General features: G+C 39.2%; 6 protein-coding genes across 6 annotated transcripts in view; 1 reads left to right on the top strand and 5 right to left on the bottom strand.

Moving 5' to 3' along the window:
• Positions 1-3,234, bottom strand: part of LOC139447271 (arylsulfatase B-like) — a 7,163-nt gene extending 3,929 nt beyond the window's left edge. Inside the window, exons 1-8 of the mRNA XM_071228566.1 lie at positions 3,123-3,234; positions 2,848-2,959; positions 2,358-2,409; positions 1,894-1,997; positions 1,467-1,573; positions 1,271-1,335; positions 1,083-1,184; positions 730-793 (exon numbers count right to left, since the gene is read on the bottom strand). Coding sequence (XP_071084667.1) covers positions 730-793; positions 1,083-1,184; positions 1,271-1,335; positions 1,467-1,573; positions 1,894-1,997; positions 2,358-2,409; positions 2,848-2,959; positions 3,123-3,219 — 703 coding nt within the window. The 5' untranslated portion in view covers positions 3,220-3,234. The remainder of the gene's footprint in view (positions 1-729; positions 794-1,082; positions 1,185-1,270; positions 1,336-1,466; positions 1,574-1,893; positions 1,998-2,357; positions 2,410-2,847; positions 2,960-3,122) is intronic.
• Positions 3,235-6,433: 3,199 nt separating this feature from the next.
• On the bottom strand, positions 6,434-12,499 carry LOC139447358 (arylsulfatase B-like). The gene is made up of 14 exons (XM_071228664.1): positions 12,403-12,499; positions 11,818-11,929; positions 11,478-11,529; positions 10,547-10,650; positions 10,206-10,312; positions 9,860-9,924; positions 9,590-9,691; positions 8,939-9,002; positions 8,630-8,727; positions 8,023-8,159; positions 7,598-7,656; positions 7,310-7,433; positions 6,964-7,106; positions 6,434-6,606 (listed from the first exon to the last, which is right to left on the bottom strand). Exons 1-14 carry the CDS (start codon positions 12,497-12,499, stop codon positions 6,434-6,436), a joined length of 1,437 nt encoding a protein of 478 aa, XP_071084765.1.
• Positions 12,500-15,987: 3,488 nt separating this feature from the next.
• LOC139448703 (monocarboxylate transporter 12-like) lies at positions 15,988-47,540 on the bottom strand. The gene is made up of 12 exons (XM_071230253.1): positions 47,372-47,540; positions 46,539-46,682; positions 43,992-44,780; positions 40,857-40,907; positions 35,565-35,695; positions 26,744-26,872; positions 25,696-25,834; positions 23,575-23,850; positions 23,136-23,289; positions 22,541-22,665; positions 20,579-20,638; positions 15,988-16,103 (listed from the first exon to the last, which is right to left on the bottom strand). Exons 1-12 carry the CDS (start codon positions 47,538-47,540, stop codon positions 15,988-15,990), a joined length of 2,283 nt encoding a protein of 760 aa, XP_071086354.1.
• Positions 47,541-58,719: 11,179 nt separating this feature from the next.
• Positions 58,720-73,098, bottom strand: LOC139448019 (sodium-dependent noradrenaline transporter-like). Its single transcript, XM_071229523.1, has 13 exons — positions 72,984-73,098; positions 71,086-71,217; positions 68,650-68,914; positions 68,269-68,401; positions 67,551-67,685; positions 65,834-65,937; positions 65,124-65,248; positions 63,600-63,712; positions 61,579-61,707; positions 61,258-61,357; positions 60,399-60,499; positions 59,057-59,227; positions 58,720-58,821 (listed from the first exon to the last, which is right to left on the bottom strand). Exons 1-13 carry the CDS (start codon positions 73,096-73,098, stop codon positions 58,720-58,722), a joined length of 1,725 nt encoding a protein of 574 aa, XP_071085624.1.
• A 22,122-nt stretch (positions 73,099-95,220) lies between these two features.
• On the bottom strand, positions 95,221-124,028 carry LOC139448048 (sodium-dependent dopamine transporter-like). The gene is made up of 14 exons (XM_071229551.1): positions 124,012-124,028; positions 109,373-109,502; positions 107,460-107,591; positions 104,959-105,223; positions 104,526-104,658; positions 103,815-103,949; positions 102,078-102,181; positions 101,357-101,481; positions 99,583-99,695; positions 98,009-98,137; positions 97,688-97,787; positions 96,714-96,814; positions 95,567-95,737; positions 95,221-95,322 (listed from the first exon to the last, which is right to left on the bottom strand). The coding sequence occupies exons 2-14, from the start codon at positions 109,485-109,487 to the stop codon at positions 95,221-95,223; spliced, it is 1,725 nt and encodes a 574-aa protein (XP_071085652.1). The 5' UTR covers positions 109,488-109,502; positions 124,012-124,028.
• LOC139448702 (tigger transposable element-derived protein 6-like) lies at positions 115,818-117,014 on the top strand. The gene has a single exon (XM_071230252.1). The coding sequence runs from the start codon at positions 115,818-115,820 to the stop codon at positions 117,012-117,014; it is 1,197 nt and encodes a 398-aa protein (XP_071086353.1).
• Positions 124,029-144,179: the final 20,151 nt, after the last annotated feature.

Genomic DNA, 144,179 nt, shown 5'->3' with positions numbered 1-144,179 from the left:
CCGCTTTTACAGTATTCATTGTGTGTCAGCTTAATGTGGGAGGAAAGCCCGAAGTGAGGTCTCAGACGTTTACCACTTCGGTGAAACCCACGAGGACGGGTATGGTGATGACTAACCTAGAAACACAATCGGGGCGAACCGGGAATCGAACCCACAATTATAGGTTTCTAGCGTGCCCAAGGGACGCAACTCTGCACAGCGAATAGTGGCGCCGAAGACGACTGGGCCAACCGTGCCCCCCACTTTGCAATGATAGTCATTACTGTAAGTACTATTCCGCGTCGCCAGAATGGCTTACATTCTCTTTATAAGTATTAGCACACATCAGCTGTCTTCATTAAATAACCATCGCGGGGTTTCGTGATTCTATTTCCAGTGTAGAGGACTGTGGAATGTGATTCAGTGGTCCGTGCCACAGTTTAAAATGAATATCCCTCAGACACAGTAGACTGACTTTCTTTCACAATTAACAATAAGGAGCATATCAATTCATTTCAGGCTAATCTAACCAATGGTCATGATATGAGTTATCACATGGGTTGCCACATCGGAAGTACTGTTGTCCGAATAAATCAAGTTTTAAAGCACGATCTCCAACGTTTTAACTTTGCATGTATATATATGATGCTAACCCTTAAATAACCGACTTGGAGATAACATGTATCTTTCACAATTAACAAGAAGGAGCATATCAATTGTGCCCCCAATTGTTTAAAGAAAAAAACATACCACTGTACTTTCTTCGCCCTTCGTTAATCACGTTCGGATACATATCCTCATACTTCTTCGGCACCTGTGATGTCAAACGTTGAAGTACATACATTGACAAACGGATCATACCCATATGCATTGTGAACAAACAAATCACCCTCAGTGACATCACCATAATCCTATTTGCATTAATCAGCAATTGTTCATGTTAATGAAAATGCATTGATTCAATCGTGCTTATACATATGACTTCTTAAAATATGTCTTTCGGCAATGCCGGAAATGTTACAAAGCTGAGCACTTGCTCAACTCTCAATCAAGGCTGGTAAAAGTAAACAGGTACACGTTTTCAACCCTGTGATTTCCATTACCTCAATTGGAGCATGTACACTTTGATAAGGGAGGTACATGAACAGCGGCTGTGATACATCATGACGATGGATGATGTCAACGGCTCTCTGGGCGAATGTGAACTGAAATAAGTATAGGAGGTAAATAGGAACTTTTATACAATGGTCGAACCTTAGATATATCCAATCAATCGGCATTGCATACTCACAGCAGAATATTCTCCAGAATAGTTTCTTGCAGGAAGCTTATTGTCCCTGTAGTCTAAGTATCCCCCTGACGAAATATGAAATATGTAGATTATTATACATCTGCTTACATGAACATGCTTGAAACTGAAACGTAAATCCATGAAACGAAATCTAAAACAAGCTTCAGGATAACCCTGAAAGCATAATAATTCGCACCAGCAGTGTGAGTGAAGTAGTCTTCAGCCGCATTGTAATAACCAAAGAAAGTATCGAAGCCTCGGTACGTTGGTGTGCATTCCCACTTGCAGAAACCAAGATGCCATCTGAAATGATATTGCATGTGATGAGTATATAGCGTCAAACAGTCACCTAAATGCCATTCACACTGCAGAAACCAACATGCAATGGAAGTAGACGTAAATGAATGCATGTATATGTACATTGGCATATGTTTCATTTTGGAAAACGAATACTGGTATGCTTATTACAGTATATCTTTCATTTATTCCATTTATTTCTACTTAGTATTTATTCATTTTTAGTGTAGTATATAATACCCACTTTCCAATTATGTGCGTGGCATAACCATTCCATTTATTTCTACTTAGTATTTATTTATTTTTAGTGTAAATATAATACCTACTTTCCGATTATGTGCGTGGCATAACCAAGTTTCTTTAGTTCCTGGGGGAGGAATGTGTAGTTGAGGGGCACACACACTGTTTGGTCCCCGTTTAGTGCCATATGCTGAATATGAATTTGTCTTTGTAAGAACTTCCCATTTGCTCACAGTTGAGGTGAAATGAAACTCAGAATGATCAGAATTTATAACAAACGGCCAGAGGGAGATGTCGACAATTACCCAGCCTTCTAGCTACTTATAATATTCAACAAACAATTAAGTGATACGTCTGACAACAAGGCTCTAAGACAGGTCCAGTCGAACAATGAGTCAGGGGGTAAACATTATGGGAGCATAAGAATATTACTAAATCCAACTAGTAATTTTTCAGGGACTTCCCACTTACATCATGATCTATAGTGTAAATACCCTGCTCAATGCGATGATTTACGTCCTAATAGCTATTAACTAAACGGCAAAATTACCTGCATGCCTGCATGGAATGGATACATCCCACTCATAAAAGCTGTACGAGATCTGAAACAATGAGTGTCTGGATACCTGCATAATACTTTAATGCCATTACATAGGCAGTTCAGCAAGTTAGTTCAGTTCTTTAACTGCATGCCCTGCTGTTATTTTATTTTTATAAACGTATGCATAGGAATATATACCAAGAAATAATGCAGTTCAATACATACACACACATTGTTAAATGTATCCTGTAACTTTGCTCATTGCCAAATCAAATCATACATATATATATATATATATATATATATATATATATATATATATATATATACACACATATATAAATACATATAATGTGCTTTGTTATGCATATATATATATATATATATATATATATATATATATATATATATATATATATATATATATATATAATGTGTTTTGTTATGTATTTTATGTTTTCGCACGGTGAGAATGAAAAATGATATAACAACAATTTACGGGCTGCACAGAGGCTGGACATATGCATTTTCAAAGATGATTCCCTCTGCGGCCAGTTTGTCGATGTTTGGGGTCTTCATGTCAGGATTACGGAAACCAACATCATTCCAACCTGCACAAACACAGTGTTTTCCCTGAAAACTCGAGTATGAAACGGTATATACCGCTGTGTTATTATATCTAATTTGACAAAAGACACATTTGGAGTGTCACACTGTTGCAATGGGTATTTCTCATTAAATCAGTTTGTAATTGCCTTCAATATCTAAACTCACCTAAATCATCTGCCACAATAAACACGATATTCGGACGCTGTGCCGCTGATAATGATAAGAAAACCAGGAGCAGAGCAAAGAGCTGTCGAACCCCCATCACATGTGCTTATTCAACATAATGAGACAGCATTATTTTATCTGTTTATATAAAGACCTTTCAGTGTGAAAGACTAGACTGATAAAGCATATCTATAACTCAGTCTTGACCTACATATGTTGGTATTTGTAAAACTCACGCTTGTTCAAACGTAATTCATAAAGTAGGAACGTTGAAACAGCTTTTATGACAATTATGGAACGACGAATATGTTAGTGCAAGCACCAACATGAAACAATTTGGGCATCATTTTTCAGACCATTAGCCACACACTGGTAACAACGACTGTGACATACATCCTTATCAGATAAAGAAAATATGCACCAACGACTGTGACATGCAGACCTGTCAGATATAGAAAATATGCTGACAATTTCATGTCTTGATTTGACCCTGTCTTCAAATTGCACTTAGCCATTAGTATTAAGGGTGTCGTTGTGTCCATCATGGCTTATTTTGTATAGTATTCGAATCCAGACATTCCCTACGTACTTTCACTTTGTACAGGAGACTCTTGACGAGAACCTTGTTTTTTAATGTTTGCATAAATTGCTGGGTCTCTATCCTAACCTCGAATCCTCACGGGCCCCTCTAGACATGACACATTGTAGTTAAACCATCGGCAATGAACTCAATGTTGTTGTAGTTGTTATGAAGTTGTAAATCTTTCTGGATTCACGTTCGCCTCGACGAGGAAAAATAGTATGAAGTAGTACACATATGCAAGTAAATGTTCCTTGCTTCAGTTTCAGTTCGGGGAGATCAGTGCCTAAAGTCATGTTGTATAATACAGTCATCCAAGCATCAGTAGATGCCATCATCTCGAAGTTTAATCAGGCATGTCCGTGCTGAAGATATGTTTGTAGCTGTTCAATTTGGTTCTGTTATTAATATTATTCGGTAATGTGATATCTCAACTCATAACTGAAACAACCTCAGCACCAAGTCGTCGTTCGAAACCTCAACACATATATTTTAGGACAATAACTGAACAGTTATTGTTGGGGGTAATACCCGCACTGCAAATCAAATAGGCTGCCCCTAAGAATACGCCATATTGGACCTATTTGTAGTTGTTATTATTTGCAGATGATCAATCACGAGTACGAAATGCATGTGTATTATATGTGTATGTTTGTGTGCTGTGCTCAAATATAACTATGTTATTTTTAGAGAAGCATTCATTCTTTGGGTTACAAGAAACGATATCCATATGTTATATCTGTAATGAAAGGTTTTGTCATTATATAAAACCTATTCATATCATGACCTGTGACTATTCTTTAATCATTTGTATTTGTTATTTTTTTAACTACCGTAGCAGGAAAATTAGAAGTTATGTTTACTAACTGAATAGAACATCAAACCAAAGCCAAAACAATTGATTTATATAATCAATATCGAGTTTAATACAACAGACTTCGATAGAGTTTGATCTGAACGTTCAGGTATTGTTAATTAAGTTTCAAATGGCCAGTTCCCTCATCGTGATTTACCCAACAGAACTAGAAATATATCACACTATTGAAACCGACCCATTTTGGTTTTATGTTGAGATACTTTAATAATGATTCCAAAATTGAGTTGGTTTCAATGATCTTTTTTATTTCTTGCTCAAGGTGGGAAAATCCGTGAAAGGGAATTGGTTATTTGACCAATAATGAACGATATCAGACCAACAATATATATGAAGCTTAATTTCAACTTCTTGGCCAAGTTCCCTTGTTTTGATTGTGTCACTCCAAGCAGACTATGTTTATCTTGTGTAACAAAGCATAATTGATGATCATGGGATGCCTACTTCTTGACTAAGAAGACAACTGATTTGAAGTCCCCTGTACATTTCCGACCATGTCACGAGCTTACTCTCATAAATCACTGTCAGAGTGATAATAATAGGTGTTCGCCTAAAGATGAGCGTATTCCGCCCCACCAGTGGTATCCGTCACAAACACACGCAAAAGCAAGTCAACTGTTAACAAGAAATACAACAACATGGATACAAATGTATCTTCGAACGATCGCAGAAATCTGTATACGAAAATATATTTGCGAGCTTTTGCGATAAGCGTGTTTGTGTTACTAATTGAAACATTATCAGATGGTTGATATTGTCCAAATGTGGGAGATAGTCCACATTTACAGCATTTATAACAACTGTTGATATTTGTATTGGAATTTGATGTCTTGGCCGACATGATATAGCTAGAATATTATCAGTGATTGATTAATTTATCTTGCCTAATCACAACTTCAAACAAGCACCATACTACATAACGCAATGGGCTAATCATAAAATTACCCCAAAAAAGATATATGGAATGAAAACGGATTGGGCCATTTGAAGAACTGAAGCTAAATATCCGATCAAAGGTACAACATTAGACTATAGATATATAATTTTCAATATACCAGACTCATGGACAAACACAACAATCAGGAAAACTAGAAAAATAGTTTCACAGAATGTGTATATAAACAGTTGCTTAAGTGATCTGATGAAACCTGTTAAAGGCCCTGTAATTATGTATGATAAATTAATATAATATTAATATAATCTCAGAAATTGTTATAAATGACAATCACATTTTTACTGTGAGTTTAATTGAAAGATAAAAACAAACTGTTTATAGATGTAAACTGAAGGATGAGAAACTTGTAGATTTTCAATACAGATTTCAGTAGAGGTAGCTTTTGTTATGCTGTCAGTGGGGACATCGGCCATCGGCAATGTAATGAAACTAAACAATTTTGGAAAGATCTCTAACATTGGCTTTATAATTATCTTTCACAAAAGAATTTGACAAAATATCTTATTTCTCTTATTTTCTCAGTCACACAATTTTATTGGGAAAGAGGCATATTCATGTATGTGGAATCAAAGGAATCAAGCCGAAAATAAATATTAAAACTACTTAAAAAAATGTAGTGCTATGTTAAAGGATGACAGAAATAACTTTAACAAATGTGTATTGTGCCATTCTATGCAATCCGAAATATGTATTTGACGGAATACTGGATTACTCTACTTGAACAATAAAAAAAAATATAAAAGCAAATTTTATGATGCCTACCATGGCTATGCTTGAAATTAAATACTTCGTCGTGAAGTAACATGAACGAAGATTGGTGACACATTTTCATTTATTATGTGCGCACAAAATACACATTTAGCAATATGGCATGATCAATATTTGGATATAAATACATCTGATTAGCACCACCCGGGGCTCCAAACGCCTCCATACTTTCTTGGGTCAGATGCAGGATCTGGATTGGGATAATTGGCTGGCACCATCGTCTTCTTGTACTCCTCAAACCGAGCACGCAACTTCGCCACCATGTCCGGCGTCTTCTGTGCAAGGTCGTTGTGCTCAGTTGGATCCTCTGGATGTGTATCAGAATATTTGTTCGGGGAATAGAGATTTACAAACAATATACATTCATATATATTCTGCACATCTCTTGGAAACAGACAGTGTCCTGTGGTATGGATCAAGTTGGTATAAATAGGATGATGAAAACCTAAAACAAACCAGGTCTTGAAAACCATCGGTATGTGTGGGTTCGTCTATCTATTGATTGTATTTTATTATGGGTCGATCAAATCACGAGCCGAATCCAAACACACAGTTTGTTAAGCTTTGCTGCAGGACACATAGATGTTTTAGGTACTGTGTGATCACCACTTAGGAGATCTAGGAAAGACATGACCTATGACTCTTATGTGGAATAATTGTGTACCTCGAATGTTGAAGAGTTGGACTGGGTCATCTCCTTTGATGTAAACTGGCTCTTCATATATGTCATCCTGGGTTCTGTTCATGGGTCTGAACCAGCCATCAAGTTCTCCAGGGTACCCCAGGATCAGCTTGTAGTCTCCTACTCTAATACAAGAATGCAGACACCACCACATCAAATAAGTATCTGTTTGCTTTTAAGGCTGTAATTAGTGCAATGGCATATGATATTGCATGTGAAATAGGACGGTCATTAATGTAAATGTGCAAATCGCCGTACAGAATCATACATGTTATTCTTACAGCCTGTTGCATGCTATCTAATTTGATGATAAAACATCCTAAAATACCTTATTCCAGCATGACCTTCCATTGGAATTTCAAAGTAGTCAATGTTGTAGATGAACTCTGTCCTTGGTGAGGGGAGGCCGTTTCGAATCGAATCCCAAAGATTCATTCCATCAATGGTAGGTTCTTTGCCCCATATACAATGAAAGGTGTAAAAACAATTCGTAATACCTTGCCGATGTTGGTTTTTTACGAAACAACTTATCAACCTATCAACAAACGACACATTAAAAGTTACAAAATAGGTTTTCATTATTGCACTTGTGAAATGTCAATGAGCATCTCCCTACCTGGCGTACCCCCAGCAGCAGATACTAAAGTAGGCTTCCAATCGACAGCGTGGGTCATCCTGTAGAGATACAAATATAAAATAAAACCCATGCTTAAAGCCACCAAATACTGACTGTTGCAATTCAATAATTTTAGCTTATGTACTAAATGAGAGGTATTAATAAAAAAATATATAAGGTGCATTTGGAAGAAACTAAAATATTATAAGATTCGTATAGTGCGACTACAGTTGTGTAACAATATGTACATGGTTATGCTATGCATTCAAAATAGGACATTTTATACAGCCCTTTGCATTTTACTGACCAACCGTATGTTTGTTGAAGTTCGAATAAGGATCATTTACTTTAATTTGGATCAGGACTGGAGCCTTTTTCTAAAACAGGATTATTGAGTTTGGTCTAATTGTATGCTGTGGTGTTACCCATCGTATCTCGTTCTTGTCTTCTGGAGCCCAGCACCGTACATGAAGGATGCCCCCTTAGTGCCCCCCTCCCAGATCGTGAACTTCCCTCCCCTCAGAGGCCAGTTGTTGGAATACGCTTGAATATGACCTCCATTCTGAATTATCAATGGTTTCATACAAGGCACACTGACCTGATTAGCAGTGTGTTGAAACATAGCTATCCAGAAAAACAAATACCGTTTAATATAACTGTCAAGAAAATGTGTTTAACCCTTCGTTAAATGAAACAAAATGTGCACATATAGCTGTTCAACGTATTCTTTTCTCACACAGCTATCATGGGAAAAGTATGATTATAACAGAGAATTTCTTGAGGGCATGTTTCTTACATTCATAATTATATAACTATCAACAGGAAAAAATACTAGTTCTGCTGCCCTGGATTCAAGATTGACAAAAAGCATACTTTTGTTGGTTTTTGGCAAGCCATATTTAATGTTAAAAACGGGAAGTCTTGCCTTATGTGTCATAATTCACAAAGCCGCCTCCGAGTTAAAAAATAGAGTATCATTTATGCACAAAATTTATTTAAAATCTCGCCATTGATGACACTGAAAGTACTTACGTCTGCGGTGAATAAAATCAGAGTATTTTCAAACAAGCCCCGATCTTTCAGGGCCTGGGTAACATTTCCCATTGCCTCATCCAGGGCAGATACCATTCCTGTTGGAAATGAAAATAGTTTGCCAGAGTTTTGAACAATATTTCAAATATGTCATGATGTGTGAACTTTATCCGGGTCAAATCAACTCATCAAGAGGAATACAAACTTTACTGAAACAATGATCATGATGCTTTCTGAGAAACAAAATATGAGGACTTCAGAGACAAGTTTTTTTAAAGAAACAGCTGGGAAATACATAAAATTGCATACCACTGTACTTTCTTCGCCCTTCGTTCATCACGTTCGGATACATATCCTCATACTTCTTCGGAACCTGTGATGTCAAATATTAAGGTACACACATCGACAAACGGAACATACCCATATACATTGTGTTTTGTTTCTTTGTTTGTTCTTTAACGCCGCACTCAGCAATATTCCAGCTATATGACGGCGGTCTGAAAAATAATCTAGTCTGGACGAGACAATCCAGTGATTAATATCACGAGCATCTATCCACGCAATTGGGATCGATGAAATGTATCAACAAAGTCAGCGTGTCTGACCACCCGATCCGTTAGTTGCCTTTTACGACAAGCATAGTCAGCTTTTACGGCAAGTATGGGTTGCTGAAGACCTATTCTACCCCGGCATCTTCACGGGTCGATTTACATTGTGAACAAATGACAAATCAGTGACACCATCATCATCCTTAATCATCAAATTAGCACCAATCAGTAATTACTCATTGAAATTGTAATGAATTGATTCAATCGTAAATATACATATGATCTCTTGACAACAATGTCTTTACAAATAATCCAACTGCCGAGCATGTTGAAAAACTGACCACTTGATCAACCCTCAATCAAGGCTGGTAAAAGTAAACAGGTACACGTTCTCAATACTGTTTTCATTTACCTCAATAGGAGCATGTACACTTTGATAAGGGAGGTACATGAACAGCGGCTGTGATACATCATGACGATGGATGATGTCAACGGCTCTCTGGGCGAATGTGAACTGAAATAAGGTAAAGGTAAGAAGGACTGTATTCAATGGTCGAATCAGTACACGACTCCCAGAGGTGTCATATGTATCACAGGAAATATGCATTTTAAAATTAGTCGTGATTGGTATAACAATTGTAACTGAGGTTAGTAGCAAAACAATTTCAATTGGCATACTTACAGCAGAATATTCTCCAGAATAGTTTCTTGCAGGAAGCTGGTTGTCCCTGAAGTCTAAGTAACCCCCTGTTGACATATGAAATATCTACACTATTATGCATCTGCTCACATGTACAGGGTTGATACTGAAACCTAAATACATGAAACCAAATCTAAAACAAGCTTCAAGACAACCCTACCAGCAGTGTGAGTGAATATGACAACCCGACCAGCAGTGTGAGTGAATATGAAATATGTAGATTATTATACATCTGCTTACATGAACATGCTTGAAACTGAAACGTAAATCCATGAAACGAAATCTAAAACAAGATTCAGGATAACCCTGAAAGCATAATAATTCGCACCAGCAGTGTGAGTGAAGTAGTCTTCAGCTGCATTGTAATAACCAAAGAAAGTATCGAAGCCTCGGTAAGTCGGTGTGCATTCCCACTTGCAGAAACCAAGATGCCATCTGAAATGATATTTCATATGATGAGTATATAGCTTCAAACAGCCATTTGAAAATAATCACATTTGTAATTTGGTGTATGAATGCTCGTACATTGGTGTATCTAAGAACGACAATTGTTCATCTGAAGTAACAAATACAGGACTGGTTTATATATTGCAGTATATCTTTCATTTATTCCATGTTTATATTATCAACATTTCTTGTTTTTTCCTCTTACTGTAGCATGATACATACTTTCCGATTATGTGCGTAGCATAGCCGAGTTTCTTTAGTTCCTGGGGGAGGAATGTATAGTTGAGGGGCACACACACGTTTTGGCCATGTTTTAGTGCCATATGCTGAATATGAATTTGTCTTTGTAAGAAATTCCCATATGCAGACAGGTGACGTAAAATGAAAATCATTTATTAAGATTAACAACAGAGAGATGTAGAACTACCAATACTTCTGGCTATTTCAAAATTCTACAAACCATAAAGTGATACGTCTGACTACAAGGCTCAAAGACAGGTCCAACTGAACAATGAATATATGGGCAAACCTTAACGGAGCAGAAGAATATCACTAAAAACAACTAGTAATTGTTCAGGGACTTCCCACTTACATCACGATCTGAAGTGTAAATACCCAGCTCAATGCGTTGATTTACGTGAAGATCAGAGGTAGAATAGGTCTCCAACAACCCATGCTTGCCTTAAAAGGCGACAATGCTTGTCGTAAAAGCCGACTAACGGGATCGGGTGGTCAGACTCGCTGACTTGGTTGATGCATGTCATCGTATCCCAAATGCGTGGATCGATGCTCATAACGTCAATCACTGGCTTGTCTGGTCCAGACTCGTTTATATACAGACCGCCGTCATTTTGCTGGAATATTGCTGGGTGCGGCGTTAAACAACAAACAATCAGTCTGTCAATTTACGTCCTAATATTTATAAACTAAAATCCTTAAGTACCTGCATGCCTGCGTGGAAGTGATCAGTCTGACAACACGGCTCTAAGACATGTCCAACCGAACAATGAGTGAAGGTGTTAACCTTCAAAGAGCACATTACTGTCACTAAATATAACTTGCAATTTTTCAGGGACTTCTGTTATTATCTACAGTATAAATATTCTGCTCACTGTGTTTACTTATATCCTTATGAAGTAAAAGGTATAATCACCTGCATGCCTGCATGGAATGGATACATTCCACTCATAAAAGCGGTACGGGATCTGAAACAATGAGTGTCTGATATCTGTGTATTACAATTACATACGCATGCGCAGTTTCACAAAGCGAGCTCCTCCTAAATCAAGTTCATTCTTTAACGCCCTGCTACATTTGTTTGTTTTAAATTGTTAATAGAAATGTATTTATATACAGTTTCAGGTAATGGCTGTTGTAACTTATTGATGTGTGTGTCATATTTTACATAATTAGAATTGGCGTTACAATCGATGTCTTTTATTATGTCTCTTGTGTTTTCATAACATTGAGAGTGAAATAATATAACAAATTACGGGCTGCACAGAGGCTGGACATATGCATTTTCAAAGATGATTCCCTCTGTGGCCAGTTTGTCGATGTTTGGGGTCTTCATGTCAGGATTACGGAAACCGACATCATTCCAGCCTGTATAAACAAACGTTTGTCCCTGAATACACATCTATGAGAGAGTCAGTGGTAGAAACTTACATATATAGACCACTAGTCCTTATAATGATAATATATAGCAAAACCCCTAAAAAATGGCAAATGTCTGCTAGTCTTTATGATACCTTTACTATTGGGCAGTTTGGCAAGGACTATAGGATTACAGTGATAATTTCCAACGCCGGAGAGTACACGCCACTGTGTTAGTATGTCTACTTTGAAATGACATATTGCTTCCATGGGTACTTCACATTAAATCATAAGTAATTGCCTTCAATATCTACACTCACACAAACACAGGGTTTTCCATGAAAACTCGGCTGTGAGATGGTATACACAACCACTGTGTTATTATATTTATTTTGACAAAAGACACATTTGGAGTGTCACACTGTTGCAATGGGCATTTCTCATTAAATCACTTTGTAATTGTCTTCTGTATCTACACTCACCTAAATCATCTGCCACAATAAACACGATATTCGGACGCTGTGCCGCTGACAATGATAAGAAAACCAGGAACAGAGCAAGGATCTGCCGAAGCCCCATCACACTTGTTCCTTCAACATAAATGAGACTGAATTCTACTGTCTGCCTACATGTTTGTATAGCCTGGACTGATAAAGCATAATCTCAACCTTGACCTTCATGTCCTGGTATTTGAGAAATCAAGTAGGAATGCTTAAACAACTTAAATGAAAACGGCGTGCAAGAATCTACACTAAACAGTTTGGACATCAGTTCTCTCACCATCAACCGCAGACTGGTAACAACGACTGTAATACGAGTATACATTGCTGCCAGAAAGAAATGCAACAACAAATGTGACATGCAGTTCAGTCAGATATAGAAAATGTGCTGATATATTTATTGTAGATTTTATCTGCACTCGTTCGTAAAAGTAGATCTTAGGTACGTACAATATGTTTGAAAAATACAATACATAATTCAATATGCAAAGCTGGCCAGTTCATCCTATGAACAGATGAATTAGAGGCATATTTGGCATGACTCATATTTACTCATATATTGTCAAAACAAAGTAGGGGACCATGAAATATAAATATTATGGTAGGTCGTGAGTTGAAGCTTTGGAAAATGATTGCCGCGCTTTGGTTTTGAAACCGTTCTTACGCCCCAAAATGCCAAAAAATACTGCACGTGGAAAACGGAATTCCTCCATACACATGTTTAGAGCATCATTCGTGATTTTGAAACTTGAGTGAAAGGTCGTGAAATTGCTCGGAGCAATTAATATTGTCAATTGTCATTAACCGAAGTAAACTCCTGAGCTTCCTTCTCTTGCTTTAATACAGTATTTGTGATCAGATTGGAAATGCATCGTCTACGACGTGATGAACTCCTACTGACATGCTTCAAACTAGAAGCAATGTGGCAAATGTATTCAACAACATATAGGTCAAGAACAAGTTAAGAATTGACAAATCAGAAACCAGCTTTAAGAAATTGAGCCCAAACACCATATCAAATCACTGTTTACGTTTCTGACTTGCTCGGCGACTACGTATTGTACATCGTTAACAAATCAGCATATTCTAGCCGGAAGCCAATGATGTTTGAAGCGTTGAAAACGGAGTAATCGCCGATGGTGTCAGATGTATCAGAGGAGTCCGGATTCTTTCTGAACTCGCTGGATAGGCGTGAACGTTTTTTGAGGCGTCCCAACGAACGCCATGCGAAAGTCAACATAAAGCAACATAACATATGTTGGGATGGGTCTATACTGATATGAGTCATTCTGGCCCACGTTTTGTCTTTCAAGACGATGTCGCTCGTGCCCAACGTACACGTATCGTAACTTACTACATCCCGCAGCAAAACATCACCAGAATGCACTGGCCAGCCACGAGTCCTGACTGTTTTCCTAAACAGAGCACTTCAAGGACGGAGACGTGTACACCATACGGCAAAAGCCACACCCGCTATGTTAGCAAAACTGGGACAGGCGCTGCAAGATAAGTGGACAAGACTCCCTCTGATGATCATTGAGGGATTGATTCTGATCATGCCATGTCGTACTAACGAACGTCTGACCAATCATGGGGGCATGACCTATTACTGATCAAGTCACCTCAAGCGTTTATTTTCTTACCATACACCCTTGCCGTCTTTTTTTGTTCTTTGCACCCTCACAATACACCGCCAACGTGTTCTTTTGATTGTCATGTAACACCAAGTCCTTCCTTTTTTTCCCATCCATTCATTGCCATCGCTGGCTACCTCATCGTTGTTTTCGAATATCTCCCACGCTTTTTGGAAAGTATATATACTTTTCCTGAAGGAGACTCCTTGAAGTAGTGAGTATTTGGTAATCAAGTGAATGAATAAGTATTCATTGTTTTTCTATAGTATTCGAAATCAGGTACCCCGACGTACTTTCACTATCAACATGAGGTTTCCTTTAATTCTTGCATAGGTTGCTGGGTCTCTTTCCTGACCTGGAATCCTCACGGCCCCCTCAAGATATGACACATGATAGTAGCGTCTGAAATTATTTGTAAGCTGTAGTGTACAGGGTAGGATTATGTTCAAAGGCTAATGCTTTTGAATAGGGCTCCAAGTGATAATTTTGCATCAAATGTACTGTGAGTGTTTCACGTCGGTTCACACATTTTAACAACATGACAAATAAAGTCAGCAAAGAATGATATGAATAATGATATTATTTATCATAACGATTTTTTCCTGAACATTGCTGTTTGGTCAGTAGGTACCTAGCTTCCTTGGTCTAATGGTCTAATGTGCCGTGATTTACAATGCAGAATTATATCTCTTGGCCACACCACCCAGGATTTGCAGCATTTATCTGTCAGAACCATACCTTTGCTGCTGGGTTTCAGCAAACTGTTTAAACATTGAACATCTACTTCTTGAATCACGATGGACTTTCCTCCTATATTTAGTTGACACGCCGTGATGTAACTACCATTAACAGTCCAAAGTGGTGTTGGACCGAAATCACCAACTGTATCAGTGAATCACAAATAAAGACACATGAAGTTGACGCATATATTTTTTTCATGTGACACAAACACGAAATGAAATTCACCCATCACACTACATATCATTTAAGCCAAATAAACACTAATCAACATACATTTTACAGATTACATTATTCAAATGTGTTCATAGGCTCGAGCCAGGCATCATGTTCTTTTTGGTCGCCTGGTATCCGGTTGTAGTCTCTAACCCTGTGAACAAGCAATATCCGCCGCTCATCTTATTGTTCCTAATATGTATTGTTCAGTATGAAGTTATGTTTGAACACCTCTATGTAAGGAATTCTCACGGTTAAAGTCGTGCTCTCGAAGTCTTAAAACGCACTTTATTGGTGTTCGTTCCATGGGTTGATGTATTACTACTCGGCTATAACCTAATACATTATTTCCGCATATCCTTCTATTGCAGGGTGAACGTCGTCAAGACTTTATACGAACTCGGTCGTTGAAGACGGGAGACACTCCTGATAGATTCTAGGTGTCTTATACATTTTCCCTTTTTCAGGAAAAAAAATAGATACATTTCCAAAGCGGTGGTACGAGTAATGTTATTATAGATCAGTGCACACCTGCGAGCATATAACATGGCAAAAGATGATCACTCTGGAATAATCGCTGTAGGAAAATGACAGGGTAGGGTCATACTTGTAAATATATGCTGGGATTAATACAGCTGCACGGTAAGTAGGTTATTGTGGAGGTCCGTGTGACAAATGACATGTGTTCGTGCGGTTGACACATGTATTGCTGTGGGGGCTCTATCTAGGCCACCGTGAAGATCCTGATTAGACTACATCTGGGTCAACCAATGCTTGTCGTAAGAGGTGACAAACGGGATCTGGAGTGTGTGTGTGTGTGTGTGTGTGGGGGGGGGGGGGGGGGAGGGGTTGCTACTGCCAAAAACGTGTAATTCCAGACATGCATCATTCTGTAGTAACTGCAATTTCTTAAGCGTTAGTATTTTCTGTAAATAATAATAATCACCCCGTCACCCCGTCATCTCCTTTAAAATAAAACTTAAGCATTCTTCTCGTAGATGGCCGACATAACCTTTATGACCTCTTCAAACCCATTACAAATTGTCTTGGCTTTTTTCCATCCAGAATGTCCTCCTTGTGATCTCCTTCCAGATTCTGGCAGAGGCCAATTGCAGGCATAACCTTCTGTTGGACCGCCATTCTAGTGCGACATGAAATTGCTCACACTGAATGATTCAGTATGCCGATTATACTGTGGAACAGTATAATGAAGTGTATATGATCTCTAAGTATCGTCTTTTAGCGTCTTTCTGTATGAGACCGGGGACCAAACCACCAACCGTCCGCTCTCCTGGCAGACGCTCTATCATACCAGTGAATAAGTGATAAGCGTCCACATAAAGTGATGAAATTGAAGTTTTATGAACATGCAGCTGTCCACGTCTGTGATTAATTTAGTTGTATTGCCGAGATTTTACTCTACCCTCTCTGATATTGTTAATGTCAAATTTTGTCTCGTCACGATATGGCTGAAATATTGCCGATGTCACGTTAAACTTTAACTCACTCACTCACTTCCCTCACTGTTGTCGTCGGTAGCACTAGAAATGACACAATATACACGGTCGTCTGGCCAATTTGATCTCGGATGTCTATAATGCTGTTACTATAACTATAACTTGATGTCGCAGAGATGGAACATAAATACCCCTGATGTTTAGACATTTGGATTCTGGTATAACAAGTATTATCCATTTCAGTTGACATCAGTCTCAAGTGAGGGGAGGTAAACTTACAATTGTTTACTGACAAAAACGAATTTCATTACAAATCCAAAATGCACACTATCCAGGCTTGTCCTGATACATTATTGACATGGTGATCGACCATAGTGTCACAAACACTATGACATATTGTTTTCTATGTCTGGGAATTGTCAATGACAATCATTATTAGAGTCGCAAACCCGTATTGATCCTCCATGTTCACCTCCATTTTGATGTCCAATCACTTGATCTATCCTAGCAATACCAACACGTTAATTGACATCTGATATCAGCCAAAACATCTGGGAATAATTGTCTCTGTCATTTCCCGTGGCAGTTATATACTCACCTCTCGTTGGCTCGTTTCTTTACCTCCTTCATGTTCTCTTTTAGATGATCCGAACGCCTCCTTGGTCTAGTAGTTGAGCCTCCGCCAGGACAGCGAAATGCCGTGGGTTCGATCCCCGGCCGTGTCATACAAAAAGACGTTAAAAGATGGTACTCGTTACCCTGTCTGGCGCTCGTCATTGAGGGGCTATAACTAGGACTGGTCGGCTCGGAGTCAGTATGCAGTGTCTGAGTGGGGTATCAATGATAAATTGCTGCTTGGTATCTCAGTGGTATAAGACTATAAAATTGGCATTAGTCCGGACTACGCACGCACTCACGCACTCACGCACTCACGCACTCACGCACACACTTAAATGCACGTCTCTGTATAATTGCAATAATCTTGAACGCGACGTTAACCCCATTTTACCTCACCAATCAGATGATCCCGGTAACTATATCATTGCAGACACATTTCATTGGTGATGTTATGCGTAACGTTTCAAGCAGCATGTAAGTCAAAACTGGACTGTAGGAGGAACGTATGAAGACCTTTACCAAGAAGCCCTGATATCTTGACGCCACATACTTTCTTTTATAATTTACAACCCTCCCATCTAGCGGTTTTCGTGAAAGGTGAGATAATATGAATTGTATATTCAGTGTATCTATACATAAGATAACTGTGATAGCCCAGATTTCGAACTTACCAGATGTCATTTTTAGCAAACAAATAACAACTACATGTTGGCTTTGTTTGTTTGTTATTAAACGCCATACTCAGCAATATTCGAGCGATATGACGGCGATGTGTACATATTCGCGTCTGGATCAGACAATGAACAATTCCATCTGGTTTGAAAGACCATTTATACATTTGTTTTGTTGTGAAAACAGTGGACAATGTCTCCTATCTCATTGTTCCGGTTTGAACCTACATAACGTTGAGTAGCAAAACCGAAAAGAAATATATAATGTCCATGATGTAACCACAAGGCCCAATCGTTGTGCAACGTTGCGTCCCTTGGGCACGCCAGAAGCCTATGATTGTGCGTTCAAATCCCGATTACGTTTCTAGGTTTGTCCGCACCATTCACGTGCTCGTGTTTTTAACAAAAGTTGTGCTTAGCCAAGGAGGATGAACTCAAGTGTCATCTCTATTCCTACCCATTTGGTGATGATGTGTATGTTCCGGGTCATTTGGTCAAGATGAGTCTATTTCGACACATTTTGAAAAAATGTGTATATTTCGGCACATTTGGTCATGATGTGTATATTCCGGCACATAGGGTCATGGTTTATATATATGTACCTATCAGTGCTAATTACCTGCGGTCTCCTGTTTGCCAATTGTCGATTGCCTATTATCAGTGATAATTATCAGTGATAAGTCCTGGGTTCCAGTTGTCCATTGCTAATTACCAATCAGCGCCAATTAATTGTTGGTTTAAATGTAAGTTTCCACCTTTGTTATCTTATTACTTTTGTTGTTCGTACAGGTGCATATATATGTTCTCTGTTTCAGAGTATTTATTCACCTGATGAAGGAATAAGTATATACTCAGCAGTGTTGTCTTCGTCATAATATAAAAGTTGATGTCAATAAATTCTCCCTCCAATGTGTATCACTTCTAATCACCAATCAAAGACGTATCTATAAAATATTTAATAACACGTTCATCTTTTAACCATAGCCACTTGTTTCTCCACTTCAAGAGCGGGTGGCCCAGTCGTCTAAGGCGCCACGATTCGCTGTGCAGAGTTACATCCCTTGGGCACGCCAGAAACCTATGATTGTGGATTCGAATCCAGGTTCGCCCGGATTATGTTTCCAGATTTGTCAGCACCATACCAGTCCTTGTGGGTTTCACCGAAGTGGTAAACGTCTGAGACCTGCATCACTTCGGGCTTTCCTCCCACACTAAGCTGACACGACGTGATGTAACTGTAACACTGTTAAAAGCGGCGTTAAACCCAACTCACTCACTCAAGAATGATGAGATTTGTAAATGGTTCCGAGAAGTCATGATTAAAGGATCTGGTCAACCTTCCTCTGCGAGTCGTGTAGTCTACAATTCTTATGGACCTGGAATTTAAACCAGAAACAACTGTGTACACGGTAATCGTTAAAACAGACTGAATATATTGTACCGACAATAGCCGTATAAATGACGTGAAAGTAATTATACAATATCTACATTAAAGTAATAACGTCGGCTGCCCATTATGTTATCAATACGATAATTTAGTATGACAAATGAGATATGTTCTTATGTACGTTTAATTACTTTGATGAATGATTAACAATAAAAACAAACATTGCCATGTAGGATAATGCTGATCTTGAATTATTATTGTTAACCAATGTTGTGTCTTAATTCCAATGAACAGACTACACACTATTGTATATTTCACAGGTCTATAAGTCAAATGGAATTACTAATTCTTCATCTGGCAATCGTTCTGAAGCATACATAATCTTGTTCTTATTCGATGCATCAACATAATTTATTTTGGTAATTACGTCAATGAAGTGCATTCGCAAGAGGATGCTTGAAAGTGTTTAATAACTATTGTACCTACATATGTTTTGATAATTGGTTGACAAACAATCTTCTCAAGTGAGCTTATTGGATGGTGCGTCCATCGCAGCTCACATATCGTGAAAATGGTATCAAAGTAATGGTGGCACCATACATCCACACATGAAAGCGGCAACCATGTTGAAAATGTCACAACTTTATCGGCAAGGCATTCCTTATCGGAAGGGCAGAACATGCTAACCCTTTTCGCGAGCATCTGATGTCATCATTGATGTTCAACGACCCATTCATTCATATTATTGTCACTGCCATTTTGCCTTTCACGCCCAACGGAATCTGTTTCGTCGGATAATCGAGACTGGTTGTTCTCTGACGTTGACGTTTTATATTTCATATTATACAAACTTGTAGTATACATGTGTTAATGTGTAATTTCTCATCTCGATGAATATGTGCGTGAAGCTGAATTGTGTTATCCCCTGCTGGGATATCAATGCAATGTTGCTAGAAGTGGCGTAGAACCATCCTCGATCACTAATGATCTTAACTTCTATAAACTTCAATTTAGGCAAAATACAAATTGGAAACACAAATAAATGCCTTATATTTCTTTGTTTTAAAAACATGTTCTCACAAATCCTTGAAAACGTTTTGATTATGCAAGGTTTCCGCGAAAAGGGCCCCTAGCGGGTGAACCCGTCGTTAGCGTTGTAGATAGGCTTTAGCTTGTACAACATCTTTTTCTCAGTTTGGAAAGCGCCGATGTTAAGCTTACTCTTTGGCTTTTATTTACTACTATGCCCTTGGACCGTTAGGGCTTTAATAAGAATTAAAGCACAAATCTCCTGAAAAATATTATCCTGTTTGTGACAAAAAAAAGGACGTCACCTCTTATTCGCCAAAAGTAGGTCATTTCCGGTTAATGCAAAGGCTGAAATATCTCTCCAATGAAATCGTTTAATCGTCTTTAAGCCACTTGTCGCATTCCTACGGAGACGTCCGACTGTCAGCTCCCGCTTATCTTCCATGTCGGTGTACAAGAAGCGTGTTTCTGAAAACAAGCATAAGTCTTTTCGTCACATAACTCGTCGAAATAAACACAAACTCAAAATGCCAAAAAATAAAAATAATAACAGTTCGAATAGGCAATACTGATTATTCTTCAGTTATTTTCAGATGTTGGGCTATAATCGCCGTCGTCTTAACTCGCATATGCACAGACCGCCTCCATGGTCTAGTGGTAGAGCGTCCGCCCGGAGAGCGGAAAATCCGGGATTCGATATCCGGCCGCGTCATACCAAAAGACGTTAAAAGATGGTACTTGTTTTTAGCCTGTCTGGCGCTCGGCATTAGGGGCTAAAACAAGGACTGGTCGACTCGGTGTCAGTATACTATGTCTGAGTGGGGTAGTTATGTTAAACTGCAGCATGGTATCTCAGTGAGCTAGCACTGTAAATCGGCATCAGTCCGGACTAGTACAAGCAGCCACACAAACACACACAAGTACATGCACGTCGCCATATAAGTGCAATAATCTCGGACGCGACGTTTAACCCTATTTCACCCCACCACTGTTTCCTCCTGATAGAATGATATTCTGTGTATGTCCTCTGTACTCAAAACAGTAAAATATATACTTTACGTGTATCAGAAAACAATGTTATGGGTATTTCACCGTAAATGATAATGCCCTATTCTCTACCATTTGTGTGTTTTTATCAACCCCGTTATAACGTATAAATGATGATTAGGTGCGACACGTTTTCTGAATCACATTCCACAGTCCTCTACACTGGAAATAGAATCACGAAACCCCGCGATGGTTTTTTGATGAAGACAGCTGATGTGTGCTAATACTTATAAAGAGAATGTAAGCCATTCTGGCGACACGGAATAGAACTTACAGTAATGACTATCATTGCAAAGTGGGGGGCACGGTTGGCCGAGTCGTCTAAGGCGCCGCGATTCGCTGTGCAGAGTTGCGTCCCTTGGGCACGCCAGAAACCTGTGATTGTGGGTTCGAATCCAGGTTCGCCCGGATTATATTTCTAGGTTTGTCAGCACCATACCCGTGCTCGTGGGTTTCACTGAAGTGGTAAACGTCAGAGACCTGCATCACTTCGGGCTTTCCTACCACATTAAGCTGACACGCCGTGATATAACTGGAATACTGTTAAAAGCGGCGTTAATCCCAACTCGCTCGCTCGCTCATCGCAAAGTAGGCTTTTCAAGCGATTGGATTTTTTGCTCATCCTCCTTGAATTTGATTACGTGGTTACAATCCGGGAAAGAATGGACACTCAGCAGTGAACGTGGTCATTAACACTTTAATACTGCATTTGCATGTTTGTTTCTCTCAGTTTGTGCTAGTTATGTACGCACGCTTAACAACGTTGCTACATATAGACAGTTTTCAGGCCCTCTACTTCAACCGAGTTTTTCATCAATGGCCCTATTCCCCATTTTGACTTGTACCATATACATGTATGTTCCTGTGATTCTTTCGCCTGACTGTTTTCCGTCAACTGATATAAACTGATGATATTGCATTGCGGTGACCGAAAACTGTAAACTTAAAAGAAAAGGGACGATTACTGTGACATAATCTTTAGTTATTTTTCAAAGCATGTACAGGTGGATTAAAGCTAAATAAACATCGGAGGTAAACAACATTCAGTCCAGCTGCACTGTATTGCACTGCATGGCATGTACAAGGCGACTATGGTTGTCGGAAGAGCCGACTAACAGGATCGGGTGGTCAGGCTCGCTGACTTGGTTGAAGCATGTTATCGATCCTAATTGCGATCGACCAATCACTGGATTGTCTGGTCCATACTCGATTATTTACAGACCGCCGACATATGGCTGGAATATTGCTGAGTGCGGCGTCAAACAACAAACCAACAAAACCAAGCATTTATATGTCCTATACAAAGTCCTACAAATAACATACCTGCTGGACTATGAAGTATGACCAGATCTCTGATCTGATCACTAATCGTGAAGAGGAGCAGCTGAGTTCCACGCATGTTGATCTTCCGGATGATGCTCTTAACCCGAGAATACAAGTAAAACACTCTGGAAGAGACGTCAGAGTGATGAGTAACTTGTTCTTCTTGAACGCTCGACCAATATGTCACATATTCCATGATTACAGTAAATTTTAATACCAAAGTTGTATTTTGTTCATATTAGTTAACTGAACCTAAGCAATTCACGATAGAAATGCCCGTGAACATGTCGGCATTAATAACGTTACTTATAATTCGTTGGATATAATGGATGCCTTTTATAAACATATTTGAACATGTAAATATTATGCTTTAATACTTTTGGGCAGGGGCAGTGTTCAGTAGACTAAAATAGGCGTAGGATGCAATCGTGGACCACTTTGTCGACAAACCAACGGTCTTACGGGGTCATTTTTTTTATTCAAACCCACGAATAGCGGATCCTGGAATACCCGAGGGAGACAACTATGTCTTAGATCACTGAACCATCGATGCCTTCATGCACGATTTATGTAAAACGTTGTAAATGTTACAAACAATTCTCTCCTGTCAGCTGCGATCCTGTCTCCAGACTGTCCATTAGTAACACGCAGAACAAACTTGATCTTTCCCACCGCATTGAAACCCCACAGGGCAATTTTCCTGATGAACATCATCTGCCGGGGGATTACTGCCACGTCGTAACATGGCCCTTGTAAGGGAAATAATAGAATTGATGTGACACACACTTAAAAACACACAAAAACACGGTGAGGCCATGCAGACACCTGCCTCCTTATTTAGCATGGTTTTTTTTATACTACTTAATCGATGGCAGAAACGAATCAAGGTCATGTATATATGCCAAATGCATATCGCGGAAAAGTAGAAGTTTCATAGCATACGACACAACAGAAGAAATAAATATTTTTTCATCATAAGGTATCGATACTGAGAGAAGTACTACAGGCATAAACCATGCTCAGAAGTCTCTTACAAAGAGATTTGCGTTCCTCAGATGCAATGTCGAACTTCCCAGCATACATATGGGTCTTGTACAGCCCCGGGGGATCACTCTGGCAGCGGTAGAGGACGTTACCACAAAAGTCCAAGCTGACCACCTTTCCTTTAAACTGACCAATAATCTCCCATTTGTAAGAACTAAGGTCCAGGACATACATAGCGCTGGCTGGTCGGTTTTCCGTCGAGGCTTTGGTGAGGCCAACAGTGAGAACCCTCCGTGAGAACTGTTTACCCTTTTTTCCAGACGAACCTGAATATGTTTCGACTACGATGTTAAATTCAAAAGGATTACGAATTATACATATATGGTAATATTCATAATAATCCCCAAGGTTTTTCACAACTTTTTGTGAATCGAGTGGCCTGGAAGACTGACTGTGTTGATCAACTGAAATTCATACTACGGGTGTTGTTGCTGAAATGAGTTTACGTTCATTGAATAGTATTCACGGCGTAGCAGCTAAATCGGGAAGGAAAGCCTTCACGAACGTAGGTCCTCGACGTTAACCCCTTTAATGAAACCCACAAGCTAAGTATTTCAGGCAAATATGTCATTCGAACCCACGATCCGCTATACTTCACTACCGAAACTAGAAAGAATTATCTCTTACGGTGAATGAGTTGGGTTTAACGCCGATTTTAACAGTATTGCAGTTATATCGCGGCGTTTCAGCTTAATGTGGAAAGAAAGCCTGACGTTATGCAGGTCTCAGACGTTTACCACTTCGGTGAAACCCACGAGCCCGGGTATTGTGCTGACCACTCTAGAAACATAATCGGGGCGAACCGGGATTCGAACCCACAGTCCTAGGTTTCTGGCGTGCCCAATGGACGCAACTCTGCACAGCGAACCGTGACGCCTTAGACGACTGGGCCATCCGTGCGCTTAAAATCTCTTACAATTTTGGAAGTTTTAACATTTTCCCGAGCATACTCTTCCCTTTCTAACCACTAGTGTGTCTATTGGGCCACATGACATCTGTTTCGGCGGATAGTCGAGACTGATTTTTCGCTGGCTTTGACCTTTTACATTTATCTCTGTAAGCGAATCATTACGTCACATGACCTTGACAGGATCCGCTGGTCGTCAATTACCGATTCTGAATAGTAGTTTCTCTGCGTTACATCGATGGTCAATGGCTTCACCCACGTTCTAAATGCACATAATCTATGTTATGTTTGGCATCACTCCTATATTATACTGACATGCCTGTTTATAACTGAACTATTGTTTGAATTAATGTTCATCTGCACATTGAAGAATCAGGTATAATTAGCAATCGCTACAATACTCACCAACTACAAAACTCACCCACTACAATACTCACCAACTACAAAACGCACCCGCTACAATACTCACCAACTACAATACGCACCCGCTACAATACTCACTAACTAAACTACACACCCTCTAAAATACTCACCAGGTACAATACGCACCCGCTACAATACTCACCAACTACAATACGCGCCGGTTAAAATACACACCAGGTACCATATGCACCCGCTACAATACTCACCAACTACAATGCGCACCCGCTACAATACTCACCAACTACAATACGCACCCACTACAATACTCACCAACTACAATACAAACCCGCTAAAATACACACCAGGTACAATACGCACCCGCTACAACACACACCAACTACAGTACACACCCGCTACAATACTCACCAACTCAATACGCACCCACTACAATACTCACCAACTACAATACGCACCCGCTAGAATACACACCAGGTACACTACGCATCCGCTACAATACTCGCCAAGTATAATACGCACCCGCTGTATTACTCACCAACTACAATACGCACCCGCTACAATACTCACCAACTACAATACACACCCGCTACAATACTCACCAACTACAATACGCACCCGCTACAATACTCGCCAACTACATTACGCAACCGCTACAATACTCGCCAACTACAATACGCACCCGCTACAATATACACCAGGTACAATACGCACCCGCTACAATACACACCAACTACACTACTCACCCGCTACAATACACACCAGGTACACTACACACCAGGTACACAACTCACCCGCTACAATACACACCAGGTTCACTACTCACCAGGTACAGTGAACGCCTGCGTCTTGCCACTGCCATGCCTGGTAAGCTTGAAGGATGTTATACCACGTGACGCGCATTTGCATTCCCCTTTCCGTGTTATGATCCTTCGGAAAGTCACTTGACAATTCCGAATGCAATCCTGTGTTATGAGCATAAACTTGATGGTGATTTATAATTACCCCCAAAATGCAGCATTAACCAGCCAACAAACATCACTTGCCATCTCCTGTGATTTTAAGTACTGACCACATGTGTAGTGACTGCTTGTCGATGTCATATGTCGTTCATCTGATTGCGTTCCGTATTTTCTTATTTCTGTTTATTGGATGAGAATGCTGAGCTGCATTCTTCGGGAATAAACATTTCCGTAACAAATGCTGAGCTGTATAATTAAAATTCTCGATGTCCAAGTGATTACCTAATGCTGTTAGTACATATATTGTTCATATTCATCCTATATCAATTCCCAATTCCAGTGTAATATGTATTTCTTTAATTGGACTATATCAAATGTTTCCCACGGGGAGATTATCTTCATCCAAAAAGAGTACCCCTGAGCTTAATGTAGATGACCTGTATTCATTTTATCGGGCTATTGTTGAAACATGATACAAAATTAAATTTGAACAACATTTCTTTAAAGGCACACCTGTCATCTCGATGTGGGAATAAAGCGACAAAACCCTTTCTACATCCAATAGAAATTGGTAAAAGTCGATTGTACAATTCCGACTACATCATGAGCCTGTGTTTATGAATCACTATCAAATAGTCCTGATACCAGGTTTTCGCGTGAGATGCCCATTTCTAGGGTGAAAGTCATGGGTATGTTGACGACAGGACAGGTACCATCGTAATTTCTAACCCTTAATCGGCGGATCGGAACTGTCAAGGGCCGCAACTCTGCACAACAATTTTCAGCTCTTGTCATCACTGGACCACACATGTTCATTTAGAGAAATAAGCGTGATTCCAGTGGCGTGATTGACAGGAGACGTTGAACATGAAAAATGAGTTTCTATAAAATAACATCGTCAATAAAACTTACTTTTTCCATTGCTGCGACGTTGAACTGTTTCACATCTGGCAACATAACATCCTGCTCTGGAGACACGTCACATCGGAGTTGCTGCGACGAGAAGGCAACAGTTTCGCAACCCCTGATGCTCTGACAGCTCTGTATGCATAACTGGATACCCTTAGGGCCAGGTAAGGGTTTCCCTGCTGATATTTGTAGGTTTGTAGCGATACAAAGGAAATACCGAATGACAAGAACGACTCGCGCCATCACTGGGTGTCAAATACAATAACACTTTTAATAGCGTCCAAGACATTTAACTGTAACCTGGTAGGTTGAGCTTCGATAAATCAATCCACATATATCGATCATTTTGTGTGCGAGTCATACATATTCAGCACCCAGACTCACCACATATTGACGTCAGGCACGACATCTTAAAACGTTCGGATTGTGTGAACAAACTGTGTCTTTTAACCTGTTTCAGAGTATTGGGGTTTTGTTTCTAAATGTGTTGGAATAATTGGAGAAACCAATTAGAGACGCAGGCCAAAAAGTATTCTCCTTTGGTGAAACCCACAAGCCTTCGAGGCGACTATCAGTAGATCCCTGTACGACCATGAGTCTCTAGTCCGCCACCGATGCCGCCTAAACAACATGTACACATGGATTTAAGATGTTATCGAGAAGACCATCAGATACAATTGGGATTATCGAAAACGTACATGTACATACCTACATTAAAAATGCATATCATCATATTGTTCTCAAATACTGGGTGTGTGAATTGGGTTTAACGCCGCTTTTAACAATCTTTCAGCAATATCATGGCGGGGGACACCAGAAAGGTTTTACACATTATACCCATATGTGTATTGGAACCCGAGCCTTTGGCGTGACATGTGAATGAAGACACTAGGCCACCTCAGCTCACTTAATCATACATTAAACATTACGTGTATGCTGTTTTAGGACGCAGTCAGCAATATGTCTCCAGTATCACAGAGGCCCATAAATCATCGATCCAGGCAAACCAGTGGAGGATAGCATGATCAACTATCAACGATCACCGCCAGTGTATGATGAGAAAGTCTCAGATCACAAATTGGATACAGAGGACCTTATTTGTCATGGAATCCCAAATGGGGCTAAAACAATCACCCAGGTCGGACATTGGAAACAGATCGAAATCACACACACATTTTTTAACAGTAACTACAAAACATGTATTCCAAATAGAGTCATTGGTTTAATATCTGCCGACAAGAAATTGTGAATTACAAACCACAAAAATACAACCCGGCTATGGAGTTGAAATACATGCAAGTCAGTATCTGAACACACTTCAGCACTGACTATTAATTTCAGTATAATGAACAAAAAGCGTCAGTTAACAGGACCCCTCACGGAATAGAGTAATGAATTAAAACTGTACCATGCATTTTTAAATATTCAAAACAGAACACGAAACCGCTTTTATTGATGAATGATGCTTGGAAAAGATCAAAATCGTATTCATACATGTTTGATGTTAATGTAACAACTTGAATTTTCATTTCTTTTACAGTGGAACGTGTGTCTATGTGTGCACTGTATACATCTGTACTCTTCCCGAACAATCGTCCTGCTAAATGTAGATGTATATATTCTGGAACGCAACACTCTAATCAATCCCCATGTGTGACACTTTTCAACTTTCAAGTTTATATATTATCACAGACATGTTGCTGATCATCACACCCCAACCCCTCTCCCCTGGAAACTGGAGAGTCAGTTGACTCTCTTGCAATTGCCTAAAGAAGATGATGCTCGTCCTCAGTAAGTACATGGTGTAACGACTTATGCATTGACATCGATGTGCATTTAAAAGTCAAATCACTCACGTAACCACTTAACCACTTAACTCTAAAAGAAATCCACGGACCCCAGAAACAACCATTCTGCTGTTGATTTGCACTGAACAAATACATTGTACATGGTGATTTAGTTAACTTAATCTTAATTTAACACTTAATACTAAAAAGACGTTTTATTATGCATCGACGTTATATACTACATCAAACCATGTTGCCGTAAGAGGCGACGATGCTTGTCGTAAGAGACGGGCAAACGGGATCGGGTGGGAAGGCTCGCTAGTTGATGCATGTGATCGTATCTCAAATGCGTGGATAGATGCTCATGATGTCAGTCACTGGATTGTCTGGACCATAGGTACCGTGAAATGTTATCTGGTGGAATTGCAGTTTGTATAAAACATTGTTTGGCGGGATACTTCGAGAGAGTTTATTCCCATAGGGATAATGTTATCTTTTTCAAGATTGTGAATGCTGAAAGTCCAATACACGTTTTCATTGCTTTTGTCTTTATTCATCCTCAATCATCTCCGTTCTACAATAAGTGTACAGAAAATGGTACAGATAGATTGGAAAATCAGTTAGTACATATCAAAAAAGATTATGATGAGTCCTGTAAATTCATCTTATGTTGTGATTTTAATGCAAGAACGGGATGTGACCACGATTTTATCCTTGATGATGATGTGAAGTATTTACCAATTGATCCACATTATGTTAGAGATAATTTTTCAGTTACAAGAAGTGTTCGTGACTATAAAACAAATAAGTATGGTAGAGCTATACTGGACTTAATTAATGGGTATACATATTGAAAATGGCAGAGCCCCATTGGATATCCCGAGTAACTTCACTTTTGTGTCACATACAGGATGCAGTACTGTAGATTATTTCATAGTTTCCAGTGATCTTTTCCCAAATGTCATTGACATGTCAGTTATCCAGCGTACAGATTCAGATCACATGCCCGTCAAATGTACACTAAAAAATGTTATATACAATCAAGTAATGGAATCACCAAAAACCACAGATGGTTTAGTGGAGACTGTTCCAAGATACATTCTACCAATTGAAAACTTTGGGTCATATTTACAATGTATTCAGAATACTACAAGTCAGATTATATATGAACAATTCTCAATGATATTAGATGCTAACATTAACAAAGCTGTTGACAAACTATCTGAAATTATGTTTTACAGTGCTCTATATGGAGGAGCTCGTGATACAGCTAAGCAAACTAGAAGATCACAACCTGCTTGGTTTGATGAAGACAGTGTTCAATTCTAATCAGAGAAATAAAGACTACTAAACAAGAAAATATAACTGTGCGCTAAATTGGCAAAAATACATTGAAGCAAGGGCAGATTTTAATAAAACGAGTGATGAGATAAATGCAGCAGCAAAGGATAATGACTGCAGGAAATTCTGGGATACAATGAAACGTGCTCTACAAAACAAGAACTCCAGTAATACAATATCACCTGACGTTTGGGCAACCCGTTTTAAATATTTATTGAAACCTGCAACTACAGAAGATCATTCTGAATTTGATCATTCGGTTTCACAATTCCTTGATAACCATTCTTGTGAAAATTGTAGTATATTTTTTAGTAATGATTTATCAGACGAAATCACTGCATACGAGATAGAGGAAGCCATTTTCAATCTAAAACTCGACAAAGCACCTGGAGAGGACGGATTACCTTCAGCGTTTTTTAAGCGTGCGGGACCGATTCTCATTCCCTTTTTGAAATCACTATTGACAAAGTATAAGATACAGGTATTTTCTCTTCTTCGTGGAACTTAGGTATGATTATCCCGTTATACAAATCTGGAAAAAAAGGCGGACCCAAATAATTACAGAGGTATTTATGTTACTGTCAAGTTATTCACTTTTGTGTCAGAAAAAAAGGTTGAGGACATGGATGGAAATTAATGATTATATATCGGAATCTCAAGCTGGTTTTCTACCATAGATGATATGTACATTTCACAGTCATTGTGCTCGAAATATATATGCAAACCGAAGGGACGTTTTTACTGCGCTTTCGTTGATTTTAAGAAAGCCTTCGATTTTGCTGATAGGCAAAAGTTACTGTATCTACTTATAATCAAGGGTTGTCATGAGAAAATGTTTAATGTTCTGCAAAGTATGTTTTCATCAGTAAAAGCATGTATAATGACTCACAAGGGTAAAACAGATTTTTTTCCACGTCCCAAGGTGTGAGACGGTTGTATTTTGAGTCCTGTTTTGTTCATTTTTTTTATCAATGAACTTGTTATCTAAATTTATAAACAATGTAATTATGGTATATTTGTCCATGAAGATATTGTTGATATTATGATGCTATTGTTTGCTGATGATATTGTAATGTTTTCATTTGCAGTAAGCGGTTTACAAAAACAATTAAATGTATTACAATCATTTTGTTTGAAATGTGGACTGGAGGTAAATTTAAATAAAACAAACATAATGGTCTATAGAAATGGTGGCATTGTTGCTAAAAGGGAATAGCGGACTCATGAAATGCTTCGGTCAAGGTTGTATCTTACTACAAATATTTGGGTATCATGTTCTCTTCTAAATTAATGTTGTCAGTAGCATGTAAACAACTTGCTATTCAAGTTTGAAAAGGATGTATGCCCTTGTATAATTTGTTTAAACAAAAGAAGTATGTATCATTTTCAACAGCATGCAATATTTTTTATTGTAAAATTGCACCAATATTACTATATGGTTCGGAAATATGGGGAACAAAATATTATGCTGCCATCGAAAAAGTACATACCTCACACTTCAAACGTTTTGTTGGTACTGGTAAATATGCCTCAATTAAAGCAATTCTTGGTGAAACTGGACGCTGCAATATGTTTGTGCATAGCCATTGGAATATTTAAGCAGCGAGTGAAAGATATATTTGCACAAAACTGGAACGAAACTGTTTCATCTTCGCATTATCTTAGCAATTACATGTCAAGTAATGTATCTGTCTTCCCAGAAAAGTCATTAATAAGATCGTTTTGTAAATTTAGAATCCCATTCCATAATTTTGATGTAAATATGTGTCGTAAATCTAAAGATATTAATGCTGTTAACAGTGTTTGTACCAATTGTGATAGAGGTGAAATTGAAGATGAATTAGATGTCTTATTTAAGTGTAACACGTATAAAGTTAAGATCTACATATCTACCCTTCTTGAATAATGACTACAAATCTGAAATGTTAATTATCAATATTATCAACACACATAATAAACATGTTATCTTTTCAGTGGCTACTTATATAAAGCATGCTTTTTCTATCAGATTCAAGAAGATGTAATTTCTGTATATGCACGTGACATCATATTATGAGTTAGAATCAATTGTACTTTATGGCCATAATACTGAATAAACCTGTCTGTCTGTCTGTCTGTTTTCAAACGGTCGGTCGCGGATACAACATTTAACTCTATATAAGATCGATTACGTATTTATAATAGGTCCCAAACTGAGCAGTGGATGCATACATATATGATTTTCGATGAAGAAATTTCGTTGCTTGCTTTGTTTTGAGATTTGGTGGTCGGGGTTTGTGATTTGTTGGATTGCTTATCATCTTGCCCCTATTGCATACATTGGAGATCAGGGATTCAATAACTGTTTTGCTTTGTTAGACATGATACAGCTGGAACTTTGCTGACTGTCGCGTTACACAACTTTTTCTTACTCACTCCTAATCATGGCTCCACTTCAATCCATAATGGGGGGGGGGCACGGTTGGCCCAGTCGTCAACGGCCCTGTGCAGAGTTGCGTCCCTTGGGCACGCCAGAAACCTATGAATGTAGGTTCGAATCCCTGTTCGCCCCGATTATGTTTCCAGGTTAGTAAGCACCATACCCGTGCTCGTTAGTTTCTCCGAAGTGGTAAACGTCTGAAACCTGCATCACTTCGGCCTTTCCTCCCACATTAAGCTGACACGCCGTGATATAACTGGAATACTATTAAAAGCAGCGTTAAACCCAACTCACTAACTCACTCACTCATTCTAATCGAGAAAACCTGATTATCAATAACATACAAGAGACAGAAACCCAAATTGAATCAAATTTCGAAAAATGTCAGGAAAGTTTCTTGGGAACTTTATATCGTCAGACTTACAAATGGATTGCACAATTGAATTCAAACCCGTTCATCGCACTGGCCGACCACGAACACCAGCTAACCCAGGAGACCGTACCCGACCACGGCCATAAACATCTGAGACAGATGCAGCGAAAAACGGAAGGGGGGACTTTGAGAGTATTCAGGACCAGTTCCGAAGGAGGTAAACTCCTATGTACGGGAGGTACTCGTGCCACTGCTCAAACAATAATCTTCAAAATGTAGCTCCTCCCCTATGTAGGGCCAAAAAGACCCGTGTGAATCAGTCACAGGAACCCCTTCAGAGATGCGAGGATGGTCAAAAGTCTACACTATATGTAGGACAGAAACACCAACACTGTTTACTTGGGAAGATGTATTTGTTAAAGTGAGTGAGTGAGTTTGATTTTACCCCGTTTTTAGCAATATTCAAGCAAAATCACAACGGGGAACACCGGAAATGGACTTCATACATTGTACCCATGTCGGGAATCGAACCCGGGTCTTATTTGTTTAAGTAAGTGAGTCTAAATGTGGCAGTTGTAAAATAACCTGTAACAGTAAACATCCTCTTTTAATCCCCAATAAACACTGATGTTCTTCAAATTGTTTCTGATATCACCATTGCAAATGCTTCAATCACTGATAGCCTAAAGATGCTGAAGTAAATATGTCATGGAATCCCAATATAAACACACAATATATAAATATATATGTTATACATATACAACCGCGATTCGCTGTGCAGAATTGCGTCCCTTGGGCACGCCAGAAACTTGTGATTGTGGGCTCGAATCCCGCTTCGCCCCGATTATGTTTCTAGGTTTGTCAGCACCATACCCGTGCTCGTGGGTTTCACCGAAGTGGTAAACGTCTGAGACCTGAATCACTTCGGGCTTTCCTCCAACATTAAGCTGACACGCCGCGATATAACTGGAATACTGTTAAAAGCGGCGTTAAACCAAACTCACTCACTCACTCACTCACTCACTATAAATATACAACATTCCTGTCTCAGATAGGCCTGACAATGATGACATTTAAATGGCTTATGTACAGTAAATGTAAATACAGATACTTAGTTTTGAAGATACTCCAAAAAGTGTTGACAACGTATTTGATTACAGGATTGCTCCAGTTTTTTTTGGATAACAACAACTGTATCACAGATGGTAAAAATAACAGATGTCGAAGTAAATGGTCAGATTGAACAAGATATCAAACAAAGAAGCTCATACCACATGTAAGCTAAACAAAAAGTCTGAAAGAAATATTCAATATGACCCTGGTGTGTATATATATATATATATATATATATATATATATATATATATATATATATATATATATATATATATTACAGTAAATTACCGTTATGACGAACTCGAGAACAACACTAATTTTAGTACGTAACAACCGTAGTTCGTTATAAGCATACGTAGTTCGTCATACAGCATGTACACAACAAATGGTCGGGACTAAAACAAAGTTCGTTATATCGGTCAGTTCGTTATAAGCGTGTTCGTAATAAGCGTAGTTTACTGAAGTTAATTCAAAATGAAACACAAATCATGCTCACAATGTATCTGATATTCTGAATTCCATAGATCACACTTTGTCTGAAATAACCCACAGAAAGAAAGGTAAATGTACTGAGCATGGCAAAGGAAAACACAGATGGTGCACACAATGTTTATGATACAATGGACTTGGTAAAAATCTAAAATAACCATGTTTCCTCAGATAAGGAAAACAATTCGCTGATGTAAATATATTCACTCAAACATACACAAACACAGAAGCGCCATAAAGCATTGATGTCAGATATGTCTTATTTATTTTTTCAAGAAGCAAAGATTTAATGTAAAACAAAGGAAAATATATTTCTACATCATAATGTAAATGCCGTAAATCATGATTCTGAGTTTACTGATAATTGTGATATTGATGTTAACGTCGTTGATGTTGATGATGGTGATGATGATTATGATGTTATTAATGCTGCTGCTGCTGCTGCTGCTGCTGTTGCTGCTGCTGATGATGATGGTGATGATAGTGATGATCCCATGTACACTGATGCCGTGCCAATTTACACTTGTCAGAGGGTTACACACAGTACGTGATACAGACAACCAGCTGTAGGACTTTTTATTGTTGTGGAAGCCTCGGTGGCTGAGTGGCTGACTTTATGTGCTGGCGATTAGGTGCCTCACACTGGGAGTGTGGGTTCGAATCCATGATGTGTCTCAACCCAAAGAAGTACTAGAGTCTGTACTTTACTAAGAAAGTGTTATATCAAGTATAACATTTGTTACAATGTAAATGCTGTAAAACATGGTTCTGAATTGGCTAGTAATTGTAATAATGATATAGTTGCCAATGTTGCAACTATGATGTTGTTGTTGATTATGGTGATGATGATGATGGTAATAACTCTACAATTACCTTAATAATAGTCTTAAAATCTTAAGTTTAAATGTTTGCGGCCTCAGAAAGCGCTTAGAATATAAGGCAGACATTGATCTAATAACTAAAAGAGAAATAATTGGATTTCAGGAAACAAACAGTTGGATGAGTTAAATATACCCGGATATGCCAACCATGCAGCAATATAAATGCTGTTAGCATCATTATTACATTAAAGTGTCTTAATGACCTATCAAGGCATGTTACCATCTAGATCTTCATTTAATACATATTATAATTGAATACATACATATATATATACGTTTGATCAAACACATGGTTATTGCCAGTTCATGTCAAAGGTGAAGGGAGTATTGTACCTGCAAAATAGCCAAATTGGTTTCATATATTTTCATCATTCAACAGTTCCTTTCGTTCCGAAGGTGAAACGAGATTCTCTCTAACCTCTGCAACGCCAGTGAACGCGTTATCACTGTACACTTTCAGTTCCGTTAGAGTATCATCCAGAGGATTCAGGGTATTTTTCTTTGGAGTTGAGAGAAAGCCAAACGCAGAGGCCGAGAACATCATTGCACCTGAAAACCAACAAATACATCAGTATCATGTCCTGCTTCATTTCAGATGGAAACCAGTTTAAGTGAAGATGTACATTCAAATCGTCTTTATCTGGATGGTACCGTTTCCAATACAATCGTCCGGAAACTCAAATCAGGACTAACAATTCATGGTGATAGAAATATATGTTTAATTATGAATTTGTTCCGTCCGGAACTAGGAAATTCCGACATAAAGGGTCCAGACAAAAGTGGTTTCAATGTTACAAGTTTCTGAAATGTATCTTCTTTGAACTAACAGGTTCTTTTCAAATCCTTAATTGTCACATATTTATTAACGATTATATATTCCTAATCTTCAAACCTTCAAATGGATTATACAGATATATATTTGTCCAAAGAATAATTGGGCGTGCTAATCGCGTTAATAGGCAAGTTAAAATAAATATGTTCTCTGTGTGAAATTGTGCCAGGTGCCACTGAAACATGTACACAATCAGATCTAGAGTAAACATAAGTTAATGAGTGAGGGAGAAAAGGCTTGTTTGAACATTAGGACAGATATATCAGCTTGATGTGGGGGAAAAGATGCAGGTCTTAGACGTCTACCACTTTGGTGAAACTCACTAGCACGGGAAAAACTGACAAACCTAGAAACATAATTAAGGCGAAGCTTGGACTTTGAAAGCAGGATCATAGGTAGAAGTAATGAACACAACTCATGCCTTTAAACATGCCTTCAAACACAAATCACGAGGCGTTGGTGTCTCGATCACGTTTCAACCAATTGATGCAGCATACTAGTTTATTTCTATTCCTTAAAAGTTACACTGCCATGTATACACAACTCATCATATTATAACAGAGCCTGATATAAGTCAGTCTGTCGCTAAGGTGCAGCCTGTCGCTAAGGTGCAGCCTGTGATAATGTACAGGCTTAAGGAAATAAATTATGTAATGTTTAACGTCATGTATATTCTCTCGCGGGAATATTTCATGACATGTGGCTGAATTACTTCTTTTGTACATAATGGGCTATTTAATAATTTAACACATTCAAAGTACATTGCACATGTACACTGATCAACCATCAAAGATTAGTGTTTGTTATTAAGTATCCGGAATTTTCCAGCAACGGAACAGGCGATGCGAACCTGGCAAATCAGTGATTGATATTATTGAATCAACGTTGTGCTATTTAATGTAATCAGTGGTGAGGAAGTTACTCTACTGAACAAAGGTTCCTGTGACATTGAATAGGATTTAATGCAAAGTTATTCTTTTTACCAAATCTGAAACAATTTCGGTTTGCAACAGATAAAAGACTCCTCGTAAGTGGAGAAATTTCAGAAAATGCGTGATTTCATAAAAAAAACAAAACATGAACACGCCAAAATGTCAATTTACAAATCAATAGCGTGTGCATCCACCTATGGTTGCGATGCAAACAACACATCTTCGCCTCGTGGTATGGGCCAGACGTAGCTCAAAGTCCTGTGGGATATCTGTCCATATCGGCTGGAGCACGTTTCGAAGTTCCTGGAGTGTCTGTGGAACACGTGGTTGACGTCGAAGGCGCCGATCCATCTCATCCCACATGTGCTCGATTGGTGAGAGATCAGGGGAGCGAGCCAGTGAGGGAATAGCATTCACCTTGGTTTGTTGAAGAGAATCCTAAACAAGTCGAGCAATATATATGAGGGCGGACGTTGTCATGTTGAAAGGTAATGCCTGGGCCATGGCGACGCAAAAACGGTAGAACAACAGGGTCGATGATCTCGTCGCGGTATCAAACGGGCCCTCTGTCTTGCTGTAATCCCACCCCATACCATAACGGTGCCGCCCCCGAACAGATCTTCTTCCATGACACGATGATTGACAACGTTCACCTCGACGTCGGTACACTCGAATCCGTCCATCGCTGTAGTTGAGGTGAAAACAAGACTCGTCAGTGAATAGAAATTGTCCTCAGTGCATGGACGTCCAGCGTAGACGCTGTCTGCACCACTGTAGACGTGCTTGACGGTGGTTTCCTGTCAAAATGGGAGGACTAGCGGGTCTTCTGGCGACAATCCCTGCACATCTGAGGCGACGACGTACGGTTTGTGAAGATATTCGTCGAAGGCCAGGGATACTGTTGCTGGCTGGAATCGATTTCGTAGGTCTGTTGTCTTGTCGATTATTGGTTACGCGTGGCCTGCCACTCCGAGGATGGTCTCTGACTGCCTTCGTCTGTTGCCAACGTTGCAATAAACACATGGTGTTTCTGTGGACGTTAAATTGTCTTGCAACATCACGTTGACTCGATCCTGCTTCAAGCATACCAATGGCCCACAAACGCTCATTTTCGGATAGGCGTGGCATTTCGTAATGTCGAATAATTGCGTAATTTTGTTGTTTTTCTGAGTGGTTGTTGTCAGCACGATGCTAAACAATGCATATGGAATCCCGTTAACGCACATGTTTTTATACCCCTTCTTAGGTAGTGAAATGCATGGGGCTTGCATAAACCTCATGGAATGGAATGCATGCTTTTCCGCAGCAGTTGCGTTTATGTGACTTGATTCCATACATGTACTACAATATTGAAAAACCAACTTTACTTGTTTCAAAATTACACTAAAATATTGATGTCGCATGAACTTTTGTTGTTGAGTATATAATTGGATGCTCGTTTAATGTGTATAATTCCGGGGACTGAGCGTTAAGTGGAATATTCTATGATGTGATAGCTCTGTATGGAAATTTCGAGAAGCTAGCTAGACTTTGTATAATGGGACAAGAGCGTGGCTCTCGCATCTCTTACACATTTTCTTACACATTGCGTCTCACATTTTATCTGACATTATCAAGACCAGCTTTCGAATGAAGATCACCCATCATCCCGGATTTCATGCCTAGGCCCATCTCGGAAGCTTGAAAACTGTCGCGGCTGGGTGCATTTATCATTATAACTGACTTTTGCTATTACCACTGACCACTGTCGGGGCGGTCGGGTAGCCTAGTGGTTAATGCGTTCGCTCGTAACGCCGAAGACCCGGGTTCGATTCCCGATATGGGTACAATGTGTGAAGCCCATTTCTGGTGTCCCCCTGCCGTGATATTGCTGGAATATTGCTAAAAGCGGTGTGAAACCAAATTCACTCACTCACTCACTGACCACTGTCATCATACTGCCATTAACTTGTGTACTACCACACTATTGTGTATTGTGTATTGTAATTGATGTGCAGTACTTGTATTGGTTGTTGGTTTCACCCTAAATTCTTTTACATACACATTTCTGGGTGGATATATATTCACCATTTTGACATAGGTGTACCAACATATTTGGCACCTCCATCAGTATGATAGTACCCTGATATTGAGTCTTGAAGCCAATCGTTGAATCTAGGCATTTTGCTTGGAGTTTGTTCTGGGAACTGGTTTAGTTAAGGACTGCTTAATGGTTTGTCTCAGTGAAAATTGCATGTCATTGATCAAACTGAATTCACCAGGGTAGATGTGGAATACTGTACTTTTCAATACTATTGCCAAATATACTAGTAATTCAGGAAACAAATGATTTCCACTAATAATGCTTACAGTTAACAATTTGTTTGGATTTCATTGTTGTCGTTGGTAAACAAAAGCTACCGTCAAAATGACACAGAATGAAACGGGTTTTCTTAAATGAGTGATTCATTTTGCACACGCTGCACGTAAAGCACAATTCACGTGAACGTTGCAGGGACACAGGCTGCATGCTCATTACGAAGCGCTATCACGGCACGTCGTAAATTGTCTGCATACTGCATCATGGTAGAAGGCTAGACATCACAGATCACGTGCTGCTCTGGAATTGTTTCGTGAGAATGCCATGGTGACACTTCCATGGCCAGAAAGTAGTCCAGAGCTTAATCCAATAGAACATCTTTTGGGGCCATCTATTTCTGCCGATACCAACCAGTGCAAAATGTGCGAGAACCTGCTGCTGCATTGCATGGGTATTGAGCTAGAATACATCAACATCAAGACCAATGTCTGCTTCATGGAATGAGTAGGCATCTAGCGGCAGTCGTTCGCGCGCAGAGAGGTTAGACAAAGTACTAGTATTGATGAGAACTGTGTTTCTTGCATGTTCTGACATTGGTTTAGGATTCTGATCATACAGAGTAGTTTGAAGCAGTTCAATATTTATTTTCACTAATTGTATTTGTTGAATATAACGTCTTTCTTCAAATAGCCATCAATTAGGAAATAAACCTACTGTGTTTTAAAATCTGCTATTCAGTCCCACTAAGTTGACAAATCTGTTACCCCCAGTAAATGAGATGGCAATGAATATCGATCGCAAAAAGGTTCATAAACAACATGTCACGAATAATTTTTTACAGAATAAACACTGTTTTATGAAGTTATATTTTACTTTCATTGTTGTTTGTTTCAGTGCGGAAATCACCTGTTCGCTACCGAACATGTCCCAAAGAGTTTCATAAAGGTTATTATATGTATTCAAAAGATATGCCTTCCTTAAATCTTGTAATCTCATCATCGAAGCAGTCAGGTTACGGATCAGGACATAAAAATCGTCGCCAAAAGCATCCGATATCAAACGTAAAGTATTTCCTCTATTAGACACGCGGCCGTCTATTAATATCACGAGAGCCATTGACCCAGCGTGTATTAGAGACCCAGCGTCTGATGGAGGAAATATCGATACGATATACAGTCCTTGTGGGTGACGGTAACCATTTTCTATGGATCGGCGTAGGCTAACGATATATATTCATACGCGCGGTTATGGTGTAAAAAGGCTTAAAATATTTAAATCAGGTTTCTAGAAAGTTCCAAAACGGAAACCTCTTTCCAATTCAAACCCTTGTGTTCTTCATGATTGGCAACTCTGGTAAGCAGTAAACATCATTGGATACTGTTAACTCTAACATATTTATCACTAGGCCACAAGTTAATTAGCTCATGAAAATATGGGCGGTGCTTAATTAATTTCAAGGAGTATAAATATATATATATATATATATATATATATATATCACATCTATAAATTATTCATAATCGTTTTAATGACATACCGCAGTGTGATATGCATCGTTTTAACATCGGTATAACACGAACGGAATGATGCATATGTACCACAGAAGACATTAACATGCCTGAACAAATCTTCTTGATCGATACCTACCGGAGAACAAGAAGACATTGTAGTAATCACCAGTCGCTTCCAAAATGGCCCCTACAACAAAAGCAAATACAATTTACTATTATTGTCGAAATGATGCCCCATTGTAAGTGGTCACTGGCAATTTAACCTTTATTCCTATCAGTTAATGGAGTGTATAAGATATTATTTTGCTTATCAAAAATCAGTTATTTATGCATTTATAATATGACAATAATATTCATGAGTAGATGTCAAACTAGTTAAAACTAGAAAGTTGTTTGTATTGCATGCAATGACAGTAGCAGCCCTTCACGCCATTTCATGAAATTATTATCCCCCGCCAAGAAGTGGAGGAGGGATATTTTAACGGGTGCTCTCCTTCCGTCCATCCGAGTTCCGAGCAGTTCTGCATTGCCTGTGTGTATGTTTCTCCAAAGTGTCATGGGCACGGTTGTAACATTCGCTTACTGATTTCATGCAGAACATTTAAGGTCTCTCCGAGCAGCATGAATGTGAACATGTCCTAATTACATGGACTTCAACTGTGATCTGAGTGGCAAACTGAAATTTGAAGATTTCTTTAATGTGCAGAAAATGACTCAACTCATTTCCTCTCCAACTCACTGTCTTGGAGCTTCGCTGTAGTAGTTGTTTCTGATCATAAAAGTTATGTGGCTTTCTAGACACCAGTCTACTACTCAGATCATCAGATGATTGGTGCTCGGTTAACCTCTTGATAACCCCTGTTTTCAATGATCTCTAAGTAAAGTAAGAACTCCTTACTTCTCTGAGTATTGTTTAAGTAACAACACTACTCATCACAAATAAAGTTGCGCATTCTATGAAAAGACCGAGAAACACCGGTAATAACTTTTTTAGTCCTTGCAATTAGGCCATTTACAAAATGGTCCAGTGAACATAATTCACAGGGGCTAATGCCTTGCACACAACCGGACACGTCATATTGGCGGGGATATGAGTATTTCATGCCTGTTTATTATCAGTTTGATATAACAGTCAACCTGTCACGTCATATTGGCGGGGATATGAGTATTTCATGCCTGTTTATTATCAGTTTGATATAGCAGTCAACCTGTCAACAGCTGCAAGACAACGGGTGTCAATCGCTGTGCATATTGCTTTGTAATAACACAATAGCCAGTTCAGCGTGGAGAATGAATATCAGGCTTCATAGTCTGCATAGTCCACCACCTGGTACAACATACCAGAAAAATCAATCAGTTACCAATTGTTAAACTATGCGAGTGGAAATGCGTCACCTACAATGAGGTCACAGGTATGTCTTTTTTATTAGCATGCCGGGATTTGTTTTAAGGATTTCTTGTGAAACAATTTGTCGCATGCAAGATACTGTAACAAATATGAAACATGTTACACACAAAAAATGGTACTTCTGTTGGTTAAACATACAGCAGTGGTGGGGGTGGGGTTGGTTGGATTGATGTATGAATGTCACCCTTTTAAATTTCATTCAACATTAATTAAAAGGCAAGTACATATCAGGACTATGTGGATATATTGAAACAAATATGGCTGCTGTGTTGTGTATACATACTAATTAATAAATTTGTATAGATGTGTGAGATACAGCATGATAGCAAGCATAAGCATGCAGACTAAAACAGACCAGGGTCTGCAAAACATTGTAGGTAAAGGCCATATATATATACTCTGCAAAAAGCGAAACCCAAAAGTGATTTTAGATGTATATTTTATATACCATATAAATAATCAACAGAGGGTAATCGATTGATTAAAATTGTCATTGTCATTGACCTGGGTTCTTTATGGTATACATGGAACAGTCATCTGTTCTCAATATCTTCTATGGCCATCATTAGAGTCCAAAACTGACTGGCATCGTCCTGTAATGGAAGTTGTCAAAAAAGATGTTGTCAGTCTTGCCGTGTGAGGTCGGGCGTTGTCTTGTTGGAAAACGACGCTCGCTCGTTACATAATGGGAAGAACGTGTGGCAACATCCCTGTAACGTTGTGCCGTTACATTCCCAAGAACTTGCACCAAGTTTGTTCTACTGGTGTCGGAGATGGCTGCCCACATCATCACACTACCACCACTAAATCTGTCCCCTTCACGTATGCAAATGTGTGCATAACATCCCCCATGATGCCTGTAAACACGACGTCCGCCCTCCGCACGTCGAAGCATGAAAAGGTGTCCAAACTTGTCTCCTTCGCAGTTGCGGCCATTCGATGTGACCTTGACGCCATTAATGTCGCAGCCGACGTCTAAAGCGAATATCAGCGCGTAAATGGTTCCTCACTTTCTGGGCTGATATCCCACACAATGCTGGTATGGCCGTAGTTGTAGATGTTGCCATGGTGGATCTTCACGTAAGTGACGTAGCCGTATTATCTGTCCTGTGCTCCAGTGGTGGTACGTGGTCGACCGAATCTGGAAAGGTCCCGTGTTGTCCCGTGTGTCTGATAACAGTTCCACAATCAGGTAATGGTGCTTGGTGCTATTTGGAAAACCTGGCTACACCTATTGATGATTCCCCTCTTTGCCGTCGGACGATGGCGTTATTGCGTCGTGCTTCCGTCAGTCGTGGCATGTTTTCGCTGTTCACTTGTTGTAAGATTGCGATGGCATGCAAATGAAAACTCAACAAACTTTTAAAGACCAACAAGTGATGTAGCATGTTATAGGTTGGTTTGTTTCAGCGCCAGGCTCTCATGTGATTAGTTCCTTTCCGATTTTCTGCAGTACCTCATTTTTTTCCACACAAATCAATCCCAATCCATGCAGAAATGACCAATTCAATTTTGGTGTTAAATTTGTATGGGTGTCGGCAATACGTTCAGATATTTACGACTTTACCAATTTTGCGTTTCTTGTTTTGCAGAGTATATTTTTGAAATGAAAACTGGCTATATTGCATTTCCGATGTTTAACGTTGTTTTGTTTGATGGACATTTGGAGGACATGTCCATTTTGTATGCATCAGCGACAAAAATGATATAGGGTATCATCATTGTTTGAGAGCAATTCATAAACACATGCTCATGATCATGTCGTAATCGTAGAATGGACTCTGCTTTTATTAGAGATGTCTAATGAATATGGAAAGAGCTCTATGGCTGTAATTTACATGTATTTGAGGTGGGGGTACTTACCTGCAATTGGAGGTCCAATCAAGTAGCCTGTTCCACAGAAAAACATAACCACACCAACACCAGTGGCAAAGTTTTGAAGTCCCAAAATGTCAAGTGTTATTGTATTCATGAGTACCCAAACACCTCCTGTGTACAATCCGAGGAAAAACCCATAAAGAATTTTCAGCTGCGAAGATGATTGGAATAGAGGCACAAAAAGTGTGAAAATAGCCATGATGCCAGTGGTTGATGTATGCAAAATTGCACCGCCAATGTCCTCGTCATTGGATGCAATTCCTGTGAGAATACGCGAGATAACGCTCCCTGTGCCGGACAATGATATCACAAAGGAAGCGTCCTTGAATGTTGACCCCTCTTTCATGAAAAAGTCTGGTAGAAATAAATATTCTGTTGATGCACCAAGAGCAAAACAAAAAATACTGACTGCAAAAAGTAGGAACGATATATTCTTGACGACATTCACAATCCCAGCACAGTCCCCACACATTAAGAGTATTATTTTGCTTCTTAGTGTTCCACCTCCCGAAAACTGTCTTTTTCTCTTCCGCTCAATCTCAGAAGGGCGCATCAGCATACCAGTAGCAGAGGCATGAAACACAATTCCTCCAGTAATAAGAAAGGCTCCATGGAATCCGTATGTATCTAGCAGGTACTGAACTAAGACTGGGTGCACAAACATGCCTAGTCCTGCCCCAGCGACACAAATCCCTTGAGCAACAGCTGCGTTTTCAGGAAAGTAGTATCCAAGGACAACAATTGCACCGGTCCCCGCCAGACCCGTGCCTAAACCTGAAATAGCATGCAACAATTAGAAGTGATTTGTTTCTATTGTGTCTTCACAGTTACCTGACCACAAATGACAGCAAACCTAAGACCATTGTTTGAACTGGTTATCAGAGACGAGATCAGGGGAGACATACCGATATTGTTGAAATTTTACACCCGCAACGTTGTGAGTGTGTTTTTTTTAATAAAACATGAACTATACTTCTCTTTAAAAGTTATCCCCCAAATGCAATGCATTCTGTATGTTTAGTCATGTAGTCCGACACGTCAATTATTCATGCTGTCCTGCACTGAAACGGGGTCAACGTATCCCGCCGTTCCTCGTGACAGCCCTTGTCTCCCTTCAATCATTGTTCGGGACAAACACAAACGTTTTTAGTGTAATAATTTACAGTTAGGTTTGTATAAAAATATTTCATAACTATTTATCTATTTCGTATGGACACATACCATTATACATGTGTTAGACAAAGATAAAGGTTTTTTTAAATATTTTGTTCACGTCTCTTCAACGATTACTCACCCCCCTGTCCCCATGCGCCCGTGTTATTTTCTCTCATTTTCTCAAAAAGATGACAAATAAGGCACGGTGCCCGTCACAGTACAATAACAAAGTGAACTAGTGAATGTTGCTTCCAAAACTAGAACTACCCCAGCTGTATGAAGCCTACACGTAACGTATGAATTTTGGGTCACGCAAACCAGCGATTGACTGCATTACCAACGACCAATTCATGTCACATATTGTTGCCACCTAATTTTTCATTGACTCTGCCGACAAGCAAGGATCCATTAAAGAAGACGTGGGTATTCGTTTTTTCTCACATTTTGTTACTATCTACACAGCCAGTACTAGGTATCAACTAAGAGCCCTGACTAATGATCGCTTTGTTACATATTTCAAGTCACTATGTAATTTTATTTTAGGTTGTGAACCATCATAAATAATAGTACTGTACAAAAAAGTGACATATTTCATGTTTCTTAAAGACACAAATCTAAACTTAGCAAAACGATTTATAACACTTGGCTGCCTGGATGTACGTAACAGGAGTTAATTGTCAAAAAGTGGATAAGTGTCAAGCGAAATTGGTATTGCGCTATTGTTAAAATCATGTTGAAGCAAGTGAACATAAATATTGTTTTGTTGTCAATGTCAAAACATCTTTGCTTTAATGATATTACAAAAATTTACACCAATTGGGTGCTGAGCGTTTGTTAATGACACTGCCAATATTTTGACAGCAGGGGACGTTCTTGTGCAGATAAGCGTCTTTTTGTAGATCTTTGTAAACGCCTCATTCAGCACTATTCCGGCTATGTGACGGCGGTCTGTAAATAATCGAGTCTGGACCAGACAATCCAATGAATGATATAGTGAGCAACGATCCACACAATTGGGATACGATGACATGCATCAACCAAGTCTGGCCGAGCCTGACCACTCTATCAATGTGGTTGCCTCTGACGACAAGCATTAGGTTGGTGGGACCTGTTCTAACCAAGAATCCATACATCCACACGCGGCTGAAGATCTTTCGCAAGTGGTGACTGTGATATGTGAGTGGGGAATCTATTCATTTCTAATCCATTTTAGATTGTGACAGAAATACGAATATGACTTCCGAACATACCTACAGTTGAAAGGTATTTGTTCAACAATCTCCTGTTGTGTGTGTGTGTGTGTGTGTGTGTGTGTTTCATTCATGGGTCACACAGGGGCTGTAGGACAACACACTTGTGTTGGCACTTGTTACATACCTGCTACTACAGCATATGTCATGAACAGCATTCGTATATCAGTCACAAGACAGCTGCTTGCAAACCCAATCATCATAAGAATCCCTGACACAACCACGCATGTTCTGCAGCTAAACACATTGATTACAAGGCTGGCTACAGGCCCTGAAACAGATAACGATAACAAAGTGTGTATAAACATCTCTTGATAGGTAAATATGTATGCATGTATATTAAGACGAAAATCCGAAATTCCGAAAATAAAATTTGGTGTTCACGTATACATATTCAATGGAAATTAAATCATGTCATTGTTAATTGAAATCATAAAGGTGTTGTTTCATTTAACATTGAAGTAGGAATACATCACTTGTTCATAGTCAGTTCTGACTATTTTTGTCATAGTGTAATAGGATATTTAATTCACCCCTGAAGATTCTTTCCAGGGGAAGTAATACTCTCAGTGGAATCTTTTGCCAATGATACTATTTCCACAGCCAGTATGTTACTAACACTGGAATATTTTCCCGAATGAAAATCCTTTCCTCTGGACACTATTAAACCTGAAAAAATTAATCGTTTACAATAGGACCTTGTAAATAACCTGGTATATACGAAATATCTTGTCGTTTTGCCATCTGTGTTCTTTACATATATGTCTTTTCCTGAACAAAGACTTCCGCATATGATTTTCGCTGAAATAAGACTATTTCAAAGAATGCATACGTTTCAAAACCAAATATATTGTCAAACTTTACAGGAAAGATTGCTCAGGGACAAGAAGATAGAACAGTGCCTGCGTAATAAGACGAAAAATATCAGGACTAGTTGAAGTGTCGATTCTTTTCACGTACCAGCAAGGGCAAACATACAGCCGAAGATGGATCCTATCCAGGTGGTAAGAACCAAGTCCTCCTCAAACTCTTTCAACATGGCGACGTGGAACACGCCAATGGCGTAGTTGACGCTAGGGCCCAGCGTCATCGTCGTGAAGGAAGCAGCCAACACCACCCATGAGTACATTCCCTCCATTCTACAACTGCAGGTAGGTTATATTCTAAATTATAAAAGGTGACAAGATACAGTTATTGTCTTGAGTTCATAAGATTTCGATGATATTATATTAATCATTGGGTTAAAATAAGTATTTTCCTACACTTGTCTGTGAATAGGAACGCAAGTCATCAACATTAAAAGCTTTGGTGTAACTTAATGCTCATCGTGCCTGACATTTTCATCAGTTTAATTGTTGAAAACCACACACACACACACACACACACACATATATATATATATGTGTGTGTGTGTGTGTGTGTGTGTGTGTGTGTGTGTGTGGTTTTCAACAATTAAACTGACATGATTTAATTTCCATTGAATATGTATACGTGAACACCAAATTTTATTTTCGGAATTTCGGATTTTCGTCTTAATATACATGCATACATATTTACCTATCAAGAGATGTTTATACACACTTTGTTATCGTTATCTGTTTCAGGGCCTGTGGCCAGCCTTGTAATCAATGTGTTTAGCTGCAGAACATGCGTGGTTGTGTCAGGGATTCTTATGATGATTGGGTTTGCAAGCAGCTGTCTTGTGACTGATATACGAATGCTGTTCATGACATATGCTGTAGTAGCAGGTATGTAACAAGTGCCAACACAAGTGTGTTGTCCTACAGCCCCTGTGTGACCCATGAATGAAACACACACACACACACACACACACACAGATATATATATATGTGTGTGTGTGTGTGTGTGTGTGTGTGTGTGTGTGTGTGTGTGTGTGTGTGGTTTTCAACAATTAAACTGATGAAAATGAAAAAGGGAACACTTTGTTTTAGACAAAGTAATATGATATGCTATCATGGCTTCACAGCCTTGTCTGTCAAATACACGATGGAAACAATGTACACACATAAACTCACATACACACACACACACACACACACTCACACACATTTTGACATGACTTAAAATCGTATGCGCGCTGTTTCAAATGTACTGACAGTAAAGCTTATTTCATATATTTTTCATTCTTCCCTTATTAGTTTCCATCGGTTTACATATTTCCTTTTTTTCCTATAAGATTTAAACTTGTGAAAAAAATCTAAATAAACATAAAAATGCATTAATTTCATATTTCTCCTAGAAAAGATTTTTTTTAGGATACAAAATAAACAAGAAAACGTGAAGCCTGAAGAAGAGATGGGCACTAGGGTCGCTTTATCCACACACAAAATGATGACGTGTGACATTAATACACAAAAAATGCCCCTCCTCTGGGACAAAAAAATTAATGGCACCAGTTTTCGAACTCAGTCTTTGAAGGGCTCTCTTAGGTAAGCATGCAGACTTTCATTCATGTAACTTCAGTAGTTTCTGGGAGAACGTGTCCCCATTTCACGCAGTATGCACCAAGTGGTAAATCATGGTGCAAGAGCCGTAAATTTGTAAAAAAATAATTTGAGATCGTAACCAGTAACATCAATATGTAAAGTTTGATTTTTCACAGACGGACGGACCGACCTACCGACGGACGGACGAAAGAACGAACTCCGTTCCTACATCCCCCGCCCAAATTCGTGGCGGGAGATAATTAAATATTATAACATATTATCGTCTACCTGAATACCACATTTAGGTTTATTAATTTCCTCTGTGAGATCGTAAATATACACCGAAAACAATGTCATAGATAACACGCATCTTTGTCTAACTCCAGAAGTTACTGGAAATGGATCTGTTAAGCAATTATTTGGGGTTAGTTATGTATTGAGGTTTTAGGAACAAGTACAGGATTCGTCTCAAATTATTTACTGTTCTTTACTGAGTTATATTGAGTTTACTCAATTTAGTGAAAAAAACACAAACTAGTACATAAAAGTGTCTATGTTTTAGACTCTAGCATATCACTCTTGTTATCATGGCAGGATTGATTGAAGTGGAATATGTTAGTTCTAGACGAGGTACAGCATCATCCCTGGCTCTTTTACCGGAAGCTGACGTCCAAGATGCCTGGGTCGATGCCATGGACGATACGCCAGAACTAGACAAGGCTCAGAGATTTAATGATTATACTGTAACAACTTGGGTTGATGATGATGCTAGATTCCCCATCCCTCTGTGGAATCACCACCGAAACATTGGACCTCGCACGAACAATAATCTGGAAGGCTTCCACTGCCGACTAAACAAGTCTCTGCCGCATAATCATCCAAACATTTATCGTTTTGTTGAACTGATCAAGCAGATTGAGAAGTCTGAATCTGCCAAGATGCATCAAATTGACTTTGGTGCTGCTCCCCAAGGCAGAAAGCGAGTGTATCGCGAGAAGGAAAACCGACTCATCAGATTGTGGGACCAACTCCAAGTATGTCAGAAAAACTGTTCAGTTTCTGGATGCTGCTGGTTATCTGTATCCACTTGATGGATAGTGTCCTCATCAATGGCTGAACGGGGGCGACTAGGAATGGCAGCTGTTTCCACAGATGTCCGACCACACTTGAACTAGCGATGCCAGTGTTTAACAACGTCATATGATGGCGCATCTTCCCCATAAGTTGCGTTCATTTCACGAAAGTTTCTTTTGGTGTGCGACCTTTCAAATATAAAAACCTAATCACTGCTCGGTATTCTACTGGCTCCATTGTCACACCCTACTCGATCATAACACCTGTAAAAGTGGTAAGATTAATAGTTCGGTGCTGCGAATTCAGACATAACCCATAGATACATGTATCATTACACAAGTGAAATTTCAACCAAATATGATAACCCTAAGTGGTTTAGGGGAAATCTTTAATGAACATCCCTCGTATGTCATATAAGATTATAGGTCATTGATGATGATATGTGCTATGATGAATATATATGCTATGCTGAGGAGCATTAAAAGATGCACAAATTGGTTTGGGTCAAAAATTCAATTAACAGACTACCATATGAATTGTCCCTACTGTCAATAACGTCAATTAGGATATAAGTGTAGTCATGTTTTCACAACAGGTTTTACACTGGTCAGTACAGAGATCAAAGTAATTTGATGAGATTGGTTACAACAACACCACGTGAACTCTACTGGAGGATATTACATTGTAATAACAACAGCTAAGATGCATACTCTGTACACATCATGCTCACATTAGATATTCATTTAGAATGGATAACACCATCTAACATGTATGCTCTGAACACACACTGCTCACATTAGATATTCATTTAGAATGGATAAAACCATCTAACATGTATACTCTGTACACATCATGCTCACATTAGATATTCATTTAGAATGGATAACACCATCTAACATGTATACTCTGTACACATGCTGCTCACATTAGATATTCATTTAGAATGGATAACACCATCTAACATGTATACTCTGAACACATCATGCTCACATTAGATATTCATTTAGAATGGATAACACCATCTAACATGTATACTCTGTACACATGCTGCTCACATTAGATATTCATTTAGAATGGATAACACCATCTAACATGTATACTCTGTACACATGCTGCTCACATTAGATATTCATTTAGAATGGATAACACCATCTAACATGTATGCTCTGAACACACACTGCTCACATTAGATATTCATTTAGAATGGATAACACCATCTAACATGTATGCTCTGAACACACACTGCTCACATTAGATATTCATTTAGAATGGATAACACCATCTAACATGTATGCTCTGTACACATCATGCTCACATTAGATATTCATTTAGAATGGATAACACCATCTAACATGTATGCTCTGAACACACACTGCTCACATTAGATATTCATTTAGAATGGATAAAACCATCTAACATGTATACTCTGTACACATCATGCTCACATTAGATATTCATTTAGAATGGATAACACCATCTAACATGTATACTCTGTACACATCCTGCTCACATTAGATATTCATTTAGAATGTATAACAACATCTGACATGTATACTCTGAACACATCCTGCTCACATTAGATATTCATTTAGAATGGATCACACCATCTAACATGTATACTCTGAACACACACTGCTCACATTAGATATTCATTTAGAATGGATGACAACATCTAACATGTATTCTCTGAACACATGCTGCTCACATTAGATATTCATTTAGAATGGATAACAACATCTAACATGTATACTCTGAACACACACTGCTCACATTAGATATTCATTTAGAATGGATACCAACATCTAACATGTATACTCTGAACACATTCTGCTTACATTAGATATTCATTTTAGAATGGATAACACCATCTGACTGCCATTATAAATTACTGTGCACGCTTGTGCTTTAATGACTGAAGTTTACGTTCAACTTTATGCAGGCATTTGAATGACTGGGGAAAGCTCTGGTCTAACTTACCTTTCATTTACAGCGGAAAGGCCATGCACCAAACACCACTATCTACAGCGACCCAGATCCATTATCATTCATACCGAAGTGCTAATTTGTTAGGGATTGCCAATGCACACGGACATATAGGTAGACTGACATCCAGTTAAATGTGTCATTTAATATCCTATACGTATAACTACTAGCGTGACATTATTACTGACGGTACGTGCCATTGTTACTGACGGTACGGGTTTTCATTTCAGCTTATTCATTGATTCATACACATGTATCGTTTTCAGCAACACATGCAATGTTTGTGGGAAATAAGAATAGCATGAATGTCAGTTTGGTTTGTAGTTGGCAAAGTAAGTTGACATGGAAACGTACGGAAACCTATTGTGACATTATCCCATAATTTAACATTTTGACAACGTCCAGTAGAGAACATAATCGGTAACTTTATCTAGATTGTGTAATTTATTACAAGCCAGGAAACAGAATGAAATGTGTCAAGTGGTATCTTTGTGTTTCATATTTTATGTACCGAAACTGTTGTAAGAGCATGCATATATTTCAAATGGTAACTTTAATCCCAAAATAACTATTTAAAAATGACATCTTTGAAGTCTGATTGCAAAGTAAGGACAATATATATGGACGAACATCTACTTTGTTACAATTAGTAATGACGTTTCGGTGTAGGTTCCACCGTTATCAAGCAAGTGATGTACAGAGTATGATTGACAAGCATATAGAGGTATGAGGCAGTGTTTATACAGTTGAGTCGATTGGGATGTAGTTACATTTTTTATAACACTGGCTTCACCTGTTAAGATGTTTACCTTATCTCACCCGTCTTGAGTACATAACAGGCTTCTCCACTCCACAGTAACTACATCCCAATCAACTCAGATGTCTAAACGTCTCGTCACGCATCCAAACACGGCCTGTGTACTCGCGGGCAGTGGCCACGGAGTACGCTGATCACTGTGTCGGATTAACGAGTGTTGACTGTATTTAAATTCCAAAAACCGGCTGTGTGTATTGTGAATTTCTTGAACCTGCAGATACGAGCACGCATGAACTACAAATAATAGGTTATGTTACCGACCTCTTTTTTGGTATCTCTTCTGCGACCTACTTCTGCCTCTCTCTCCTTCAGCCTTTACATCGCCCAAACCAAACACACCCGTGAGATATTTACTGACACTGGTCACGATCAGTACTGCTCCCGGTGTCCCGGTATAAACTCTCCCCCGTACAAATTATCGGCGAATCTGTTCTGAAATAAAATCTCCCCCGGGCGGATATATTTCGCGCCCCCCTCAGTATAAAGTCTCCCTCCTGATTATTCGGTTTGTTGCAATGTCTTTAAGTACTATATTCTTTGAATAGTTATCTTTGATGAAAGGAGGGTTACTTTAAAAAATAGATTATGAAATATGGTCATAATGAATTGATATTTCAGAATATTTTATTTGGTAACTGTACCTTCGATCCTAAAATAATTATAAGACATAATCATAACAAACAAATTAAAGGGATATGTGTGGCGGGGACTGCAGGGGACTGCAGTAGGAGTGAGGGATATTGGTGGCGGCGACTGCAGGGGACAGCAGTAGAAGTGAGAGATATGTGTGGCGGTGAATGCAGGAGACTGCAGTAGGAGTGAGGGATATGGATGACGGTAACTACAGTAGGATAGAGGGATATGTGTGGCGGGGACTGCAGGGGACTGCAGTAGGAGTGAGGGATTTGTGTGGCGACGAGTGCAGGGGACTGCAGTAGGAGTGAAGGATATGTGTGGCGGGGACTGCAGTAAGAGTGAGGGATATCTGTGATGGGGAATGCAGGGGACTGCAGTAGGAGATAGGAATGTGTGTGGCGACGATTGCAGGGGACTGCAGTAGGAGTGAGGGATATGCGTGGCGGCGACTACAGGGGACTGCAGTAGGAAAGAGGGACATGGGATTAACAGTAGAGGGTTAACGGTAACAACAATTGCATACAAGGGTGGGATAACACAAGTATGTAATGACAAGGATAATATTGTCACAACATGATAGACAAAGAACGCCGGCGTGGCAGGAATATTGCTGAGTGAAAAACAACAAACAAACACAAAAAACTAGTCAACATATGTTCCCAAACAAGGAGCTATAAATATCGTAGATATCTATTTATTTATTATACACATCTTATGTTGGGACAGATTCCTGTTATGTACCACTACTACTACTACTACTACTACTACTACTACTACTACTACTACTACTACTACTATGACACATAGCGCCAGTTGACACGTTTTATTAGAGACAGAATACTTTGAATAGATCTTTTATTTCAAACTATGACATGTTTGTAAACTGAGTAACGGACTGACTGATAGATGATTGCATTTGACATATTTCTAATTATTGTCAGAACTGAAATAAGTATGAAATTAGATGTAAGAGGAAATTGTGATGCGAAAGGAAACTTAAACTCGGTTCGTTCATTCTGTACATCATTTCGTCTGCTGTTATAAGCAAAGGCATGTATGTGTAATAACTGGTGATCCGTGGTAATGTCTGTCAAAGGATGTCCCTGTGCATCGGATGTGTCTCTACTTTATCCCATTGCACAGGGTCCATGGTAGTATGGAAACTACTTGTTAGAATTGAATGCTGCAGTAGTTAAGGGGTTGGGGGAAATGACACAAAGGCTGATAAATTAAGTGAGTCTGCATTACTTCATTGATTCGTTGGCACCCCAGACTAACAGAATGCCTTGACCCTTCTTGTATTGTCCGAGACGACACACAGTTTTTGATAACATATTACCATTTACATTCCTTCATGTCAATTCGTTTTTTTGTTGCATGACTGAACAAATGTTGCTATTATTAACTACCAATCATTACCATACATGTGCTAGTTTTGAATATTCAGTAGGAAACAACAGTTTTGAATGAAAGTGCAACAAGGAATCGTTTCAGCCTTGCTCTGTCTTTCCAAGTCACAACTTGATGCAGCGCACACTTAGTCGGTAACAGTGAGCCCAGTGGGCATCATGATGGCAGATAATCTTGAACTGAAACGATGTTCCTGCTTATGGACAGAAGTCTCCTGCTAATGGAATGTCATTGTAAGCTCAATACATATTTTTCAACATTGTCGGTGGTAAATTGAAGACCATCGGCACTGGTCTAATTATCGCTTCACAATACCAACCCAAGTCTTACTGACAAATGAAGTGGCACCCTTAAAAGAATGCTTCAGAAGCATAAATCATTGTACCTGAATAACCTTACGCGATGTGTTGAACTAATAACTATCCATCGAAGGTGGTGCCGTTGTCGTCGCTGCCGGTGTCCTAAGCATTGTCACATTGCACCGGACATTGCACACCAGTTGACGGTGGGAAGCGCAGTCTACTTTCAATTAACGTCGAACAGGTCATTCCTCCGGAACTATCATGTTGGTGAAACATTATTAAGGATATACAGATACTACTGTGCTCATTCTCGTTAGATACCATAGAAAGTTCACCAGTTTCGTGAACCAATTTTCTAATGAGACCAAATTGAAACCTGTTGCGCATGGATACTGATATATGCCACAACATGGGCATTGTTGACATTTCTATGCATATGCAAACATGTGTTGCCAGCAGCAACGTTCAATGCTTTTATTTAAAAAAATATTCAATTAATGTTCATTTAATAGCGTTGATATTAGTAGGCAGCACCACTGTTAGAAAACTTAAACAGAGCCGCTCGAAACAACAGTCGGTCACTTGCATCGCCGGTATATTTTTGCTGTGAAATCAAAATGGATCGCGTTCCTTAATCTACCATTTTGGAAAAGGGTGCTAGCCAAAGACGTTCACGTTAACATACGACCTTACAAAAAGAAGTGAAAATCATCAAACTCGATTCTGCTTGCATATTGTGTGAGTGACAGCTTCAAACGAAGGGCAAGGTCACCATCAGAATGAGAAAAGATAACTCCACACAGCGTTTTACGCTAGAGATCAGTAGGGAAGGTTATTGTTCACATATATTGTTTTGGTATTGTTTTAGACCATAATATCATAAGACAGGCACACCTCCATGTAGTTTTCGAATAATTTCTATCGGGAATTAAAACTTTGAGCGATCTGATCGTGTAGTCGTGTAGTTCATTCATACACATCTACGGGAACAGTGCCGCGGAACACGCTTCGAAGGGGACACTGATCATCCAACGTAAGTCTAGATATCGGTCCACGTAGTTTAAATTGACTTCATCTCCATACGCTTAACATTTTACATTAAATCAAACTGAAAGTCGCGAATGTGGTCGGGGGAATCTCGATCTAGGTCCTATCTGTAATCGTACATGACAAATGGATACATCTCGCTTATACAACATGAGTGAGTGAGTATTGTTTTACGCCACTCCTAGCAATATTCCAGCAATATCACGGCTGGGGACACCAGAAAGAGGCTTCACACATTGTACCCATATATAACATGAAATGCATATATTAGCTCTGATAGCTTAGTTAGATTCGAATATGGACAAGCTCGTTTGGTTAAATCTAGTGTTTGCAGATGTCTCTCATTTTCATGAGATTCCTTCAGTTCTGTTTTGTAGTAGTAAAATGTTGTAAAATGAATGACGTCTCGTGATTGTTTATGATGAAAAAACGTTGGTCCGGTATGATCGGGGTCACGGTTATCTAATCGAAACGAATAAAACGAGGTCAACCATCACGACACACGTGTGGCGTACTGATTTGATATCTCACTGCCTGTATCTTCACCACATGGGTAATAATCCCTTTTATTACCCCATGAGGAAAACATATCAGTGCATATCTCTCTGATATTTGCCCACTGTGCACATATGTCGTTTCCAGCATTTGATTGGCTGATTGTGTTTGGTTATTTTCATATCGCTTTTAGCAGAAAAAAAATCTTATTTAATTTGTAAGGTGAACTTTCTGTGAACTGGCTGTCTTTCCGCTGAACGAACGTGTGCTAGTTCAGAATGACCGAAGTATTTTGGATGTGGCTGCACAGTGGAACTATTTGCCCTGATCAAGACACAATACAGAGAGTACCTTTCACAAAACACAAGACCGAATTCTGCCCTAAAATATTCTGAAAAAGAACATGTGTGTTTACACCATTGTTGTTTTTAACTGCCGTACTGGGACAGTCGCCGGTAAGCCAGCTAGGGTCGACCTAGGGTCGCTGCGTGTTGCGTTTGTACAATTTGCCACTTCTACTACGCCCCTTTTTTTAGATAGGGTACTAGTTCTTAGGGCGTAGTTCACGAGAGATTGCGTTATTCTTAGTGTTAAATTAGCGTTTTCTCAGTTATTATGAATCGTTTATGTATTGTTAAAACACAAGTACAGCCTTTTATTTTGCCAACAACATAGCATGTTGTCGTTACCAATTACTGAGCTGAGCTCCTGCGGTTAGAGTGTTAAGAAATAAAAAACAATGTGGTAAAAGTTCATAATTTCATTTGACAATGTTTCCCTGGATCCCATTTGTCACAGGCAAAGATCTCTGATAAATAAACAATGAACCAATATGCAAACCCATTAACTATACAACCGTACAACCAGCTATTACATAAGATGGATAAAACAAATCTCTGACAAGACAATCAGCGAGACACGTAGATAGATGATTCAACTGGCTGTGACCAATAAACACATTGAAGTTTGTTAAATCTGCACTCAGTAATGAATGAATTATCTTGGCTTGGTGCGAATGTGAGAAATGGGCATTGCGGACCTTTTCCTAAAATTTGTCTCTCGGACACTGACAGATCGACGAATACGCCCAAATAAATATTTTGTCTTATAGTCTTGGACAAAAAAATGAAATACTTGACTTCCAGAGAATACTTGACTCATTGATGTTCTTGACTTCCAACAATATAAAGGTACTTGACTTTAGCTAGATACACCTGAGCAAACTAGTTATTCACAGATTACTAGATAAAAGCGGATATAATAAATACCCTAGCAAATAAGTTTAGCACAATGGCACCAGAGTAAGTCAGTAAAAGTATACCTGTCCCACAATTACACCCAGACGAAACTAAGTTCAGAACGAAGTATCAGAACGAAACGTCAAAGTCTAACGATTCCTGACGATAGCTGCACTCGGGAGCGATGAGCTACTTGCGCGAGAAGCGCGGACTTCGGAGAAGACAGTAACCACTAGCTACAAGTGAAGGAATTATTTCTATAGTTGGGAAAATACGAATAGCAAACTAACTACAGAACCAATACTGTAGATAGAGGTATCATTCTAAAGGGATGTACATTAGCTACCCCGAAGTACCGGTAAAGATTTACAGCTAGATGTGTACAAATAGAAAGGTGAGATACTAGTGAATAACTACAAAAACATTAGAAATATCAAAATAGTACCAGAAAATCCCTCTACTGCATGAGAATCAAAGTTACTAAAATATTTTCAACATGTGAATACGCATGCACACACAAGAAGATATACGTCAAATCATTATATGATAAAAGCATAAGATAAAACTGCTGGAAAATGATATTTACAGACAACAAATGTTCCAGCGATAGCGTTACAAACACCATGTCAAAGAACTGATGCTGAGCGGCAGACCGCCGGACAGTAATGAGTAGGTGAGGAGCAGAGATCATTTAACAGTGACGAGCTGGTTTTACGGAACGGCGACACTGGCGAACAATCAAATGAGGAACTTTTTTACATCGACATGGCATCACTCACTTCCGCTGTAGTTTAGTGTTTTCATACACAGGCCTGTATATAACATTAACTCAGACGTACAAAGCGTTTGGATATTCGTATTAAACTGATGTCAGTTCATGTCCTGCCATAGGTTGTAAGACGCCCTCCATTCCGGTAGAACCAGTCCAGTTTTCATTGGGTTCCATTGATCTTTTAATTTTCTGAAACGTGTCGCATCCCATTGTTGTTAATAACATATACAGATAATGAATTATAGGTTTCATATATGCAGTTTCATGTGTAAGTTTTGGCTATAGTGATGCTATATTATATTATGAAGTGTTTACACTGTGACCAACTACGAAAACACATGAAACATCAACAGATTAATGTCTTAGTACCACAAATTACAACATGTAATTTAATATAGTTTGAAAAGAAAAACATGAAGTGAACCTCTTTCAGTGAAGTTTCATTTCTATTGAGAACCGTCCACAGCCAAATGATAGGAATCGGCAGGATTGATGAGAGCGATATCATCCACCCAACACCTGTAGCCCAGGCAGGGTATATGTAGTCCCCATACTTCGGAGGCCGGTAGGAGTACAGAGAGTAGCAGAATGTAACCTGATATGATACAATTAGAGTTTATGAGCGGTGAAACAAGGTAAGACAGTGCTTTCGGGAACAACAGATTACTTTGATAATTAGTACATGTGACAGTTCAATGAACAGAACAAAATACTCAGGTTGAACAAATAGTTGTGTTAAATGTGTTTAAATATGTTACATGTATCTGAGATCTCAATCGATATTAGTAATGTTGTCCAAGAACATTTAATGTACGTAGAACATTGTCCTTTTCAATTATCCTGTATTGCAATTAGTTCTAGATTTATACTTTAAGGCAGTACACGTTATAAAATCTACATCTCTATAGTTATCGCTTATATGGATATGGGCATAGATATTCAGAATGATGCCAGCAAGCTGTACAACAAGAGGGTCGATTTCGTTTTTTCAATCGAGAATTTCCTCTTTATATCGGACAAGACGCCGTCAGGTTCAGCTTACAGCGTCCACGTGTCTTAATTGCTTAGGTACCTTATGAGCATTACAGTTTATCCAAATTTCATGGAAAGGAACATTTTCCTTACAACTGAGTAATCAATCAAGATTCACCATCAATGACCTGGGTGGGTTATTCCAGACGTTTTAAGGTAGATATTCGGAGGAATGATGCGCGTTACTATCTCATCTTTTGACATTACGTGGAGTTTTCACACCTCCTTACTCACTGGCATTTACTGTATAATATAAATTATTTAGTACAGTAAACTACGGTTATAACGAACACGCTTATAACGAACTGAAGGATATAACGAACTTACTTTTTGGTCCCGACTATTTGCTGTAGTTATGCTGTATATATGCTTATAACGAACTACGGTTATAACGAACTAAAATTAGTAGTCCCTTTGAGTGCGTTATAACCGTACTTTACTGTATATGCCTAATCATATGAATAATATCAAAAACTGCCTTCTTTATGTCATCTTCAAAACATTCGCACTTATTCAAATCAAGTTTTCTCCAAATCCGTTGGAGGTGAGTTGTGCAGCCAGTGACCGATAACCTCTCACATTCTTCGATTCAACAATTTAACTTTTCTTTTATAAGATGTTTCAAGTAATTTCAAAACTGGATCTCAAACCTTCCAAACTTGTTTCAGTCAGTTTTATCAAATAGCATGTTGTCTGTAACGTTACACAAAAGAGCAATATATCATGAAGCTTACGAGCAGAAGTAGTGGACAAACGAACTTTAGGCTAATGACCATTTCTCGAGGCATCTTCTTTCCCCACATCTTACTGATATTCACCTGAAGCCTCTCTGTACCTGAAAAAAAATTTGACAAGTAAACTATTCTAAAGGATTAAGTACGTGGGGATTCCTCGGCAGATTCCGTCCTCAGTGCCCACTTACTGACAGTTGCAGTCTGTGATTACAAACCATGCCTTTTGCGCGCAATATTGAATTTTCTGCCATGTACTCTTTAGGAGTCATTTCGCTCCATTGTACCCGCTCAATGAACCATGTGGTTGTTCAGGAAGGTTAAACATGGTGCTTTTCAGTAGTGTTCAATATCCAAAAACGTCAAAGGGCACTAGTTCATGGATCACCACCAGACTAACCGAGTATAGAAAGTTTCATCTGGAATATTCAACAGTTTTGGGGTTCTGGTCTATAAACATAACTCTCATTTTGAGTACATTCCAACTGGTCATTATGAAGACATAAAACAAAATGTAAAAAAGTACAAATCCCAAATCACAAAAAGGCACAGTTCATGACTGATCTGTAATGAAAGTTTTAAAGAGAAATATCCAACGGTTTAGTTGTTTTGCTCCATTAAAAGAAAACGGATGGAGGACAGACAGACGGACGGACTGACAGACCTTCATGCTGATGTTTCAAAAGTGGGGCATAAACAATGTAATTCATGTATATTTCAGGCTCCAGGTTTGCCACCGTGCATCTTATTTATAGAAAGCGTCTTCTTCAGTTGTTTAGGTAAAGTTTATCTGTTATAAAATATTCCATGGTGTCAATTGTGGAAACAATAAAAAAATAAAGATCATCACTTCAACACTCACCATAGAACCAGCCAACTACCATGCATTCCAGCATTGCAATCAAGGCTGTAGAGGGAAAGTAGGCAAACCAGTCCACCAGGGTCACCACATATATCCCACCCTTAAATGTATACAAAGTTTACCTTGGTATCATCACATGATACACATTTGTCCGTATTGTACAACATAGGATCCACACATAAACACAACTGAAAGAATTATAAAATTACAGCTATTTAGTTCTCCAATTTTCGTTTTATAACCATTTGATACGCAAAACGTAACTTAACCAATTTGTAGACAATACATGAAAAAGACATTGAGATGTGTATATGGTTTTACCTGTGATACATATAAAAGAGCAAATAGAAAAGTGCTTAGAAGTACTGCACACGTGAAGAAGAGGCGCTTCTTAAACAATTGCGAAAACACGTCTTCCAAGGCTGCCGTGATAGTTGCAATGCCTGGTACCTGTGGAGACAGATCTGATATGACATTATAAGGCTCACATAATGATTTCAAATTTCAATTTCGATACCAAATGTATTTATATAATTTGATATATATTGTTTCAACATTGTCGTTATATACATGTATTGGTAAATCAAATTTTAGTGGTAGTTGTATTTATATAATTATGCACTTAAGGCAACCCAAGTAACTGTGTCCCTTCTTCTGTTTAAAGAAGTTTAACTAAGGCTTCAGCTATACCGATGATCTGATATCCAATTCCCTTCCACTGATACCCGCTAAAACTAAACATAAAGGAGACCAGTGAGTTTCATATTTACACCTACTCATAAAGCATGAAAGCCACAAAAGACTTCCCAAATGCCGTATGACAAGAGAGGTGACTTTGGTGTCTACATGTCGCAACGTTTGAGGCCAAAGGAAAGTTTTCAAAACTGTTTATGGTGGACACGCGGATGGCATTTTCAAATTTGACGAAGTAATTCTCTAGTTTGACTTGTTCCATATGTTCCCGTGTGTGGTGCAGGTAAAGAATTGACTTGCTTTTGCATGCGTTTGAAATGGATGCCACATGTGGGTGCCATCTTTTAGCGAACACCTGGTATCATCTATATTTGATAGTGATTCGTGATCGCATGCTAATGATATGTTCGGAATTGTATTATCGGCACTTCCTTTTTCAGATATTTCTTATTAATATGGTTGGGGTTTTGTCGTTTTAGTTACCATAAAAAATCGCCATAGTAATTGGCCAGATAAACGTTAAACATCTCTGCCACACAGGGATGAAAACAAATGGCTATTTATTCAGATACAAATTAGTCCCAGTCGTCTAAGGAACCGCAATTTACTGTCCCGTAGACGTTTCAGAAACCTATGGTCGTTGGATTCGCTCCTGTTATCATTGCTGGTGTGTCAGCACTATACCCTTTGGTGAAAATTAGGTTATAATTGCTGCCATTGGTCCTCTACGATTTAAATAGGCGCGTGCACCCCAGTCGTCTATGGCGCCGGATTTGACTGCAGTGTTAGTCACGACAGCGTGTGATGCGCCCGAATCCTAGAATCGTGATCATTACAATGACAATCGGTTTGTTGGCACCATCATACGTCAAACCGAACTCACTACTTTACTCACTCAAATACATACTACGTTTTAATATAAAGACGAATGCCTGCTGATACAAACAGAGCGACTTTCCATGTTTATTGTTTTATGAGAAGAATCCTTTAGTGTATATGCACTTGCACGCAACAGACAGTTTACTCCCTGAGACAAACATCATCCAAATATGAAATTATCGTGTGAACATTTTTCAGTATTGAGACGGAAATGTTTACTTGAAATAATCTAATTTGATAAATGTGAAACGTTAACGTCAGTAAATAATCATTCTCGATTATCTGCCGGAACAGATTCCATTGGGCGTAAACGGCACAATGGGTGTGAACATTATATGACTGGATAACTGAAAATCAGCGTTGACACCAGGTGAATGCGAAAGAGGTAATCATGTCCTGCCCTAGTGGCAGTGTCAAGGATGATCAGTTCCACACTGAATCAGTTCAATCCTGAATAAATATTGCCAGTGTAAATGTATTGTGTGGAAACAAATTCCTTTGTAAAAACTATTGGAAACCTAGAGGAAAATAATACCAAGAAACATTTCCACTACAGGAACAGATATTCTTTAACGGTAGCACCCGCCACTCACAAAAATCAATGTAATCAATTGTGTACACAACAGCACAAAATGATTGCAGATGAACAGTTCTGACATGTGATGGAAGATATATTATGTATATATTTTCAGTTCATGCTCTCAAACTGACCAATCAGAATACGAGATTCTGAATGCATACATCTGACTTAACCAAGGCATCTCCCTCACCATAGAATCTATTCCAAGCATCATCAGTGTCGCAAAAGTCAAGACCGACCATGACTGGGGGAACGGGAGAGAGGCCAGCATTTCAGGGTAAACGATGAAGGCAAGGTTGTAACCTGAAACACAAGAAACATGTTTGCATTTAGATGAGTGTTTTATTCCACGGCTAGCTTAAAGTAAAACGTCGCCATTGGCTATTTCTCATGAAACATAGTGTGCCTTGATATAATGTTGCATATCAATATTCAAAAATTCAGAATAGTTTGTTAATAATGAAGGCATATGTCATCTAAAGTTTCCAAATGGGCTCTCTTTTTTATGATCTGTTTCTTGCTAATTTATCGTAAAATATGGTAATTTTCTTTTAAAATAAATCAAAATTGACAAATTCTCAAATATACTTGGATTCACCCATATACAAAAAGTTTAAAGGGCTGATATTTTATAATAACTACAAAGAACATTATGAATTATGGAGGCATCGTGAAATGCATATCATTAGGCACTTCATGTACATGTAGATGATGGATTGATACATTTCAGATTTAAGATAGATTGCAGATAGATTTGACATCGGATTTAAAATTGCAACATACTCGAGAAACGGCTGATAAAGGACTCTGTTTGTGATTCAAATAGATAGATTATGTTTATTGTAGCCAATAGAACAGGATCTGATCAGCAGATTGTTTTAGAGTATCCGCCAATCACTGATGGTTGCCTCCGATCAGGATGCATAGGGTCCACAACATCCGTATAGGATCGTCTCAGACCCAAGGTCTATGGACTCAATGACAAACAGACAACACAGGGCTAACGTTGTTAGAGTTTCCAAACAGACCATTCATTGTCGACATCATGCAGCCCATCTGCGTACAAGATCCACAACATCCATATAGGATCGTCTCCCAGAGTCTTCGGAATCGAGGACAAAAAGACAACACAGGGCTACCGGTGTTAGGGTACGAGTAGTAATACCACGTTTGAAATACCATGGTGAAGATGACGTATGCATTGCGGGAATAGATGATAGTCAAGTGTAGTGTTTACAGGAATGTTTAGAGACGTACCTATGAAAGTAATGTCAACGTCAATCCCCATCAATATGACGTGTGTGGTTGGGGTTTAGGGATGTTATGAGGAGGGATTATGACAGAGAGAACACGACGTCCTGGAGATGAGTCAAAGGACACTACTAGCATGACAACATGCTTGAGCTTGGCTTACTACATATGTTAACGTCGTCCTTTTGTCTTCAAGAACGCAAATGCACATGTCCACATCGCAGGTTGTCACAGTGAACTTGCAGCAGCAGAGCATCACCACATTACCCAAGCCAGTAATAAGCCCCGAACCATTGAGCAACTTTGGGCATCACAGTCGACACACTTGCCACTAAAGGTGCACAAGGTAAACCAAATTACCATACGACAGTTGCGACGACTTATAGAAATTATTATGAAATAGGTCCTATTCATCCATAACATCCAGAGCACAAATGTAACTACGTATTTATTGGTCACTGACCTGATGACTCAAAAGCATCTACGTTTACTCCACGTATGTAGGCGACGTGACCGACGATTGTGAAGAAAGCAAATCCAGTCAAAATAGCTGAGAGGGAATCAGCCAAGCAAAGCAATACAGCATTTCTGAAAGGAACAAAGGATTAACTGTGTGGCTACCATGATACTAAAGGTTGGCTGATGAACTTCCGAACATGCACAGCAAGAAAAGGAAAGTTAAAGATGCAACTGACTTAAGGATCACATGGCACATTCATAGATTCACTTTAGATACACATTTCTCACTAATCAACATATGAGTGAATGAGAGAGTTGTGTTTAACGCCGCTTTGAACAGTATTCCAGTTATATCATGCCGTGTACGCTCCACGAGGGAACAAAGTCCAAATAGGGGCAGGTCTTGGACGTTTACCACTTTGGTGAAACCTCCGGGCATGGGCAAATTAACTTCTTCAATAGAAATTCCCCTGTTTCATAACTGAGGCGTTTCGGGAACCTGTAATCGTAGGTTCGAATCCTGGAATTGCCCTGATTATATTTCAAGGTTAAACAGAACGCCTACCGTGCTCGCTGGTTTCTCCGAAGTGGTAAACACATCATTTTCGACTTCCCTTTCACAATAAGCTGGCACGCTGTGATATGACTCACGATAATGCTTTTTAACATTGCAAATTGTATACAAGATACGGGGTGAGCAAACACCAAACCTACTTAAAGCAGTTGTTATCCATTCTGTTGTGTCCAGACATGGAGGTTATACACCCAGAGGCTATACCCAGTGAATGCAGTGCAAAACTACAGGACTGGATCCATATCTGCAAACAAAGAGAACAATCAGAAATAAATGTTCATTATCCAGTTGAAACAGTTGTATGTCCTCATTGAAGTGAATTAAAATCATGATAAAGACCCTGAAACATTTGGCGAATACTTTATAGTTGTTTTAGTGTGTTTATCATCACTTACAAAAGACATTTCACGTTATTTGGACACATTTTGTGAGTAACTGAATGGAATCGAAACATAATCGTTTTGTTAACATTCAGTAATTCACACTATTTACGTGAATGCAAGTTTCTTTGGAACTTAACAATTGAGGTGATAAAGTTGCTGGAGAATTTCTACTATTATAATCTCTGGATCCCTGACATTGGTCAGGAGACCTCGCAGATCTATGCCCAGCTGTGATACTCGTGCTTAATGTGTACCGGTGTTGTAACCCCATTGGTGATCGCAAGATTGGTTGATTGGCGATAGCTTAAAAAACATTTGAATGCTTTGAACCGTACATCTGGACTACATTCCGTCTGCATGGAGTCTTTTCTGAATTCTCTATGCAGATAACCTGTGGTGAACTTGTTTCTCTTGACCAGTGCAGTACCAGTCCTTCCCCAGCTTAACAAGCCAGTGGCCCTGCGTATTTGCCGTTGAACTGATGCTTCAATGATTTTTTTCTGAATTGCCATGGCTGTTTGTCATATCCCCTCTACCACCCAATGGCCTGGCCGATGACTAAGTGTTGCCCACCCTCGTCACAAGTGTTACTGATATTTTAACCCTCTCGATTAAGTCGAGGGTTTAGTTGCATGTGCATAAACCAAGATGTATGGTGTTTTCAAGAGCCTCTCTCTTGTATTGTTGAATACTATTTTTGCAAAGCTAGGTACCTGCGTTTCAGTTTATTAATGCATCGTTTGAGGGATGTGAGTTGTGTTAATATGCAAGTTATACACACACTCCACAGATTTTGCCTATTTGTTATCGCCAGGAACATCTTACGGCTTACCTAAAAGTTAAATAAACTCATATTTGTTGACGTCTGTGAACTTTCCTTATAAAACATAACTTAAACAGATCAGTGTTTAAAGAATAGAAATATTGAAAGTAGCTTATGCCTGTTGTAAGAGCATTCTAAGGGGCCAATATGGCTGGTAGTTATAAGAATTAACGGTATTGTTTTCAAAATGACTGTGAACTGCTTTGCTTTTTTTGTGTTGTTTCACTTCAGGCAGTTCTTTGATATTTCATTCACTGGCAGTGTTGCAAGGCAGTGATCGGAATCCGCATATACTAAACACAGACTTGAACTTGAACTTGAATTAAGATTTTTATGACCTGAATTTGCAAGTTGAAAAGAAAAAAATCATCGTATTTCGAAAGTCAAACTCACTCGTTACCTCAGTAACTCATTGCATTTGTTGATTAGTTTCTGATGGGTATCACCGGTGGGGAAGGATACGTTCACCTTTTCGCGAATACGTGGTAATCGGAATTTGACAGTGATTCAGAAACACATGCTTATGATCTAGGTTGAATCGTACAATGGACTCTGCTTTTAGGAGATATTATTTACTACAGGGTATTGTTATGTACGCAAATTAATTTTCCTATGATTCAAATTGAACATGACCGACGCTTAAAAACTCACTTTGGGCTCCGTAAGCCTCTCAAACTTAGGATAAATGTAGTAGTATATTCCATCAGCTGATCCCGGAAGTAGGCAACCTCGTATGAGAAACACTGTGATGAGGATGTAGGGAAGACCTACGGTGATGTAGACAAGCTGGTCCAAGAATATGCAGTGTGAAATTCAGGAGGTTAAATGCTGCATGATCTACTTTAGCATTTATGTGTCTAAAGGCAACCAATGAGTACCACTTGTTCATGATACTGGAGCAAGGTTGTATTGTGTTATTTGTCGTTTTGTATCCTTTGATATACAGGAACAAGTAGAAGAAAAGCATATTATAAAATTGTCAAAACTGAATAATAACAGAACAGTGAGTTAAAGTATTGGCTTATGACAATGCTTGAACTAATTTTGCATCATCGGCTCATGATGGTGGTGATTGTTGCCTTACAATTGCGATACCAGTGTCTTGACCTGACATGGAATATTTACAAATGCTGCCATTAGGGTAAGATGGCATGCTATCAGTTAAGTCACATAGCCTCATCATCTCATACATTTCAGTCACCTCTTACCATGACCATAGGACACAGGTAGACCTATTCTACACGAAAAAGGTACAGGTTCATGATCAGTTTACATATCATCCACATCTGTTGAATACATGTGTTCATCACACATGTGACAAATGTTGCACTTTTCTACACACATGTGAGGGTATTGTTGGCTCACTTACCTTCCCTGATACTCTTATTCCTTTGAAAATCCACAGAAATAAAATCACATGTGTGATCGCCAGGCACCCAACAAGTTGCCATCTAACGCCACCGAGATTATCCAGACCATCAGTCATTTCCAACATCTTATTTCTTAAATAAAGGATAGTCATATAAGACAAATATCCATAATGGCATGTCAATACATATTGCATATATATATAAGCAAAAGCTCGTGCGTGTATATATATATATATATATATATATATATATATATATATATATATGCAAATGCTCCTAGAGGTGTTTCAATAATGTACTTAGTATAGTTCTTGAAAAGCAGTATAATCGTAATGTATATCTAGAGGTAGACCAAGGTACGAAGGTGTGTATATTCTTACTTCCAGAATTCTTCAGCAGCAGTAACCCCGGTTATGTTGGCAGTAATTCCAGTCTCACTTGCATTATACGACGGAATAGTGACATTTGTAAAAGTTCGAAGATCCTTGCTAGATATACATGTAGGTGTGTTCCAAGTGTTGTTACAGTTGTCCCAAGGAAGTATTTCAGAGAAGGAATAGAAGAGGTAATACATGAACCAGGAGAATATGGCATTATAGTAGCTAATGAAAAACCAGACACATATTAAAGCTCCAACGCCAAGACCTGTAATAGAAAAGGATGAAACATAAGTGAGATCAACATGATGAAATTTCGTAGTTAGTGTGCAGCTAGTCGGTGGGCTGAACACTGTTTTCCGTTTTTCGCGATATCATATATTTTGACCTTCATTTCACCTTTGTGCTTTGCTAAAACTGAAACCTGAAACTTCTTGTGAACATTATTCACTATTTTTAGTTCGTTATATAGTTGCTGGTGGGAACCTACACATATGATCGGTTTTTCGCAAAATCTATAATACCTTGTCAGTTTTGCTTGAGTTAGCCTGTGTTTATTATGTGGTAGTGGGCATCAAAACGTGTTCCTTTTTTGCGATATTGTATGTTGCATGTTTGGACCATACTCTCAAAATGCGCTATAGGGGAGCTGAATTGGCAAAACTGTTTATGGCCACTGCTCAGACATCTCAATTAAATATGTAATGCTGTTCAATTCTTCAAAATGCCTTTTTGACCCTTTTTAAGGATTTTGTGAATTGTATAAAACAAGTTTTTAAAAAATGCATGACATTAGGAGAGTTATTCTCCTTGGAAGCATGTAACGCTCAAGGTTGAAAACGTATCTATTTTGTATTGCAACAATGTTATACTATAGAACACTGCACATTCATTCTTGCATAGTCAGAAGCATTGTTTCGTGCATCGGTAACACTGTTTTCCATATTACATGTAATGACATCATTTATTTGAATAACAATGCTGACAATGGAAAATGGCTTTCTATGTTGACAATTTAAACCGTTATCTACATATTCAGGAAAACTTGAGTGCCGTAAGCATTTTTGGTCAGAAAACACACAAGTGTAGCATGCTTCAGTGTTCAGTGTTACCGCTAATTAATCACTAGTCAATCATGTAACAGTCATCTATAATTGAAGATAGTGCTATGTTCAAGATTCATGTAGGAAAAACAAATCATTTATTTTGCAAAAGAACTGGGATTGATTTGATAATGATTGAGATTCGGGGGAGCATCTACAGAATTATTTTTTTTTATGTGCATTTTCTTTCTAACTTATGAAACCAATCTTTTCATTTTAATTGTCCATTTGAACTTTGCAAAGACATTCACTATCAAGAATGGTCATCTGATCAAGTAACAAACTTTTGCACACTAACTAAACCGACTTTTAAATCAAATATTGCATCCGAGTTCCATCTACATGCCCTATCATCTCCGCAAAAACAAAGATCCTTATCAAAGTTCAGATCTGATATCTTTAATTTAAATATTTAGCTGCTTTGAAGATAACAAAGTTATGATATTAGTATAGCTTAGTGCCAGTAACCGAAAACCAACCATTTGTACATCTTCCAAAAACCAAAAATACCAACATACTTTTTAAGACTCGCTATTGTTTAAGATATAGTGTCGAAAGAAAAACGTAATTTGTCTACAGCTGTATAGAATTAATTATAACTGATCCTAACATACTCCTTTGTAAAAGTCTCACTGTCAAATGGGCCTCGTGGCCAAAACAATACTAAAAATGACTGTCTGTCTGTAATTGTTCATAAGAAGTAGCAATAGATCCATTAGATCTGTCGTGGACACAAATTTTTGGGCCAATTGAGATATATTTCATAATTGTCTTCAGTGTATATATTAACAAAAGATTGCTCGGAGCTGGGCACGACCTGCTGTTATTCACCTGCATAAAGCAATATGCTGAGCAGCAGCTTATCGTGTTTTTGATGCTTTAGCATTCATCTGTCAGTCAATCATCGTCAAAGCTACTTTTTTGCTGTTTCTTGGCATAGTCTGCATACGCTGACTTGAGTAAGATCCACGAGGTTTCAAGCATACAAATTGAATACAAAAGCAATGTTTGTGATTCACAAATAGTCTCAGCTCAAGAATAAATACATCTGATAACATAAATCCCTGGTCAGGGACTTCACCATTGCCTTGTTGGTTGTTGATTTGTAAACGAATGAATTGACATGCAGTCATAACTTCTTGGTCAATCAAATGACGTAATCGATCATACAGACAATCATATGCCTGAAAACTGATCATTTCTCTGGGAGAAATTCTCGAAGGTTAATTTCCCCCGCCACCACATCTCTCCCCATTTCTAAAACGATTCAGATCTATACGTATACATATATTCAGTTATGTACGTGTTGGTAGTAGAATCAGGCGTCGATATATACCTTTGAAAGAAGGACACAAGTTCCAGACGTTAATAGGTCCACTTTGAGAGTACTGGCCAATAGTCATCTCCAGGAAAACACATGGAATGGCTCCGATTATTGTGAAGAAGAGGAAGAGTATCAGAAATGCTCCTTTGTAAAAAATAAGAATAAAAAAAGTCAGTAATGTTCCCCTATAAATAAACTGTGCCCCTTCCCCCACACCTAACATGTACTACAATCTCTATTAAAATCCCTATTGGCACACTTCAAGCACATTCTGACATGAACCTATTTTTTTCAACAAATGCTTAGATGCGACATTTTCATTTGGTAAAATGATCTTTCGCACATATATACTGAACAACAAACGTTCCTGTGACATTGCATAAGATGTAATGCAAAATTATGTTGTTTACCAATTTCGCTTTGCAACAGATAAAAGACTCCTGTAAGTGTTCAAATGGTTTAATTTGCTACACTGACTTCAGAAGATGCGTGAGTTCATAAAAAAAACATGAACATGCCAAAATGTCAATTTACAAATCAATAGCGTGTGTGTCCACCTCTGGTTGCGATGCAAGCAACACATCCTCGTCTCATGGAATGTACCAGGCGTCGCAGAAAGTTCTGTGTGATATATGTCCATATCTACTGGAGCATGTTCGAAGTTCCTGAAGTGCCTGTGGAACCTTTGTTGACGCCGATCCATCTCGTCCCACATGTGCTCGATTGGTGAGAAATCAGGGGAGCGAGCCGGCTAGGGGATTACATTCACGTTGTTTTGTTGAAGAGAATCATCCTGAATAAGTCGAGCTATATGATGACGGGCGTTGTCATGTTGAAAGGTAATGCCTGTGCCATGACGACGCAAAAACGGTCGAACAACAGGGCCGATGATCTCGTCGCGGTAGCGCTGTCCATTGAGATTTCCCTCTACTACTATCTAACGGGTCGTCTGTCCTGCTGTAATCCCACCCCATACCATAACGCTGCCGACCATGAACCGATCTTCTTCCATGACACAATGATTGACGTAACGTTCACCTCGACGTCGGAACACACAAATCCGTCCATCGCTGTGGCTGAGGTGAAAACGAGACTCGTCAGTGAATAGAACTTGTCCCCACTGCATTGCCGTCCAGCATATACGCTGCACAGACGCTATCTGCACCACTGTAGACGTGCTTGACGGTCTGAGCCGACGACGTAATGTTTGTGAAGATATTCGTCGAAGGCCAGAGATGCTTCTTGCAGTCAATGTTGCTGGCTGGAATCGATTTCGTAGGTGTGTTGTTCGAATCCAGTTGTCTTGTCGATTATTGGTTACGCGTGGCCTGCCACTCCAAGGATGGTCTCTGACTGCATTCGTCTGTTGCCAACGTTGCCATAAAACACCGAATGGTGTTTGTGTGGACGTTAAATTGTCTTGCAACATCACGTTGACTCGATCCTGCTTCAAGCATACCAATGGCTTGCAGACGCTCATTTTCGGACAGGCGTGGCATTTCGTAATGTTGAATAATTGCGTAATTTTGTTGTTTTTCTGAGTGGTTGTTGTCAGTACGATGCTTAACAATGTATGTGGAATCCCGTTAACCCACATGTTTTTATACCCCTTTTTGGGTAGTAAAATGCATGGGGCCTGCATAAAAGTCAACTTTTGCATGGAATGCATGTTTTACTGTAGCAGTTGCGTTTTGTGACTTGATTCCATACATGTACTACAATATTGAAAACCAAACTTTACTTGTTTGAAAAATACACTAAGATATTGGAGTCATAGGAACTTTTGCTGTTGAGTATATAATGTACAATGATTGCAAGGATCCCCTTAATGTAAATAGTTCATGGGGAATAATCACTATAATTATTAACATTTAAAAGTTCGAAGCTTTTTGGTGCCACACACAACCTACCTCCTCCATTGCGCATACAGTAGAAAGGAAACTTGATGAATGTTCCAGATCCAACACCATATCCAAGTAGGCTGACGAAGTAGTCAAACTGATGGCTCCAGTGTTCACGAGGCATTGTTCGTTTCTGCAACTAAATAAAAACACATTCACCTCACTCACAAGCAAGATTGCAATGGAAAAGAATATAAGCAAAACCAAACCATCATCCCTTTTCATCGTAATGCCACACAATTTCAAATTTCGACAATGCCAACCAAACCATTTTAATATTCATACCAAATCGGGTCTACAGTTCCGAATACTTGACAAGCATGTGTTTATGTATCACTATCAATAAAGGTTGATATTAGGTTTTCGGGGGTAGAATAGGTCTTCAGCAACCCATGCTTGCTGTAAAAGGTGACTATGCTTGTCGTAAGAGGCGACTAACGGGATCGGGTGGTCAGGCTCGCTTGGTTGATGCATGTCATCGTATCTCAATTGCGTGGATCGCTGCTCACTAGATTGTCTGGTCCAGGCTCGATTATTTACAGACCGATGTCATATAGCTGGAATATTGTTTAGTGCCGCGTTAAACAACAAATAACCTAACCTAACCATTACGTGTTCGCTCAAAGGTGTACTCACAACGTGACTAACAGTGTTGCCTAAATCTGAAATGGAAATGATCGCGCTGAATTCTTTGCTTGTCGGCTTTGTCCGCTAAAAATCATCTACATTGTCCTTTGGTGTTTGTACTCGGTGAGTATTGTTATTGGGTATTCTGCACTTTCCACAAATATCATGCACATATTTTTATCTTCGGATTTATTTCTGATTTGGCAATTGATAGTCCACTAACGGTTCTATAAAGGCAAACGTATTTCAACCGCTAACTCCTATAAATATCTTGGGTTTGTATTCTTATATACATCAAAGATGAACCAATGTGTTTCAGATCTAGCATCAAGGGGTAAATGAGCTTTCATGGAAATATTTCGCAATCTACGGAAGATTGGTTTTGTTGACCCTTCAGTTTTCTTTAAAATATTTGATACTCAGATTCAACCTATTCTTTTATATGGTGCGGAAATATGGGGTGTAGACAGATTTGAAAAAATAGAACAAGTGCATATTATGGCTTGTAAGAAGTTTCTTAACGTTGGTTTGCAAACCCCAAATGCTATTGTGTATGGGGAATGCGGTCGGTACCCACTACATGTAAATGCTATGTGTCGTTCTGTAAAGTATTGGCTAAAACTGATTGAAATGGACGAAGAAAGGATACCAAGAAAATCTTATAATATGCTTGTATATAACGACAAGTGTAGTCGTCATAACTATGCTTCTTCTATTCGTTCCATATTATTTTCTCACGGATTCGGAGAAGTTTGGCTCAGTCAAGCTGTTGGCGACAAACCATCATTCATGAATAGTTTTAAAAACGTTTTGATAAATATGTTCTACCAATCATGGAATAGTACTATCAAGGCTAGTACTAGGTACATTCTGTTTAAAGAATTTAAAAGTCTCCTGGAACCAGAAAAATACCTTTCCATTATTACTGAAAAAAAATATCGAAATGTTTTGATAAGGCTTAGAGCCGGGCTACTAAGACTTAAGGTAAACGAAGATAGATGGGCTGATATTGACTTACGTTTACGACTCTGCCCCATGTGTGAAACAAGTATAGAGAATGAATATCATTTTACTTTAGAATGTGAATATTACAACGATATTAGACATCTGTATTTACCAACAACATTTTGCAATAATCCAAATATGCATAAATTTAAAACGCTACTGTCATCTTCGTGTAAACAATTACTTGGAAAACTATGTAAATACCTATATTACAGATATGAAAGAAGACGTAATTATGAAAAGCCTGTAAACCTGTAAATTTGTACCTGACATTACCTTTTTCAATGTACCACACTATTTCAAATGTATGTATTGTATATAAATAAAGACTTCTTCTTCACTAACAGATCTAGAAGCAGTGAGATATGCTTCAGAAACTGGAGAAATAAGTCATCCTCAAGAGAACCAAACCTGTCAAGAGCATCAAGATCAATGTGTCCTACCTAACACCCAATGTGATTACATATCACAAATCACTACTATTGTAATAAAATCGATCCGTTTCTTTGAAAATACTGTAATTCATGTGTTATTGTTCTCTCTCTACCGCCTTATCAGACTTGACCTACCAAGATGTACCTTTATATATGCATGTATCTATAGACCTGTCTCGATTGAGGAAGGGGCGTTTACGAGAGCTTCAATTTCTTCAAACAAAGAGTTATCCCCTTCAACTTACTTTTAAAACATGCTAACAGTACAGTATACAGCTACAACTCAAAAAAGTATTTACAAAAAACATGAAACAATATAAGTTACATGTACAAAGCATCTACACCATGCAGCATCAGAACCAAGTAATATGGATGCTGCTTATTTGCAAAGTTATTAAAATGAAGAGCAAAACTGATGAAAGTTACCAATAAACGTGTATAAGTGTTATATCGTCACTGCAAAAATAATGAGTACTTGTCTGTAGTATTAATATTCAAATACGTTATATCTGTATCAGCTATATTGTCTACGTTCCACCGGTGAGTAAGCGTTAGGCTTACTATCTCGTAGTATAAATATTGAAAGAAATTGTATTTCTGATGACATCTCTATACAGTTTTTACGATGCACCACGTCTGCACTAGAGCTTAGTAACAGCCTTGTGTTTGGGTGTTTCAGGAGTTTAAATCGCTGCTCTTGATATTGTTGATTAAACTTTGATACTATGAACAATATAATGTTATATGAGAGTATGACTTTAGAACGGTAACATGCGTTAATGTATATCTGATATATATATACAGGATGACATAAATAGAACAATGAGTAGTACGTCCAGATCAGTGTATAGGCAACATTTAATAATTAAATTCAACAACTCCCCTTTTAAGTCTTTTTTCCTCACTTAAAAGTAAATGCAAGAACACAATCGTCCGGAATACAAAGTATAATGATGGTCCACTTCCATATGACTATATAGCATACAATGTCACATTCCCAAACACTCACCTGTTCACCCGCGGACTCCTACAGTGGCCTCTTTATCTGTGTCAACTGTGGGGCTCTATATGGGAGGAGTCCACAAATGCCTACAGTGACAAATGCCGACAGTCTAAAACAAACATTCATATGCTTCAGTGGTTTTACATGTGATACCCTGCTACCTCTCTGCAGAGTTGAACTGGCCCATTTTAGGGTACTATTGCCTACAGTGACACCTGACACACACTCGCAAATGATATTTAGTGGTTATTTCTTTATTCATACATTTTTACTGATATTTCATACATCATACATCATCCATAGTTTCATTTATCATAGTTCATGTACATTATGATTCAAACATCACATTCACATTCCCATTTTATCACACATCTTACATTATCCATAGATACATTTCATTCAGTTTCATTTATCATATTTCATGAACATTATATACGTATCAGACTTACATTCATCATATATCATCTCATACACAATTTATATGTATCATTCATTTACATTTATCATATTTCATGTGTCACAGAGTTGCACAAACTAGTTGCTTTGTTAGCCCAGTTTTACAACACATCCAGCTGCATCAAGGAACTGGAGAGGAGACTTGATAACCAGTCGAAGCTGCCCCTGTAGCCTTTCTAGTCTCTGGTTAATCTCTAGGTAGAATAGCGGGGTGGTGGACGGGTGCCATGGAGATACTGAGCAAGCTTGTTTCTTTCCGTCTTCTCTAGTCTCTGGATCACTTTGATGAATCAAAATGGTTCGGATGGGCTCTCTGGACGACCTTGTTAAGATGAGCACTGTCTGGAGCACCATGAATGTACCCTGCACCAGGTTGACAGGAAGAAGTGGAAGTGCGGCTGCACGGCGGACCCAGGCGTTGACTTCAGGATTCTGTTGATAGAGAGCACTGAAATCTAATCTCTGCACTTTCCTCCAAAGGGCCTGGGAGTAATGAAAGAAGCACCCTCTAACATCACAGTCTGGAAACAATGTCTCTATTGCCCTAATAGCTGCAAATTCAAAGTCCGTCTGGATTAGGGGTTCGATCCCCGACCGCGTCATACCAAAAGACGTTAAAAGATGGTACTTGCTGTTATCCTGTCTGCCGCTCGGCATTCAGGGGTTAAAACAAGGACTGGTCGGCTCGGAGTCAGTATACTGTGTCTGAGTGGGGTATTCATGTTAAACTGCGGCATGGTATCTCAGTGAACTAGCACTATGAATCGGTATCAGTCCGGACTAGTACAATCAGCCACACACACACACATACACATACATGCACGTCGCCATACAAGTGCAATAATCTCGGACGCGACGTTAAACCCAATTTCACCTAACCTCATCCGTCTTGATTATTTGGGGCTGTAGTGGGGAACCTGTTGACTGGTGGACAGACGGAACAGACGCTCTAAAGTCTGGCGCTGTCGATTTGGCAGAAGGCAGAACACTATCTGTGTCATCTTGGTACTTACGAATCCATGAATGAAACACAACTGATCCCAAAGAGGGGGGCAGCTGTAGAATGTCCCATCCATGTACAGAGTGTCTATCTCTTGGAGTAGGTGAAGGCGGTCACTGGTGGCAAAACACAAAATCTTGTCTCCATCTATACAGAGACAGGGCTCTACATCGGGTGTCTGCTTGTAGATATCAGGAAGATATACTTGATGGGGGTGGGATATCCACTTTCACGGGCGAATTATTGATGTAGGGTTTTTCAGTTACGATAGCGGCTCTCTTCCCGGCCCGTTCAGCTTTTTTTAACCGACGGATAATCTCTTCCATATGAGGATATTTCTTCAGGACATTGATGTATAATAGGGCTTTCTTTTGAATTCCCTTCCGCAACGTTTTACGGCATCCCGTTCGCGTGTGTATAAAAAACTTCGTTTCGATATTGCGTGGTCTTGGTTCATCCCTGGAATGGGGCTTTGGTTTATGGCGGCCAATCCTATGAACACCCTTAAAGTGCAGATGTTCACTTTCCATTCTAAGTTGTTTTGATAAAGTTTCTGAGCAGCGTATTTGTGTCCTCCCATGATTCCCCAATCCTACACTACTGCCTAAAAGTTCATTCCCCTAACACACGTTGAGAACGCTTGTGACACGCATGTGACACGGGTGCTCAACGGGTTGCACACGGGTTGAGCACCCGTTGAACACGCGTGTGATGTTACTTAAACACACAATTTTGCTTTCATGTAAAGCATCATGAGATCTGGGGAGCCAATATGCATGTATGACACGCATTCACACACGGAAGAAATTTATAGTTGATATAGTATATTAATCTGAACACATGTATATCAACAATAAGCAAATAAACAACTGCATAAATAATGCTTTGTTGCACGTTAACGATTTTTTTGTTTTCACTTTGACATAATATATCATAACAGAGAAGGGAAGGTTTGGGATTCCTCTTGACAGTACTTAAATAACAGCTGTTTGTTTACTGAACAGAGATATTTTTATGATAAAAAACATTGACTATTATTTTCTTCTGTCATTTTCCAATGTATTTGCTTCTCTTTTTTCTAAACTGTTAAGAAAAACGTTAACATGATCACAAGGTAATAAGCCTGTTGAATGTCACCCTGTGAGATCTGTCAAATCTATCACGCATTTGACGCTATCGACAGGTTCAGCCATTTCCAATTTCCTCCACTAGTTATTGGAAACGTTCAGGAAAATATTTCCTTTCTCCCATAATCCCATCTGTCATGCATGCAAAACATATACTTAGTGAGAGCTTTATATGATCCACACAATACACTAATGTTCATTCATTATGATATTGATGGGTGTAGGGAACTGTCCCTTTGAATGTTATGATTTAACACACACATTTATGTACAGTTTGACAAATTATAATAATATGAATATCAAAATTCATCACCACTAGCACGTTCACTAAAATGTCACCTGTGGGAAGTTGTCACAGATAAACACGGATGCTAAACAAGTCTGATCTTCTTTTACCATGGAATGCATGAACTTGAGTGACTTCTTTCCATCAGAATTACACACAGAGAAAGACATGGCTAAAACTCCTGAAGATACCCTGTATACAAAATATTAAGTATTCACTACTTATTTCCTTTAATAACAAAGTGTTACCTTTGACATAACTAAGCACCAATACCCAGCAGGATCATTTGGGCACTTTTTGTAAAAATCACAACCCTAATGTGAAAACCCCAGTGATTGTTAAAATAACAAATCCTATCTGCAGTCAGACAACATGACAGTCTATATTCATTTCCAATATCCTACAGTAAATATTATGTAATGTTTAATTTCAACGGTTATATGCAACTGACGTTTAAATGTGTATAATTTTACCGTTAAAAAAGTTGTTGAAATATGTTCATGTGTCAAACATTAAATTATATCTTCACCCGCAGCGTTTGTTGCATTAACATTCATATATTATCATAATCAATGTTTAGGTTTTACCTCACCTTCACAGTCCTGTATGTCCTGTCGACGGGGTAGGTTGGTTAGTTGGTTGGTTGTTTAACGCCGCACTCAGCAATATTCCAGCTCTATGACGGCGGTCTGTAAATAATGGAGTCTGGACCAGATAATACAGTGATTAATATCATGAGCATCGATCCACGCAATTGGGATCGATGACATGCATCAACCAAGTCAGCGTGCCTGACCACCCGATCCCGTTAGTCGCCTTTTACGACAAGCATAGTCACCTTTTACGGCAGACGGGGTAGGTGGGGCTGAATAATAATGATATGCTTTATAGATATAACCCACCATACTTAATTGTAGGGGAAAAGTTTAATGTATTACATTACATTACATTTTTTAGTATAGTAAAGATTTATATGTATATATCTTGACTATAAATTATAAATGATGTATATATGTAAATATGTATATATTTATATGCTTTATATAATGGATATATTGAATATAATACTAGAACATATGGATTGTGTTACAGGGGGAGAAAATTTTAAATAAAGATAAGATTAAGGCCTTATATAATAGTAATGTCTAGCTTTGTTAGATGTAAAGCATAGCAGGATATAGTAATATGAGGGGCCTGCTAAATAAAGGAAAACTGAAGTGAAGCCTACCTTCAACATTCATATATCTTGATGTTAACATGTTTTATAGCGCGTGTACAGGAAACGTTAACTCCAGCAAAAGTAATTGAGCATTAAGAAACCTGAGAGACACATTTGGCGTTCAATCTGTAATCTGTTTGTTTGTTCACAGGGACAGGACGTCGATCTTTCTGAAGTATTGTGTGCACACAACAGCCGATAATCCCTAAGCTTACTCGGCTCCACTCGCCTTACATAAAAAATATCCCCCGTAAGTTTCAGCTCTGGTGACCAACTGCTAGAGTAGGTCAAGAGGTGAACCGTTACACAGTAATTCGGGGTAACGATTTTCTGTGCTATAGAGTCAAAGTACCGTTGTGCTGCATGTATATGGAGTATATATATCTTACGATGATGTGTCATTCCTGAATCTGTACAATGTATGGCATAAGTATAAACACTTAAAAGTAGACACATGTAAACGATAATAATGACAGAGACCTATTTAAACGCAGGTCGGGTAAGTATTATTACCCTGGTTGATTATAAGTTGTCATTTCTTAAACAGTTTTTCACAAGATGAAAGAAATGATGGTGCAGAAAAAAAGACCAGCAATTAACACTAAAACCGTGATGCACTCGCGTTACTTAATACAATCCACACAGAACCGTATATAGGGCGCCTTTTTACTATTTATTCATTATTTGATATCAATTATTTATTTATGGATATCAAAGAATGAATTTATATCACAAATTTGATTTAATTTTTATCATGAAATGTTTATTAATATAGCAAATCGGTTTTTAGATATCAATAACTGAAGTTATAGTATATAATGTACTTAATCATCTAAAAAATTGAATATGGTATTGTATCTATAGAATTCGTCTCCGTGAACCATATGCCCACATATTGCGATTTGAATATTATCATTTACTATCGTACTTACTTCATGTTTTAAATGAGACTTCATGTTTTAATTTGACATGTCACCACAAACACGATTATTGCTTGTAAGCTCAACATAATTGACAAATACTCTAAAAGATATGACTAGTAAAACATTAATGTACGTTGAAGAAATATATATTGTAAATGCCAAAATGATGTATCAAGTATCAAGGAGAAGATATATTGACAGTAGCACTGGGAATTTATTCAACAAACCCGTGAAAACAACACTGCTTTAGTTCAATGTTTATCTCTCCTGGCGGCCATTATGCAACGGCCGTCTTACACACAACCCCGCGCTTACGTCTACAGGTCTCTGTCTGTGGTACAGAAACTAGTAGAACCCTCTCCCTCAAGTGTGATGGTCGACAGTTCCTCGCCATTGATGACGGTACCAACGACAAGATCCTCGTCTTTGCAACACCTCACATGGTAGAGGCAATGCAGATACGTTGTTTATGGATGGTACCTTCTACTCGTGTCCTTCGTTATGGAGCCAGCTGTACGGCATTCACTGCCTGCAAGGAAACCACATGTCCCCCGTTGCCTTTGCCTTGATGCCGAACAGACAGGCACAGACTTATGTAAGATTGTTCAGCCAACTCAAGAGTACTGTTGAGACTGTTACTGGCGCAGAACGTCTCCCTATCACCATCCAAACTGACTTTGAGCTTCCAGCTATTCAGGTCTTGGAAGAGACATTTCCTAGCTCTGATCTTCGTGGGTGTTTGTTCCATTACAGCCAGTGTATCCTGTGCAAGGTCCAAGCACTTGGTCTTGTTAGACTCTACTATACAGAGAGGATGCAGAAATCCAGAGAATTATCAGACGATCTGCCTGTCTTCCTCTCCTGCCACCAGACACAGTTCAAGATGCATGGCTGGAGATCCTGGAAGATAGGCCGGACATTCCTCTTTTGGACAACTTCACTGACTACGTGACATCTACATGGGTTGATGATGGAGCCCATTTTCAGATTCGAATGTGGAACCAACACAACACTACAGAGCGAGAATAAACAATCACCTCGAAGGATGGCATTCACGCCTGAATAGAAGCTTAGGAAAGGCCCATCCAAATTTATATGAATTTGTTTGAAGGAATTTGAGAAGATTGACAATATTCGAAGAGCTCAACTTCAACACGGCGGCCAGCAAGTTCCCCGAGGGAGAGTATACAGAGACTTTGACTCGCGTCTTCAGACACTGAAAGTGAAGCTTGTGCAAGGACAGATGGCCTCAATGAACTTCTTAGATGCTGCCAGCCACCTGTTGAAACTGAAGAAGTGAACTGTGAACTACGATGACGATGTGAACTATTGATAGATCTGGGCCCAATTTTTTGCTATTAAATAACATTAAATAATAACATTCTTTTTTGTTTGTCTAACAGTCTGGACACTGTTATTATTGAAATAGGGGTGTTCTCATTGTGCCTACCCTTTAATTTACAGTGAAGGCAGACTGTGATGTAGGCAGACTGAACCATGAATACAGACTGCCATGTTGTCTGAGTAGATCTGTAAATCTTAACAATCACCGGGTGTGACCATATAGACAGGACATCATTCGGGTTTCTGATTTTGACAATTACTCCATGAGCATACTGAGTATTGGTGCTTGGAGATATAAAATGTAACAGTTTGTTATCAGAGGAGTTTGATAGTGAACTTTTAGTATCAGGTAGATATGATATCTGTAGGATTTATGATTCTTTCTTTCTCTTTGTCAAAGGATTGTGGGTATATGTGTGGGTAAACCTCTCACGTTGATGGCAGAAAGTCACTCGACCAGATCATTTATTCTTCTTAAAGCAAACCAGAACTCGTGTATTATTAAAACATCCTCAGAATACCAATAACACCGAAATGTAGAAATTAACAAACATGACCAACATTATTCTTTCATGTTAATCTTTGTGCCATGCATATAACTATAGCTATATAAACAAATGCATACTTTTTCAATATGTGTGAAGTCATGGTTAAATACAGTTGATTCTGAAATCATGTCTTTTTAAGGGTATTTTTTGTACTTTCATCGCAAAACAAAAGTTTCACTTTTATCCTCAAAAGCGCAATACTATTCATTTATAACCTGTACGTCAATTTTTAATTTAATACGAATTACGTAACATTCATGTTACTTTGATGATATAAAGTTGTTACAGACCAATGGACTGACAAGGTTCATTACATGTCATAAAAGTGCTGGGACATAATGTGGTGGCAATACATTCTCTAATTAATACCTGTCACAAAGGGACGGCCCATTTGGGATTGTGCTCTGGAATTGTGTTACGCAATATGTGTATTCACGAAACAACATTCAGCAAACTATGTACTTAGTGAAGGAAGACAAGTTCTATGGATGAACAACTTCTTTATTACAATTAGTGCGACGTTTCGGTGTAGATCCTGATGGTGATGGATAGTGCTGACTGACTGATATAGGAGATTTAACGTGCACTTTCCGACTGTAGCGTATTTCGCACACGGGCCTGGCCGGACCATTTAGTGTATTCCGAAAAGGGTGAAAGTGGTGTGTGCAACCCAAGAGGGAACTTTTAGGGGTTGCTTATATTGAATTTTTGGAATTTTTAAATTTGGAATAAATGCCGAGGTGGGTGGAGGGGGGAACTAAGGGAGCCGGGTGAGGTGGGTGTAGTGCTAACATCCTTATCAAGCAAGTGATGGATAGTGCTTACTTACGTACTTATATTGGAGATTTAAAGTGCGCTTTCCGACTGCAAGCGTATGTCGCACACGTGCCCGGCCAGGCCATTTAATGTGTTTCTAAAAAGGGGAAAAGTGAGTTTGTGCAACCCAGGAGGGGGGCTTTTAGGGGTTGCTTATATAGTAATTTTGAAATTTGGAGATTTGGAAAGAATGCCAAGAGTGGGTGGGGGACGAACTAAGGGAGCTGTGTGTGTTGGGTGGTTATCAAATGAGGTAGTTTTGGTTTTTATTTTTTATTTGGGGTTTAAATGCGGCTAATTAGTCCTGTTTTTATTAGGTATATGCCTAAGGCTTTGAATTTTTCTAATTTATTTGGGGGATTTAGGATTGATTCTAGTGTAAGTCCGGTTTTAAGATTTAGGGTGGTCTGTAGTTTTGTTCGGTGTGTTTGGTAGTGTGTGCAGTGAATGAGTACGTGTTCTGGTGTTTCTTGTTGTTTGCAATGTGGGCAGTTTCCTGTTGTGTGTAGTTTAGCTATTTTACTGTGATTATTTAGTTTGGTATGGCCCGTTTGTAGTTTGGTAATTATTCTGTCGATTTTTTTGGATGGGTGTAGTATTTTTGGTTTATTTAGGTTTTTTTGGAGTACTTTCTTGATTTGGCTATTTGAGTTTTGGTATATATTTTGCCATTTTTTCTTGACTTTTTGTTTAGTGACACTTCTGATTTCTGATTTTGAGCTGGGTAAGTTTAAGCTTATTTCTGGGAGTTTAAGGGATAATTTTGCTGCTTTATCTGCCTTTTCATTTCCAAAGATTCCTACGTGGGCGGGGATCCAAATGAACTCTATTTGTTTACCTACCTTAGTTAAGTTGTTTGAGCTATTGAGTATTTGATTTATTAGTTTGGGGCGGTTCTTAGAATTTTTATTTTTGAGGGCTTGTAGTCCACTGAGGGAGTCGGTTAGGATGAGGATTTTTTGGTGTTTTTTAGATTGCTGATTGTGTAGTGCTGAGGCCATGCCCATTAGTTCGGCCGTGAATATGGATTGGTTGTTTGGGAGTCGGTAAGATTGGGTGTCTTTGGTTGGTTGTGCGATGTGGACTCCGAAACCTGTGTGTTTTGAGATCGGATCTGAGGATCCGTCTGTGTATATGTGACACCAATTTGGCCAATGTTCATGTATGTATGCTAGTGTGGTGGTTTTAGCGATGTTAGGATCGGTCTGTTTATTTAGTGTATCGGCTAGTGTTGTGTCTATTTTTGGTATTTTAAGTTTTGGAGTGAAGATATTGGTTGAATTATTGTTTTGTTTAAGATTATTTATTTTGTGTTCATTTAGGTAATTGGTTATTCTTTGGGAAATTGGAGTAAGTGGTGGATGTTTCCGGGCTAGGGCTTGGTTTCTAGGGCTAATATTGTTTTTATTAAGTTTTCGATTAGAGGGTTTGATTGGGACGCGGCCCAGAAGTTTAGGGTAAGTTGTTCCCTAGGTAGTTTAAGTGGCATTTCTCCTGTTAAGGCCTGGAGTGAGGTGGGGGAGGTGCCATGTTGAATTCGTGTGATTAGTTTTAGGGCCTGATACTGGATTGAGTCTAGTTTTGTAATGGGAGAGTTGTTTAAGGTGTCGTAATTGGCACTGCCATAGTCTAGTTTGGATCTAATTAGTGATATATAGAGTGAGAGGAGGGTGTTTTTAGAGGCTCCACAGTTGGAGCCGGTTAGGCATCTTAACGTCTTTAGGTCTTTGCTGCATCTGGTTACAAGGTTTTTAATGTGAGCATCACAGGTGAGATGTTCATCGAAGATTAATCCTAAGAATTTGATTGGTTTGTTGTTTAGTTGGAGGTTTAGGGAGGCGGGTTGCATATTTTTGTGTTTAAATACTATTCCTGTGTTTTTTTCTGAGTTTAGGGAGAAGCCCCATTTGTCAGCCCATTTTTGCATTTTATTTAGAGATTTTTGTAGTAAGTTTTGGGCCATTTTAATGCTTTTAGTGCGGATCCAGAGGGCCCCATCATCCGCGAATTTTGATGTGTTTACTTTTGAGGATAGTCCCTCGAATAGATCGTTAATCATAATATTGAAGAGTGTTGGGCTTAGGATGCTGCCCTGGGGAGTGCCATTTTCTAGGGGACATTGGTCCGATAGCGTTTGGTCTATGCCCACGGTGATTTTGCGGTTTGTTAGGAAACTTTGGATGTAGTTAATTATTTGACCTTTAAGACCTATTTTTTTTAGTTTTTGTATTAGCCCGTTATGCCAAACCATGTCGAATGCTTTGGAGAAGTCTAGAAAGATGCCTGTAGTATATTGTTTATTAAGTTGGCCTGTTTTAATGTCCTGCTCTAGTCGGGCGAGGTTATCTAAGGTTGAGCGTCCAGGAGTGAAACCGCTTTGGTCTGGATTTATTATGTTGTTTTGTTCTAAGTAGTGTTGTAACCTGTTTTTTTGCCATTGATTCCATTACTTTGCATAAGTTAGGGAGATTGGTCTGTATGAATTAGCCTGGTCAGCTGGTTTATTGGGTTTGGGGATTGGTATGACCAGGGCTTGTTTCCAAGGTGATGGGACCTGTCCGTTTAGATATATGAGGTTATAGAGTTGTAGTGCTGAGCAGCATAGATATATATACTTATTAACACAAATGTTTATACAGTAAATTGATTGATGGACACAGAGAGCTGATTAAGATGATTGCAAGTCAGTGAATGACTAATGGAACGGGGTAAACAACCACGGAGGCTGATTTGGATGATTGGAAGCCAGTGAATTAGAAGCCCGACGTGTCGTCAATATCTGTTCCACGCAACAACAGCTACAAAGTGAACTCAACCACCTCCACCACGTCTTCACTAACTTCAACAATTATCCTTCCAGGCTAGTTGAACAAAGTAAGACGAGATCTATGGATGAACAACTTCTTTATTACAATTAGTGCGACGTTTCGGTGTAACACCTTTATCAAGCAAGTGATGGATAGGGCTAAACAACATAGGTATATATACACTTATTGACATCTAAGTTGTAACAGTGACTAGTTGATGGACACAGAGAGGTGATTAAGCTAATTGGAAGCCAGTGGATGACTAATGAACACAGAGTATACAAGTAGAGTAAACAAGCAGACTGATGGAGATAATGGAAGCCACTGTATTAATTGGATGGACAAAGGGATTTAGCAATTAGGTGATGGTAAGCAGGCGGGATGTAATAGCCTTGGTCTCTGTTCATTGCTGGCTGGATCCTTTTGATGTAGATGGCTTCTAGGAGTTTCCTGATTTTGTAGTCTGATCTTGATGTTGTTCAAGATTGGGGAGTGTTGTTCCACTGGATGTTGTGATCGGGGTGGGTTTGGGTGTGGTCGGAGATGGCTGATTTTGAGTCATTTTTTTGTACTGAGGTCTTGTGTTCTTTTATTCTAATGGGTAGGGGCCTGGATGTTTCTCCTACATAGGAGTCGCCACAGTCACATTGTATGTGATATAATTGTAATAAAGAAGTTGTTCATCCATAGAACTCCTCTTACTTCATCACTCCAACTTCTAAATGCCACTCAAAGAAGTTAGTTGAACAAACAATAAAAACACCCCCTCTCACTCTATATATCACTAATTAGATCCAAACTAGACTATGGCAGTGCCATTTACGACACCTTAAACAACTCTCCCATTACAAAACTAGACTCAATCCAGTATCAGGCCCTAAAACTAATCACACGAATTCAACATGGCACCTCCTCCACCTCACTCCAGGCCTTAACAGGAGAAATGCCACTTAAACTACCTAGGGAACAACTTACCCTAAATTTCTGGGCCGCGTCCCAATCAAACCCTCTAATCGAAAACTTAATAAAAAAACAATATTAGCCCTAGAAACCAAGCCCTAGCCCGGAAAAATCCACTACTTACTCCAATTTCCCAAAGAATAACTAATTACCTAAATGAACACAAAATAAATAATCTTAAACAAAACATTAAATCATCCAATATCTTCACTCCAAAACTTAAAATACCAAAAATAGACACAACACTAGCCGATACACTAAATAAACAGACCGATCCTAACATCGCTAAAACCACCACACTAGCATACAAACATGAACATTGGCCAAATTGGTGTCACATATACACAGACGGATCCTCAGATCCGATCTCAAATACACAGGTTTCGGAGTCCACATCGCACAACCAACCAAAAACACCCAATCTTACCGACTCCCAAACAACCATTCCATATTCACGGCCGAACTCATGGGCATGTCCACATCACTACACAATCAGCAATCTAAAAAACACCAATAAATCCTCAGCCTAACCGACCTCCTCAGTGGACTACAAGCCCTCAAAACTAAAAACCGCCCCAAACTAATAAATCAAATACTCAAAAGCTCAAACAACTTAACTGAGGCAGGTAAACAAATAGAGTTCATTTGGATCCCCGCCCAAGGAGGAATCTTTGGAAATGAAAAGGCAGATAAAGCAGCAAAATTATCCCTTAAACTCCCAGAAATAAGCTTAAACTTACCCAGCTCAAAATCAGAAATCAAAAGTGTTCTGTATGTCTTCAATTTCTTGTCACGGGCCGAACCAGTCTGGCATTTTATTTGATAGACAAATACAGCATTTCATGTTGTTTTTACTGGAGTATACCACCTCTGTATCCCTGATGTTTGCATGTTGGAGATCCGGTGCAATAAAACATTGCTCTTGTGGAGCAGTGGTGCTGAATAAATTCCCTTCAACATGGCTCACAATCACTCTGGTTCGAACCGCAATGTCAAGAAAAGACGTCTGGAAGCTGAGATTTTCCCATCTGATGAAGATGTTTCTATTTCAAACAATTCTAATTCTTGGGCACGATTTATACTAGTTTAATAACGAAATTAGCTCCTATTAAAAATAAATCCTTTCGCCATATGTAAAGCCATTGAAGGTATTTGTGGTAAAGTGATGAATGTTTCATGGCTACGGGGCGCTTCTCATTTGGTGCAGTGTGCACGGAGACAGCAAGCTATCAATCTTTTAAGATGTACCACCTTTGCAAAAGGTGAAGTTGCTGTCTCTTAACACAGAACGTTAAACTCGAGTCGGGTGATCATCCGCGACAGAGCATGTTGTCTTGCAGAAATGTCTGAAGAAGACATTCTTGAAGAATTGAGAGGACAATGTGTCAGGTCAGTGAAACGTTTCACCAGAAAAGATGGAGAGAATATTGTTTCAACAAATACTTATTTGATCACCTTCTCTCTGTCGACCATTCCCCCATTCCGCAAAATATAGCAAATCTAGCAAATTTTAGCAAAAATAAGATAAATTGAACGTTAGCAGTTATTATGTAATAATGTAGTTTGAAATACTCATTCTTTCGCAACAGTTTATAATTTCGGGTTGTATTTGATATGCATTACTTTATTATGGTAGACTTAAATATCTCCTTCGGCATTACATTATGGAATGCGACGAACTTATCGAACAACTGCTCCAATGTTCTCTGCCTAATAGTATTTATTCACCCAATGAAGGAGTAAGTATATACTCCGAAACGTTGTGTTCCTCATAATAAAGACTTTGACATCCATAAATGTTCTTCCTTATGTGTATCACTTCTTAATGGGCACTCCTTAAGAGCAACCTCCTCGTGGTGAGTGCTGGGTAACGCTAATCGCTCTTCCACCGTATGGAAACGGGGCAGAATGTTTCCACGGCACCCCATTGCTGGTCGTAAAAGGCGACCAAATTAGACAGCCTGTTTGCCGTGGGTTGCGCCCCTGTGTCGGCGGAGGACGGGATTCTGGTGGTTGAGGGCATTGGAGCCAGGAACCGGTGTTCCTTTTGCCCAACACACCACTTCGACCCTTACTTCGCCTAGACGGGTGGTAGAATTGGTCCGATTATATCAATCGGCTGGTCACGCCATGCCCTGTGTCAATTTAGAATCATAATATCAAATAATTTATGATGATCAAATATCTTAAACAACTATGCCAATGTACTTATTGCCTAGAGTCCTATGCCAGAGGGTGGTGGCTCATGGGCCAATCTGGTAATGCCAACCTCCGAATTCTATATGTCTCCATTGTTCTGTCACGGGCCAAACCAGCTGGGCATTTCTTTTGGTAGACACATTTAGCTTTTCGTGTTGTATTTACTGGAGTATACCACCCCTGTAACCCTGGTGTTGTAACCGTCGGAAGTTACATTTAGCCTGTTTGTATAGGGCATACAAGTCGTTACCAGCACCCCGAGGCCTGTCTTCTGCTGATCACAAGCTTTTCGCCTGGTGCATCTTGTAATGATAGAGGTCAAGATTTGAACTCTTCCAGTACGGTTTCAGGTGAGCTCTACAGTGTCCACGTGGTATGAACTTAGCAGCAGACGTCTTTAGTGCGCTGACAACCGAGTCAAAATAACCCTCTATTACATCAGCTTCTATATTCCCAGTGTCAAGCATTACATCACCAAGCAATCTGTGAACCTCAGCTTCATACATACTAAGTGACTAGCTTTTGTCCATTTGTATGGAGTCGACGGCATGTCCGCTTTACATGTAGTGTTGTTTAGCTTGTCATCATGTATGGACACTATAACAGAGAAGTGATCAGACACATCGAAAGGAGTTGCATCATATATACGTGTCTTGCTGACAGTTAGTTGTAGATGTTGAGGTACAAATACATAGTCAATGACCGAAGATTGTGTGTTACTCTTGTTCCTCCATGTCATTAGTAGTCCTGCTACTTTACCGCTGTTATAGGAAGATACCATATTCCGCACAGATAGATACTCTCTGAGTAGGCGTGATCGATGCGAGTTTTGATTTTTTGTCAAGTCAGTGTTGTAGTCTCCGCACAGGATAGTATGAATGGTTTGTGAGAGTTCATCAATAATGTCGAATGTTTCCTTTAATTGTTCTTGATAGGCACACACATTATTATTGGTAGAGGGAAGGAGTGTACAGAGTACAGATAAGTCAACATAGTTGGGTCTAGATAGCCTTGCAGCAACTACTCCGTCATACCCAGGGACGATAGTCTGCATATCACTGAACGAGTCCTTTTTAACTGAAATAGCAACTCCACCTTCGCCCCTGTATCCTCTCTGGTCTTCCTTGATATGTCGAACTCAGCGAGTCGAAAAATGTCTCAGTTCTGTTGGTCAACCAGTGTTCAGAAACAGTTAACACATCACATTTGTTGGCTATGTTTTCAAGGTACTGTCGACTGTACAGTGCACCTCTGGTATTCCAAGTGCTGATGTTCAGCAACCTAAACATGTTTATGGTTACTTATTTCCACCATCCCGCCGCGGGTAGGACACCCATTCGCGGCATTTTATATTCTTTGGCCAAAAGTGTTCATTTTCAAGAACTTTATGTGCTGATCCAGTGTCAACGTTGATCCGCAGTGTATATGTTGGGTACGTACCGGTCCAGGGTTTCAAGAGTCTGACCATGCTCACATGGACATCTCGTTTCTTGGCATATGCTACAATAGCATCGCGAACTACGTCAATGGGCATATCAGCTTTGATGTTTGACAGTACAAGTCTTTTTCTTTTAAATCGAGGTGAAGCCCCATTGAAAGCCCTTTCCCATTCACCGTCAAAGTTAATGGTTCTTTGTGAGGGAGATATATCGTTGTTGGAACGTTGCACGTACTCTTGTAATGTCTCGCGACGTTTACTTTGCCTATCCTTTGCCTGAATCCTTGTATCACTGTGACATGTACTCAGGATTACGTCAGCGCTATCATCGTCACATAATCCATCACCACTGGCGGGAGTATGGGAATTAAACTCCATCTCTTTGGAATATGTTGCCTGTGTATCTATGGACGCTCCAGGCTGCATACTACCGTTTACGCATTGGAGGACATTTTAGTGTTTCAGAGTAGAATAGTCTATCTCTGTTATTCAATGAATTCAATTTTCCATCAATAACACTACAACAGTAAAGCCAATTTATATATCTAGAAGTTAAGAGACCATTCCACACAGCAACTGTTTACTCGTTTTTCACACGAAGTGGATGCTGATATTGACAGGGCAGTTGATACTTTACAACATATCCTATATTCATGTGGTGAATGTATGAAGTTGAATTATAGTGATAGGACGTGTTTTAGGCAACAGCAACCGGTGTGGTTTGATGAGGAATGTGAGATGATGTAGAAAAAAAAGTACAAACCTTCAATATATTTAGAAACATTTTATCCTTAGAAAATTTTGGATGTTATAACAAAGCAAAGATGGAATTCAGTAAACTTTGTAAACAAAAACAACTACAATATAAGAGGGTAGTCATCCACGAACTCCACGAGGCAGCACGTAACAGTGACTGTACATCGTTTTGGCGTCTTGTTAAGAAATGTTTATCTTCTCTGTTGCAGGAACCTAGTGTAGGCCCTTCCTCTTGGTCAGACTATTTTAATGAATTATTAAATCCGGTAGTAACAGAAGATGATGAATTCTCCAGTAATACTGATGACTTCCTTGCTCTTCATGAAAACTCTGTCTGTAACGATTGCCTTTGTCAAGACGAAATTTTATCAAGTGGCTTTACAGAACACAATGTTATAAATGCTATAAGAAATCGTATTGATATTAAATCCCCTGGGAATGATGGATACCTTCCGAATTCTATAAAAAAGCTGAGGGATTCCTGTTACCATATTTTCTTGAACTGTTCAAGAAAGTACTACAGTCTGGTCACTACCCAGAATCGTGGAGCACCGCAATAATACTACCATTACATAAGAAAGGTTCTGTGAACGATCCCAATAACTTTCGAGGTATTTCCCTGCTCAATGTCTTGAGTAAAATGTTTGCATATATTTAAAACAAACGTTTACCATTTTTTCTTGATGTACATGGAATCATTGGTGAATATCAAGGAGGATTTAAGAAAGACCACTCGACTATCGATAGCATTTGTAACCTTAACTCTATCGTGCAACTTAAAAATGGTAAAGTATATTGTGCCTTCATTGACTTTCGTAAGGCTCTTGATATGGTAAATAGATCAAAGCTTTTGTTTGTTATGCTTCAAAATGGTATTCATGGTAATGTTTTCACAGTCATCAAAAGTATGAATGAAAATGTAAAACCTACTGTATCATATAACTACGGTAAGAGATTAGCAGAGTATTTTGTGAGTGCTTGTGGTGGGTAACAAATGTGTACCTTAAGCCCCGTGTTATTTTCTCTTTTTATTAATGAACTTGTGGCATATTTAGAAGGTAAATTTGATGATGGTATATTTATATCTGAACACATAATTAATATAATTGCACTTCTATTTGCTGATGGCTTGGTTCTTGCTGCTGATGGTGTTTTTAAACTCCAGAGGCTTCTTGTTGCTTTATATTTTTACTCCAGAAAATGGGGAATGGAAATTAATACTGACGAGGAAAATTAATGTTTTTAAAATGGGTGGCCATTTATCAAAATATGGAAAATGGTATTTTGATGGTAAACAAATGGATACTGTAAGTATGTATAAATATGTAGGCTTTATTATAACGCCAAAACCCATTTGGACCAGAGCATGTAAAACACTTTCTGAACAGGCTTCCAAAGCACAGTGGCCAGTAAAATCCCTGATCAGGAGACTTGTATTTACTCTTTAAGATTTGTTCTCCCTATTTGATAAGAAACTTGTACCCATTTTGTTATATAGTTGCGAAATCTGTGGCTACCAAAGAAGGGAAAGCAAAGAAAGTGCTCACCGAAAGTTATGTCAATTTTTGTTACACATTGGATATAGATTATCTAACGCTGCTGTCAATGGTGAATGCGACAGAGTTCCTTTGAACACAACCAATTTTGTAAGATGTGTTAAATATTAGTTAAGATTATTTCATATGAATTTGAATAGATATCCATATAGTTGCTATATCTTTTTAGTAGCTACTGTCGATAGGAAACGCCCCAACTGGGCCACACATGTAAGAAATGTATTATTTTCTTACTGCTTGGGTATCGCTTGGATTTCACAGAATGTTGGTGATCCAAAGCTATTTATTACCCAGTTTAAAGAAAGCGTGAACAACTGTTCTTTGCAAGAATGGCATGCCTCCTTAGACTCAAATGTATTAACATTTTGTAAGATCCAGAAATCATTGTTAGATTGTGATATAATTTTTTGGATGTGCATCATCTACGTAGGGGTGTATCAACATTGACCGATGATGATGTTCTGTGTGAACATTGCAACGCAATTGAAGATGAAATTCATGTTGTATATGTCTGTAAACATTATGAAGATGAGCGTAAACTGTTATTACCTAAATTGTCAAATAAGCAGCATTATTCACTTAAATGCCTATGTACTTCGTCAGACATGAATGAAATATTGCCATTTACCAAGTTCTTAACACATCTTTTAAGAACGGTTCCTAGGCTTGGTGCGAATGTGAGAAATGGGCACTGTGGACCTTTTCCTAAAATTTGTCTCTTGGACACTAAGAGATCGATGAATAAATATTTAGTCTCATAGTCTTGGACAAAAAAATGAAAATACTTTACTTCCAGAGAATACTTGACTCATTGAATTTCTTGACTTCCAACAATATAAAGGTACTTGACATCAGCTGGATACACCTAAACAAACTAGTTATTCACAGAATACTAGATAAAATCGGATATTAATATATACCCTAGCTAATAGGTTTAGCACAATGACACTAGAGTAAGTCAGTATAAGTATACCTGTCCCACAATTACACCCAGGCGAAACTAAGTTCAGCCAATCACACAGTGAAACGTCAAAGTCTAACGATTCCCGACGATAGCTGCACTCGGTAGCGATGAGCTACTTGCGCGAGAAGCGCGGACTTCGGAGAAGACACTAACCTCTAGCTACTAGTGAAGGAACTATTTCTATAGTAGGGAAAATACGAATAGCAAACTAACTACAGAACCGGTACTGTAGATAGAAGTATCAATCTAAAGGGATGTACATTAGCTACCCTGAAGTACCCGTAAAGATTAACAGCTAGATGTGTACAAATAGAAAGTTGAGATACTAGTGAATGACCACAAAAACATTCGAAATATCCAAATAGTACCAGAAAATCTCACTACTGCATAAGAATAAAAGTTACCAAAACACTTTCAGCATGTGAATACGCTTGCACATACAAGGAGATGTATGTCAAATCATTATATGATAAGAGCATAAGATTAAACTGCTGTAAAATGATATTTACACAAATGTTCCAGCGATAGCATTACAAACACCAAGTCAAAGAACTGCTGCTGAGCGGCAGACCGCCGGACAGTAATGAGTAAGTGAGGTGCAGAGATCATTTTACAGTGACGAGCTGGTTTAAACGGAACGGTGACACTGGAGAACAATCAAATGAGGAACTATTTTACAGCGACATGGCATCACTGACCTCCGTTGTAGTTTAGTGTTTTAACACACAGGCCTGTTTATAACATTAACTCAGCAGTATGAAACGTTTGCATATTCGTATTAAACTGATGGCAGTTCATGTCCTGCCATAGGTTGTAAGACGCCCTCCATTCCGGTTGAACTAGTCCAGTTTTCATTGGGTTCCATTGATCTTTTCATTTTCTGAAACATGTCGCATCCCATTATTGTTAATAACATATACAGATAATGAATTATAGGTTTCATATATGCAGTTTCATGTGTAAGTTTTGGCTTCTGTTATGCTTTTTTACATAATGAAGTGTTTATACTGTGACCAACTACGAAAACACATGAAACATCAGCTTAACAGATTAATGACTTAGTACCACAAATTACAACATACATGTAATTTAATATAGTTTGAAAAGAAAAACATGAAGTGTACCTCTTTCAGTGAAGTTTCATTTCTATTGAGAACCGTCCACAGCCAAATGATAGGAATCGGCAGGATTGATGAGAGGGATATCATCCACCCAACACCTGTAGCCCAGGAAGGGTATATGTAGTCCCCATACTTCGGAGGCCGGTAGGAGTACAGAGAGTAGCAGAATGTAACCTGATACGATACAATTAGAGTTTATGAGCGGTGAAACAAGGTAAGACAGTGCTTTCGGGAACAACAGATTACTTTGATAATTACTACATGTAACAGTTCAATGAACAGAACAAAATACTCAGGTTGAACAGATAGTAGTGTTAAATGTGTTTAAATATGTTACATGTATCTGAGATCTCAATCGATATAAGTAATGTTGTCCAAGAACATTTAATGTACGTAGAATATTGTCCTTTTCTATTATCCTGTATTGCAATTATTTCTAGATTAATACTTCAAGGCACTAGACGTTATAAAATCTACATCTCTTTAGTTATCTCTTATATTGATATGGGCATAGACATTCAGAATGATGCCAGCCTCTGTAACAAGCTGTGCAACAAGAGGGTCGATTTCGTTTTTTCAATCGAGAATATTCTCTTCATATCGGAAAATACACCGTCAGGTCCAGCTTATAGCGTCAACTTGTCTTAAGTGCTTAGGTACCTTATGAGCATTACAGTTTATTCAAATTTCATGGAAATCAATCAAGATTCACCAACAATCACCTGGTTGGGTTATTCCAGACGTTTTAAGGTGGACATTCGGAGGAATGAAGCGCGTTACTATCTCATCTTTTGACATTACGTGGAGTTTTCACACCTCCTAACTCACTGGCATTTACTGTATAATATAAATTATTGAGTATATGAATAATCATATGAATAATATCAAAAACTGCATTCTTTATGTCATCTTCAAAACATTCACACTTATTCAAATCAAGTTTTCTCCAAATCCGTTGGAGGTGAGATGTGCAGCCAGTGACCAATAACCTTTCACATTCTTCGATTCAACAATTTAACTTTCTTTTATAAGATGTTTCAAGTAATTTCAAAACTGGATCTCAAACCTTCCAAACTTGTTTCAGTCAGTTTTATCAAATAGCATGTTGTCTGTAACGTTACACAAAAGAGCAATATATCATGAAGCTTACGAGCAGAAGTAGTGGACAAACGAACTTTAGGCTAATGACCATGACTCGAGGCATCTTCTTTCCCCACATCTTACTGATATTCACCTGAAGCCTCTCTGTGCCTGAAAAAGAAATTGACAAGTAGACTATTCTAAAGGATTATGTACGTGGGGATTCCTCGGCAGATTCCGTCCCCAGTGCCCACTTATTGCCAAGATATCCATGTTTACATAATTGTTGCATGAAGCACAATAGTGAGTACATATCTATCCTGCTCGGTACAACCCTCGACCCACCCTAATCTTATTCCCATCCGTTTGGCAATAGTGTCTGGCAATTGCAGTCTGTGATTACAAACCATGCCTTTGGCGCGCAATTTTTAATTTTCTGCCATGTACTCTTTAGGAGGCAATTCCGTCCGTTGTACCCGCTCAGTGAACCTTGTTGTTGTTCAGTTTGGTAAAGCATAGTGCTGTTCAGTAGTGTTCAATATCCAAAAACATCAAAGGTTACTAGTTCACCAACAAACAAACCTAGTATAGAAAGTTTCATCTGTGGGGTTTGGGGGTTCTGGTCTACAAACATAACTCTCATTTTGAGTATAAGTCCAACTGGTCATCATGAAAACATAAAACAAAATGTAAAAAGTACAAATCCCAAATCACCAAAAGGCACAGTTCATTACTAGACTGATCTAAAGAATGTTTTAAAGATAAATATTCAACGGTTTAGTTGTTTTGCTCCATTTTAGGAATACGGATGGAAGACAGACGGACGGACGGACGGACTGACAGACCTTCATTCTGATGTTTCAAAAGTGGGGCATAAACAATGTAATTCATGTATATTTCAGGTTCCAGGTTTGCCACCGTGCATCTTAATTATAGAAAGCGTCTTCTTCAGTTGTTTAGGTAAAGTTTATCTGTTGTAAAATAGTCCCTGGTGTCAATTGTGGAAACAATAAAAAATATTAAGATCATCACTTTAACACTCACCATAGAACCAGCCAACTACCATGCATTCCAGCATTGCAATCAAGGCTGTAGAGGGAAAGTAGGCAAACCAGTCCACCAGGGTCACCACATAAATCCCACCCTTAAATATATACAAAGTTTACCTTGGTATCATCACATGGTACACATATGTCCGTATTGTACAACATAGGATCCACACATAAACACAACTGAAAGAATTATAAAATTACAGCTATTTAGTTCTCCAATTTTCGTTTCATAACCATTTGATACGCAAAACGTAACTTAACCAATTTGTAGACAATACATGAAAAAGACATTGAGATGTGTATATGGTTTTACCTGTGATACATATAAAAGAGCAAATAGAAAAGTGCTTAGAAGCACTGCACACGTGAAGAAGAGGCGCTTCTTAAACAATTGCGAAAACACGTCTTCCAAGGCTGCCGTGATAGTTGCAATGCCTGGTACCTGTGGATACAGATCTGGTATGACATTTGTTTAAAAATATGTTAGTGCCATGGAACTCACATTATAAGGCTCACATAATGATTTCAAATTTCAATTTCGATACCAAATGTATTTATATAATTTGATATACATCGTTTCAACATTGTCGTTATAAACATGTATTGGTAAATCAAATTTCAGTGGTAGTTGTATTTATATAATTATGCACTTAAGGTCACCCAAGTAACTGTGTCCCTTCTTCTGTTTAAAGGAGTTTATCTAAGGTTTCAGGTATACTGATGATCTGATATCTTTCAATAACCATCCACTTGCCAATTCCCTTCCACTGATACCCGCTAAAACTAAACATAAAGGAGACCCATGAGTTTCATATTTACATCTACTTATAAAGCATCAAAGTGAAAAAAGACTTCCTAAATACCGTATGACAAGAGACTTTGGTGTCTACATTTCCCAACGTTTGAGGCACAAGATGTCAAAGGGAGTCATTCGAGTTTTCAAAACGATTTATGGTGGACATGCGGATGGCATTTTCAAAGTTGTCGAAGTAATTCTCTAGTTTGACTTGTTCCATATGTCCCCGTGTGTGGTGCAGGTAAAAATTGACTTGCTTTTGCATGCGTTTGTGATGGAAGCCACATTAGGGTGCCACCTTTTTGAGAACACCTGGTATAATCTATATTTGATAGTGATTCGTGATTGCATGCTCATGATATGTTCAGAATTGTATTATCGACTCTTCCTTTTTTCAGATATTTCTAAATAACATGTTTGGGGTTTTGTCGTTTTAGTTACCATTAAAAAATGGCCATAGTAATTGGCCAGATAAACGCTAAACATCTCTGCCACACAGGGATGTAAACAAATGGCTATTTATTCAGATACAAATTAGTCCCAGTCGTCTAAGGCATCACAATTTACTGTCCCGTAGACGTTTCAAAAACCTGTGGTCGTTGGATTCGCTCCTGTTATCATTGCTGGTGTGTCAGCACTATACCATTTGGTTTCACCAAAGGGGATTAGGTTATAATTGCTGCCATTGGTCCTCTACGATTCAAATAGGCACGTGCATCCCAGTCGTCTATGGCGCCGGATTTGACTGCAGTGTTAGTCACGTCAGCATGTGATGTGCCCGAATCCTTGAATCGTGATCATTACATATGACAATCGGTTTGTTGGCACCATCATACGTCAAACCGAACTCACTACTTTACTCACTCAAATACATACTACGTTTTAATATAAAGACGAATGCCTGCTGATACAAATTGAGCGACTTTCCATGTTTATTGTTTTATGAGAAGCATCTTTTAGTGTTTGTACACTTGCAAGCAACAGACAGTTTACTCCCTGAGACAAACACCATCCAAATATAAAAATATCGTGTGAACATTCTTCCGTATTCTGAATGTATACATCTGACTTAACCAAGGCATCTCCCTCACCATAGAATCTATTCCCATCATCATCAGTGTCGCAAAAGTCAAGACCGACCATGACTGGGGAAACGGGAGAGAGGCAAGCATTTCAGGGTAAACGATGAAGGCAAGGTTGTAACCTGAAACACAAGAAACATGTTTGCATTTAGATGAGTGTTTTATTCCACGGCTAGCTTAAAGTAAAAGGTCACCATTGGCTATTTCTCATGAAACATAGTGAGCCTTGATATAATGTTACATATCAATATTCAAAGGTTCAGAATAGTTTGTTCTGAAGGCATATGTCTTCTAAAGTTTCCAAATTGGCTCTCTTTTTTATGATCTGTCTCTTGCAAATTTATCGTAAAATATGGTGGATTTTTTTTGGGTAATTCAAAATTGACAACTTCTTAAATATACTTGGATTCACCCATATACAAATAGTTTAAAGGGCTGATATTTTAGAATAACTACAAAGAACATTATGAATTATGGAGGCATCGTGAAATGCGTTTCATTAGGTACTTCATGGACATGTGACCCGTGAAGATTCTGGGGTAGAATGGGTCTTCAGCAACCCTACTTGCCGTAAAAGTAGGTTTTGCTTGTCGTAAAAGGCGACTAACGGGATCGGGTGGTCAGGCTCGCTGACTTGGTTGATACATGTCATCGATCCCAATTGAATGGATCGATGCTCATGATGTCAATCACTGGATTGTCTGGTCCAGACTCGATTATTTACAGGCCGCCGTCATACAGCTGGAATATTGCCGAGGGCGACGTTAAACAACAAACCAACCAAAATCATGTACATGTAGATGATGGATTGATACATAAAGACATTTCACATTTAATGAAGATGGATTTGACATCGGATTTAAAATTGCAACATACACGAGAAACGGCTTATAAAGGACTCTGTTTGTGCTACATATAGATAGATTATGTCTATTGTAGCCAATAGACTGGTATCTGATCAGCAGATTGTTTTAGAGATTCCGCCAATCACTGAAGGTTGCCTCCGATCAGGATGCACAGGATCCACAACATCCGTATAGGATCGTCTCAGACCCAGGGTCTATGGACTCAGTGTCAAAAAGACAACACAGGGCTAACGTTGTTAGAGTTTCCAAACAGACCATTCATTGTCGACATCATGCAGCCCATTTGCGTGCACGATCCACAACATCCATATAGGATCGTCTCCCAGAGTCTTCGGAATCCAGGACAAAAAGACAACACAGGGCTACCGGTGTTAGGTACTACTTGTAATACCACGTTTGTAATACGATGGCGAAGATGACGTAGGCATTGCGGGAATAGATGATAGTCAAGTGTAGTGTTTACAGGAATGTTTAGAGACGTACCTATGAAAGTAATGTCAACGTCAATCCCCATCAATATGACGTGTGTGGTTGGGGTTTAGGGATGCAATGAGGAAGGATTATGACAGAGAGAACACAACGTCCTGGTGATGAGTCACAGGACATGACAAGCATGACAACATGCTTGAGCTTGGCTTATTACAATATGTTAATGTCGTCCTTTTGTCTTCAAGAAAGCAAATGCCCATGTCCGCCTAGCAGATTGTCATAGTCCACATTACCCAGGCCAGTAATAGCCCCAAACCATTGAGCATCTTTGGGCATCACAGTCGACACACTTGTCACTAAAGGTGCACGAGGTAACCCAAATTACCATATGACAGTTTCGACGACTTCTAGAAATTACTATGAAATAGGTCATATTCATCCATAACATCCAGAGCACAAATGTAATTACGTTTTCATTCGTCACTGACCTGATGACTCAAAAGCATCTACGTTTACTCCACGTAAGTAGGCGACGTGACCGACGATTGTGAAGAAAGCAAATCCAGTCAAAATAGCTGAGAGGGAATCAGCCAAGCAAAGCAATACGGCATTTCTGAAAGGAACAAAGGATTAACTGTGTGGCTACAATGAAGCTAGAAGGTTGGTTGATGAACTTCCCAACGTGCAAAGCAAGGATAAGAACAGGGGAAAAAGTTAAAAATGCAACTGACTTGAATATCACATGGCACATTCATAGATTCACTTTAGATACACATTTCTCACAAATTAACATATGAGTGAATGAGTGAGTTGTGTTTAACGCCGCTTTGAACAGTATTCCAGTTATATAATGCCGTGTCAGCTCCACGAGAGAGCAAAGTCCAAATAGGGGCAGGTCTTGGACGTTTACCACTTTGGTGAAACTCCCGTGCATGGGCTAATTATCTTCTTCAATAGAAATTCCTCTGTTTCATAACTGAGGCGTGTCGGGAACCTGTAATCGTAGGTTCGAATCCTGGAATTGCCCTGATTATATTTCAAGGTTTAACATCACGCCTCGAGTGTTCGCTGGTTTCTCCAAAGTGGTAAACGCATCATTTCGGACTTCCCTTTCACATCAGGCTGGCGTGCCATGATATAACTCAGGATAATGCTTTTTAACATTGCAAATTGTATACAAAATACGGGGTGAGCAAACATGGAACCTACTTAAAGCAGTTGTTATTCATTCTGTTGTGTCCAGACATGGAGGTTATACACCCAGAGGCTATACCTAGTGAATGCAGTGCAAAACTACAGGACTGGATCCATATCTACAAGCAAAGAGAACAATCAGAAATAAATGTTTGTAATCCAGTTGAAAAAGTTGTCTACCATTGAAGTGAATTTAAATCATGAAGAAAGACTGTGAAACATTTGGCGAATACTTGTTGTTTTAGTGTGTTTATCATCACTTACAAAAGTCATTTCACGTTGTTTGGACACATTATGTGAGTAACTGAATGGAATCGAAACATACTCGTTTTGTTAACATTCAGTAATTCATACTATTTACGTGAATGCAATTTTCTTTGGAATTTAACAATTCAGGTGATATAGTTGCTGGAGAATTTCTGCTATTATAATCTCTGGATCTCTGACATAGGTCAAGAGACCTCGCAGATCTATGCCCAGCTGTGATACTTATACTCGTGATCAATGTGTACTGATGTTGTGACCCCATTGGTGATCGCAAGATTGGTTGATTGGCGATGGCATAAAAAAACATTTGAATGCTTTGAACCGTATTTCTGGACTGCATTCCTCTTGCATGGAGTATTTTCTGAATTCTCTATGCTGATAACCTGTGGTGAACTTGTTTCTCTTGATCAGTGCATTACCAGTCCTTCCCCAGCATTGTCACCGTCTGAACAACCTAGTGGCCCTGTGTATTTGCCCTTGAAGTGACGCTTCAATGATTTTTTTTTCTGAATTGTCATGGCTGTTTTGTCATATCCCCTCTACCACCCAATGACCTGGCTGATGGCTAAGTGTTGCCCACCCTCGTCACAAGTCTAACTGATATTTTCACCCTCTCAATTAAGTCGAGGATTTATTAGCATGTGCATAAACCAAGGTGTATGGTTTAAGAGGCTCTGTCTTGTATTGTTGAATACTATTTTTGCATAGTTGGGTACCTGCATTTCAGTTTATTATTTGATCTTTTGAGGGATACGAGTCATGTTAATATACAAGTTATACACACACTCCAAATATTTTGACTATTTGTTATCGCCAGAAAGATCTTACAGATAACCTGCAAGGTAAATAAGCTTACATTTGGTGGCGTTTGTGGACGTTCCATAGAAAACCTAACTTAAACAGATCAGTGTTTCAAGAATAGAAATATTGAAAGTAGCTTATGCCTGTTGTAAGAGCATTCTAAGGGGCCAATATGGCTGGTAGTTTAAAAATTAACGGTATTGTTTTCAAAATGACTGTGAACTGCTTTGCTTTTTTGTGTTGTCTCACTTCAGGCAGTTCTTTGATATTTTTTATTCACTGGCAGTGTTGCAAGGCAATGGTCGGAATCCTCATATACTAAACAAAGACATGCACTTTAACTTGAATTAAGATTTTTATGACCTGAATTTGCAAGTTGAATTTGCAAAGATTTCATCGTATTTCGAAAGTCAAACTCAGTCGTTACCATAGTAACTCATTGCATTTGTTGGTTAGTTGCATGTGTTACTGACGGGTATCACCGGTGGGGCAGGATACGTTCCCTTTTTCGCGAATACCCTGTGGCATTTCACAGTGATTCAGAAACACATGCTTATGATATAGGTTGAATCGTACAATCGACTCTGCTTTATAGGAGATATTTCCTACGACAGGGTATTGTTATGTACCCAAATTAATTTTCTTATGATTCAAATTGAACATGACCGACGCTTAAAAACTCACTTTTGGCTCCGTAAGCCTCTCAAACTTTGGATAAATGTAGTAGTATATTCCATCAGCTGATCCCGGAAGTAGGCAACCTCGTATGAGAAACACTGTGATGATGATGTAGGGAAGACCTACGGTGATGTAGACAAGCTGGTCCAAGAATATGCAGTGTGAAATTCAGGAGGTTAAATGCTGCATGATCTGCTTCAGCTTTTATGTTTCTAAAGGCAACCAATGAGTACCCCTTGTTCATGATACTGGAGCAAGGTTGTATTGTGTAATTTGTCGTTTTGTTTCCTTTGATATACAAGAACAAATAGAAGAAAAGCATATTATAAAATTGTCAAAACTGAATAATAACAGAACAGTGGGTTAAAGTATTGGCTTATGACAATGCTTGAACTAATTTTGCATCATCGCCTCATGATGGTGGTGATTGTTGCCTTACAATTGCGATACCAGTGTCCTGACCTGACATGGATTATTTACAAATGCTGTCATTAGGGTAAGATGGCATTCTATCAGTTAAGTCACATAGCCTCATCATCTCATACATTTCAGTCACCTCTTACCACGACCATGGGGCACAGGTAGACCTATTCTACACGAAAAAGGTATACGTTCATGATCAGTTTACATATCGTCCAAATCTGTGTGAGTTCATCACACACGTGACAAATGTTGCACTTTTCTACACACATTTGAGGGCATTGTTGGCTCACTTACCTTCCCTGATACTCTTATTCCTTTGAAAATCCACAGAAATAAAATCGCATGTGTGATCGCTAGGCACCCAACAAGTTGCCATCTAACGCCACCGAGATTATCCAGACCATCAGTCATTTCCAGCATCTTATTTCTTAAATATAAAGGATAGACAAATATCTATAATGGCATTTTAATACATTTTGCATATATATAAAGCAAACGCTCGTGCGCATATATATATATATATATATATATATATATATATATATATATATATATATATATATATATATATATGCAAATGCTCCTAGAGGTGTTTCAATGATGTACTTACCATGGTTCTTGAAAAGCAGTATAACCGTAATGTATACCTAGAGGTAGACCAAGGTACGAAGGTGTATATATGCTTGAATTTATGATTTGATTACCTGAAACAGCATGAAATTCTTACTTCCAGAATTCTTCAGCAGCAGTAACCCCGGTTATGTTGGCAGTAATTCCAGTCTCACTTGCATTATATGACGGAATAGTGACATTTGTAAACTTTCGAAGATCCTTGCTAGATATACATGTAGGTGTGTTCCAAGTGTTGTTACAGTTGTCCCAAGGAAGTATTTCAGAGAAGGAATAGAAGAGGTAATACATGAACCAGGAGAATATGACATTATAGTAGCTATGGAAAAACCAGACACATATCAAAGCTCCCACGCCAAGACCTGTAATAGAACAGGATGAAACATAAGTGTGATCAACATGATGAAGTTCGGTAGTTAGTGTGCAGTTAGTATGTGGGCTAAACATAGTTTTCTGTTTTTCGCGATATTATAAATTTTTACCTTGATTTGACTTTTGAGCTTCACTCATACTGAAATCTGAAACTTCTTCTGAACATTATTCAGTATTTTTAATTTGTTAAATAGTTGCTGGTGGGAACCTACACATATGATTCGTTTTTCGCAATATCTATAATACCTTGTCAGTTTTGCTTGAGAAAACTTGTGTTCATGTGGTAGTGCGCATCACAACGTGTTCCTTTTTAGCGATTTTGTATATTGCGCGTTTGGACCATGCTCTCAAAATGCGCTATGGGGGAGCTGAGTTGGCAAAACTGTTTATGGCCGCTGCTCAGACATCTCAACTAAATATGTAATGCTTTTCAATTCTTCAAAATGCCTTTTTGACTCTTTATACATCTATACACTGACATAAACAGACCAAGAAAGCTTAAATGTGGCATGTAAGTTTCTATTCATGTAGACTTAACGGATTTTGTGAATTGTATAAAACAAGTTTTAAAAAATTGCATGACATTAGGAGAGTTATTCTCATTGGAAGTATGTAACTCTCAAAGTTTAAAACTTATGTATTTTGTATTGCAACAATGTTATGCTATAGTACACTGCACATTCATTCTTGCATCGTCAGAAGCATTGTTTCGTTCATCGGTAACACTGTTTCCCACATTACATGTTATGACGTTATTTATTTGAATAACATTGCTGACAATGGAAAATGGCTTTCTTTGTTGGCAATTTAAACCGTTATCTACATATTCAGGAAAACTTGAGTGCCGTAAGCATTTTTGGTCAGAAAACACAATGAAGTAGGCTTCAGGTTTCAGTGTTACCGTTAATCAATCACTAGTCAAACATGTAATAGTCATCTATAAATTAAGAAAATGCTATGTTCAAAATTCATGTAGGAAAAACAAATCAATTATTTTGGATAAGCACTGGGATTGATTTGACAATGATTGAGATTCGGGGGAGCATACACAGAATATTTTTTGTTGATAACCTTTTTCTTTCTAACTTATGAAACCAATCTTTTCATTTTAATTGTCCATTTGAACTTTGCAAAGGCATTCACTATCAAGAATGGTCATCTGATCAAGTAGCAAACTTTTGCACACTAACCCGACTTTGAAGTCTAACATTGCATCCGACTAACATCTACATGCCCTATCATCTCCGCAAATATGAAGATCCTTATCAAATTTCAGATCAGATATCTTTAATTTAAATATTTAACTGCTTTGAAGATACAAAAGTTATTAGTAAAGCTAGTAGTAACCCAAAACCAACCAATTTGTACATCTTCCAAAAACCAATACTACAAACATGCTTTTAAGAATCGCTATTTTTTAAGATAAAGTGTCAAAAGATAAACGTAATTTGTTTACAGCTGTATAGAATTGATTATAACTGATCCTAACATACTCCTTTGTAAATTTCTCACTGTCAAAAAGGCCTAGTGGCCAAAACAATACTAGTAAAACGTATGTCTGTCTGTACTTGTTCATTAGAAGTTGCATAACATCCTCGAGATCTGTAGTGGACTAAAATCTTTAGGCCAGTTGAGATATTTTTCATAATTGTCTTCAGTGTATATATTAACAAAAGATTGTTCGGAGCTGGGCACGACCTGCTGTTATTCACCTGTATGAAGGAATATACTGAGCAGAAGCTTATCGCGTTTTAAATGCTTTAGCATTTATCTGTCAGTCCATCATTGTCCGAGCTACTTTTGGCTGTTTCTTAGCATAGTCTGCATACGCTGACTTGGCTAAGATCCATGAAATTTCAAACATACAAATTGAATACAAAAGCAATGTTTGTGATTACAAGTAGTCTCAGCTCAAGGATAAATATATCTGAGAACATAAATCCTTGGTCAGGGACTTCACCATTGCCTTGTTGGTTGTTAATTTTTAAACGAATGAATTGACATGCAGTCATAACTTCTTGGTCAATCAAATGACGTAATCGATCATACAGACAATCATATGCCTGAAAACTGATCATTTCTCGCTGAGAAATTCTCGAAGGTTACTTTCCCCCGCCACCACATCTCTCCCCATTTCGATAATACTTTCTAAAACAGTTCAGATCTATAAGTATACATATATTCAGTTATGTACGTGTCGGTAGTAGAATCTGCGTTGATATATACCTTTGAAAGAAGGACACAAGTTCCAGACGTTAATAGGTCCACTTTGAGAGTACTGGCCAATAGTCATCTCCAGGAAAACACATGGAATGGCTCCGATTATTGTGAAGAAGAGGAAAAGTATCAGAAATGCTCCTTTGTAAAAAATAAGAATAAAAATATGTCAGTTATGTTACCTTTGGGGACTGAGAAATAAACTGTGCCCCTTCCCCAACACCTAACATGTACTACAATCTAACACAAACTACCTCCTCAATTAAAATCCCAATTGGCACACTTCAAGGACATTCTGACATGAACCTATTTGTTCAAAACAAATGCTTAGATGCGAGAGTTTCATTTGGCAAAATGATCTTTTGCACATACATACTGAACAACAAAAGTTCCTGTGACATTGAATAAGATTTAATACAAAGTTATGTTTTTTACCTAATCTGAAACAATTTCCGTTTGCAACAGATAAAAGACTCCTGTAAGTGTTTAAATGGTTTAATTGGCAATACTGACTTCAGAAGATGTGTGATTTCATATAAAAAAACATAAACATGCCAAAATGTAAATTTACAAATCAATAGTGTGGGTGTCCACTTCTGGTCGCGATGCAAGCAACACATCTTCGTCTCATGGAATGGACCAGGCGTCGCACAAAGTCCTGTAGGATATCTGTCCATATCTGCTGGAGCATGTTTCGAAGTTCCTGGAGTGTAGATCCATCTCATCCCACATGTGCTCGATTGGTGAGTGATCAGGGGAGCGAGCCGGCCAGGGGATGACATTCACGTTGTGTTGTTGAAGAGAATCCTGAAAAAATCGAGCAATATGAGGCCAGGCGTTGTCATGTTGAAAGATAATTCCTGGGCACATGACGACAGGGCCGATGATCTCGTCGCGGTAGCGCTGTCCATTGAGATTTCCCTTTACCACTATCAAACGGGTCCTCTGTCTTGCTGTAATCCCACCCCATACCATAACGCTGACGCCCCCGAGCCGATCTTCTTCCATGACACAATGATTGACGTAACGTTCACCTCGACGTCGGTATACTCGAATCAGTCCATAGCTGTGGCTGAGGTGAAAAAGAAACTCGTCAGTGAATAGAACTTCTCCACTGCATGGCCGTCCAGCGTAGACGCTGTCTGCATTACTGTAGACGTGTTTGACGGTGGTTTCCTGTCTAAATGGGACGCCTGGCTGGTCTTCTGGTGACAATCCCTGCACATCTGAGGCGACGACGTACGGTTTGTGAAGATATTCGTCGAAGCCCAGGAATGCTTCTTGCATTCTCTGTTGCTGGCTGGAATCGATTTCGTAGGTGTGTTGTTCGAATCCAGTTGTCTTGTCGATTATTGGTTACGCGTGGCCTGTCACTCCAAGGATGGTTGCCATAAACACCAAATGGTGATTGTGTGGACGTTAAATTGTCTTGCAACACCACGTTGACTCGATCCTGCTTCAAGCATACCAATGGCTCGCAGACGCTCATGTTCGGACAGGCGTGGCATTTCGTTATGTTATATAATTGCGTAATTTTGTTGTTTTTCTGAGTGGTTGTTGTCAGCACGATGTTAAACAATGCATATGGAATCCCGTTAACCCACATGTTTTTATACCCCTTCTTGGTTAGTGAAATGCATGGGGCCTGCATAAAAGTCCACTTTTGCATGGGATGCATGTTTTTTTCTGTAGCAGTTGCGTTTTTGTGACTTAATTCCATGCATGTGCTACAATATTGAAAACCAAACTTTACTTGTTTGAAAAATACACTAAAATATTGGTGTCACAGGAACTTTTGTTGTTGAGTATATAATGCTCAGTGATTGCTATGATCCCCTAAATGTAAATAGTTGATGGGGAATAATTACTATAACTATTGACATTTAAAAGTTTGTAGCTTTTTGGTGCCACACACAACCTACCTCCTCCATTGCGCATACAGTAGAACGGAAACTTGATGAATGTTCCCGATCCAACACCATATCCAAGTAGGCTGACGAAGTAGTCAAACTGATGGCTCCAGTGTTCACGAGGCATTGTTCGTTTCTGCAACTAAATAAAAACACATTCACCTCACTCACAAGCAAGATTGCAATGGAAAAGAATATAAGAAAAACCAAACCATCATCCCTTTTCATCGTAATGCCACACAATTTCAAATTTCGACAATGCCAACCAAACCATTTTAATATTCATACCAAATCGGGTCTACAGTTCCGAATACTTGACAAGCATGTGTTTATGTATCACTATCAACAAAGGTTGATATTAGGTTTTCGGGGGTAGAATAGGTCTTCAGCAACCCATGCTTGCTGTAAAAGGTGACTATGCTTGTCGTAAGAGGCGGGATCGGGTGGTCAGGCTCGCTTGGTTGATGCATGTCATCGTATCTCAATTGCGTGGATCGCTGCTCACTAGATTGTCTGGTCCAGGCTCGATGATTTACAGACCGCTGTCATATAGCTGGAATATTGCTGAGTGCCGCGTTAAACAACAAATAACATAACCTAACCCATTACGTATTCGCGAAAAAGTGTACACACAACGTGACTAACACCGTTGCCTAAATCTGAAATGGCAATGATCGCGCTGAATTCTTTGAGTGTCGGCTTTGTCCGCTAAAAATCAGCTACATTGTCCTTTGGTGTTTGTAGCCGGTGAGTATTGTTATTGCGTATTCTGCACTGTCCACAAATAATATACACATATTTTTATTTTTCGGATTTATTTCTGATTTGGCAATTGTCCACTAACAGATCTAGAAGCAGTGAGATATGCTTCAGAAACTGGAGAAATAAGCCATCCACAAGAGAACCAAATCTGTCAAAAGCATGAATATCAATGTGTTCAACCTAAAGCCTAATGTGATTACATATCACAAATCACTACTATTGTAATAAAATCTACCCGTTTCTTTGAAAATACTGTAATTCATGTGTTATTGTCCTCTCTCTACCGCCTTATCAGACTTGACCTACCTACATGTGCCTTTATATGTGCATGTATCTTTTGACCTGTCTCGATTGAGGAAGGAGCATTTATGAGAGCTTCAGTTTCTTCAAACAAAGAGTTATCCCCCTTCAACTTACTTTTAACACATGCTTATAGAAAAGTATACAACTCAAACACATTCCAGGTAGGCATTTCTGACCTCGCTGGCAATAGCAATAAACCTAGCTCCATGAAAAGTATAATTTAAGCATGAATATATTTCTTTTCACATCAGGCCTCAGTGCATACCATACAAGGATGTCACTGAATAATCGTCCTACTGCCAACAAGTGTATCTCATCTTCTAAACTACAGATATGAAGTTGGAGAAAGCAATACTTACAATAACGCACTGAATTTTATATTTTCACCCATCATCCTGTTTCTTTTGACAGTCTGTAATTTGTGATATATGCTTAGTACCAGTCAGGTTGCAATTGTGAATTATGTAAACTATCACTGCAAACAATATGGTCATTGGACGGAAAAACGACGTTATTTGGACGTTTTCAAACCATCGTTTTTCCGTCCAAATAACGTCGTTATTTGACATCGGAATTTACTATGAGAGAACGATATCATCAAGCTCCTCCCTTTCTACCGGCTACCGGTATTTCTACTTCTCAGATTTCATTAGTCAGTTCTCGCGTGTTAGATAACAGGCCCGCGTTTGACGCTGCACTCGAAGCGCTTAGCGGAAGTATTGAAATCAATCGTTCTGCGCATGCGGATTACTTAATGCTTTGTCCAAATTTTCCGTTCTGTGCATGCGCGATTTCGCGTATCGTTTCCGAGATTTTTTATGTCACCACTATTTGACAATGATTCATAAACACAGTCTCGTGAAAGTTCGGAATCGTACAATTCCAAACTGGTGATGCCTATTCAGACTAACGCTTAGTCTCTAAAACTGTATAGTTTTGAAAGAAACAAGTAACTCAATTTAAATTGAAGGGGAGCCCCAGTGATATGGGAGATTCTGAGATGAACCTATTCTATGGCTATCAAGGCTGCTACCCAAACCGATCCAAACTGCATCGTGATGTCTTCAGAAATACAAATTTCTTTCAATATTTATACTACGAGATAGTAAGGGTAAGGCTTACTCACCTGTGGAACGTAGACAATATCGCTAATACAGATATAACGTATTTGAATGTTAATACTAAAGACAAACACTCATTATGTTTGCAGTGACGATATAACTCTTATACACGTTTATTGGTAACTTTCGTCAGTTTTGCTCTTCATTTTAATACCTATGTTTTTACATATACATGTAACAATACCCGACAAGCCTGTCATACATAATTATTGGGCAGTTTTCAATCTTGTACTGACTTACTCTGGTGTTCCTGAGAGAAGCTTATTGGCTTGAGTGTTACACCCCGTTTTTCTGGTAATCCTATTATTACTTTATTTTCTATGTAATGACACCCTGTACACTTGATCACGGCTCCGTGACTATCCATAACAATCAAGAGGAACATTCAGTTCAAGTAAAATGATGAGATTGACGCCACAGTCAGTCAAAAACCAATGCTGTGAGGTTTGATTACACACTTCTACCAGGTCGAACATCGTGGATCCTCATTTTGAGAATCAAAGTTCATATGCTAATCCATCTGCGAATACCGTCCCGCTCAAGATGACCTTACTTGTTGCTAAAACTATCATCAATACCCCACTCTCACGCAGAAATACAGGAAATACAGGAAATACTGACTGCTGATAGCCTCTGGTCAATTCCGCGCTACCGCAGAATGTTCGTCCAACTGTGCAGGGGGCATTCAATCACGCTGAAATGTTTTCGCCTTGCATCCAAGATGGTGGACAAGTGAAATCGTATGAAATATGGCAATTATAGGTCGCTGTCTTTTTTTTGATTACCCAATAAAGTCACTTCAACATCCAATTTCCGATACAAGTAAATGAATAAGTGTGTTTTACGCCACAACTAGTCAAAGACCAAAGTTGTCTTGTTTGATGACACACAATCTACCAGGTAGCACATTGTGTACACACTATCCCCATTTAAGTCTCCACTGTGCGTATTCCTGGTAACGAAAAGGCACACTGTACCTAGGAATCTCATTAATACATTCATGCGCGGCATTCTCTACCTCTAGAAGATTATATAGTTAACATGCTTATCCAACTCGAACTATCATGCCCTCAAAAATCCAGCAGGCCCACATTTACACACACACACGCACACACACGCACACGCGCACACGCGCGCACACACACACACACACACACACACACACACACACAACGGACACAACTGACAGGAAATACTGCTGATATCCTAAACTCAGCCGCCCTGAAATGTTTTCGCCTTGCATCCAAGATTGCGGGCAAGTGAAATCGTATGATATTTGGGCTATTTTAGGTCGCGATCACTTTTTTGATTACCCAATAAAGTCAATTCAAAGTATACGGTTGTGAAGGAGCTTACAACTTTATAACACTTATTTATCTCATTCCAATAGAGCTACTCGTGCTCACATAAAGTTGTAGTTATTATGTCACTGCTTTATTTCTTAAAACATATATAACGTGTTCATGAATAACAATTAAGATGAACATTCAATTTCCGATACAAGTAAATGAATAAGTGTGCTTTACGCCACAATCAGTCAAAGACCAACGTTGTCTGGTTTGATGATATTGTGTACACCCTATCCCCATTTAAGTCTCCACGAAAAGGCCCCATGTACCTGGGAAACTCATTAATACATTCATGCGCGGCATTCTTTACCTTAAGAAGATCATAGTTAACATGCTTTTCCAATCCCTGAATTGAGAAGACGTGCGTTTCGAAGCTCCTCCAAGTCGTCATCAATATCCGTAAACGTCTGTGATATTATTACCCATCAAAAGCCGAATATATTTATTGCGCTTTCTTGACGACAAATGTCATAATTGGGATAACACTTTCTTAGTAAAGTACAGATTCTCGTCCTTTTTTGGGTTGACTCCCGTCCGGGATTTGAGCCCACACTGTGAGTGAGGCACCCAATCGCCAGCACACAAGTCAGAGATCTAACCCATTCTCAGTAAACTACATAGTAAACTACATATTCTCGTAATTTTTAGGGTTGAGATAATAGACGTTGATGGACAAATTAAAGCCAAAACTTAACTTATGAATATTGGTAATGGGCAATGGACAATGGGCAAACGGGAGGCCGGGGTAATCAGCGCTTATTATCTGATGGCTTCCCTTGTTACGTTTCCTTCTTTGCTATCTTTATACTTTTGTTGTTCTTACAGGTACATATATTTGTTCTCTGCCTCATAGCATTTATTCACCCGATGAAGGAGTGAGTATATACTCCGAAACGTTGTGTTCCTCATAATAAAGACGTTGACATTCATAGTTTTTTCCTTATGTGTATCACTTCTTAATGCCTTTCAAAGACTCAATCTAGCTTTGTTTTTAAATGTGGGGATATTTGCTTAGAATATAATATGGTCATGCCTATAAACATTTGGGTCTTTGTCTACTTGAGCATTTAAACATCAATTTTATAGCTGATGACATTGCTAAATCTGCAGGAATGCAGTACACATCATAGCAAGCTGTGATCTTTATTCACACTTTAGATATTCGAAATGGAGATCTGTAAATTTATCGTAGTCTTCCGCAACTCTCACCTCCTGACCAGTTGAACTTCTTAGTGCATTCTGATGCCATTGTAAAATTCCAGGCTGCCCTTCTTTCTGTGATGTTTTGATGAATGAAATCTATTGCGTTATGATAATCTCTGTTTGCTGATATTTAATATGTACATATTGTAAAATATTTACGATAGTTTAGACGTGTAATTCGATGCATACTATGCAATGTAAACATAAGTACGGATGCACGAACGCGGTTACAGTCATAGTTATAGTGCGATGGATCCATGATGGCTGACGTAGACATAATGGCGGGGAAAGAAGAATGCGATGTGTGTGTGTGTGTGCGTGTGAGTGTATGTGTGTGTGTATGTGTGTGTGAGCGTGCGTGCGTGCGTGCGTGCGTTCTGATACGAGAGTGTTGTGAGATGATTGTGTAAGTAAGTTAAGTGGGTGAGGATTGTGGCAGGTATGAGTATTGATACATGCAGACTGGGGGTTGGGGGACATGGTGTGCCTGTTCTGATGTCTTTTGTTTCACTCACTTGCAGTGTTTGCTTTAACACACAAAAAATGTGTTACGGATTTTAATGACTGAAAATGTAGTGTCTCAAAGGTCATACTGACCGGGCATTCTACATATCTATTCGAACTACATAGTCATTTTTATGCTGCACACACACACACACACACACACACACACACACGCACACGAACACGCACACGCAAACGCACACAGATACACACACACACACATTCACATTACTTGTTTCATTAAATGTATCATCGAGTATCAGTAAGAAACTAGAAGTAACTGCCTTTGTTCTGTATACCTCACCAAGTTTCAGCTTTCGCCTCTTCCTTTGTGGAATGAGGTTTCACATTTGTAAAATGATCTCTCTTATCTGTCTGTACCATCAACTTAACTGCCCTCATCCCTGCAGTTTTCCCGTCCCATATTGCCAAGGAGGTCTCCCACAAGGAAGATTCATTCAAGTTGTACCGTGCCTAGCACAATATGTTGTGGTGCTTTGCTGTGGCCAAACATTTTGTAACAATTTGGCAAACTTTGATATGTAAACATCAAATATAATTCAGTTTTATTTCAATAAAAACGGAAAAAAATCTTACTTATTTTGTGGATACCATAACAATAAATCAAACCGATTGATCGTTTGAGCTAGCATGAATATCAAAAATATTTAGTAAGTCGATAGTCATAATTCCCACTGTTGGTCCAAAGTGAAATGTTCTTCATGAATACTGTAAATCATGAAATTAACGCAATAATAAGTCAGCACATTAATGCGAGTATAGAACCCTGGGTTAAAATGCGTCAGGACATTTATGAGAGTAGCCTTTCAAAAATTACCGTAGACTCACAATTCAATAATGTAGTATTGGCTGATAGACGTTCGACCGAATAATATCATTTGCTAACTTCAACTGTTCATCTAATTTCCATTAATGTATGTTACATAGTTAATATGTTCATGGGCTTCATCACTGAATGTATAGTGAGGAGGACTACTTCAGTTGAGGATAAGTAACATGAATAATGATATTATTATGCTATTATCACTATTATTCCTTCAGATTATTAAAAAAAGTTACATTTTGAAGGAATCATCGAAATGGATAGCAGTTTCTTCATCGGACACCAGCACATCCCGAAGTAGAAAGTCAGACCAAGAAGAATTAGAAAATGCGCTGTTCTTGTGGTTTTCAGACGTGAGAAAGAGAAACATCATGTTAAATGACGAACTTCTTAAAACTCAAGCGAAGGTGTTAGGTGACAAATTAGGCGTCGAAGATTTTTCATACAGCACTGGCTGGCGCCATCGCTTCAAGCTGAGACATGGAATTAAGATGCATAAAGTCCATGGTGAATCAGCATCCGTTTCACTAGAACTTGTGAAAGAAGGTCGAGAATCCTTACAAGAAGTGCTGCGGGAATACAATCCGTGTGATATTTTTAACTGTGACGAAACGGGTTTGTTCTACAAGATCGAACCAAATTCAACACTCAGTACTGTCCCCGTTTCTGAGAAACTAAAGCCATTAGTTATTCATAAATACAACATGCCACGTTGTTTCGGCAGAACATTTGACCCTACATCAGTTTGCCACTGGTATGTAAACAAGAAAGCGTGGATGACTTCATTAATATTCAAAGCCTGGCTACTGAACTTGGATCGGCAAATGCGATTGGAGCGACGCCACGTGATATTGTTGTTGGACAACGCCCCATCCCATGCTACTGTCGACACGACTAATGTGAAATGTCACTTTTTGCCACCAAATACAACAGCGCACATTCAGCCACTAGATGCCAGGATAATAAAGAATTTCAAGCTTTATTATAAGAAACAACAAATGAAGTTACACCTTGACAATGTTGAAGCAGAAGAAATACAACCCCTAGATGTGAAGCGATCTCTGCTTTTTATCAGGGCTGCTTGGAATGAGGTGAAGCAAGACACCATCATTAACTGTTGGCACCACACCCGTATTCTCCCAGATGCAACTGCTACCATGGCTACAGCTGAACCCGTCATCGCCGACCTCGAAGCCATCAACGCAATTAATGCCACTTTCAACACCATGTACGGCGACACGGCATCGAGGGAAGGCTTTTTGACCGCCGATGACGACATCCCATGTGAGGAAGAGCTGACCAACGACGCCATCGTTGACATCGTCCGAGGACAGCCTGACGATGTGAACACAGATAACACAGAGGATGAAGCAGACGACAGCGAGGATCGAATTATCCCACCAGCAGCAGCCATCAAGGCAAATCTCACTCAACTTGCATGCTTCGTCGAACACCACTTAGATGTGTTTTCCGTCACTGACTTGGACATCATTACAAAGATGCAGGGGACTTTGAGAAATGAGTCAAAATGTGAGAAACAGAAAACACTGAAAGACTATTTTAAGTAGATGAAGCAAGTTGTCAAGACAGTAGCACTTGCATTTACACGAGGAAACGTGTGTCGTTGATGTGATTAATTCAGTGAGTAATGTCTCTATTGTTATGTATAAATGGGAAAATTATTATTATTTTTGCACATTCATCAATTATAAATTAAGGAATGAATGAATAAACAAAATAACAATATTAATATTTCGTTTTTAATGATTTTATTACAAGGTATACACGGTTATTATCTATCGTGAAGACGTCCGATTTTCGATCACAAATCACTTAATTTCGTTAATCCGACATACTCGTTAATCCGACACAATCATGTGCAACCAACGATGTCGGATTAACGAGACTTGACTCTATTATGTTTTCATATTAAACATAGAGAAAGAGGTCTGGAGATTGAAGAAGATATTTTTAGCACAGGAATTGTTAACATAATTCTTAAAGATATTATGTTTTGTTTGTTTGTTGTTTAATGCCAAACGCAGCAACTTAAGGATACAGTCGTGCCCCGCTTATACGGACTTCAGATATCCGGAAACCTCGGTTCCCGGACGATTTTCATTCAAAACGAAATAATTACTATATAAATTTACCCGTATATCCGGAAATTCATGTTGACATAGAATCGTCAAACAAAAACAAATATGACTTTTAACGAATCAAAGTATGTCATTTATGATATATGTATCCATTCTCTGTCAACTAAAGTTCGTTTCAAGGCGTCAATAGCGGTATTCTTACGGTGGTTGCTGTTAATAACGGTGAGTTGTGCGATCTTCCGATCGCTTCACACACGATTTCGCCGAAATTAATAAAAACAATATGTATAAGGAATTTTGTCATGAGTTGCATAATTGAAGGGAAGTAACCCTTCCAGTAAGAAGCTGGTTTCAGTTATACGGAAATTCGTTTATACGGACGAATTGTGAAATGACGCAAGTGTCCGTATAAACGAGGCACGACTGTATTACAACATACATACATTTAGGTTCAGTTGAATTTTTAAATTTGTATTATTTTGCAAATGTTACATGTTTTGTTGTGCGGTAAGTTCTTAAACAATTTTGTCCCAGTTTGCAGGGTTTAATATTGTCCAAAATTCTTTAGGGGAGTATTTAGCGTCACTTTTGAGTTTCACACTTACTGCAATCTTATGTTTTGTAATATATATCTTTAAACATGTTTCATGTTTTCGAGCAATATCTATAGGGTATTTTGTGTATTACATTCTCATGATTTTTAAATCGTTTTCTAGCTTTTGTATAGCATAAGTTTACATTCAGGGCCAAACCATGGGTTGTGATTTTTATCATTCTGTCTGTTGTCATATTTGTTTAGGGTTTGTTTCCCCGACCCGTAAAGATTCCAGGGAAGAATAGGTCTTCAGCAACCAGGGATAGGGTCGTCTGACTCTCTGACTTTGTTGATGCATGTCATCGATCCCAATTGCGTGTATGTAAATTTCTATTCTGCATTATCTTATCTGTTTCATCATAATGGTTAATTGAAGCTATATTTGGATAGTGTTACTTGATTCATTGCCAACATCAAGCCGTGTACCAAGGTTGGTAACTTCAACACCACAGACATTTACATCAACATTTTCAATACTTGCTACACGTGTCGATTGCTGAGGTAGAATGGTATACAGCACAGAGAAATTACTCAGTATTTTTATTGCTCATTCATCTGTTGCGCCTTATGCACAATATCGCGATCACAAACATCAGCATATTGATCGTCACTGGTCAACTAAACAGCACGCACAGTATCGCGAACGCAAGTGTCATCATCGTATTCGTTACAAGCCAGTTGCAAGTCGTGCATAGAAATACGATCATAGACATCAGCATGCAGTTCCTAACGAGTCAAATGAATACCATGCAAAGCATCGCGGAAAAATGGGACGGTGGGCTCTTCTATATGAGGATATTTCTTCAGGACATTGATGTATAATAGGGCTTTCTTATGCCATAAAAGGCGACCAAATTGAGCAACCTCCTCGTGGTGAGTGATGGGTAACGCTAATCGCTCTTCCCCCGTGTGGAACCGGGGCAGAATATTTTCACAGCACCCCATTGCAGGTCGTAAGAGGCGACCAGAGTGGGCAACCTGTTTGCCGTGGGTTGCGCCCCTGTGTCGGTGGAGGACGGGATTCTGGTGGTTGAGGGCACTGGAGCCAGGACCAGTGTTCCTTTTTGCCCAACACACCACACTGACCCTGACTTATTAAAAGTGGTAGTATTTCTCTTTCTAAGATATTCTTGCCGTATAATATACATTTGATAAGGTTGATGCATACTCTCAAAACATGAAAGCAAGACCAATTAAAGACTATTATATATTCGTAATATATACTATGAGTTTATATCCAGCGCTCGATGAAGCAATTGAAAAGATGGAAACTGTTGATGGATATCGATTACATTAAATAAGCGACATAAAACATCGAATAGAGAAGGATAGGGAGTTGAGACTTGGATTGTATAAAAAGTATCGCAGAGCTGTGAATGCTCTGGATGGAGTTGACACCGTGCTTGTAGCAGCTGGCATGGGACTCGGTGTAGCCGGTGTTGGTTTACTATCAACTATAATCGCCGCGCCTATCGTACTCGGCATGGAAATAGCAGCTGGAGTCTCGGGACTAGCAGGAATAGCGATAAAATTCATTTCTCATAGATTGCAAAAGAAAGCATTAAAACACGATAGTATTCGGATACTCGCCGAAGCAAAGTTGAACAGCATTGAGGATCATATTTCGACAGCAATGGTCGATTGTAAGATATGATGAGTTTCGTTTAGTGCTGTCGGAACTCACCAAATACAACGAAATGAAGCAGGAGATTCGATCAAAATCTCATAAGACCAGTGGTATTAGCGAGGATGAGAAAAAAAAGTTCATAGAACAGGGGAGGCAACAAGCGCGTCAATTATTCCGTGCCAAAACCAAAGAACTGGTTGGAGATTAAAAATAGATTGCTTACTTTCGTTTGATCACATTTAGACAAATGCTTACATAAATATATATAATAATGGAAAAAACTATTAAATGGAGAGAATTACCACAAGGTTTTTATTATATCAGTGATGTCAAACCAACCAAATACGGTAATCAATTGTTTCTTATCAATTTACATGAAGAGTGTAGTTATATAGTCTGGTCTCCTACTAAAATGAACGAAGAACTTAATAAAAATGTTGAATATCGCTTTATCAATAAAAATAATGAAGAATATTTTTATTACCATTAAGGCTCATCTAAAGCAATGATTGGCCCCAGGTATTGGTGAGCTAGAGCCAATTTAACTTAATCTCATGACTATCGTTGAATCGCATGATCATTTTGGCATAAACAATTCCATCTGTAGGGGTGGTATAGGTATATGAATCCGGCTCCAGTGGAAGTGGTCCAGAACCCCCATTACCTATACTACTTAGCTTAGGCCATTTTAGTGGTCCGCGTTTATATATGCGACTCAGTGCCTTAGCTCAGTGCATTAGCTACTTCTGTTGAATCTTTCGAGGTTAATGGCTCTGCCTCTTTGTATTGACTAGCCATATCCACTGCTGTTAAAGCGTATTTATACGTTTTGCGTTTTACCTTATCGTGGGGAAGAAACAAGAGGTCAACCTGATGAACTTCATTCGTCGTAAAAATATCAAACTTCTTCCTCGGTATATAACGCGGTGCCGGTAAATATATTTGCCACAACGCTTGTTTCTTTAACCAATCCTTGGCCACATCTTTAGATACCTTAGCCGCGGTGGCTAATTTTTTTATTGCTCCTATACCTTTCCAATATCCTCGTGGGCTATATTAAATTTAATTCATTATTAATTAATATTGATGTTTCGTTTAATACAACTCATGACTATCTTTGAATTGCATCATCATTTACGCATAAAAAATCCCCCCTGTAGTAGCAGTACAAGTAATAAATCCGGCTCCAGTGGAAGTGATCCAGAACCCCCATTACCTATAAAAATTTGGTGGTGAGCTAGAATCAATTTAGCTGAATCTTATGACTATCGTTGAATCGCATAGTCATTTTGGCATAAAAAAATTCCATCTGTAGTGGTGGTATAGGTATATGAATCCGGCTCCAGTGGAAGTGGTCCAGAACCCCCATTACCTATACTACTAATGTGTTTGCTCAGACAGATCCTGAGCGTTATAAGGTTAATGCGGTCATATGTGCTCTGATGGCAAAGGGTCAGCATATGTGAAAACAAAGAAACATCAATCCAATATTTGAAATGTCGAAAACAAATGGGGGAGTGAGTGAGTGAGTGTGTTGGGTTTTACGCCGCTTTTAACAGTATTCCAGTTATATCGCGGCGTGTCAGCTTAATGTGGGAGGAAAGCCCGAAGTGATGCAGGTCTCAGACGTTTACCACTCCGGTGAAACCCACGAGCACGACAAACCTAAAAACATAATCGGGGCGAACCGGGATTCGAACCCACAATCATAGGTTTCTGGCGTGCCCAAGGGACGCAAATCTGCACAGCGAATCGCGGCGCCTTAGACGACTGGGCCACCCGTGCCCCCCGAAAACAAATGATCACTTTGTGTAAGTACCGGTAATATGAGCATGTAACAACTGATCAAAATACATACACTTGTTATCCGGAATGATACATAACTTTCTGAGGCATGACAACATTTGAAAAATTTACTAATTTACAAATGTTTCACCACCTCAGGAAAGATCCATATTTTAAACCCTAGTAAACTTATATGTATTAAAATCTACAATAGGTGATCAAATTATTAACCTAGCTAAATGTCGGTTTGATTGTCGATGGCAGATACAACATAACTGTGCCATTCCTTGACACCTATTTGGTTTGTATCGGTTTGTGTTATCTGTATAAAGTCGCATCTTTAACTTGTGTGTTATCCCGTTACTTATGGGATAACAAGTTGTAATCTTAACCTTAAAGTAGAAGGGAGAATCCCGTAAGTCAGTGATCAGTTAAAGAGATGTGCCAGTATTTATTGTGAGGTTCAATGTGATACATTAATAATCAAAGAATAATCTTATATACACATTACATTTTGATGAGGGAATTAGCATTTAAAATGGTAGAGTTTGTAACACTTATAATATTTCATTCTTTCAACTAAACATTGAATAATAATCATTCAGGAAAAATTCATACTATTACTTAAACTATATCTCAATAATACTTAAAGGGTTTTCATATAAATCATATATAAAGGATATTTGCCGTTGAACCAACAATGTGTAATACATTTGATTTGCCCATACATGAGTACAATAAATGCACAACTATAATCATGCCAATACATGTACTTTACTTACATATTCAACAACAACTGAGATAATAAGAATGGCAATATTCAGGCAAGTGCACTATATGCATACTAAACTAGTGTCCAAAAGAAACGATACCAACTTATTTTCAAAATTGTTTTTTACTAAGTGAATTGTCTAGTATGAAAACATGCCAATTCGTATTGCACATCCCAAACACAGCATAGTCGATAAAAAATACCGGGAACACGTGATCACTTCCGGGAAAAAAACGTAAATTTCGTGAAAGTGACATTTCCCTCTCTAGCATGTTCTGCACGTGCATAAAAACTGTATAAAACGGCTGATCAGACACGTTGATATCACAGCAACAAAAAGAACACAAGATATGCCACGTTTGACAGCCATCGAGAGAGAGAGAGAGCCGTTGGAATGGTCCAACAAGGAGCGTCACACGTCGACGTCGCCAGATGGTTGGGCTGCGCACGCATCACTATCACCAGGTTGATGCAGCGGTTACGTCAGACAGGTCAGACGTCAGACAGGCCCAGGAGTGGAAGACCACGTGTAACCACGCCCCGTGAAGATCGTTACATCCGGGTATTACACCTGAGGAACCGCACCGTAACAGCGACGCCCACGGCGGCTACAGCACTGGGACACAGGATCAGTCGACAGACCGTCTACAGGAGACTACGGCAGTATGGTATCCGGCCACGTCATCCCTACCGCGGACCGCTCCTGACGCCTCGACACCGGAACAACAGACTGATCTGGGCCAGGCAACGGCGGGACTGGGCACGTGTTATGTTCTCTGATGAGAGCAGATTCCTCATCTTCAGAAACGATGGACGGCAGCTTGTATACCGACGATTTGGTGAACGTTTGGCGCCTAACTGTATCCAACAGGTCCGGCCGTTTGGAGGTGGAGGGTTAATGGTTTGGGGTGGCATATGTGGTGACGTCAAAACGTTGCTTGTCGTAATTCGTGGAAACCTGAATGCACAGCGTTATCTTGATGACATCCTACGGCATGTTGTGGTGCCCTTTATTCAGCAACAGCCTCGTGGACTCCTTTTCCAACATGACAATGCAAGGCCACACACAGCAAGATTGACACAGAACTTCCTTGCCAACGCCAGCGTACAGGTTTTGCCATGGCCCGCATGTTCACCGGACATGAATCCCATCGAGCACTTATGGGACCACCTCGATCGGCAAATCCGACGTCGCCGTGTGCCTCCAGTCAACGTCCAGGACTTGGAACGATGTCTCCTTCAGGAATGGCAACGCATCACTCCCAACGTCATCAGACGTTTGACGTCATCAGTCCGTAGGCGTGTTCTGGCATGTATTTATGCTCACGGTATACCCGCTACTGACTTGACTTTGAGACGTGTGGTGTGACATTTCCCGTTGTTTCTGTGATCAGTGCTCTAACGAAATGTTCATTTTTCGATCCCACCCATCTTTAAAGGCTTGTCATATTGGTTGTACAGATTTTATTGAAATGAAATTTTGTACAGATGTTGTGAAAGGATTTCTCAAAAGCATAACACCAATCCTAAACTTCTGCATTGTTGAGTTTTTCTTTTATGTCGTTGCAAACAGGTGGTATCGTTTCTTTTGGACACTAGTTTATTTGCCACTTCTTACTCATAAATAATACATTTCAATCATGATATTATTTGACATAAATAACAGAGTGTGTACAAGTGAGCTTACCTCAAAGTAGAAGGGAGAGTTCGATGAGCCAGTGATCAGTCAAATAGATGTTCCAGTATTTGTTGTGGGATTCAGTGTGCTGATATGAAAACACGGGATCTCTTTTAATAGTCTAAATGTACTGGAAACATTACTGAATTCTCTTGATTAGCCTAAACATATAGCGTGTCCTTTAATGACAATTTTGGTTGGTTGTAATAGATTCGGTAATTTACTAATAGTAATTTGATAAGGTAGATCGAAATGACATTCTGGAGACGTTGCCACGAGATCGTTACACAATGTCAGTTTCGTTAATTACATCAGATTGAATGATTATTTGTTTTTACAGCTGCTGCTGCATGGATGCCTTATGAGTTTATCCAGCTGGTATCACGTGACCCTTACACGATGTTAATTAGGAGATAAACACGCTGTGTTTTCAATGAAGAGCTAGGTTACCTGTAGATTTAACCGCGCTAAATTGAATTTGGAAACAACGCGCAGCATGGGTTGAGTCTAGTGTTTTGAGTGGGTTGCCGATCTGAATTACGGAATCACTGACAACAGCCTGTAAACATAATATGGCGCTGTGTATGCTCAAACAGTTTGTTTACACCGTAATACGTCACACGAACATATGACAGGCATTGAAAGCATATAAGCACGGCAACTCGGGTGAGCTAAAATGAGGTGGGCACTATAGAACTAAGCAGGTTTTGCAAGCTTTCGTTCTGCACCGCACCATTATGACGTCATTTCGCTCATTGTGACGCAAAAGATATGACGCCAAAGTCGTATGTATAGAAGCATAAACAAGAATGTGTCCTCAGCACCCCATTGCTGGTCGTAAAAGGCGACCGAATAGGGCAGCCTGTTTGCCGTGGGCTGCGACCCTGTGTCGGCAGAGGAAGGGATTCAGGTGGCTGAGGGCGACGGTGCCGGCAATAGTGCTCCTTAGTCCAACACACCACTTCGACCCTAACTTTGCCTAGACGGGCGGTAGAATGGGCCCGATTCTATCAATCGGCTGCTCATGTCATGCCCCGTGCATAACATATTTCACGCACACGTTTGACATTTCAAAAAATAAATTTAAACTAAATGTATATCATATCTAACAATCTATAAAACTTGCTTAGAGAAGGCGGTGGCTCATGGGCTAATGTGGTGATGCTGAGCTCCGAATTCTGTACTTCTCCAATTGATTGGCCGAACCAGCTTGACCTTTAATTTGGTAAAATGCTATAGCTCTTCGTGTCAAAATTGCTGGAGTATACTACCCCTTTATCCCCGGTCTTTGCAGCTTGGACAGTCCATGGTGGATGGGGAAAAGGGGTGCTGAATCAATATCCTTTCGACATGGCTTCCCATCACCCTGGTTCAAACCGTAGATACATTGAATCTGACAATTCACCCAACGAAAACACCACCAACCGATCTGACTATTGGCCACGTTTTTTGATTTTCGAAGCTTGTGACAAAGAACCCATAAAACTAAATCCGTCCGGAATTGTCCGTGACAGGCTCGCTGCCTGTTTGGCATGACCGAGGATGAAATAGTCAAAGAACTTGTCCAACAGTCTGTCACAGCTGTTAAACGATTTACGGTTTAAAAGGATGGTGTGGTTGTAGAGAGCAACATCTTTCTCTTCACCTTCGCCCGTTCGAAGATTCAACAATCGATCAAAGCCGGTTACTGTAACATCTGAGTGGAGGTGTACATCCCCACTCCACTCCGGGGCTACACCTGCCAAGCGTTTGGACATGGATCCAAGTCCTGCCATGCCTCTGCTGTCTGTTACCGCTGTGCAATTTCTTTTCCCTGTTTGTAAGTTCGACAATTTCTGGTTCTGGCTCTGTTCCTGGTTTTGGAGTCTGCGACTCAACATTGTTGCCGTTTTTTGGTTTTTGGGTTGTTACAGCTGGTTTTCGGAATGAAGCAGTTGGAAGTGGCTGCACAGACTTGACCCATGTCAGGTCAGTCTGGCAGTCGATAGAGGCAGTGGTGACAGGAGGACGAGAGACAGCAGCAGAGGACGAGAGACAGCAGCAGAGTAAGAGATAGAAGAAGTGGTTGCAGCTGAATCTACAACCTTCTTCTTAGCTTCATAGTGGGAGAGGTTTTGTTCTTGATTTTCATGATCTGTAATTCATGTGTCGCCAGACAGGGCAGGATTTGGAAGATGCCATATGGTTCCCACCACAGTTTGAACACTTCACATCATTCCTGCAGTCAGTAGCCTCGTATTTGTAACCACAGCGGTAACAGACAGCAGAGGCATGGCAGGACTTGGATCTAGGCAAAGTTAGGGTCGAAGTGGGGTGTTGGAGTCGAAGTGGTGCGTTGGACTAAGGAGCACTATTGCCTGCTCCGTCGCCCTCAACCACCTGAATCCCTTCCTCTGCCGACACAGGGTCGCAGCCCACGGCAAACAGGCTGCCCTATTCGGTCGCCTTTTACGACCAGCAATGAGGTGCTGAGGACACATTCTTGTTTTTTTTCCCCGGGTCCCCAAGAGGATTGGGGACAACAGAGAACTGGGAATTTGACTGTGGCGTCATATCTTTTGCGTCGTCATATCTTTTGCGTCACAATAAGCGAAATGACGTCATAATGGTGCGGTGCAGAACAAAAGCTTGCAAAACCTGCTTAGTTCTATGGACATGCCCACCTCATGTTAGCTAACCCGAGTTGCCGTGCTTATATGCTTTCAATGCCTGTCATATGTTCGTGTGACGTATTACGGTGTAAACAAACTGTTTGAGCATACACAGCGCCATATTATGTTTACAGGCTGTTGTCTGTCAGATCGGCAACCCACTCAAAACACTAGACTCAACCCATGCTGCGCGTTGTTTCCAAATTCAATTTAGCGCGGTTAAATCTACAGGTAACCTAGCTCTTCATGGAAAACACAGCGTGTTTATCTCCTAATTAACACCGTGTAAGGGTCACGTGATACCAGCTGGATAAACTCATAAGGCATCCATGCAGCAGCAGCTGTAAAAACAAATAATCATTCATTCTGATGTAATTTACGAAACTGACACGCGACAACGACCACGTGACAACGTCTCCAGAATGTCATTTCGATCTACCTTATCAAATTACTATTAGTAAATTACCGAATCTATTACAACCAACCAAAATTGTCATTAAAGGACACGCTATATGTTTAGGCAAATCAAGAGAATTCAGTATGGCCCTTCAATTGTCTGGTTCCAACCGTCCAAAAAGAAGACATATAGAAGTTGATACAGAAACTGATAATGTATCTCATCATCTCGATACCTGGGCTCGATTCCTAGTAATAGAGACCCTTGATAAAGAGCCTATCAAACTCAATCCGTTTGCTGTATCCAAAGCAATTTCAGGAATTTGTGGAGAGGTGAAGAACGTGACTCGTCAACGTAGTGGTTCCCTCCTGGTTGAAAGTGCAAGAAACAGCAATCTCTCAATCTACAATCTGTCAAATTGTTTGCCAATATTGAGGTTGCTGTGTCTGAGCACAGAACACTAAACTCTTGCTGTGGCATTGTGCGTGACTGGACCCGTTGTCTGTCTGACATGTCAGAGCAGGAGATTGTTGCAGAATTGGGAAAGCAAGGTGCAACTGCCGTCAAAAGGTTTACCAGGAAGCAAGATGGAGATGTTGTTCAAACAAATACATATCTTTTTACCTTTTCCAGAACTACTCTTCCTACATCGATCAAAGCTGGCTACATGAATATTGGAGTGGTGGTGTATGTCCCCTCTCCACTCCAGTGCTTCAAATGCCAAAAGTTCGGACATGGATCAAAATCTTGCACTAGATCCCCAGTTTGTCAACAATGTAGTGGGAGCCATGACAGCACAGACTGCAACGAGGACCTTAAATGAAACAATTGTGATGGTCATCACATGGCCTTTTCAAAATCTTGCCCTGTTTGATTTTAGAATCTAAAATACTTAAAATAAAACATACCAACAACATCACTTATCATGATGCACGAAAACTGGTTGTTTCCACGCTTCCAACAACTACACCAACCTTATCTTATTCTGCTGCAGTCTCCCGTTCCACTCAAACAAATTCTATCACATGTCAGACAGATCTTACTTGGGTCCACTCTGATCAACCCCTTAAAATGGCATCCATGAGTCAGAATAAAGGTACATCTACATCATTATCTGACACTGATATTCAGCCTATGAGCGAACCTGCAAAGCAACATGCCAGTCAGCCTGCTAGTCAGTCTGCATGTCAGTCTACACGTCAGCCTGAACAAAGTACTGAACATGCAACTATCAAAAAAGGAAAGGAAAAGACAAAACAAAAAACAAAATCAAAGAAGCGCTTCTCCTCCTGAAGTACCTCTTGCTAACCCGTTTGGACCTATGAATATGGAGGTGACCCTGTCTTCAGAAGACAGAGGTAGAAATCCTTCCTCCTCACGATCACGTGAGAGGTCACCTATTGAACCACCGAGACTCAATCAAATAACCTAATCCAATGGAATTGCAGAGGACATAGAAATAATTTAAATGACATTCAACTATTGATACAGGATTTTAAACCGTCTGAGTTATGTCCACAGGAGACATACCTTAAAAGTACAGACCAATGTGATATTTGGCAGTATAACTCGCATCATTCCTAGGCGACAAAGCAACTGGGGAGTCGTCTATTTTGGTGAGACAGGGCGTGATTCACAGCCCTGTTTCTATCAATTCAAATCTTCAAGCCGTTGTTGTTCGTTTAACTTTGAACGTTGTCTTTACTCTGTGTTCCTTGTATATTCCTCCATCCACAATGCTTCGGCAAACAGATCTTCAAAATCTATATGATCAGCTACCTAATCCATGCATCATTATGGGTGATTTGAATGGGCACAACCCTCTATGGGGAAGTGTTGCCACAATGAATAAAGGAAAAGTACTTGAGGAATTCATTTCTGATAATAATTTATGTATCTGTAATGATGATTCAAACACTTATTTACATCCTGCCACTGGAACATACTCAGCACTTGATCTGTCTCTCACAGATTCAAATCTATTTAATGAATTTGAATGGTCGGTCCATGATGACCTCTGCGGAAGTGATCACTTTCCCACCATTATTAAATCTTTGAACCCGAATCCTGAAAACTCCACATCCAGATGGAATTTTAAAAAGGCTAATTGGTCATTATATGAAATATTGTGTACTGCAAAATTAACCCCTCATCATTTTCAAAATATTGAAGATCCGATTCAGTTGTTTTCAGATCAGTTCTATGAAATAGCCAATCAAACAATTCCTAAGTCCTCTGCAAATCCTCAAATTCGCAAACCGTGGTTTTTCTAACGAATGCAAACAGGCACGGAAGTGTAGGAAGAAAGCGGAAACGTACTTCCGCCGACATCCTACAGTTCATAATTTAAATCAAGTAAAAATTTCAAATGCAAACGCTAGGCGGGCTTTTCAACAAAATAAGCGTCAACTTGGAGGAACTATGTCTCCAAAATAAATTCCCGTACTCCTATATCCAAGGTATGGAACATGATACAAAAAATTAAAGGCAAACGATCAAAGTCTTCTGTTCACCATCTTAAGGAAGGTGATCAGTTATTAACTGATAAATCAGACATTGCCAATAAACTTAGTGAAACATTGGCAAAACATTCGTCATCGTCTAATTATGTCCCTGAATTCATAAAATATCAGAAACAACAGGAAAAGAAAAATGTTAATTTTAACTCTGATAACGGGGAAGACTATAATGAATGTTTTCCTTCCATGAGCTACATACAGCCCTAGGGCAAGCTCTTTATACAGCGGCTGGTGCTGATAATATTCACTATCAGCTCCTGAAACATTTGCCTAAATCATGTCTCGAAACACTTTTAGATATATTTTACCAAATATGGACGTCGGGGAATTTTCATCCTTCTTGGCAAAATGCTATTATAGTCCCTATCCTAAAGCCTGCTCGGGATCATACAGATCCATCAAGTTACCGTCCTATATCTTTAACCAGTTGTGTCTGTAAAACCATGGAGCGAATGGTAAATTATAGATTAGTTTGGTTCTTAGAAACCAATAACCTACTAACAAATATTCAATGTGGTTTCCGCAAAAATCGAAGTACTATTGATCATTTAGTACGATTGGAATCGTTTGTGAAAAATGCTATTGTCAACAAACAACATGCAGTGTCAATATTTTTCGATCTTGAGAAAGCTTACAACACTACCTGGTAGCATGGCATTTCAAAAGATTTACATGAGTTTAGTCTGAGAGGTCGCTTACCACATTTTATATCAGTTTTTAGCCGGCAGGCAGTTTCAAGTCCGAGTAGGTTTAGCCCTGTCTGACCATTATGATCAGGAGCAGGGTGTCCCACAAGGAAGTATTTTGTCAGTTACTCTATTTAGTATTTAAATCAATAGTCTTTCAAAGGTTTTAAGCAATGCATTGGATGGATCACTTTTCGTAGATGATTTTATCATATCTTGTCGTGGTAAACATATGCACACTATTGAGAGACAGCTACAATTATGCCTCAATAAAATACAGAAATGGTCTGTAGAGAGTGGGTTTAAGTTCTCTAAAGTCAAAACAAACTGTATCCATTTTTGCCGCCAATATAAACCGCATGAGGACCCTGAACTATTTTTGGCTGGTTTTCCTATAAAAGTTGTCAAGGAAGCCAAGTTCTTGGGTATTATATTTGATAATCATCTAACATTTCTACCACACATAAAATATCTGAACACTAAAAATGTCTGAAGGCAATTGACTTGTTGAAAGTCGTTTCTCATTCAAAATGGGAAGGGGATCAGACAACTCTCCTTCATTTATATCGTTCTCTCATCCGTTCCACACTCGATTATGGCTCCATCATTTATGGTGGGGCCTGTAAAAGCAACTTAAAATTATTACATTCAGTACATCATCAAGGCCTGAGACTTTGTCTTGGAGCCTTTTGAACATCCCCATTCGATAGCTTATATGTAGAGGCTGATGAGCCATCTCTAAAACAACGTCGAATCAATATGTGACTAAATTATAGTCAAATCCTTCGAATCCAGGATATGAATGTATGTTTAATCCCATGTATGCCAAATTATTTCAATCAAAACCAAAACTTGTTCCACCTCAAGGGTTCAGAATTAAGCCACACATTCTTGAAGCTAACATTGAAATCTCTACCTTCTCACCGTACCGGTTACTGTCTACACCTCCCTGGCAACTACTTAAACCAGAGGTAGACCTAACGCTAACTACCCTAAGAAAATCTGACACAAACCCATTGGTATATCAACAAGAATATGCCTAATTAAGGTCCACATATGATTCACATCGTCCTATTTTTACCGATGGTTCCAAAGATGGCGGCAAAGTTTCAAGTGCCACTATCACTGGATCTAAAATGGTGTCTTCGAGAATCCCAATTAATAGTTCTATTTTTACAGCTGAAGCCAATGCTATTCTTATAGCATTGGACTACAATCAAAACCAATCATCTCACCTTTTCATCATCTTTTCTGATTCCTTGTCATGCCTTCAGTCAATACACAATTGTTCTTCAAATCATCCCTTAATACTTGACATTTTAGAATTGCATAATGTTCTAGCCACTGCCCAATACGACATCGTCTTTTGCTGGTTGCCCAGTCATGTTGGTATCATTGGTAACACAATGGCTGATGCTGCTGCAAAAGCAGCTCTCAACAAATCTGTGACACCACTTCTTCTTCCCTACAGTGATCATAAACCTGTTACCAGTTCTTACATCAAAGATCTAATGCAGAAGAAGTGGGACACCCAAGGGGGTATAATACATGCAATAAAACCAAATATCGGTTATACCTACTTGGGTTGTCAGTCCAGATTTGAAGAGGTTGTATTAAGACGATGTCGTATTTGCCATTCAAGATATACTCATGAAATTATACTGAAAGGTGAGGATCCTCCATTCTGTATCCCTTGTGATGAAAGAATCACTGTCAAGCATGTCTTGCTTGACTGTGTGATTTTTCCATCACAAGGGATAAATATTTCAAAGTGTCATCAATAACGGATCTTTTTAATCATATAAATGCTCCTTTAATCACCGTGTTTTTAAAGGAAATAGAACTAATTAATAAATTTTGATGTACAAAGATATATATTTCATAAATTGGTAGTATATGATTATTTACTGAGATTGTTAGCGGCTATATCCTCGAAGGAGGTTGAAGTAGTGTAAAATTATTGTACCCCCCCTGAGAGGATATGTAAGCCCACATAAATCAAAGTCATTTTATATCTGCCAGTGTTTTAATCGCAGAATATTTGTTTGTTTTAAATCTCCGGCTAAACCCTGTCAATGGTCGCCAGTGATGGTGTAAATCCTGCTGAGATCCATGCAGGTAGCAAAGGTACTGTAATTCGCCATGGTCCCCAGTATGGTGACCTCACTTTAGTTGTTGGTGATATATAGCCCAATTTTTATCTATTGTAATGTTATGAATTGTCATATTTTATGGTTATGTACTAGTTTTAAACATATATCTGTGATAATCTAGTTGTTTTACTGTCCTTCGCCAACAGAATTTTATACAGTTTAAATATATTATGTCAAATTTGCCGATGTGACGTTAAATATTAACTCACTCACTCACTCACTCATTTTATTTAATGTTCCAGGTTCTGTACATGTTCGTACAGTTTGAATAAAGGTCACGAATTTGTGAATTTGTTATATTTCACTACTGTCATTGAAATCATTGCGAAGTACAAAACAACTTATCAGGCTTCATCACCAGCAGTTGGTTTGTCGTTCGTAATATTTTTCAGGTTACAGGAAACTACGGTTATATCAAACTCAATGGGGGCCACTAATGTTAGTTCGTTATAACCGCAGTTCGTTATAACCATATGTACAGCAAATGGCCGTACTAGAATACAGCTCATTACATCAAATACTTCGATATAAACGTAGCTTTCTGTATATGAAGTGTATTTATTATTTATTACACACATCAAATATGTATTTAGCTGTTAAGAAAAAAACCGACTCTCGTTCGTTATACAGACCAACTGAAAGCGCTGGTTGCTCAGGAATACTGACATATGAACCAATATAGAGAAGTGAATAATTACCTCAGGTTATAGGCCATTTCATACATGCATGACAACACACAGATATTTTTACCATCGATTTAACTGTAAAAGTACATTTTAAGGGTAATCACAATGTCAGTTAGGACAGTTAGGGTTAGGTCAATTCGCGTTATTTTGATATATGCTCTTTTTATAGTACTATAACTCGTATTTCTTACATGAACCCAGAAATGCAGTTTTCTACCATTTCCGACAGTTCTTTAAGAATAGTAAAAATATATTAGAAGAAGTTGGGAATCGGCAGTGAAGTATGACAGTGGATGTTTTTAAGACCAACTGTCTTGGAGGACGATAGGGGTAAGATGGTAATTTGACGGGTTTTTTTTTATTGAAGCGGTACGTGATACCACCACAACATCCATTCACTCAACGAGGCATTCTGTGTATGAGTCTCCCGATGGCGATTTGAAGAGGTCTGTCTCACTCCTCTTGCAGAACCTGGCCAACGTGGTCTGCAGCCCATGACGTTGATGCACATGTCTCCCTATCATTTCCCAGACGTGTTCAATGGAGAAAATATCTGGGCTAATTGTTCGCCATGGCATTCTATGGAAGTTGTGCAGATGGTTCGGTCACAGTGATGCCACCCCACACCATAACCGATCCACCGCCAAATATGTGATGAGTTCTGAGGTTAACGTTTATATCGACATCGCCAGGCACAACCAAGACCTATGAAGGAGTCATTTGGGACTGGTACCGACCAGCGATGACTAACCCGGTTTCCACGTTGTGTACATAATTGTCGTCTGTTGGCAACATAACGATTTGTAAGGTGGCACAACACGTGGCTATAATCGTCTGAACCACAATTCGTACCCTAGTAGTTTTCATTAATTTGATTCGCAGTTTGATGTCGATTTCATAGAGCCTGATTCAGATCAATCAAACATCTCTTATCGTTGGCCTGGGACGCCCTGAACGGGGTCCATCGTCAACATTTTGGATTTGTTGGCACCTGTTCTATAGTCTGCTCTCAACAAACTGTGAAAAATGGAATGTATTGGCCACTTCGGCAAGTGCAAATTTTTCGAATTATTTTTGAGTCAGGTCTCGTGAGAGGTTCCGGGTAATTTGTCAAAAATGAAAGCAAATTAAATCTGAAGTTTACTGAGAAAACATTATTTGAAATGCTGGAATTCCTTACTGATAACATTTAAATAAACTTTGGCAGAAAAACATTTACGCAAGTTGTGCTCCACGTCTTGCTGATCTGTTTCTTTATGCATATAAATCTGTATTTCTGCTCGGATTGGCAAAGTCAAAACACGTTAACTTGGCCCAAAGTGTAAATTAAGCTTCAGGTATATTGATGATCTGATATCAAATTCATTGATTTACCCACCTGGGGGAATCCAGCGGCCTCATCTGTTTAGATCCATATGTTCATATTTAGAGTCATGCATGAAGATTCAGAGTGTCAAAACACTCTCAACAAAACTGTATGACAAGAGAGGTGACTTCAACTTTGTAATAGTCAACATTCACTTCTGTTCCAACAATTTCTGTTTAGATTCCACAATTTGTAGGTTCAATCAAATATGCGCTTTCCACCAAGATTTCACAGAGCGTGATACGATTCATGCTCAGAAACTGTTTTATCACATGCAAGGTTATAAAATTCATGCCTCAGCAATTCTTTCAAAGCGTTTTAAGGTAGACATGGGGAGGATATTGTCAAATTTGAGTGACAAAAATGATGTCCAATGCGGTTCCCTATTTTGACTTATATTTTGTACCATATGATTCTGTGTGTTTTCAGGTGAACAATTGTCTTGCCGTTTGACGGATGCCTGGGACAGGATACGCTCATCATTTTTAGAACGCCTGGCAGCATCACTATTTGATAGTGATTCATACAATCGAGCATGTTTTTTTCTAGGAAGACTGTTATACCACTCTTGCTGAAACATTTTTTTAGTTTACAACACCAAGAAACGCTTTAAAAAAATGTATGGTATACATTTTAGGGACATTTAAAAAATAGACGCGTCAGTTACAATAATTATGTCCGATACAATTCCCCATTTTGACTTGAAACATATGTTCTTAGATTTTTTAGGTGAACCTTTAGCTTGATTTAGCATGTGTTTGGACGGGTGCCACAGGTGGGGCAGGATACAAATACCTTTTTGCGAACACCTTGTATCATCACTATTTGATAGTGATTCATAAACACATGCTTGTGATATAGTCTGACTCGTCTCTGCTTTTATTTTTAGACATGAAGGTTGTGACATGGGATGTTTGTCGTGGTTGTTCTGATACTTGGTATTAACCTTTATATCGTGATTTGTTTTGAAGAGTCTTATCAAAAGACAAATACCTCAATTTTAAATATATTTGTGCCAGATCATTACATGGAGATCATTACCCGTGAAGATCCGGGGTAGAATAGGTCTTCAGCAACCCATGCTTGCCGACTGACGGGATCGGTTGGTCAGGCTCGCTGACTTGGTTGATGCATGTCATCTCATCCCAATTGCCTAGATCTGGTCCATACTTGATTATCTACAGACCGCCGTCATATAACTGGAATATTGCTGAGTGCGGCGTAAAACAACAAACAAACAAACCAAACCAACATGATCTATGAAGGTAAAATAAAACTGTAGTTTCAAATTGACCTTATGTCGTACTTGCTACCGCCAGCAATCAGCAGCCATCGCTTTTATAATAACGATAACAAAAAACTAATCGATACTGACGATAAAATTTAGAGGTGACTCAGTGTACATACTCACGTCAGACGTCAGCTGGTACACAAAGTCACTAAGTAGAGCTCAGTACTGATTTCAACATGTACATCCTTTGGCTGTGATTATCTACAAGATTTAATGCTATGGTCAACTGAAATACGATTCACACATGCACGATTCAATCCGCACGCATTCACCAATATTCCAACTCTATGACGGTGTTCTGTGAATAATGGAGTCTGGACCAGACAATCTAGTCATTGACATATTGTGCATCGATTCACGCAATTGGGATACGATGACATCTATTAACCAAGTCAGCGAGCCTGACCACCCGGTCCCCTTAGTCGCCTCTTACGACAAGCCCAGTTAACTTTAATGGCAAGCATGGGTTAATGAAGACCTATTCCAGCCCGGATCTTCACGAGTGGATTCAACATGTGTAAGTGGAATGGACACTATTGATAATAGCTACCGAACTGTTGCTTTTTAACTTCCCATGAGAAACTGGAGGCAGTAGATCACTGATTAACACATGTCCCTGATGATTTTATTGCCGTATATACTTGTATATGTTGTTCTCACTGAACCTGGGTACTACTTGCATGTGTACTTCGTCAGTCACGAGGTAAAGTCACAGCAGTGCAACTACAACTAACCTGATATGTATATATTCATATCCATGTTGAATTTTTACAGATAATAATCGGCTCAAAAGTGTGTTGCACTAATCAATTAGTGTGGTCACACAGTGTGAAATGATCGACATTGTCATCGAAACCCTGACAGCACTGAATATTTTGCGATCAATGCACAAAGGAATATGTGTGTGTAGTTGAAGTATAGGTAACAAGGGCTTATCCTGGAAAATGATGTAAAAGTTTGACGATATATTATGAAACACATGCTTTCGTCAAATTCACTGTCCATTTCCGTCTGTAGTGTGTACCATATCGAAGGAAATGGTTTTGAATTAACAATATATTAGCAGTGATAATTCATCAAATGTCTTTTATACAATGAATATTATTCCAAGTTCAGTCTTTTGTTAAATTAAGCAACAATTAAGTCATTGATTTGCACGCAGGATGTGGCGTGTTTCATCATGTGTAGCAGTCAGAAAATGTTTACAAATAACTGGAAGTTGTAAAGATTGTATTACAAACAACAAAATTATTCAAAACGGAATTTGAAAATGACAAGATAAAAAACCATGTACTAAAAGTTCTGCAGACATGTTTATCATGCTTGCTGCACTGTCCAGTATTCAATCACACCCGCAGAATCGACGTCGACCTCTTTTAAAGTCCCATGCTACACACATGGTACTCTATCGGGTGTGACCCCTTCCAGCAACGATGCAGGCCCTAACACGACGTAGAACTGAGTACATGAGTCTCCTGACATCCTGATTAGGGATCCTACACCATTCTTCCTGGAGGGCAATTGCCAAGTCACCCCTCGTCAATGGCAGCTGTTTACGTTTCCGAATCCTGTGTCCAAGTTGGTCCCAGAGGTGCTCTATCTGGCTGGCTACTGTTATAAGGCCACGTTGTTGGCGTTCAGAAAGTCGCTAATGACTCGAGCTGTGTGAGGGGTTGCGTTGTCCTGCTAAAAGGCAGTACCATAGGCTCATCGATGTAACGATGTACAGTGAGATTTCCGTCGATGGTGACAAGATCTGTCTTCTGGTCCCCGAAGATGCCACCCCAGACCATGAAACTACCACCTAGGCTTCACTTCTTGGACGCAAAAACGTGCCGTCCGTTCACCACGTCGTCGGTAGATTCGTACCAGCCCTTCAGACTTGAGGAGCTGGCACCTATTCTCGTTGCTGATCAGCCGTCAATTTCCCTGTTGCCACTGCTCTACAGTCCTGGCCCATCTCAGTTTGTGAGGTCGGATCACGGTCAAGCATGTCCTGCCTGACTGTGTTGATTTTGCCATCAAATCATCAACTATCAAGGATCTTTTTAATGGTACAAGTTCGCATTTAATTATTGGGTTTTTAAAAGAAATTGAATTGTTTGATATTTTTTTCTTAATATGTTCTGTCTTTTTAAATAGTTGGTAGATCAAATTTGCAAAGTAGGATTGTTACTGGCTGTATTCTTGAAGGGGGTTGAAGTACTGTAAAAATCATTGTCCCCCTGAAAAAGTACGTAAGTTCCACATCATTCAAAGTACATTTGGGTCTACCCCATTTTAATCGTAGAATATTTGTTAGGTTTAATTGATAGCTACAATTGACTATAATCGCCAGCGGCTGAAGGCATGGTGTAAATCCTTCTGGGGAGCCGTGAAGGTTGGTTGGTTAGTTGGTTGTTGTTTAACGCCGCACTCAGCAGTATTGCAGCTATGTGACGGCGGTCTGAAAATAATTGAGTCTGGACCAGACAATCCAGTCATTGACAACATGTGCATCGATCCACGCAATTGGGATCGATGACATGCATCAATCAAGTCAACGAGCCTGACCAACCGATCCCGTTACTCGCCTTTTACGACAGGCATAGTCGCCTATTATGGCAAGCATGGGTTGCTGAAGACCTATTCTATCCCAGATCTCACGGGTAGAGCCGGGAAGGAAGCAGAAGTATTGTAAGTATCCACTGTCCCTAGTTTGGTGGCCTAACTTTGGATGCTGGCGATCTCTAGCTCGTTTTTATCATGTATCGTCATATCGTTTTATCGTTCTATACTAGTTTTGAATATGTCTGTGATACTCTAGTTATTTTACAGGTATTTTAGAAAGGTTACATATATTTCGTATGTATGTTTCAATTGTTGTAGTCACGATATGGCTGAAATACTGCCGATATGACGGTAAATCTTAACTCACTCACTGTAACGTCGGTGTAGAAACGTTAACGTCATGCCCTTGAAAAATCGATAGGCACGGGGTCGTCTAGCAACGGGTCCTTTTGCTGACTGCATGTACATTATGTGAAGCACCCGTAAATACTGGTCTTCCTGTGGCTTCGTGATCTTGTGTCTTCCACTCCTCGGCCTGTTTGAAAGGTTGGAAGTTTGAGCTGGATTATGTAACGGCTGGTTCGTTGTGTTGCCTATTTTGATATGTACTATAGATTCCAATGTATTTTCAAATTGACAGTTTACATGCCTTTGGATGTGTTTGTGACGGGCGAGTGGGGTACCATGATAAGCAATGTCGCCTCTGAGGACAAGCAACTAATTGTTTGGGAACGAGTTTAATATCCGTACAAATGTGGCGTAATATGTGAAACAAAAGGGTACTGAACAAAGCATTACTTGAATGAATGATAAATTAGACACCTGGAATTTGTTTAATAAATTCAGTCAGTTTTATTCTGAATTTCCCCCTTTTCGTGAAATACATAAATCTTGTTCAGTGCTTGAGATGCACGTCTTAGCTAGCGAAATTTCGGATTACAAACTTACTGTTTGCGTTGTAACCGTTACGTCACAACGATGCTTTGGTGCCGCATCAAAGGGCTGGAACAAATGACAAATTACATGGAACATGCACAATACAAACAATCAATAAAGTCAGCATACATTAGTGTCTGGTGATCACACCACTTATGAAGGTGAACAAATGTGCATACAAATTAACATTATGTCGTACATGCACTCAGTCGTCAACCATTTTTTATATAAACTGTTAATGTCGATTGAAATTTAGAAGTAACAATGTGTAGTTACTCACGTCAAACGTCAGCTGGTGCACATATACACCAGTAGAGCTCTGTTCCGATTTCAACATGTACATCGTTTGGTTTGGTTTGTCTACAACATGTGTTGCCATGGTCAACTGAAATACAACGATCACATGTATTTCGATGTCTCACGCACAACTGCTGTCCTGATATCCATTTCCCTTGTGCCACTGCCCGTGGGTAATTGTCAGTCTTCAGGTACACAACAGATTTTACTTGTTTATTGCAATATTCCAGCTAAACTGACGGCCAAAAGAAACGTTACAAACGATATGTCTAGGATAAAATATGACCAACACAATTTGAAGCAGCAATAACAATTGTATTGTGGAAATTGATCATTCCGAACAGTAAAATGCGAAATTACTAATTCAACAACAAAGTCCTTGACCTCCAACAGGGACATTTCTTGACAAGGGGTCATTCGTCCAGTATTCGATCAACAACATTGGTTACAACTTTAAGGTGACGACGGCCCAGACCGTTCAATACGGGATATGATCTCCATGAGCGGCCTTGCATCTTCGAATGCGGCGTCGAACTGAGTAGACAAGCGTCCTCACAGGTATCTGCAGGTATTCGACTCCATTCCCCACGGAGGGCAACGATAATCGCTTGTCTAGTGAAGGGAGGATGTTGACGTTTCCGAAGACGACGCCCCAGCTGATCCCAGAGATGTTCTATGGGTGACAGATCTGGTGATCGAGCTGGCCACGGCAGGACAGTCACGTTGTTGGCGTTCAGGAAGTCTCTAGTAATACGGGCTTTATGGGGTGTGGCGTTATCTTGTTGGAACACCGTCCGTTGTTGACGCTGGATGAAAGGAAGAACCACTGGCCGTAAGATATTGTCCATGTAGCGTTCTGCTGTCAGATTGCCTTCGATGATGAAAAGTTCCGTCTTCTCGTCCCCGCAAATGCCGCCCCAGACCATCACACTTCTTCCCTCGTAAGGTTCAACCTCCGGGACACAACAAGGAGCCGTACGTTCACCACGTCGTCGATAAACTCGCATCCGCCCATCAGGTTTGAAGAGTTGGAACCTGCTCTTGTCACTTGATAGCACTCGCCGCCATTCCCTTTTTTGCCATCGCTCAGTTTGCCTGCACCACGACAATCTGGCACGTCGATGATGACGGGTCAAGGTCATGCCCTTGAAAGGGCGATAAGCCCGGAGACCATAATGTCGTAGTCGTCTGGTCAGTTTGTCTGCTGACCGGATGTCCTAAGCTGTTGGCAGCTGATGACGTCACAGTAAGAAATCTGTTCCTCAGATGAAGTACCCGTAAAAAGTGGTCATCCTGCGGGGTCGTGACCTTTGGTCTGCCACTCCGTGGTCTGTCTGTGGTTCTGCCAGTCTGTCTGATCACTGCCAAAAGAATTCCAGTAAATACACTTTCCAATCACAATATGGAGCCAGTTGTGGACTGACAGTGGTCAACTCCAACGCCGAAAATGAAGCAGAAGCTCAACCACAGCGGGTCATAGAACCATCATTAAGAAGGAAAAGATTCTTTTCATCAAGAATTGTCTCAATGTACCTCCAGCATCCAACTTACTAGCTCCCCACAATGGATTATGACTATCAAAATCACTACACAATACGATACTTGAAGATTGTCTGACCTAATTTCACTAAAGGACAACGACTCCTTCATATACACATAAAAAAAGGTTAAGGACCCCCTAATATTACACTATCTGATAATACACTACCATAATGCTTAATGTTGATGGCAATACTAATTATATTGTTTTGGCCGAATAATGTGACCGTTCATGCGTGATGGTGACGTCCCAATTTCCCGTGTTTAGGCACGTGCATCATGCCTCCCTAGCACTCAGCAAAAGACAGTATGTTCACGCAGCAAATACTGGTACAGAAAACAGCGAAAAACTGATTTGTGTAATCGTCAAGTCTGAAATTGGCAAGAATGAGATTATGTGAAGCACTAAGATGGAGAATCATTGGTATGCATGCCGCAGGGATGTCTTTCAAGGCGATTGGACGTCAACTGGGTAACCATTACTCAGTAATCGGCCGACTAGTGCGAAAACACGCCCAAACCAAACAGTGAAGGACCTGCCGCGTACAGGACGCCCTCCTGTGACGTCATGACGTGAAAACAGGATATTACTGCGATTAGCGCGAAGAAATCCATTAGCGACGAGCAGCTACCTGAGGCGTAAATGGTTACCCCATTTAATACAACCTTTGTGGAGTGAGCACCACCACAGTTCTTATGTTTAAGAGAACTTTGATTGCACTCCTCATATTTGTCCTTCCCTCCACATTTAGCGCACACATGATGAGTGTTCCTACACTTGGCAAAGACTTGCCCAAAGGACTGACACTTGAGGCATCGCAGAGCAGGAGGAACCTCGATTGGAAATCTCTGAAAGAAAATGACAACATGATCTGGTGAAGACTGACCAGAAAATGTAAGCAGAACAGGTATATCAGGTCCACGAGTCATACGCACAGCAGAGCACATTAGAGGTAACACAGGTTTTTACTCGTTTTCATGATCAATTTCACTCATCTCAATATCCAGATCAATACCATAGATAACTCCACGGGTTCTCATTAGTGATTCAGGCTCATGAGTGGTGACAAAATGTTCATCAAGTTCCGTGACTTGCAAAAGTGTTGGGGCAGCCTCACAGTTTTTGCTGTGACACTAACGTCTCCCCTGGCCATCTGCTTAACACTAACTATTCCCGTAGTGACCTTAGCCAAGGCTCTAGCCAAAGCAAGCTGTGTCATAAGTTGACAGAGGGTTGTTGAACCATCATCATATTCATCTACATCGGCTTTAAAGATAACAGTGGTTGATTTGACCCGCACTGAATCATCAAAAACAAAAGTAAGATCAGACCACGTAGTAGGAGGGACAGTATTTGGTTGCTTGGCAACACAGGCTTTTTAAGAAGTACCATGTTGAATAGGACCGATTTGCTTCCGTCCTGAAGGCACCACTTTGATTCAGTCCTCACATTCCATTTTGTTGTCAACCTTTGCGTAGGTCAATCTCAAAGAACTGACTGTAACAATCAGCAAACACCTAATATAAATTAAAAGTTTGGAAAAGGGAAATCAAAAGCAAAAACAACCAAAAGGGAATTAACATAAAAGATCAAGTGTGTTTTATAAAAACGGACAAGTTCATGAGAAGCATAAGACGTCCGTACTCGACGGCAGTCGAGACCGAACTCCTCCCTGATCAAAATGATCACAACAAGGTCAGTAAAAGAATATTGTGGCTATGTAGCCATGCTGCGTTCCAAGCAGACTTCTGCACACTATCGTGCCAGTGATTTTTCCATCTGGTCTATTACTTGATTCTTTGGTTTGATTTAACGCAACTGTCGCATGATATACAACATACACATATTTACTTTATATGCAAATTGTGTGAGTGTCAGTTTACACAATATCAGATATGATATAATGAACCTAATATTATTTTATCATTATGATAGTAGTAATAGTCTTTCTTTTCCTCGCTCCACATGGAATCGATGCTAGTATGTATATATTACCCTTCTACTATGTATACTTAGGGTTCCTGGTATCAATACTATCTCTGTTTTGCGTTGTACATGTACACACAGAAACAGACTCAATCACTTATATATTAATTCATAATCATTCCTGTCACCATCAAATCTAGTGTATTAATATACCATTTGTAATATGTTGTTCTGTTGTCTGCTGCAATACTAAATTTTAAGGAGTTGTGTCCATGATATATTACAACATTTATAGACTGTAAAAATGTGTTTAGGTTTTAAACAGGTGCTAAACATACTTAGCTCTTCAAGTGCTTAGATTTATGTTTAAGTCTCAAAAGGAACAAAGTCTTTGTGTTTTATTTCAACATGCTAATGAAACGTAACACGTGTAAGGGGCTCAACTTCCCAAAATATCAAGATGTTTCGAACCTAAACATGTTCATTAAAAGCGTTGAATATCGTTATTTGTGTCATTCATTAGTTACCCGCTTCCGTTCGCGAGTCAACACAAGCTCGTTTACATCTATCTATTGTTGTAACAATCGTTATATCAAACTCACAACGAGTCTAAAAGAGTGAGAAGAAAAATGTTTATCGTTGTGTGATGGTCAATTGAAATATATTTAGACTTTAAATACTTGATTATCTGAATATTTCATCTCTTTGCTTTGATAAATACAGCAGCAAGCAAGAGTCGAGCAAGGATTGCAGAATTATACATATTTGAACGGACATGTTTAAGCTGTGTTTGGTGTTGATGGTGTCGTATTGCAAGCATCGCAGAGCAAGATATACCAGGCACCCAAACTTCTTATATGATTTAGAGGGTTTGAGGGAGTGGTGGGTGGGTTGAGAGTGCCCACTACTAATATGTAGACAGAGATAATATAAGACGACTAAGTACTAGTACTTGCTGAGATTATGCAAAACATTTGAATTCACAGTCTTGTATCACTTAACGATACACTGATTGGGATTTTGCTTTGTTTACATTTCAGCAAGTACAGTTTTCCGAGCACAGTTTTCGTTTCCATACCTAACTTATTTCGCATGATTTCATCTAGATAAATTGCATTGGTGACAAAGACCATTTATCCATTGTTTCGAAAGTATATGAGGAATTCAGGGATGCATGTA

Source organism: Haliotis cracherodii, unplaced genomic scaffold (assembly GCF_022045235.1).
Source record: "Haliotis cracherodii isolate W230 unplaced genomic scaffold, xgHalCrac1.p SCAF_7, whole genome shotgun sequence".
Lineage (NCBI taxonomy): Eukaryota > Metazoa > Mollusca > Gastropoda > Lepetellida > Haliotidae > Haliotis > Haliotis cracherodii.
Note: the sequence above shows the minus strand (reverse complement) of the source record. Positions and strands in the feature narration are given on the sequence as shown.

Coding starts and splice junctions, on each gene's coding strand:
- LOC139447358 (XM_071228664.1), bottom strand. CDS start 12,499: ATGGGGCTTCGGCAGATCCTTGCTCTGTTCCTGGTTTTCTTATCATTG. Junction 8,728..8,938: donor AGGGCGAAGAAAGTACAGTG/GTATGCAATTTT, acceptor CATTTCCAACAG/GAATGGTATCTGCCCTGGAT. Junction 6,607..6,963: donor CCAACTCTTCAACATTCGAG/GTACACAATTAT, acceptor ATACACATCCAG/AGGATCCAACTGAGCACAAC.
- LOC139448703 (XM_071230253.1), bottom strand. CDS start 47,540: ATGTACTCATGGGTGGTGTTGGCTGCTTCCTTCACGACGATGACGCTG. Junction 26,873..35,564: donor CGTTCACTGGCGTTGCAGAG/GTTAGAGAGAAT, acceptor TTATGCATACAG/AGCTGTCAGAGCATCAGGGG. Junction 20,639..22,540: donor CATACTTCATAGTCCAGCAG/GTATGTTATTTG, acceptor GCTTGTTTTCAG/AAACACGCTTCTTGTACACC.
- LOC139448019 (XM_071229523.1), bottom strand. CDS start 73,098: ATGCCTCGTGAACACTGGAGCCATCAGTTTGACTACTTCGTCAGCCTA. Junction 61,708..63,599: donor TGCTTGGAATAGATTCTATG/GTGAGGGAGATG, acceptor CTGTCTCCACAG/GTACCAGGCATTGCAACTAT. Junction 58,822..59,056: donor ATGAAACTTCACTGAAAGAG/GTTCACTTCATG, acceptor GACACGTTTCAG/AAAATTAAAAGATCAATGGA.
- LOC139448048 (XM_071229551.1), bottom strand. CDS start 109,487: ATGCCTCGTGAACACTGGAGCCATCAGTTTGACTACTTCGTCAGCCTA. Junction 99,696..101,356: donor AGATGCTTTTGAGTCATCAG/GTCAGTGACGAA, acceptor CTTGTGTTTCAG/GTTACAACCTTGCCTTCATC. Junction 96,815..97,687: donor GGTAGTTGGCTGGTTCTATG/GTGAGTGTTAAA, acceptor TTTCTTTTTCAG/GCACAGAGAGGCTTCAGGTG.
- LOC139448702 (XM_071230252.1), top strand. CDS start 115,818: ATGTTAAATGACGAACTTCTTAAAACTCAAGCGAAGGTGTTAGGTGAC.